The following is a 134,516-nucleotide window of genomic DNA, read 5'->3' as shown; positions in this document are numbered from 1 at the left end:
TTGACAAAAATACTTGGACCTAAACGATTATTTAAAAATAGAGAAAAATGTGGCACAAAATAAATGGAAAAAAACCTCTCACTTCTAGATAAATGAGGGACAAATGAATGACAAGAATTTTATAAGCATTCAAGCAGACTAAAATAGATTACTTATAAATGACCAAAAATCTGGTAGTCCTCATTTAGAACTTCCACTATAACAAAGTTTGTAACAAAGTTGGAGGGATAAAATTTGAAATCCAAGGAGTGCTTTGGTGGCTCAGTTGGTTAAGCATCTGACTTTGGCTCAGTTCCTGGGATGGAGTCCCATGTCAGTCTCCATGCTCAATGGGGAATCTACCTGAGGATTCTCTCTCTCCCTTTCCCTCTGCCTTCCCCCTGCTCATGCTCTCTCTCTCTCTCTCTGTCTGTCTCTCTTTCAAATAAATAAATCTTAAAAAATAAAAAAAGAAATCCAAGCTACTGTTTATGTGTGAACTGAGTGTGAACCAATGTGCTTAGGTGTGATGGCAAGAGAAAAACATGAGAGGCTTCAGAATAAAATAACATTCATATTCTCTTCCCTAAAGAAATCTAGAGCATATATTCAGCTAACTAATAATGAAATCAAAATAAGAGTTCCAGATTAAGAAGTTGTCTTATAAAATATGGGCAGTATACCTTAAAGCCCATTAAACATTACTTATTCATTCTTTCAATAAACAGATTTATTGACTTGCTATTTATTTGCTAAGCATTGAAAATGCAGCAACAAACAAGAAGACTATTGTCTTGGAGCCATGGAAAAGAAAGAATCTCAACAAGTAATTATAATCAAGTGTGTGCTATAAAGCATTTAAGTAAGGGGAACTGACCTTAATTTTAGGAGTTGAAGAGGGCAGACCAAGGGAAGTGAGATTTTAGCTGAGACCTAAGAGGTTGCGGGGAATTAGCCGGCAAACAAAAGGAGATGAAGGAATGTTTTAGACAAAGAGAAGAGCTCTTATAAGAGGGTGTTTGAAGAATAGAAACATGTTCACTGTGACTAGAGCTTAGAGATCAGACTACAGAAGAACTTAGAGTAGAAGGGCTGGATCATGACTGTATGCCATGCTAAGGGGTTTGTTTCTTGTCCTAAAGGTAAGTCAAGGGATATTATAGAATAGCTTAACAGGAAAAGATGATCAGATTTGAGTGCCAGAAAAAAAATACTTTTTTCTATATAGATAAAGGATTGGATTGTAGTGTAGATAAATGGGTGGAGTTGAAAGATATTTTTTTAAAAAGATATTTAGGAGAAAGAATCAACAGAAAGATTGGACACTGCAGGCAAGGGAGAGGAGAGTTAAGAGTGATTACTAGTTTCTAGCAGGGATTCCTGGGTAATACTATTGCTGAGAGTGGAAATACTAAAGGTTCAGGTTTGCAGTTTGGGACATTTTGAGTTTCAGGAACCTAGGAATCATTCAAGTGGTGACTCAAGTAGGCAACAGGGCGTATGAATCTGCAGCTAAGAGAAAAGATCTGTCACAACCTGAGATATTAGAACTGAAAAACACTGGTGCTGTGTTGATAGGATTATCTTGTATTTGTCTTGACTGTGGTGTTTGTTACATGTGAGTGTATATTTGTCTTAACTGATTTAACTATACACATAAGATCTGTAAATTTTACTGTATGTAAATTATGCCTCAACAAAATTAATGAAAAATAAGTTTTGCAACATTTTTATAAAATTTTCAAAAATAATTCTTTTTAGGGACACCCGGGTGGCTCAGAGGTTGAGCATCTGCCTTTGGCTCAGGGCGTGATCCTGTGGTCCTGGAATCAAGTCCCACATCGGACTCCCTAAATGGAGTTTGTGTCTCCCTCTGCCTCTGTCTCTGCCTCTGTGTGTGTGTGTGTCTCTCATGAGTAAATAAATAAAATCTTTAAAAATAATAATAATAATAATAATTCTTTTCAAATTGTCATTTACTACTTTGCTGATAAATTTACTAATTTACTAATAAAAAACATTTTTTATTATTAGAAGATAATTTCTACAAGTTCCTATCATATCTACCCATCTTACATCTGTGTCAGATACTGTCTTTTTTCCTGTTCCTAAAAATGAATTATCAGGGCTCTTAAAGCCAACCTCTCCTTTTGAGCACTGGATTCCATTCTATCTCATCTTACTTCATCAAGGACATTAGGAAAATTCTCCCCTCACCTTCTTGCACATCAACTCTTCTGTCTCTACTAGAGCATTCACTGGAGCATAAAAACATGTTGTAAAACATCCTATCCTGAGAGAAAGGAAAAGCTCCTCCCCTGACCTGGTATCCTCTATCAGTTCCCACTTTATTTCTCTACTCTTATTATAACAAAACACTTCAGAAGCTTTGCCTACATTCTATTTACAAGGTCTTTCCATTCATTCTCTTAAACTTACTCCAATCACAATATTGCCCCCATCATTCAATTCAAACTCGAGATCAGCAATAAACTTTATGTGGCGAAATCCAATGATTAATTCTCAGTTCATTGATCTCTCTTTTCTCCTTAAAACATATTCCTCATTTACATCTGGGAATCACAATTTTCCTCTTGCCTCATTGGCCGTTTCTCCTTTGCTAGTTCATCTTCCCCAACCTGATCTCTAAATGCTGGGTTTTGCATTTGCATCTCTTTTCTCCCCTACCTATACTCATCTTCTTAGTGAATAAGTGGCTACATCCAATCTTATGGCTTAAATATAATTTACATGTGGATGATACCTAAAATTTTAAAACATCTACCTCCTCAAGATCCACATCAAGGGGCACCTGGGCAGCTCAGTCAGTTAAGTGTCTGTCTTCCACTCAGGTCATGATCTTGGAGTCCTGGGATTGAGTCCCACATTTGGCTTCCTGCTCATCAGGGAGTCTGCTTCCTTCTCTGCACCTCACCCCACTCATGCTCACTCTCTTTCTCTCTAATGAATAAAGAAAATCTTTTTAAAAAATTCACATCAAGAATCCCGTCAAACTTTCAAGCCTAATAACTAGTTCCCAATATAGTTCATAAGAAAAATTGCAAGATCTACTGAAGGAGAGGAAATAACCATATACAAAGTAAACCTAGCAGTTAAAGGACAACTTCTATTGTTAAAAATCTGGGAAGCACATTTAGAGTATATTCTAGAGGTCTTCATCCAAAGGAAAAACAATAAGGTTGGGTCTGGCCAAATTCATTAATGCAAGTGATGTTACCTAGTATTGGAGACATTAAAATATGTTTGTTCAGTCCCTGGGTGTGACTCTAACAATTTGCATGGTTGGTTCTGAGCCTGGCTTCAATGGTGGCCTATAGTAAATGAAACTGAAATGCAAAAACCTCACTGGAATATTGTAAAAATTAAACCTAAGTCTTTGGGAAATGGATAAATTAAGGCAGAGATTCTCAGCCACACACTAACCTCCTGGGTGCCAGATAGCATTTCCTTCACCAAAGCATTAATAAATTAACAAATAGGAAAGATTTAATTAGTCAAGAAGTGTCTTGGTGCTGGGAACTTCAGTACCCTTGAAAAGCCCTGAATTGGCTGTCCTTCGCAGATGATGATGGTAGGAAATTTGTCATGAATTTGGGAATCTGATTTCCATAGAATAGTGGGATAGCAGCAAAGTTGAGTGGAGGAGATCAGGTGACAGCATTTAACAATTATAATTAAAGACAAGATAAATACAATCACCATATTAAGCTGCAGAGAGGCAGTGTTAATTTTTTTAATACAAGAGATTTGTGGCAACAATTAATGATTATGAGATCCCTGGGAATGAAATACATGGGCAGTTTCTCAAAGCTTTGCTCTGGAAAAATTCTAGGTGTTCAAAATGGCATTTTTCTAAAATTTGATATATAATTATAGGCAGTATAAGAATTTTTAAAGATATTATATTTTTGGGACGCCTGGGTGGCTCAGCAGTTGAGCGTCTGCCTTGGGCTCAGGGCGTGAGCCTGGAGTCCCGGATCAAATCCCATATTGGGCTCCCTGCATAAAGCCTGCTTCTCCCTCTGCCTATGTCTCTGCCCCTCTCTCCCTATGTCTCTCATGTAAAAATAAATAAAATCTTAAAAAAAGAAAAAAGACTTTACATTTTTAATTTTGAATTTGTTCCTCCAAAAACATTTAAAAATATTCAAAGATGATCAGTATATACAATTATTTTTAAAAAGCAGGACACAAAATAGTATGTGCAATATTATTAAGATCCTATTAAATACGCGCGAGTGTATGCATTTATATGTATGTTATTAAAGAAAAAAGAGACTGGAAAATACTTCTGGTTTCAACCAAGATGGAGCAAAAGAGACCTGATTCCCCCTCCCCCCCACCACCACCTAAAATAACTGAAACAAAATACATAAAACAACAGCTTTTAGATATCGGCCATCAAGTAATCCAGAAGAGTGATTCCTAAGAAAAGGAAACAATGTGTAACTTTTTTAAAATTAAAAATTGTTTTAATCTTAAAGAAAAGAAAAGACCAATAGAAATAGTCAAAAGGAACTTGGAGAAAAGAGAGACAAATAAGTAACAGAAAAAAAATTCCTATTAAGAAAATGTAATTTGACATTTCCTAAGTATACAGGAAATTACTAAAGAAATATGACAACATTGAAAGGGAATAAAGGGGAAAGGAGAAAAAATGAGTGGGAAATTTTCAGAAAGGGAGACAGAACATGAAAGACTCTTAACTCTGGGAAATGAACTAGGGTGGTGGAAGGGGAAGTGGAAAGGGGGTGGGGGTGACTGGGTGCTGGGCACTGAGGTGGGCACTTGATGGGATGAGCACTGGGTGTTATTCTATATGTTGGCAAATTGAACACAAATAAAAAATAAATTTTTATATATATATATATAATATATATAAAATATATATATATATACATATATAAAGAAATACTACAACAAAATTTCCTATAGCTGAAGGTCAAGTTTTAGGACTGAATGAAACTCATTTTTTTTTTTTAAGATTTTATTTTATTTATTCATGAGAGACACACAAAGAGAGAGAGAGAGAGAGGCAGAGACCCAGGCAGAGGGAGAAGCAGGCTCTTTGCAGGGAGCCCAACGTGGGACTTGATTCCTGGTCTCCAGGATCACATCCCAGGCTGAAGGCGGTGCTAAACTGTGGCTGTAGATAGAGGGGAGGAGTCAGGGGACTAAAACCCCATCTTCACTTTCCTCTATCCCTCAGATTTAACAATGTGCCTCCCACTGACCAAACTCAACCAAAGGCCAAAGAGAATCATGCCAGTATCCTAGGGAAAGGGCATCATAGAGTGGAGAAAAGAGGGGAGGAGTTGAGGGGGGGAAGAGGGGGGCAACTGGACTGCATCCAGTACAGAGAGAGCTATAGGACCCAGGAAACGGGATCCCATAAAGCACCAAGGCAAAAGCTTTCCCAACTAGATGAAGCAAAGCCCTGGATGAGTACTGTGAGGAAGAATCCAGATTGGTATGAGACACTGGAGAATTACAGGATGATTATTTTAAGCTTTAAAGAAAGAAAGAGAAAAAAGAAACTGGTGGATTTCCTGATACATTTAATATTCTGAAAGGATGTTTAAATATTTCCTAAGAGTTGGGAGAGAAATTTGTCAAGATCATGGAGCAAACTAAGTGAAGGAACCAGGCATCTATTTACTGAGGGAAAATAAAAACTAGTGAGGGCTATGCAAAAAGGAAAAGTGAGAGTTTTCATACTTAGTTGAACGGTGAGCATTGTGTATAAAAGTCATGATAACAAATACTGGGTATTTTTCCAACAATATTATTAGATGAGGGGATGGAGAGGGGAAGTATAAGTATACATGTGCCTATGAATGTGGGGATTGTAATTAGTAGCAGATGAGCAACTCTCAAAACTGAAATCTTAAGAAATTGCATTATAAACATGTTATTTAGCTTACTACCAGAGCAGCCAACTGAAAGACTTGAAAGCAGTGACTGCTAACAAGGGGAGGGAGGCAGCAGCTTTGCAGGAGAGATGGGACCATGGATTGCATTGATCACTACAAGCCTTATAATACACTTTGGCCTTTTAAACTATGTATACACATGAATATGATAAAATTTTAAATTAAATAAAACCCTCCCAACAAACTAAAGATTTTTCTTTTATTAAAGTAAAACAAAATTAAAATGTGGCCAACTACTTTACACTATGGTAGATGAAACAAAACCGTGTTTATTTCTATTTTTGTCGAGTTCCATGATTTCTAAGTGTCTTTTTCTCTGTGCTCCAGGTCCCTCACATTTTATTACATGAGGATTATTCACAAATGAGGGAGAGCTAATAAAAATGACTGATAAGTATAAACAAGCCTAAAAGGATGGGAATCTAGGGCAAGTCTTTCTGGCTGAAAATTATTAGAATGTGAGATATAAAAAGAATGATAGAATGTGGGAATCTCCTTCCAAAATTTTCTTTCTGCAGACAGATTTTTATTAAACAAATATATTCTGCAAATGCTGTTTCAAGTATAGCAACAATCAGAGTATCCTTCCTGTGCATTCACTCTGCTTGTGAATTCAATATTCAAGACCAAACCTGCTTAAGCTAAAAACAAAAATTATTAAATAATTAAAGCTAAAAATAACTGAGCAAGTTACTAAGTAACAAGCATTGTGCCAAGCCCTTTATTTGCATTTTATCATTTGAATCCTCATAATCATCCGAGAAGTTGGGTTTGACAATTTCCCCATTCTGCATATGAGAAGACCTCTTAAAGGATGAGTAACTTGTTTGAGGAAGTGACAGTCTCGATTTAAACTCAGATCTGTCTTACCCAAAAACCCAAACTCTTGTAAACTTCTATTGTATTTTAAGCAAAACCAAAAATGGCAATCTCCAGGGTGGGAGTGGAAAAAGATTAGCTGTCACTCTGGCTGCCAAGTCTCAAGGCAAGGCTAGAGGAATAAAAGAGAAAATTACAAGGGGCAATTGAAACTGCAAAAGACTGGTATTACTTTACAGAAAAATGCCCCAGTAGATGGTCACATGAGAACCAACGTACATACAAATTAATTCACCAAACACTTAGTAACCTCTGAGTTTCACTGAGCTAGGTACTGGCAGTATAATTTCTTTGTATATAACGTAACATAATGTACCGAGAAATGATTAATTGGTTGAAGAGGCACTACAAAATTAGAGGCTTTGCTATCCTTAGAACATTCGATATCTTCTTAGAAGAAATTACTTGTTATACTATGGCTATTTCAGTAGAGGGCACTAGGTGATCAAGATAGTTTTGAACTTCAATTGTAAAATAGTTAATTGAATCTTTCAGAACAGTGTAGTCATGATTTTTAAAAGCCTATCAAGTGTTCCAAAAATGGAATAAGCCATAAACCAAAAAAAAAAAGTTTGATACATGAATATTGGCAAGATCACTAAGATCAATATTCTAGATGCTTGCACAATTATAGATTTTTTTTTGAGTGGTTCCATTTATAAAATCACTTCCATTACTTATTTGCAAATCTTTATTAGGGCCACCAGGAAATGTCAGTTTAGCATGCCTAGCACTTATGAAAGATGACAAGGCTGTAAGAAGCCAAAAGGCTAGAGTTTGAGAGCACCTCCCCACCTTCTCACTCTGCCTCTTCCTCCCCCTCAATGCCTTCTACTAATTATGCAGCCTGTGGGCAAATTACTTAATCTGAGTTTCCATACCTCCAAAGTAGTGATAATTTCTCCCGTGCTTCTGAATGTGAAAATGTGTTGAAAAGTATTGTAAATATGTAGGATATTAATAAAGTATAAAAGTATTTTTAAAAGCACAAAGTATTAAAAGTCAAGCTATTAGAAAAAGAAATTCTGGAGACTAAATGCAATCCTACATATATACTGTTTGGATTCCAGGCCTATGAAGATTGGCTTTAGAAAATTCTGAAAGTAGTGTGTATCTCGCTTCTCTAAACAGAGGTAAAAAGCAGAAATCTACAATCACAATTTCAAAACACTTCCTCCATCCCCTTCTTAAGATTTCACAAGTCCCTTGTCCTCCACCACCCCAAGAAGAAATACAAATTAAGTCATGGAGATTTGCTAAAAGATCTTTTATAATGTAATCATCTTTATGGCCAACCTTTGATTAGTTTGCATAGACAAATTTCCCAGTTCTCAGGAAGAAAACACATCCAGCTGATAACATTTTTTATTTTCTTAAAAACACACATACACACACAATTTGCATGCCTAATTAGCAGCATGGTTATTTGCCATCACTTTCAAATTGCCTTGATATTTCCATAGCGTGTAGGGTATGATTATAATTTATTTATATATGGGAAAACTAAGGAACAGAAAGATCAAATTATTTGCTTAAAATGACATAGTATCAACCATGGAAGTCTCTATCTAATCCATCATAGAACCCCAAGAAACTACTAGAACTACATGGAACTACTGGAAAATTAGCTTCATAAGTTCTATTTTATCTCTCTTATTACTCATTTGTTGATAAAATCAATCAATCAATAAATAAATTTGAACAGCTACTATATGCCAGACCCTGTGGAAGGTACTGGAGATACAATAGAGAGGGGGTAGAAGCCCAACGCAGTCCCTTGCACACACATGGAGTTTATAATAGAGCAAGGAAGACAGATCCAAATACTGTGAGGATAAAAATAAAATAGTTGTGAGTTGTAAACATTCTATGAAGGAAATAAACATGAGGCTAATAACGAAAAGAACAGAGGACAATGATCTTAAGAGAGGGTGTTCAGGAAGAGCCAGAACAAAAAAAAATGATGGTGACATTCAAGCTGAGACCTTTAAGAAGTGGCAATGCTGTGGGGGTGCAGCTCTCTGGAGAGAGGTAATGAATTGCATGTGTAAAGACCCCGAGGAAAGATTGTGCTCTATCTGAGGAACTGAGAGAGAACCAGACAGAGCACAGCCAGCAAGGGGAGAATGACTTGAAAAATGAGGTCAGAGAGATTAGTTGAGGTCAGCTCACACTCAGTTTTGCAGACCATGGTTAAGAGTTTGGATTTTATTCTAAGTAAAATATGAAGTCATTGAAGAGTTTCAAGCAGAGGAATGACATGATTAGATTTGTATTTTAAGAAGATTATTTTTCTGGGACCCCTGGGTGGCTCAGCAGTTAGGTGTCTCCCTTGGCTCAGGGCGTGATCCTTGGAGTCCTGGGATGGAGTCCTGCATCAGGCTTCCTGCGTGGAGCCTGCTTCTCCCTCTGCCTATGTCTCTGCCTCTCTATCTCTCTATGTTTCTCATGAATTAATAAACAAAATTTGAAAAAAAAAAAAAAGATTCTTTTTACTACTAAGAGAAGAATAGGTTGGAAAAGAGCAAGACAGGTAACAGGGACATAGGATAGAAGTGTAATGCAGTAAGTCTCTTAGACTGATGACGATGAACTCAAAAAAGGTGTTGATAGAGATGAAAAGTTGCTCATGAACTTGGGGTGCGTTTTAGAGACCCTTGTTCTACTGGCTATTAATTTTTTATGCATAGTACACATTAGGCAAAATATGCAATATTTAATCTTTTCACTTGACAGGATTAATTCTTTTCTTTTGGAGAATTAAAAGCCCTTTTTTAAAAATATTTATTTATTTATTTGAAAGACAGAGGGAGACAAGGTCGGGGGAGGGGCAGAGGGAGAGAAAAGTTTTAAGTAGACTCCACACTGAGCATGGAAAGCAACCTGGTACACTCCACACAGGGCTTGATGTCATGACCCTGAGATCATGACCTACACTGAAACCAAGAGTCGGGTGTTCAACGGACTGTACTACCCAGGTGGCCCTGAGAATTCAAAACTCTTATCAAGCACTTTAGTTAATTCACCAAATACTAATAGAATACCTTCTAGGTATATAGAAATGAAATTTGAGAGTTGTTACTCCTCTTCAGATTGCTTACCCAGTTTGGAAATCAAAAGCTCCCTGAATAAAACAATTAGAAAATAACCTATTGTTTAATACAATACTAAACACTAAGGATAAAAAATAAGTTATCGGGAAGGACAAAGATAAAATAATTTGGACTATTGAGTTATCTTTATGTTCTAAAATTGGAGATTATTTCTGGGATAATAAAGATGCACAAATTTAGGTAAACCAACAAATTCAGACAAGGGAAGGGTTTGAGTAAGATCATTTGTGGCAAATACTTTTGAAAATTTCAGCTCAGCTCAAAATAATTCTCCCCCTTTTTCTCAGAACTCATCCTCCCTCCACAGGAATGGGCACCTGGAAGCCATGTTTTGCTACTCTTGATTCCTACTCTTGTAGCAAGATTGATTAGACTGCATTGGATGCTTGACCCAAACCAAGTCAGGACCAATCAAATTCTCTATTTCAGAAATTCTGAATTGTAATCCAAAATAGGTAGGTTAGTTTCTATGCATGGCTGAAACTGTTAACATGCAAAATCCTAGAGGCAGAAGTGGGAAAAGCTGATCTGCAGAGAGAATAAGGAAAAGAAAAATCTTTATTTCTTGGTTCTAGAGCCTACTACACCCTTCCAGAGTCTCTCATTTCATTCTTGTCCTTGAATGTTGTGAGAAATCTCCATATTCTCAAAATAATTATCCTATTTGCTTAAATCAAATTAAGTTAGTTGCTATTACTTAGAACCAATACATTTCCAAGCCCAGTACAGTCATGAAAATAGGAATGGTCATAATAAAAGACAGGACTAATTATAGCAAAAGATGCTATGTTGAGAAGGAAAGAAAAAATACAAGGCTAGTTACCTTCTTTAACAAGCTTATGTTTAATGATATATGATAAGCCACATGCCAAAAGAGTAATGACCCCTCATGGATGCTGATGTCAAAGATTCTTTAGACAAAGAATATAAATGACATTGTCAAACAGGAAAGGGAATCATGAGTCTGGCACTCACACATTCCAGAGGAAGTGTTGATTTTTGGAAATTAAATTGACAAGATTCTTACACTCTTTTCAACCAACAGAATTTATCAAGTCCTTACTATGTGTCAGGGACTCTTCTAGATACTGGAAATATGAAGTACTAAACAAGAAAGACAAATCTTTTGTCCTCATGGGATTTAGGGGGAAAAAAATAGAGGGAGAAATAAAAAATAGTAAATTAATTATCCTGTGGCCCATAATTTCTAGGAATTTAACAAAGTAAATAATCAAATAAATGTACATTGATGCATACACATTGATATTGACACATTAAATATTATTTACAATACTAAAGGATTGGAAACAACCTATATGTTCAATAATAAGGGATTAGTTATATAAATTATAACATAACCAAATAGTAGAGTACTATGTTACAGTTTAAAAGCATTTATTTACTAGGTGCAGGATATTGTTCTAGTGTTTTACATGCAGTAATTTATTTAATAAACAGAAATATCCTGAAGTGGGTATTTAATTACCATTTCCATTTTATGGATAAGGAGGCTATGGCATAGAGAGACTATAGCATGAAAAGTCATATAGCTAATAAGTGGGAAAGGTAAGATTTGAACTCAGAGAAAAGTTGTGTTTTTTTTTAAAGATTTATTTATTTATTCATGAGAGACACACACACAGAGAGGCAGAGACATAGGCAGACAAAGAAGCAGGCTCCATGCAGGAAGTCTGATGCAGAACTCAATATCAGATCCTGGGATCACACCCTGAGCCAAAGGCAGACACTCAACCGCTGAGCCACCCAGGTGTCCCTGAGCCCTGAGAAAAGTTTGACACTAGGGGCTATCCTCTTAACTATAGGATGTCCTGAAAAACATTACAATATGGGAAAAGATGTATACTATAATTTTTAAGTTAAAAATTAAAGATATTGATCTAATTCCATATATAATTTTTAAATTAAATTATGTATATATTTGTGCCCTAAAAAAGAATTAGGAAATATTACAAAATACTAATAAACTTTTCTCCGAGTGATAGGATCACAAATTTTTACTTTCTTCTTTATCTTTTTTTACATTTCCAAAACTGCTTTGCACTTAACCTAGTTATTTAGTAAAGAGGGTAAAATTTGTGCTGAGGCTTGAAGAATAAAGAGAAACTAAGTAAGAACTGGAGAAAAGTAAATGGGAAGAGGTTTTAGGTTTGCTACTGTGATTCCTTCAGTGAATCAGAAAGCAGGGGAAAATCTAGTTTCCAGAAGTTGGTTCTTCCAAGGTTTTTTGTTTTTTTTTTAAGATTTTATTTATTTATTCACGAGAGACACACACATAGAGAGACAGAGAGAGAGAGAGAGAGGCAGAGACACAGGCAGAGGGAGAAGCAAGCTCCATGCAGGGAGCCAGATGTGGGACTCCATCCTGGTACTCCAGGATCATGCCCTGGGCCAAAGGCAGGCGCTAAACCGCTGAGCCACCCAGGGATTCCCCCAAGGTGTTTTTAAAAAAGAGTTGATGATTAACACTTAGGGCATTTTCTTTATCATATTTAAAAAGTAAAACTGAAACCAAGAGAAGGAAGTTTATATCTCCACAAAAATTAATGATGGAACTGAAAAGAGTAAATTTCTTTGGACACACTAGGCACTTGTTTTCACAGCTAATATTGAGAAAGGGGTTTTCCAGGATGAAAAAGGAGGTTTTAGGGGAGAGTCTCTGTTGGAGAAAAGCATTAGGATGCTCAGACTGAATTGCTTTGAGCAAATGCAGAATGAATAAGAATGATTAGACATGTTACATGCATTGTCAACCATCCATAAAATAGCTAATGCTAGTAGTTGGTTTCAAATTATTTTAGAATTGGTAGTGCCTGCTGCTATGGAAGTTTCTGACAATAATTTGGCAATTGTTCAGAAAAGGAAATGGAAAAAAAAAGCTTTATCTTAATATCTATATATATTTGACACTTTTACTGTTCTGTGTGGGAGTTACCTGACACAAGAAGATAGTGGGCTGTTACACTTCTCTATTCCTGTTACATTTCCAATCACACAATTCACTTTTCTGAATGTTTCTAAAACCATATGAATAAGATCAAAAATGTTTCTTCAGAAAGCCCTAAAGAAAAGAATCAGTAGAGATACATCTTGGAAAATACTGTTGTAATTTTGTTATCAATCTCTGGTCTGGCACTTGTTCAGTAGGTATTTGTTAAAAACCTATAAAAGCAGGACACCTTGATGGGAAACTCCAATAGACATAGTCATGGCCCTCAGAGACTTTGTCCCTAGTATAGTGATAAGTAAACAATTTTATACAGTTCAAGGCAGGTATGCTTAAAGTACCATGAACAATATAAAATATATATTTTTTAAAGATTTTATTTATTTATTCATGAGAGACACAGAGGGAGAGAGGCAGAGACACAAGCAGAGGGAGAAGCAGGCTCCTGGCAGGGAGCTCGAGGCAGGACTTGATCCCAGGACCCCACGGGATCACAACCCAAGCCAAAGGCAGACACTCAACCATTGAGCCACCCAGGCATCCACATATGAACCATTTTTTAAACCATTATAAAAGTGGAAGAATTAGTTCTAGACAGAGAAATTGAGCTTAGATCTGAAGAATGGTAGAAATTCAATAAACAAAGATGGGGGTAAAGAGTACATTCTAAGCACCCTACTGGGTGTGAATACAGAAAACCAAGGCATATACTAATATTGGTGCCAAAACATAGAAGATTTTTAATTCCTGACACATTACTAAGAATATATACTCTCAGTTCTTTTCCCCTATTCAGCTCCAAGAAATTGAAAACTAGACCAACAACCTCTAGACAGGAGATATGAAAGACTTTGAGATGTCTTACCAGGGCTATCTGAGCTGTTCAAAAGGAAAGACTCTATAAATACCAGCATCGGGAGTTCCTTAACATGATAGCCAAAACCAGCTCAGTGTACAGTAAATTTCCCAGTTGACAAGACTTTATCTTGTGCTCAGAGTTAACAATCAGTTTTTTGTAGTTTAAAACAGATGAGCAAAAATCAGTTATCAGGCTTTGTGAGGAAAGCTTCAAACATATATATAAAAATAACCTGGGATCCCTGGGTGGCACAGCGGTTTAGTGCCTGCCTTTGGCCCAGGGCATGATCCTGGAGACCCAGGATCGAATCCCACGTCGGGCTCCCGGTGCATGGAGCCTGCTTCTCTCTCTGCCTGTGTCTCTGCCTCTCTCTCTCTCTGTGTGACTATCATAAATAAATAAAAATTAAAAAAAATTTAATTCTCTCTCTCTCTCTCTCTTTAAGAAAATAAAAAAAATAAAAAAAAATAAAAAAATAAAAATAACCTAAAGGGAAAAGATACTATGGGAACAGGATACTCAAAAAAGAAAATCCTTGTTAATATCCTCAAAGAAATAAGAGAAAATAATTGCATCCATAAAACAAGAAAATGATGCCATATAGGAAGAATATTCACAATATGAACAAGACAAAACAAAACAAAAAAAATCAGCTCTTGTAAATTAACCTTTGAAAATCTAAATGAAAATTTTAATATCCGAAAGATGATGCTATGAAAACATATGTAGAGCAAAAAGCAGAGAAAGATAAAGGGAGAGGGGAGAAGAATTAAAAGCCTAATCCAGGTGGACCAGCATTTAAGTAATTAGAGTTCAGAAAATAAGAACAGAGAAAATGAAAGGGAGGAAATAATCAGTGAACACATTCAAATTGAATTGAATGATGTAAGTTTCAGGGCACCTGGGTGGCAAAGTTAGCTGGGCGTCCAGCTCTTGGTTTCAGTTGAGGTCATGATCTTGGGGTCATGGGAACAAGCCCTGTGTCAGGTTCTGCACTCAGTGAAGAGTCTGCTTGGGATTCTTTTGCCCTCTCCCTCTGCCCCTCCTGCTCAAACTCTCTCTCTCTTTCTCTTTCTCTCTCTCTCTTAAATGGATAAATCTTTAAAAAAAAAAGAAAAAGAAAAAGAAAGAAAGAAAGAAAGAAAGAAAGAAAGAAAGAAAGAAAGAAAGAAAGAAAGATGTGAGTTTCTAGACTGAAAAAACTTTTATAGTGTACAGCACAACCATTAAAAAAACCATAGGAAAGCATATCATGAAATTTCAGAAACTTGAAGACAATGAAAAATTCTACAAGCTTCCAGAGGTAAAAACAGGACATAAACTACAGATCATAAATTAGAATGATTTTGGACTTCTGTGGTAGAATTCTAACCGCAAGATTTCCCATCCTTTGTGTACATGTGTACCATGTGTACCATGAATATGATGCATTTCACTACCATAATTATGTCATGTTATATGGCACAGTTGACTTTAAGAAAAGCTTGCCCTCATCAGCATTAAAAGAGCCTTTAAATGTGATGGGATGGGGATGACTAGGTGGCTCAGTGGTTGAGCATCTGCCTTTGGCTCAGGGTGTGATCCTGGGGTCCTGGGATGGAGTTTTCTGCATTAGGCTCCCCGCGGAGAGCCTGCTTCTCCCTCTGCCTATGTCTCTGCCTCTCTCTGTATCTCTCATGAATAAATAAATAAAATCTTAAAAAAAAAAAAAAGGTGATGGGATCTTCTTGGAAAAGGAGAGTCTCCATGACCAGCTTTGAAGACAACGAGGCTGCATGGCAAGAAATGCAGGCACCTACAGGAGCTGAGAGAGGTCTCTACCTGGCAACCAGCAAGGAAATGGGGATCTTAGTCTTGTGACTAAAAGAATCGAATTGTGCCAACCCCCTGAATAAGCTTGGAAGTGAATTTTTCCCCATACTCTTCTGTCCAGCTAATACCTTAATTTCAGCCTTGGTTATCTTAAGCAGAGAAACCAGTCATGCTATGCTCAGATTTCTTTTTTTTTTTAATATTTTATTTATTTATTCATGAGAAACAGAAAGAGAGAGAGGGGCAGAGACATAGGCAGAGGGAGAAGCAGTCTCCATGCAGGGAGCCTTTTGTGGGACTCAATCCTGAGTCTCCAGGATCACACTCTGGGCTGAAGGCGGCGCTAAACCGCTGAGCCACCCGGGCTGCCCTATGCTCAGATTTCTGACCTACAGAACTGTGATCCAATAAATAGATACTCTTTTTTAAATTTTTGTTTTATTTTTAACTAATCCTCCACTCTTGTTGGGGCTCGAACTTACAACCCCGATGTCAGGAATCACATGCTCTACTAGCTGAGACAGCCAGCCACCCTAATAAATGAATATTCTTTTAAGCTGATAAGTTTATGATTTATTAAAAATACAAAACTAATACAGCTTCTCAGCAACAATGGAGACCCCCTCAACATTCTGAAGAAAAGCTATTTCAAACCTAGAATTATATACCTAACCAAATTACCAATTAGCTGTGAGGGTAAATTAAGGATCTTCTCAGATATAAGGCCTCAAAAATTTACCCTTTATGTACTCTTTCTTAGGAAGCTACTGATGTGTGTGCTTCACCAAAACTAGGGGAAAAAATAAAATAAGAAAGAGGAATATGTAGTATACAAGAAGAGATATGAAGAGAACTCCCAGGATATTCGTGAAAGGAGACATCAGAATGACATGAAGCAGACAACTGGTCCACACTGAAGCATGTTAAAATGCTCCAGGGACATTTTGCCATGAAGATTAAATTGAAAGAATATTTAATATTAGGGACACCTGGCTGGCTTGGTGGAACACGTGACTCTTGATTTTGGGATTGTGAGTTTGAGCCCCCTGTTAGGTGTGGAGATTCCTAAAAAAAAACAAAAACAAAAACAAAAAAACAAATCTAATATTATATTTGAAGGAGTGGAGAAGAGATTTGAACAACTGGCAATCCAACTAAGGGTTGAATTCCTGATTAGTACAAAACTAACTGTATTAACAACAGCTTCAAAAAAGACAGTTACTAATATTAAGGGGGGAAAAGTTGTACGTTGTTGTCATGGCTGTCATAGTTTACTACTTGACTTAACTGTTAATAGTTTTTATGCAATCATATTAGAACATTTTATCACAGGGGTGCCTGGCTGGCTCAGTCAGTGGCATGTGACTCTTGGTCTCAGGGTTGTGAGTTCGAGCCCCACAGAGAATGTAGAGATTGCTTAAAAATAAATAAAAGCTTCAAAAAAGGAGAGAGAGAACATTTTATCATAGCGAGATGCCAATAAGACATAAAGCTCCAAATTCAGAAGTAGAAAGACAGCACGTATATAATCTAGAATACCAAATGAATTAATTAAAGAACTGAGAAGTGCTGCTTCTGCAGAGAAATGAGTGAGATGAGACAGGGACTGCTTGTTTTAGTTTTAAACCTTATGAAACTATTTTTCTCCTTAGAGGCATCTAAAGATGCCTTTTATCTTCAATAAAAACAAACACACACACACAAAAAAAAGGAGGATGGAGTGAAAGGTATGTCATTTAATCAGATGTAAATGGCTTTCTTGAGAACAGAAGTGACAACCGTCTCATCATAATAACCTGTTTTCATGTTAGTGTCCATTTTAAAAAGCCAAAAGGCTTTAATTTTATTTGTCAAACAATAAAATATTGTGGTAAATTTCTGAGCAGAAGGGAACCTGTTTGTTCTGGCAAGCGAGAATGAAAAGAAACAGACTGAAAATGTCTTAGAGAAAAGAGACACAACAGAACATGGTGATTGATTGCTGGATGGATTGGGGCAGTGATAGTACAGAAGGTGTGAGAAACGAAGAGTCAGGGATGGTTACCAGGCTTCTGCCTGTGAGTACCTGGATGGTTGGTGGTACCATTTTCTGAAATAACAGACATAGAGAAGGAATAGAATTGGAAGACAGGAAAGAATGTAAGTTTGATTTTTGAGACATGATCAAACAAAGTACCTATGGGACATCCAAGCAGAGAAGACAAATGACAGCTAGATCTAGACAACAAGAGTTCATAAAAAAGATTTGGGTTCAGAAAAGATCATTGGGAGTATAACATATAAATGAGATCATAGGAGGGAGGGGAGCAGAAGAATCCCTTCCAGGGTGCCTGGGTGGCTCAGTTGGTGAAGTGTCTGCCTTCTACTCTGGTCATCATCCTGGGGGCCTGGGGTTCTTCTCTCCCCTCCTCTGCTGCTTCCCCTGCTTGTGCTCTCTCTTTCTCTTAAATAAATAAATAAATAGAGTTTTAAGAAAGAAAGAAAGAAAGAAAGAAAGAAAGAAAGAAAGAAAGAAAGAAAGAAAGAAAAAGAAAAGAATCCCTTCCTAGGGACAGACCCGCTTTTGCTAAATCCATTCAGAAGCCACACTTCAAAAGTCTGGGAAGGTTGACAATTGCAACTCAGAGAAGCTGAAAAGTGCTAAATTATATCTAAGAGGAGGGTATATGAAGGATGAGGCAAGAGTGAGAGACACTGTGGCTGGTAGCATTTGAGGAAGGGGAAAAATGTTCAGTGGGGAATTTGTTTATGGAGGGTTTTTTTCCTTCTCTCTCTCTCTTTTTTTTTAAGATTTTATTTATTTATTTATTAGAGAGAGAGTGAGAGAGAGCAAGAGAGCAGGGGAGTAGCAGAGGGAAAGGGATAAGCAGACTCTGTGCTGAACGTGGAGCCTGATATGGGCTCCATCCCAGGACCCTGAGATCATTATCTGAGCTGAAATGAAGAGTTGGGTGTTTAACTGACTGAGCCACCCATCTCAACGGGAAATTTAAAGTTATTTGTTGTATAGTATGCCTTCACTTTCTTCGTTTCACAAAATCTTTAGTAAAAACTGGCTTTCCTTCTCAGTATTTTGTGGAGATCTGTTTTTTGTGGATGTGCCAAAAATAATTTGTGTCTCAAGATTTGTAGAGGAAGAAGCCAGACATGGTCTGTGGAAGAATGGCTACATGTCTATAGGTATCATCAGCAAAGTATTAGGGGAAGTGTTTGCAAACGTTTGTGGTGATGACTAATAGCAAGCAGAATCCAAAGAAATCACTGTGGTTATGCAGGAAGTGCTCTGATGATCTTGATTTTTTTAAAAATGTTTTTGGTGGTGGTGGTGGTGTTCCTCTGTTCCTGCATTACTGCTGTGCTTTTGTTTTTTTTTTTTTTTGTTTGTTTGTTTTTTTTTGTTTTTTTTTTTTGTTTTTTTTTTGTTTGTTTTTTATCAAGAAATAATGGACATAGGGATCCCTGGGTGGCTCAGCGGTTTAACGCCTGCCTTTGGCCCAGGGCATGATCCTGGAGTCCTGGGATCGATTCCCACGTCAGGCTCCCGGCATGGAAACTGCTTCTCCCTCTGCCTGTGTCTCTGCCTCTCTCTCTCTATCATAAATAAATAAATAAATCTTAAAAAAATAAATAATGGACATATACATTATATTAGTTTCAGGTGTACAACATATTATAATCTCAATTCTTAACAAAAAATACAAGAGATAGAAAGTAGGGTCCACAGTCAAAAGCAACTGTAAGAGATTGGCTCCAACATAAAATTATCAGGAAGGGTAGAACCAACTAGACTAAGCCTTGTGAGGAAATGCTAAGAAGGGGGATCCCTGGGTGGCGCAGCGGTTTGGCGCCTGCCTTTGGCCCAGGGCGCAATCCTGGAGGCCCGGGATCGAATCCCACGTCGGGCTCCCGGTGCATGGAGCCTGCTTCTCCCTCTGCCTGTGTCTCTGCCTCTCTCTCTCTCTGTGACAATCATAAATAAATAAAAAAATTAAAAAAAAAAAAGAAAGAAACGCTAAGAAGGGTGTAAAAAGAAAAGAACCAACCTACTCCTTGAGTCTAGTGGCAATGTTAATTCACTGTTCTTGCCTTTGTGTCAACAAGTGTCCATCAAATGCAATTTGTCAATATTGTACCTGCATTCTAACATCACCACCGTCACACCTTAGATTCTTGCTCTGCTTTCCTTTTTTTTTTTTTTTTAATTTTTATTTATTTATGATAGTCACACAGAGAGAGAGAGAGGCAGAGACACAGGCAGAGGGAGAAGCAGGCTCCATGTGCTGGGAGCCCGATGTGGGATTCGATCCCGGGTCTCCAGGATCGCGCCCTGGGCCAAAGGCAGGCGCCAAACCGCTGCGCCACCCAGGGATCCCTCTGCTTTCCTTTCTATCCCAGCACCTATCAGTAGCTGAAACTGCATCCTATTCTAATTAATTTGTTTGTTGTCCATATCCCTCACTCTAAGGCAAACTCCCTGAGAACAGGAACTTTATCTTCAATATTCTGTCTTGATTTGTACCTTCATTAAAAAATAATATTTGTCATTGAATGAATCAATGTCTTGTTTCTGCCTTTTGTCAGAAATGACCTCTGGATTAAAGCAAGTAGGAAAAAGTCGGTTAAGAGGGCAAAGCCCTCTTTAAATGTGTAAATGTGTAAGCCCTCTTTAAATGTGCAAATTTGTATCAAGGTCTTGGAAGTAATGATAATTGAGATTACTTCTGAGCACCAACTAAGTAAGTGTGCCTTGGAGCACACATGGAGCACTGTGCTAAGCACTTAACCCACCTTATCTAATGTACTCTTCAAAGCAACTATTATTATTCCCATTTTGTACATAAATTAAAAGCTAAGCTCCCAAAGGGTAGGGGACTTGCCCAGTCTGGCTAACGTATAAGCCAAAGCTCAAACCCAGGTCTTTCTGACTTCAAAGCCTGCGTCCTTAACCACTCTGTGATTCTGCTTTATGAAATTAAAATAACATTTCCATACTTCATTTAAATTCCTTGGTACCCAAACAAATTATCTATCAGGATCCTAAAATTATTGAACTGCTCTTTGTAATTATTAAGGAATTAGGAAAATGGGCTAGGTATTAGGAGGCTGGTGATGGGTAAGTGTATTTATGATTTTTAAGAAGAGTGAAGGAGTGTAAGAAGGGACCACAAAACCATACAGTTCAGTTGTACTATGTATATAACATTCTTGGTATTTGAAATACCTTTAAACTAGACATTTTGGTTTGTACACTACATTTAACTTCCTGCTGGTTTCTCCTAGCCATATCACATATTTTGACTTTCTGCCTGGCCCCCAAAGAAATTTCAACATCTAACCCCTGAAAACCATAGAAATCTTTCCCAGGAGAAGTCAAGGGCACACCTATTGTTTAGAATCATATTAAAAAGTAGTAGTAATTGATCATTGAGGTTTACTATAAACTCATAAGACTAAATTCATTTTCAAGGTTATTATAGTGATTTTAAATGATAAGGAGTGGTGGCAGCAAAAATAGAAAGCAAAGTGTAGATTTTTAAAACCTCACTTGTGGGCTCCTCGGTAGCTCAGTTGATTAAGCATCTGCCTTTGGCTCAGGTCATAATCCCAGGGTCGAGATCAAGTCCCACATCAGGCTCCCTGCTCAGTAGTCTGCTTCTCCTTCTCCCTCTGCCACTCCCCCTGTTCATGCTCTCTCTTCTCTCTCAAATAAGTGAAATCTTTAAAACAAATAAATAAACATCACTCTTGAATATCTTAAAGGCATATGCATCAGAAACTGGAGACAATGTTTGGCTCTGGGAAGGGAATGAGAACTCCGAAGAACAGAGCAGGGATGAGGACCTCCTTTTTGTACTCCATCTTGGAGTGCATTTTGAATATTATGAGTCTAAGATTTTGTGGGTGATGGAGCCTTTGCTGACACAAAGGCAGGAACCATTGAGCACAAGAAACAGAATCCAACCAAGTGAGCCTTAACTGCAGAGGTTTTTGAAGATTCTCTGAGATGATCCTGAAACCATCTCCTCAACCTTTATTGTAACAGAGAGAAACCAACTGCCTTTGTTCCCAATTACCACATGACACTGAATTCATGGAATTCAGTTGAAAGCCAAGCTCAGCCGTGCTCTACATGTGACTCAGCCACTGCTTGTCCTCGCAGTGCATCTTGTCATGTCATGTTGAACCCATTAATTCATCACTTAGCAAAAATTTGCTCCCTCCCTCTTTTTAAAGTTTTGGGTTAGTTGACTGATTTTCTTCAGTTTCCCAACAACGAGAAATAAATTTTTAGGCTGGGAAGGTCCCCTTTCTTCCTCTACCTTCTGTTTTCCACAGACTTGAACCTTGAGAGAACAGAATTAAAGTTTCAAACCATTGTTTTATTTAGCTATTTGTCTCGAATGGTTTTGCTATATGCTTGTTTAGGAAATACTGAATTTCTGATTTTTTAACAACAACGAAATGCATCAAAAGATGGTATTAAATTTCTCCACCTTTACTAAGAAGTAAAATGTAATTATTAGAGATAAAATAACATACATACATACATACATATAGCTGAGAAGAGGGCAAGAGTGAGAGAGATGAGGGAGAGTAAGAGGAAGGCTGGAGATGGGAGTTCTTTAGCTGATAGCCTATTTTCCACAGTTTTTTTTTTTTTAAGCATTAAAAATATTTCTACTGACAATAAAATAAATTTTTCTTAAATATTTTAATTATTGGGCAGCCCCGGTGGTGCAGCGGTTTAGCGCCGCCTGCAGCCCAGGGCGTGATCCTGGAGACCGTGGATCGAGTCCCACGTCCGACTCCCTGCATGGAGCCTGCTTCTCCCTCTGCCTGTGTCTCTGCCTCTCTCTCTCTCTCTCTCTCTCTCTCCCTCTCTCTCTGTGTCTCTATGAATAAATTAAAAAAAGATTTTAATTATTTATTCATGAGACACACGAGAGAGAGGGAGAGAGAGAGACACAGGCAGAGGGAGAAGCAGGCTCCATGCAGGGAGCCTGACGTTGGGACTCGATTCCGGGTCTCCAGGATCACGCCCTGGGCTGCAGGCGGCGCTAAACCGCTGAGCCACCCGGGCTGCCCACAAAATACAATTTTAAAGCATAAAATCTAAGCAGTACTATATTACTGCTGTATATATTAAAATAATGTCCTAATAAACAATTTTTCTCCGGATGCCTGGGTGGCTCAGCAGTTGAGCCTCTGCCTTTGGCTCAGGGCATGATCCTGGAGTTCCAGGATTGAGTCCCACATCAGGTTCCCTGCATGGAGCCTGCTTCTCCCTCTGCCTGTGTCTCTGCCTCTCTCTCTCTCTGTGTCTCTCCTGAATAAATAAAATCTTTTTTTAAAAAAAGTTTTTCTCTATATATGCTTAAAGACTAATCTATTTTATTTTACTTTTTAAAAGATATTATTTATTTATTTAAAAGAGAGACAGAGAGATAGAGCATGAGTGGAGGTGGAGGTGAAGGGCAGAGGGAGACCGTCAGGTAGACTCCCTGCAGAGTGGGGAGCTCAATGCAGGACTTGATTCCACGACTCTGAGATCATGACCTGAGCCAAAGTCAGATGCTTAACAGACTGAACCACTCAGGTGCCCTAAAGCTTATCTATTTTAGTATAATAATGACCTAGTTTCCTCTTCCTCCATAAATAGTGAAACAGTGAGAATTTTTGACTATCACTTTTTTAAAAAAGATTTATTTATTTATTTATTTATTTATTTATTTATTTATTTGAGAGACAGAGAGAAAAAGAAAAGGAGTGAGTTCATGGTGTACAGTGGGGGGCAAAGGAAGAGAGAGAGAAGCAGATTCCCGGCTAAGCACAGAGCCTGATGCAGGGCTTGATCCCACAACCCCAAGATCACCACCTGAGCTAAAACCAAGAGTTGGGCACTTAACTGACTGGGCGAAGGTGCCCCATCACTTTTTTGTGTGCTATTAACTGAAGTTAAAATACATTTTGAGTGTTTTCTTTTTCCTTGAAGTGTCATTGTCGTTGAATTTTCCCCAAATTTAACACCATAAAACTGAACATAGCAACTCCAGCTTCATGCTTAAAACCTGAGAATGGGGGGCCTGGGTGGCTCAGTCAGTTAAGCAATCAATTCTTTTTTTTTTTTTTTTTTTAAGCAACCAATTCTTAATTTCAGTTCAGGGTTTAGTAGTCTCTGGGTTGTGAATTCAAGGCCTGTGTTGGGCTCCACCTTGGGCATCAAGCTTACTTTGAAAAAACAAACAAGCAAATAAATCAATAAAACCTAAGAATATTGTTAGCCAAAGTAAATGTACTCAAAATGCACAAAATGCAAAAGTAACATGAAATAAAATACTCAAACCCCTGGAGAGTTGATTCCATTAATTTCATTTCTTGGAAGTAAATTATCTGGGTTAGAGACTCAACAGATACTTTTTTCCTTTTCACTTCAAATACAGTTGCACTTCTGCCACTGCCTTGCTCATTTTCTTCTTCCCATAAGTATCTAGGAGAAATGGGAAAAAAAAGAACCAATATTTTAACTCTTGAACTTTCAAGAGTACAGTATATGGTATCAAGAATGCTGAGGTCTGCCAGGAATACTGACTGGTGACTCACAACTTCGAAACCAAAACTCTCTGGAAATTGCTGTCAGCTGATTAAGAGCCACTGTTCCAGAAGTTCATGCTCCCTTCCTGGGATAGTTCTCATCCAATAGCAGGTCAATGCGAGGTTATAAAATCTGGCCTCTTATCTCAAAGTGGGACAACTCTGAAGGGACTTCCAGATCTAGAACTTCTTGTGGGATCAGCTGAGGACTCTGTTGTGGCTTCATGGAGGATCAACTTCCCCCACTGCCCTCAGTCCCTTGTAGCGTCGTCCCTGAGAGAAATCCTCAATAAATCTTTGTCCACAAATCGCCATCTAAACTCTGCTTCTGGGGAAACACTGGAAAACATATGGAATGATTTTTCCCTTAGCAGAAGTAAACTGATTTATACTGATAGGTCTGTACTCTTTTTCTCAGCATTTCCCTTTGTCAGTGTTTTTTTGTTGTTGCAGTTCCTTTTAAGTTCCTGCAGCAGCATGTTGCAGAACTAACCTAGGACACAGAATCTTAACAGGAACAGTAAAATGAAAGCTGGATTATTCCTTGCCTATCTCATAACTACCCAAAACATCATTCTTGACTTGGTGAGTTAGGAGAGAAGATGGAGTCTGTGAAATTAAGTAAGGCTGATTGACTTTCCTGAAGATTAAACTCATGACCTTGGCATTATTTTGCTAAAGGGCTCACCCAGAAAACTTGGAAATGGGATTTAAAGACTGATTCTGGAAATCTTGCTATCCCTGTTCGTGACAATCATCAAGAGTAATCCCCAAACTGTATTTTTCAGAGCTTTAACATTTCTCCAATAGATTCTGGTTCAAGAAGACAGATTGCGTATATGAATTTATCACCTCTCCTGCCTAAGACTACCCCTAAAATTAAGGTAATTGGAGAAGAAACAACAGTAGATTAAAAAAAAAAAAAAAAAAAACTTTAACAAGCTTTTGAAAAACTGAAATCAGATAAAGTAGTAGTAATTCATTCTGCAGAACAGAAACTGAATAGCCCCAGGGGAAAAAAAATTCTGTGGCCCTCCTATGAAAATACTGGCTCCTGCCTAATCATCCTAAACTATGTAAATAGAACAAATGGGCCCAGAGAAGACAGAGACAATGTAGGAAGAAGAAAACTCTTTTTAAAACTCCAAAACTTTCAGAGAAGAAATTATATGATGCCCATTAAAAAAGAAACAACAAAAACCAAATTTTATTTTTAAAAAAAGAACACAAAAGATATCCTAGAAATTAAGAATATAATAGCCAAAATAGTAATGTAATTATTTTTTTTAAAGATTTGATTTATTTATTCATGAGACACACAGAGAGAGAGAGAGGCAGAGACAACAGGCAGAGGGAGAAGTAGGCTCCATACAGGGAGCCCAATGTGGGAGTCATCCCGGGTCTCCAGGATCACACCCTGGGCTGCAGGCGGCGCTAAACCGCTGAGCCACCCAGGCTGCCCTAGTAATGTAATTAGAAGGGTTGGGAAAGAAAGTTAATGAAATCTCCCAGCAAGCAGAGATAGAAATGAGAAAATTAAAGAGAAACCAAAATCCAAGATGTAGAATTCTTGCAAAAGGAAGGTGTAGGGACACCTTAGTGCCTCAGTTAATCGAAATCAGGTCTGACACTTGATTTCAGATCAGCTCATGACCTCAGGGTTGTGAGATGAAGCTCCAGGTTGGGCTCCACACTCAGTGTGGAGTCTTCTTGTCCCTCTTCCTCCCCCTCTGCCTCTTCTCTTTCTGCACCTCCCTCTGCTCATGCCCTCTCTCATGCACTCTCCCTCTCTCTCCCAAATAAGTAAATAAAATCTTAAAAATAAATAAAGAAAAGAAAAAAGTATTTTATTTTCTAAGGCAATCACTGGGAGGTATAAAGAGGTGGGATAAGAAACTACTGTTTGTCTTTATAACTTATTTGGTGCTACTTGATATTTAAAAAATTGTAAGTATATAACAAATACTTTAATTTTTTAAGTGGAGTAAAATAGATACAAGTTTAAAATAAAACAATTCTCTCTAATATTTTTTTAAAAAGAAAATACTGAGCAGTAGAAGCTGAACACAAAATGGTCCTAGGTCCTTTATCAAAAAAAAAAGCCAAACAAAATCCCACTTGTTTTGTCACCTTGACAAAAGGTTCATTAGAAAAGGTAAGGATGACTGAGCCAATAAAATTCAAGTTTTAATGCACTTCACTTGAATGGCATGTGTTTATAATGAATTTAGAGAATATATTAGTGGTGATTTATTTAGCATGACTTCTGGTTTAACTTGCCATTACAACAGTGGGCACAGTTAAACTATGCCTTACTATGTAATTATGGCTATTTGAAGTTATTGTATTGCTGACTAAATGACATATTTATTCATTTGGTCATGTTAAGAATTCTAGGCTACTTTTAAATGGAGCAAATGCAAGGTAGAATTAATCAATTCTTTTGCCTTAGCTTTGGTGCTAAAACTTCAACAATTTTTTTATTTTTTATTTTTTATTTTAGGTATGCTCAACATGGTGCTTGAACTCAAGACCCTGAGATGAAGACCTGAGCTGAGACCAAGAGTCAGACGCTCAACCAATTTGACCCAGGTTCTCCAAAACTTCAACAGTTCTTATGGATGTTTTACACCTCCCACCAAATTGGATGGTTACCATTTTTCTCCCTCTCTAACATCAGTAATATATGTCTTTTGAGTTGACATCCAGTAGGTCCTTTGACTACAGTTAATAAAACAAAGCAGAAGCTTTTTTTTTTTTACAGGGAATAATACATTTTTTTCTTTTTTTTAATAAATTTATTTTTTATTGGTGTTCAATTTGTCAACATACAGAATAACACCCAGTGCTCATCCTGTCAAGTGCCCACCTCAGTGCCCGCCACCCCTAGTTCATTTCCCAGAGTTAGGAGTCTTTCATGTTCTCTCTCCCTTTCTGATATTTCCCACTCATTTTTTCTCTTTTCCCCTTTATTCCCTTTCACTATTTTTTATATTCCCCAAATGAATGAGACCATATGATGTTTGTCCTTCTCTGATTGACTTATTTCACTCAGCATAATACCCTCCAGTTCCACCCACGTTGAAGCAAATGGTGGGTATTTGTTTCTAATGGCTGAGTAATATTCCATTGTATACATAAGCCACATCTTCTTTATCCATTCATCTTTCGATGGACACCGAGGCTCCTTCCACAGTTTGGCTATTGTGGACATTGCTCAAAACAGAAGCTTTTAAATCAGGTAATGACAATTATTAATTCTGTTGCTTACTAGCTATGACAGTAAGTCTGTTACTTAGCTTCTCCAGGCCTCAGTTTCTACATTTTTAAAAAAGTTTATTTATTTATCTTTGTACATATGTATGTATATATTTAAGAAAGAGAGAATGGAAAGCACGAGAACAAGAAGGGACAGAAAGAGAAAGAAAATCTCAAGCATACTCCCTGCTCAGTGTGGACCCCGACACAGGGCTTGATCCCATGGCCCTGAGATCATGACCTGAGCCAAAACCAAGAGTCAGACATCTAACCAACTGAGCCACCCATGTGCTCTCAGTTTCCACAGCTTTAGAACAGGGATACTAATCTTACCATATGGTATTGTTGATAAAGTTAAATAAGAAGTCAGTGTGTAGAATAAAAGCCTAGTAAAGTTTGTAACACTTGACTTAATAAATGGCAGGTGGTATTATTGTTACTTAGAATTTAGAGATTCTGTTGTTTGATTTTGTGACTTAGTTTTCTCATTTTCCCATAACTTTGCCTTATGACATGAGTATGTACTTTTATTTTATAAACTTAACTAAAATGAATTAAAATTTGGCTTTCAGGATTCTGTGAAGCTCTTTCTGTCTCTCTCTCTTTTATTTTTCCATGAGGAGCTTTGAGATAACTGTGTTGTTTCTGTTGTGCTGGGATTTCCTGCAAAGTGTTCATTTCATGGCCATATTTAAGAGGAGCCAAGGTGATCATTGTTAGAGTTAAGAGATGGGTACATGGGGTGTTTGTTATATCATTCTATCTACTTTTGAATATATTTGAAAATTTCTATACTAAAAATCTAGAATACAGGTGAGCTTTCAATAAAGGAAAAATATAAAATCAGTTCCCCTGAGCAAAACATTTATTGGTATATATCCTCAATTGTTTGGTGAGTCGATTAAGAAAACAAAGAGTCCATTTCTTGTGAATATTCTCCATTATAGATTCTATTTCTGTTTTTGTTCTTATTTTAAAGAGTAGCTTACATAGCAATAATGAACATTTAATCTCTCTTTAGCTATATAGACCTTGGCAAGCTACATACCTGAAGGAGAGACACTCCAGGGAAATCTATGTGGGAAGCAAAGTGTTGATGAGTCAGCCTGTGGCACACTTTCTCTGCATTGATACTAAATCAAAGTTTCAGTTAATGACAAGAACTGCTTTGTTGCTGAAGCACTTGTCTTGGGAGTGACAATAAGATCAAGGGTATAGCTATTAATAGACCAATGCTTCCTTCTTTTTTGTGGTAATATTTGTTGCAAAAGTCCAAGTATTGTTTGTGGAAACCTAGATAAGTCATTATTTGGATAATTATTCTCTTAGTGAAACTCCCTTGGTGTTTTTTAGTTAAATAAAAATAGTGCTGCCTCTCCTGTTCTAAACTATTTGACTGGGCTGTTTATACTTTAAGTTGTGCCAAGCCTACAAAGGCTTGCCTACAAAGGCTGTGTTTTGCTGGTCCTTCAGGTGATTCATCTACCATATACACATAAAAATTATAGTTCAGAAGGTTGTTGTAAGAATTAATTAATGTTTGTCGTGCCCCTTATGATCCTCAGATGAAAGGCACTAAGGAAATGTAGCATGCCTACATAATATAATAACATCACTACACACTGTAAAGAATGTTGGGATCTTTCTAAATGAAAGGTGGAGTATGAACTTCAAGTTATTTTTATTAGTGTTTGCAGAAGAATCAAACAGTATTTGGAAGAGATTTTCAGGTGAACACATAACTGACAAAAGAAGGCAGTAGCCAGTAATTCTTGTTGTAGACTAAGGAAATGGAGTGTTTCACTTTTGGATTCCTACATATGAAAAAAGGGAAAAAAAGAAAGAAACAAAGAAAAAGAAGAGAAAAGATAAAAAGCACATGCTCAAGTCTCAAAGAAGGCAACCTGCACACAATGATGAAGATCCTTGATTCTTGAAATTCTTTTCCCATTGAGATAAACATTTATAAACTGGCCAAAAAGAGTTTATCAGAAATATTTGATCTTTATGTGACTCTTCAAAGTTTTACATGTGGTTGGGGGAAGAGAGTTCAAAGAAAGTGAAGGGAATGTGGGAAGAAAAACTGGTTAAACATAAATGTCAGTGGACAAGGGAGAAACCTGAAAGTCATTTTGAACCCATCCTTCTAGTTCATTCCTTCTGACGTTGAAGGCCGAATAATATTTTCTTCGAAGCATCAGTTCCTTCTGTCCATTTCCACCTGCCTCACACTGGATCCCTTAGCGTCTCAGATGTGGATGACCACAGTAGCCACCTGACTAGCCTCCCTGAACACTCACCCTGTGTAGCAAACTCATCACACCCACACCCTGTCCTGCGATCATCAGGTGCCCCCACTAACCTAGCCTGCAGTAATTCTCTATTCAGTGACATTGTACCCCTTGGAAGTTACCCTGCCTTCATAGTCTTTGAACCACAGAGATGTCATATCCCTCCTCTTTACCAGTCTACATTGAACCCATTCCTAAATTTTGTGATCAATTTTAAAGTCTCTCCTGACTATGCCAGCTCTGAGTCATCCTTTTCTTTTTTGACTTTTTCAGAATCTGGGCACCTAGAGTTTGTATCATGGACTTTTACATTTGTTGCTCTTACCTACACAAGTGAGGGCAAGGACTGTTCTTTTTTATTTACTTATTTAAATTCAATGAATTAGCATATAGTGTATTATTGGCTTCAGAGGTAGAGTTCAGGGATTCATCAGTTTTATATAACACCCAGTGCTCCTTACATCACGTGCCCTCCTTAATGCCCATCCCCCAGTTACCCCATCCCCCCATCTCCCAAGGACTGTCCTCTGTACACACTAAGCGTGATAGAGTGAAGCACTTACAAGGAGCACAATAAATGTTTGTCTGATGGCTGATCTTGACCATGGTCTACTGCCATCTTCCTTTTTAAAAATTAAATTTATTTATTTGAGAGAGAAAGAGTGAGTGAGCATGGTTAGGAGGAGGAGCAGAGGGAAAGGGACAAGCAGACTCCTCACTGAGCAGGGAGCCCAAGGCAAGGCTGGATCCTGACCTCTGGCACTATGAGATCATGACACAAGTCAAAGGCAGACACGCAACCAACCGAGCCAACCAGATGCCCCTGTCATTTCCCTTTTAAATCAGAGGATGGGGTCCTCTGAAGAGCTCTGGCTTTGGAGTCAGACTGAATGAGAATTCCTCCCTGCCATTTATATCCCACCTCCATTGTTGAATGTGTTATAAGATTTTTGTTTTCTAACATCCCCAAATCTACTAAGACAAATAATAGATATGTTCATCCTACCCCTGACCAGTGAAGAAGGCATCAGATCTGGGAATAAGAGCCATCAGTTTGCATCCTCTGGCATGGGAGAGAAAAATCTTTCATCAGCTACATCCTAAGCCTAAAGAAGCATTATCCCCCTAATTTGTGACTTCTCTTGCTACAGTTCTACTCTTACTAATAAACTTTCCAGTTTTTCAGTTTCACTGATACCAGAAAAACTGAGTTTGAGACAGAGAGTAAGAGTTTCCAGCCACTGGAAAGGAATATATCACTTGACATTATGGCTGTTACATTACTGTTGTATGAATTTGGTCAATGTGAATTGTCTGTAAGACACTCATCCACTCTGGGTAATTGAGAAAACCTGGTTTATAAGAAAAGCTGAAGGGTGCCTGGGTGGCTCAGTTGGTTAAGCGTCTGCCTTCTGCTCAGGTTAGGATCTTGGGGTCCTGGGATAGAGAGCCCCATATCACCTCCTGGCTCAGTGGGGAGCCTGCTTCTCCTGCCCCTCTTCCTGTTCATGCTCAAGTGCACACACACACTCTCTCTCTAATAAATAAATAAAATCAAGAAAGAGAGAGAAAGGAGGAAAGAAGAAAGAAAGAAAGAAAGAAAGAAAGAAAGAAAGAAAGAAAGAAAGAAAGAAAGAAAGAAAGAAAGAAAAGGCTGAGGAGCAGTCACTGGGCAATGCTGATCCTGCCAAGTATTCTGACAAAGAGGGTCTACTAGAACAGCTGGCTCCTAAGCCATATTTCCACTTAGTCGCTGGGACTGTTACACACTTCTGCTTGTCAAACCATCTGTCCTGATTTTTGCTACACCAGAGGATCAAGAAAGTAGATGTTAGACCCAGGCAGCCTTAGTTTGAATCAAAACTCATATAATAAGTCACCTTGAGCAAGTAGTCACCTTGAGCAACCATTCTGTTTCTAAATTCTCTTACATAAATTCAAATACTGACTGCACCCACCTCACAAGGATGTCATGAAGAACTAACATATGCAGGATGCCTGTGTGGCTCAGTGGTTGAGTGTCTGCCTTCGGCTCAGGATGTGATCCTGGGGTCCTGAGATCAAGCTCCCAGGCTGCTTCTCTGCCTTTCTCTGTATGTCTTTCATGAATAAACAAATAAAATCTTAAAAAAAAAAAAAACCTCACATATGCAAAATACTTGGAAGAGTGCCCAACATGTAAGTGCTCAATAAATAATAATTATGCAAAAAGCAAGTTCCAGGAAGGACTATGATAAAATTAATTTAGCCCCAGTCTACGGACTCATTTTGTTAAAATGTGAGGACTAATTAATGAACTTGTTGACATTTTGTGAATATTTGTTACTTCTCCGTTGTTTCGTCAGTTTCTTTTAGCCACACATTTGTTTCCCCATAGCAATTAAAACAAGAAGGATCTCTGGGCTTTCTTTCCTAAGATCAAGGATGGTTAGAGAAAGCTAAAAAAGCTAAAGAGGTAGTTTTGTGGGGTTTTTTTTTTTTTAAGATTTTTATTTATTTATTTGAGAGAGAGAGAGAAAGAGAGAGAGAGAGAATGAGCAGGGTGGGGGGTAGAGGAAGAAGCAGACTCCCCGTCAAGCAGGGAGCCTGATGTGAAGTCAGGGCTTCAATCCAGGGCTCCATCCCAGGACCCCAGGATCATGGCCTGAGCTGAAGGTAGATGCTTAATCAACTGAGCCACCCAGGTGCCTCTAAAGAGGTAGTTTCTAAGATAGCCTTGTGAGGAAGAACGTATATGGGTGGTAGCAACTGTGAAGAAGAAACGAATACAGAAAGAATCCCATAAACCTGAAGGAAGCAAGGTGCCCGGAGGTGTCACTGGATCTCCAGAAATGTTCATAATCTCCTTACAAACCAGAGCTTCTGACTTAACTAACCATCTACTCAATGCTTTCTTCCTTTTTTTTTTTTTTTTTCAGTGCTTTCTCTTAGCTCTACAGAGAGATAATCTTCAGTCCTTGGATAGGTAGAGTTACTTGGACTACAAATGAGCTAGATACCCAAGAATGTGCAAAACATGCTTTTTTGTGGACACTCTCCTAGGAGACTGAGATACATGGTATCCAATATGATTTAAAACACTGATGGAATTTTTAAAAAATCTACTCCAACTTTCAACATTTCTGAGTCTTTAACGTCTTATAAAAGCTCAAAACCAAATTGATTTTTTGGTTTGATTCCAAAATCTCCACTAAGTATATTTGAAAATATGTTTTCTCATATCCAACTATACTGGGCTGTTTTTTTCCCTCCTCTTCTTTGGCAGCACAGCCTGAGAATCCAGATTCAGGAGCCAACTATCAGGACTCAGTTCCCAGCCCTGCCACTTCTTGATGAGTGATTGCAGGGCAAGCAACTTAGTGAAGATAATAACAATAATAGTAATAATAATAATACCTGTTTATACATGTGTTATAAGAATTAAAATTCAGTACTTTTAGGACAATGCCCAACACATAGTAAGCACTCAATAAGTATCAAGTCATACTTTTATTGTTGTCATTTATGGAAATATCTAAAAATGAGTTTTAATACAGCTTATCTAAAAGGAAAAGTGTGTGATTCCAGGGTCCTAGGATCCGGCCGAGTCAGGCTACCTGCTAAGCAGGGTAGCCTCTCTCCCTCCCCTCTGCTTGTGTGCTCTCTCTCTCTCACACACACACACACACACACACGTGCACGTGTGTGCACGCTTTCAAATAAATAAAATCTTTTTAAAAATAAATTAAAGGCAAAGTGTAGTGAGCATATGATTTTAAAAGATACTGCAGCATTGATTTAGCTGCCTAGCCTGTTTCTTCTGGTTCCGTCCGGTCTTGGTGGAGTTAGTAATCAAGGTCCTCATTTTCCATACCACGAGAGTGGGCACATACTATGGGTTAGGCCAATCCCTTCCTCTCCTGGACTGCCCTGAATGCTGTGCCAAGGATGGGGTTGAGACTGGGAGTCTCTCTTCCTTTTGCATTATGTATTATAAGAATATAACCTTGAGATTACCAGCCACATTCTCCCTCCCCTTTCTGCTGCAGAAAAGAATGATTCCATCAGACAATGAGTGGCAGATAGTCCCAAGAGATGCAGAAAGAACACATTTCTCCCTGCCTAAACAATCTAACACAGTTACATGAGTCAATATATTCATCCTTTTAGTAAAATTGTTTTGAATGGGGCTTCTATCATTCACACGTGCACATGCACACACAAGTCCTATATTTTCCAGCATAATTCCAATTTCAAACATTCTGTTTTATATTTCCATAATTAATACTGCTAATAATAACAGCTACCATGTATGTCACCTTGCATGTGCCATGTACTGTTCTAGGCACTTTATGTATTCTAATTCAGTTAAAGCTCCCAACTATGCTACAAAATGTGTATTATCATTATCCTTATTTTATGGATGAGGAGAGAAACATAGGAATTATTATTTTGTTTTTACAGAATTTATTTATTTATTTTAGAGAGAGAGCACATGCATGCAAGCACAAGCAGGGAGAGTGGTGAAAGGGCAGATAAAAGGAAACTACTACCCTGGGCAGGGAGCCTAAAGTGGGGCTCAAACTCAAGACCCTGGGATAGTGACTTGAGCTGAAGGCAGATGTTTATCCAACTGAGCCACCCAGGTACCCTCAAAGAGTTTAATTAATTTGCATAAGACCATGTAGATATAAGATGGAGATAGGATTCAGATCAAGATGGTCTGAATCCCTAGTCCATTTTTTTTTTCTGTCTAACCATGTGCCACACGGTCCCTGGTCATATACATGCTGGTAGAAATTAAACTCTCCATAGTGTGCACTAAGAAGGACATGGAAAATGATCCAAGTAATACAGGTGTACTAATTTGAAAATGGGGAAGAGGGAAGAACACACAGGCCAGTTATATTCCTGTATCTACTAAAGCATACCAGAAAAATCACAGTAATCCAAGAGTCTCCAATTTAGGTTAGTTCCTTAGATATTCTTCTCCCAAATTCCATTCATTCCCCATGCCATTGCATGTTCTCTAGCCTTCTTCCAACTTTAGAGAAGTCTTACACAATTTTTTGTTCATCTCTGGGATTCCTGAAACATTTGATACCTCTACTGTTGTACCTCCCTTTTAACCTGGATCCCATTGAATTCTGGCTTAATTGCTACCCGCTCCTCACTTGGATGGAGTTGCCAAGAACTTCCTACTTGCCAGGTCCATTGAGCATGTATTAGTAATATGTTACTTATCAGATACTGCTGCTTTTTGTTTTTGTTTTTGTTTTTACAGTGTTCATCTATCCTTCTTTGAAGCCATACCCCTGGGTGTTTGGGTCACTACTTCTCTTCATTCTCTTTTTCCATTCTGATTATCCTTTTTAATCTCTTTGTAGCACCTTTTCTTTTTACCATTAAATATTGATATTCCAGGGGGCATCAGCCTGGCTCAGTTGGTAAAGCATGCAACTCTTGATCACAAGTTTGAACCTCACACTGGGTGTGGAACCTACTTAAAGATAATTTTTAAATGTTTTAAATTGATATTCCAGTTCAACTTTCTAAATTCTAGTCAATCTTTATTTTTTTCTAGAAAGTCTTCCCTGTCACCTACCCCCAGAGAGTTCATCAAACCTTCATCTGGTCTGGATCTATGCTTTGCCTGTGCTTGTTGCCCTTCTGCTGTATCGTTATTTATCGCTACTTATATCTCTTTCCCTTTAGGCTAAAAATTCCCACAAGGGAATTTTTTTTCATCTCTGTATCCCCAGCACTTAGCAAGTTTTCACCACAGAGCAGGTTCCCCGTAAACGTTTCTAAAAAATAAATAAATAAATAAACCAGTTATCTGGTTTTCAATATTTGTCTATTATGACTCAACTTGACCTTTCTTCTATAAAGTAAGATGCCTAGAGACAATAATTATCCAAGTAAGTTGAAGGACTCTTGGATACCCAGTAGTGAATGTCTGATATCCAGTATGTCTGAACATCTATTTTCCTACTCATTGATGGTATGTGTGTATACTTGCCTGTTCATAGGGAATTAAGGAAGAGAAGGTCATTGGTACCTGGCACAAAACTCAAAATGCCTGGTTCGTACTCCTGGTTCTATCACTTATCACTCACTTAGCTCAGTTATTGTGGGCAGGTTATTTGGCTAATTTGAATCATTAATTTTTTTTTAAGAGAGGGAGGGAGGAGGAGCAGAGCAGAGAGAGAGAGAAAGAGAATCTTAAGTAGGCTCCATGCCCAGCACAGAGCTTGACACAGGGCTTGATCCACAACCTTGAGATCATGACCTGAGCCAAAATCAAGAGTTGGATATTTAACTGACTGAACCACCCAGGCTGCCCAGCTTAATTTTTTTTTTTTAATGATAATAAAAATCTCTACTCTAAGTCCTCTATCCGGCTCCCTGTTCCACGGGGAGCCTCCTTCTCCCTCTCTTTCTGCCTGCCACTCCTCCTGCTTGTGCTCTCTCTTTCTGTCAAATAAACAATTAAGTCTTAAAAAGAAAAATCTCTACCCTGCCTAAGCTCGTAGAGTTGCAATGTAGATAAGATGGAAGAGATATATACATGCTTTAAAAACTGTTTTAGGTGGTTCAGTTGCTTCTAAAAAACATGAACACACACACAAAAAAAAAAACAAAACATGAACACACTCAGATTATGTCAGGGAGTGAATGGCTTATTGGAAAGATACCTAGGGAAATTTTAGAAAAGAGAATAGAAGCAGAAATCTCAGCCACAAGTTTCAACCAACCAGAAAAGCAGGAAGTGACACAGTCCCTGGGTCACACAGGAGTAATGGGAACCTGAGTATAGCTGAACTGGACAAAAATTGTAATGTGATTTCTAAACTGGAAGTTTCTTCAGAGTCCAGCACAGATAAACTATCAGCCCCCCCAATCCTAACCACAAGAGCTTGCTAACTTTTGCTGAGTGCCCTGCAGTTGACAAGTCTTTTCTCTCTGCCTTTGTTTCCCTCAGAGTGACTTTCTGCCTTTTCTCCTCCAACCAACTAACGTCCTAAATCTATAGATCGAATACCAGACAGATTGTTGCTAAGGACCTGATGGCAAAGCTCTGGCTCCAACTTCCCTCATAGGAAGCCCGCCAGCCAATTGTGGGCTGTTACTGAGTTAGAGCTGCTCCCCTGGTCCAGTTGGTGGTGGCCATGGTGATAGAGCCAAGAGGAACAAATACACCTACTTATTTCTATACTCAAGATTCTTGCTTTAGATTAACCACAGGAGGATGCCACTGGGCTAAAGGGACAAAGGGAGGAAAGATTGGTTTTTATTCTTTTTTTTTTTTTTTTTAAGATTTTACTTATTTAATCATGAGAGACACTGAGAGAGAGGCAGAGACATAGCAGAGGGAGAAGCAGGTTCCCTGTGGGGAGCCCGATGCAGGACTCCATCTCAGGACCCTGGGATCACGACCTGAGCTCAACGACTGAGCCACCCAGGAGTCCTGGGAGGAAGAATTGTTAAGAAAGCCCAGGGACCAGGGTTACTGGGTAAAAGCCTGCACAGCTGCAGTTGGAATAAGGAAGGATACAGTTGATCCCCAGGATGTCAACCAAAGCAGGTGGAAAGGGGTTTGATGAGAAACAAGCTGGCTTCCTTTTCCTGCTGCTCTCCAAACTCCTCTAATTAGCCACACACACCAGGAAGTCAGAAGAAGGTCAGTCCTCCCTGTGATACAGAGTTTAGGAAAGGCAAGAAATGTATCTGCAGGCAAACAGGCTCAGGACCAGCTCTGTATCTAGTTAACTGAGTCAATTCTTTGGTTTACTTGGGAATGACTAAGAGGGTCAGAGATGAGGCAATATAGACAGTACATTGGGATGAGCAGAACTGGTTTTGAATCTTAGCTCTACTATTTGTTCTGTTTTATTTGCAATGAGTTACTTAAACTTTACAAACCTCAGGGCCTTATTTTGTAAGATGGTGATAATAATACCCATCTCCTATAATTGTAAAGATTCAACATAATAAACATAAAACTTACAACACAGGGCAACCCTGTTGGGACCCCTCTCACTCCTGAGAGCTTTCTCTGTATCTTCACTTAATAAATTTCTTTCCCTTTACTCAAAAAACCAAAACCAAAACCAAAAACAAAAAAACAACACACCAAACTTACAACACAATGTCTAGACATGGGGAATGCTTTATTGAGATGGAGGTGGTAGTGGTGGAGATGGTGGTGACAGTGGTTGTCTACCCCGTGCTCCTGACAGTCTATGTTTCATCTCCAATAGCCTGTCTTAGCAGGTTTTTCAAAGCTACTTAAAAATATAGGCATCACTGGGCCTCTGAATAACTCTACCAATATTAAGGTTACCTGAAGTTAAAAAGTCTGAATTGATAAAATGACATAAAAGTTTCTTCAACTCACCAAGAATATTGTAAGGTGATTTGTGCATACAGATATGCTTCATTTTATCATGTTTTGTGTGTGTGTTTTACTTTGTTTGTTTTGGGTTTTTTTTTTTTTTTTTTTTTGAGAGAGAGCACATGAGCCTGGGGGAGGGGCAGAGGGAGAGAGAGAGAGAGAGAGAGAATCTCAAGTAGATTCCCTGCTGAGTGTGGAGCCCGATTCAGGGCTTGATCTCACAACGCTGAGATCATGACCTGAACTGAAATCAAGAATTGGATACTTAACTGAGTCACCCAGGTGCCCCTATTGTGCTTTGTTTTATTGCACTTACAGATACTGTGTATTTTACAAAATTGAAGGTTTGTGGTCACCCTACATTGAGCAAATCTTTTGGTGGCATTTTTCCAATAGTGTTTGTTCACTTCATGTCTGTTTTGGCAATTCTTGAAATATTTCAAACTTTTTCATCATTATTATATTTGTTAAGGTGACCTGTGATCAGTGATCTTTGATGGTACTATTATAGTTGTTTGGGGTGCCATGAACTGCACCCATAGAAGGCAGCCAGTTTAATCAATTAATATTGTGTGTGTTCTGAGTACTCCACCAGCCAGCCATTCCCCCATCTCTCTACACATCTTCAGGCCTCCCTGTTCCCTGAGACATAACAATTTGAAATTAGTCCAATTAATCCTACAATGGCAAGTGTTCAAGTGAAAAAGAGTCACATGTCTTCCACTTTAAGTCAAAACATGATTAAGTTTAGTGAGGAAGGCATGTTGAAAGCACAGACAGGCTAAAAGCCAGGCCTCATGAGCAAAACAGGTAGCCAAATTGTGAATGCAAATGAAAAGTTCTTGAAGGAAATTAAAGGTGTTACTCTAATGAACACAAAAATGATAAGAAAGCAAAACAGACTATTGCTGATATGGAGAGTTTCATAGGCCTGGATACAAGATCAAGTTAGCCACAACATTCCCTCAAACCAAAGCCTAATACAGAGAAAAGCCCTAACTCTCTTCAGTTCTATGAAGGCTGAGGGAGGTGAAAAACCTGAAAAACAAAAGTTTGTTTCTTTTTTTTTAAAGAGTTTATTTATTAATTTGAAAGATAAAGAGGGAGAGAATGGGCAGAGAGAGTGGCAGAGGGAGAAAGAGAAGCAGATACCCTGCTGAACAGGGAGCTGGATGCCGAGCTCCATCCCAGGACTCTGGGATCGTGACTTGAGCTGAAGGCAGATGCTTAATTAACTGAGCCACCCAGAAGCCACTGAAAAAGAAAAATCTGAAGCCAGCAGATGACTATTAAGAAGCCATCTCTGTAACTGTAGCAAGTGAAGCAGCAAGTACTCATGTAGAAGATGAACAAGTTCTCCAGAAGGTCTAGCTAAGATCATTCCTGAAGGTGGATACACTAAACAAGAGGATGATTCTAAGAAAATATATTTATGTTCTTACATTCTAAGAAATTTTCATATTATATTCTAAGAAAATGCCATGTAGGAGAAGTCAATGCCTTGCTTCCAACCTCAGAGAACAGGCTAACTCTGGTTCGGGACTAATGCAGCTGGTGACTTTAACTTGAAGCCAATGCTCTTTTATCATTCTGAAAATCCTAAATCCCTCAAGAATTATGTGGAATCTGCTCTGCTTGTGCTCTAGAAATGGAACAATAAATACTGGATGCCAGCACATCTGTTTACAACATAGTTTACTGAATATTTTAAGTCCACTATTGAGACCTACTGCTCAGTAAAACCTATTTTTTTCAAAATATTATTGCTCATTTGAAGAACTTGTTGAGCTTTGATGGAGATTAATGTTTTTATGCCTGCTAACATAACATCCCATCCTGTAGCCCATGGATCAGGGAGTAATTTCAACTTTCAAATCTTCTTACTTAGGAAATATATTTCATAAGGCTATCACTGCCATGGATAGTGATTCCTCTGATGGATCTGGGCAGTCAGTTGGAAACCTTCTGGAAAGGATTCACCATTTGAGATGCCATAAGGACATTTGTGATTCATGGAAAGAGTTTAAAATATTAACATTAATAGGAGTTTGGAAGAAGTTGATTCCAAACCTATTGATGACTTTGAGGGGTTCAAGACTTCAGTGGAGGAACTAATTGCAGATGTGGTGGAAATAGCAAGAGAACTAGAATGACAAATGGAGCCTGAAGATGGGATTGAATTGCTGGAATCTCATGATAAAACTTGAATGGATGAGGAGTTGCATCTTAGAGATGAGCAACGAAAGTGGGTTTTTGGGATGGAATCTGTTCCTGCCTAAGGTGCTATGAAGTTGTTGAAATGGCAACACAGGATTTAGAATATTACATAAACTTAGTTGATAAAGCAGTGGCAGGGTTTGAAAGGATTGACCCCAATTTTAAAAGTTTTTCTACCATGGATAGAACGCTATCAAACTGGATCACATGCTACAGAGAAGTTTTTCATCAAAGGGAGGGCCAATCAATGCAGCAAACTTCACTGTTGTCTTATTTTAAGAGATTGCCACACCACCCCAACCTTCAGCAAACACCACCCTGATCAGCAACCATCACCATTGAGGTGAGACCTTCCCACAGCAAAAAGATTTTGACTCTCTGAAAGCTCAGAGGATGCTTAGCATTTTTAAGCAATAAAGTATTTTTTGAGACTAAGATTTATTTATTTACTTAATATTAACATTTTAAAAGATTTCATTTCCCTCAGCAACATGGAAGACAATTGAGGGCACTGTTAAAACACTTAAAATCAAGGGATGGTTGGGCCAAGAAATATCCCAACCCCATTTTTGAGGTGAGGTGAAGGATTGGTGCTAGGCCTCCAAACATGGCTATGCTCTGACACATAGCTGAGACAACCTAGAGATAGGACAGCCTTGGCCTCATCCCCACCAAGAGGCAGACTTACCCGCTCACAAATAAGAAAGAGCTAGATTATGTTGGGGATTGTTTCCCAAATTTTTTAGTTAAGGTATTTACATTGTCTTTTTAAAAGATATAATGCTATTTCACACTTAATAGGCTACAGTATAGTGTAAGCATACTTTTATATGCATGCACTGAGGAACCAAAAAAATTCATTTGGTTCTCTTTATTATGATATTCACCCTTATTGCAGTGAACCTACAAAATCTCTAAGGCTCCGTCTCTGTGTCTCTAGTGAATAAATAAATATATAATCTTTTTAAAAAATCATTTTGACCTTTTATTTTGTTTTTTTGATAAGAGAAATTCTTAACTATCATTTTAATTTCTTTAAATGTATAAGTTTATTCAAGTTCTCCATTTCTTCTCATGGTAACTTTAAAATTTCATATATTTTTAGAAATTTTTGCATTTAGTCTAGGTTTTCAAATTTATTACATATAGCTTCTGTTTTAATTCTTCCCTGCCTTATAAGTTCTTTCATGTGTTCAAGATTTTAAAAATATTTTGACCATGGATATGAGGGCGATCTGGCTGCAACATCTGTCACCCCATTGATCAGCAAGTTTGATTTGGCTGATCTAGCTGGTTAGGCAGCCAGAGTGCATTCCCTACTCCGAGTGCATCCCTCCCAAAGCTTTGTGCTCAGTGGAAGAAGACCACCTACCCAACAAAGGAGGACTGTCCTTGAGTCAAGGGTATATGAGTAGCTACACTCCCCTGCTACAACCTCCAAACAAGCTCCCTAGGTCCTTTCATAGGAGAACTTAGGATAGTCAAATTTCCAAGATTCCAATTAAAAAAATTATTTTTTGACCAGCTTTTCTGGTTGTTCTCAGAAAAGGATTGATTTCAGTTCCCTATCCACTGGTATCAGAAATAGATGTTTCATTCTTTTTAACTGCCCACTTTTGACTCACACTTTAAAGATTTATTTATTCTTTGAAACATTAAACTTATTGATTTTCTGTGTTGAAAATAATTTCAACATCTGAAAATTCTATGGGTCTGATTCTGCCATAAGGGCTCATGATGCCCATTATTTTGGATGATTTTTGCTGATTTGATGCTGTGGTTGTTGTTGTTGATGATGATGATGGCATTGTTTTACTATGAATTATGATATTCCTTTGAACTTTTAGTGGAAATTCTTTTTTCTTAAGATTTTATTAATTAATTAATTAATTAATTAATTTAAGAGAGTACGAGTATGCATGAGCAGAGGGAGAAGCAAAGAATCCCAAGCAAGGCTCAATCTCAGGACCTGAGATCATGACCTGAGCCAAAATCAAGTCTGACACTTTACCATCTGAGCCACCCAGGTGCACCTTCAGTAGAAATTCTTAAAACCGGGGATTCAAGAGGGCTCCTTCAGAAAGGATTTGCTTTACTTCTTTTTAAAGATTTTCTTTATTTATTTTGAGAGACAGAGAGAGACAGAAAGAGAGAGCACTAGCAAGGGGAAGGGTAGAAGGAGAGAGAGAAGACGACTCCCTGCCAAGCAGGGAGCTGGACACAGGCCTCGATCCCATGACCCTGGAATCATGACCTGAGTTGAAGGCAGATGTTTAATAGACTGAACCCCCAGGCACCCCAGATTTGCCTTTACATCTATCAGGTGATTGGGGCATTTTAGCCAGGAGAGATTGAGAGATTTTTGACTCAATTGACTCTCATTGACTTGAGAGATTTTTGGCCCGTCCAAGAAGTGTGAATTCAAAATATAAACCTATAGAAGGGTTTGTTGCAGTAATGAGTTTTCAGGGAAAAAAAGTTTCTTCTCTTCATTCAGCACCAAAGTGTAAAATAGGTAGCATTTTGCAGCTCCAAGGAGGGGAGAGGTATTTATTTATCATTCATCCTATACTGAGAGTGCAACCTTTTGGGTCTTGCTTTATGAAGGGAAACTCTCGTGGTAGACTTTTTTTTTTTTCGTGGTAGACTTTAAATCTTGAATCTTGCTTTGTCTTTTGTGCCTCTAGTCCTTCTTGGCTGTGAAAACTGACTATACCAGAAAAGGCAAGTTCAGCTTACTTTGGTTTCCATTGCCTACCTGCTTACCTCTGTAGCATCTTCTTTGCTAGGTTCCTCTTCACTTTCTCCCGCCAAACTGGATTTCTGTTAGTTCCTGAAACAAACCACCATTCTTCTTGCCTTGCTGCATTTGCATATGCTGTTTTCTCTGCCTGAAAGATTTTGCTCTCTCTTTGCCTCACTCATTTCTGCTCATCCTGTAGCTTTTAGTTTAAATGTCATTTTCTTGAGGAAGCTTCTGTTCGACTCAGATCCAGTCAATTCTCACTGTTAAATATGCTATGTACTTTGGCCTTCACACTTGTGGTTGTTTAATTATTTATAAGTATTCTATCTTCCCTGCTAAACTATAAGCTCTGGAGGAATAGACTCTATCATATTCACTGCTGTACTACCATAGCACAGTGACTGGCACATAACCAGTTATCAGATATGTATTGTGATTGTTTGTGATAAAGTGGGTGCAAATTAAATTTCATTCTGACTTTCATATAATTAGTTGAGAACATCTGGGGCTCAATTAGATGTTGTAGAAACAAGGTTATAAGTCTCTGCAGAAAAGAACCACAAATGAATACTTCAATGGTGGTAGTTGAAATATTTTCGCAAAAAAATATAAAAAAGAATCCTTTTTCCATGTAATCTTAGCAAAGAGGGCTTTGACTGTCCCAAACAAAATGCTTGATTAGGAAGATTCTTGTTAGCAGAAGGAATTCAAGAGAAAAGTAAAAAACACTTTGCGTTTGTAAAAAATTTTAGTCAAGAGAGATTTATATGAAGTCTTTCTCTTGAAAAATGCATGCAATATTAGTTTTTAATGTAAGTGCTAAACATTATTGGCAGAGCTAGTAAAAAAAATCAAATCAAAATCTTGAGAGGAGTGCTTATTATTTGGGTATAATCAATGAACTGAGTAACAGAAGGGAACATGTAATTTAGGACACTTCACTTAAGTTTAATTGAAAATACAGATGAACTCCTAAGTTTTGAAACTCCAGTGACTAGAGTCATAAATACAGGACAAAAACAAACAAACAAACAACAACAAAAACAAAACAAAACAAAAAAACGCCAAACATGGATAACTTCCATTAAAATGAGTAAAGGGAAACTATATGAGAAATGGGAAAAGTGGATTATTTCTGCAATCTCTTGATTTCTGTATCCTTCCTTTATATGTTAAATCATCTCAGTGGCTAATTGAAGCAGAAAAGGAATTTTCTGGAGGAACAGTTTTGATGGTAAGGAAGGGAGTAGAGGGAAACTGGATAGCCAGAACCACAGCTTAACGTTGGTCCTGAAATGGCCTGGTGAGGGGATCACTGCCATTGCCAATAAATGCTGGATACCACCAGACTCTGGGCTCTGGGTATCACAGGTTCCAGGGGATGAATTCTGCTTATTCTGTGTAACTGAGTCCTGATTTGAAGTCCTAAGCAAGAACAACCAGTCTACCAACCTTGGTTCACTTTCCCTCACTCTAGGGTGACTGGGCGGGGTAGGGGTGGTGGTGGTGCAGAGGGCACTTGGAAGAGCAGAAGGCAAGTATCTGGACTTTCTGGCCCCTGTAGTGGAAGAAGAGATCCTGTCACCCACAAAAATTGCCAAGTGGAAAATTTCCAAACACTGTAAAAGGGGGAGGGTAAGATGCTGGGCAGCCATAAAATTACAAGTAACTCATTATGTAGGTCCATCTTTCAGAAATACAAGGAGATGTAGGAGAATCTTGCCCTATCCAACAACTATTATTCCATCATTTCTACAAATGGAAGCAGTAGATCACTAAATTACCAGTCACTTGATTTAAATATACTCACACATACACATAGATGCACATACAAACACACATATTGATCCACTGATTTTTCTTCTAATTTATCATTCCTATTGAGAAAGGGAAACATTTTCCTTTGTCCCAGATTAAATAAGGGAAATAGTCACATGTTTCATTAAACTACAACCATAATGCAGCCTTTTACCTCAGAGGATAAATCTGATGATAGTGTGTTTGATGAAGAAGTTACAATTGAGAGAAGGCAAATTTGGCCATGTGGAGAGCCATGAAGTCTTGTTTAAAAGATAAGACCCTTCTTTTTTCTTTTTCTCCCTAGTTATCTCTCTGCTCAAACTTGTGACCCTGAAAACAAGAGTCACATGCTCTACTGACTGAGCCAGCCAGGTACCCTAAAGGACACCTCTTAAAAGATGTTCTCTTATTGCCTCCTGCTCAAAGAGGGAAGCTAGTCTGGTGTAACACTCTCCCCTATACATTGGTTATTGAATGCTCCATCTATTTTATCTGATATTTGTAAATCAAGAGCATTAGGAAAATCCGCCCACTTATGAACCCAGTTTCACATTAAGTCTTATATAGTCATCTGTTTATATGACAATTAGTCATATGGGATTACTTATAAACATTATGTCTACGCTGTTGTTGTTTTAGAAACTAATTCCTTGGAAGGCAGGACTTCTGTTTAGTTAATTGTGTGTAACACCAAACATTGGTCATTACATGTAAAGCTTTTAATGCTGCTGTTGAACATAATAAAATACTTCCCCTGCCATTGGCAAATAAAAGCTCTCTTCACATAAGACAAGGTTGGGAAACAACAGTCTGGGGGGCACATCCAGCCCACCATCTCTTTTTGTCTGTTTTTGTACATAAAGTTTTATTGGAAGACAGTCATGCTCATTTATTTATATTTTGTCTGTGGCTGCTTTCCTGCTACAATGGCAGAGCTGAGTAATTGTGACAGTGACTGTATGGTCTGCAAAGCCTAAAATATTTGTTATCTGGCTATTTACTAAAAAAGCTTGCTGACTGGCCCTTGACATACATCAGTAGTTCTTACCTCAGAAAGTAGGATGGGATCATCCATAAAAATACAAAAAAAATTAAAGATCCCTGGCCCCACATTAATACCTCAAATGTGAATTTCTAGGGTCAGAGCTGGAAATATAGTTCTTAAAAGTTCACCACAAAAGAGAATCATCAGCCTAATACAACACATACTACCTAGTATAATTTTAATAACTCTCCCTCATTGAGTGTCTGATAGATGTCAGGCATTGTATTAGATGTGCTACATGTATTTTCTCATTTTAATATCCATAAAAACCATCTTAGATATATTTTACAATCCTTAATTTATAGTGAAGGAAATTGAAGCTTTCTAATTGTAACTTATACAAGCTCACACAACTAATAAGTGTACAGCAAGGTTTTTTTTTTTTTTTTTTTTTACACTAGGTCTTCCTACCTGTTCAAGATTATAAACAGGAGACAAATATCCAGGCGAAGAAAAACTAACACTTATCCCCAAGATTTGCTTTTCCTCTGGGGGAACTGTATTTCCCATTACCAATGCTACACTGGCCTGCATGAGAATGCCTGTCCTTAGTATGGCAGCAGAACTCTCCTGTCGATAGACAGTAGCATAGCTGAGAAAACAATAGAACATTCAAACAAGATTTCATAGAAACCCAGAGGATAATAAAAGGGAAATAAACTCAAGGAGTAGCATGTAGCTGAATATTCATCTTCAATGAAGAAGCTACCATAGAGATATCTTCCTACCTGGTTTATGATCTGCCCCAAGTGGCAGAGCTCATATTTATGTGCGTATGTATGTATGTCAGTATGTATTTTTTTTAAAAGATTTTTTTATTTTTATTTTTTTAAGATTTACTTATTTGTGAGACAGAGAGAGAGAGAGCGTAAGAGCAAGTACAAGCACGGTGAGGGAGGGACAGAGGGAGAGAATCCCAAACAGAATCCCCCTCCCTGCTGAGGAGGGAGCCCAATGTAAGGCTTGATCTTACCACCCATGAAATCATGACCTGAGCCAAAACCGAGAGTCAAATGCCCAACTGAGTGAGCCACCAGGTGCCCTTTAAAGATTTTATTTTTAACTAATCTCTACTCTCAATATGGGGCTTGAATTCACAGCACTGAGATCAAGAGTTGCATGCTCCAGTGACCAAGCCAGTCAGGCATCCCAAGCTCATCTTTAATCCCTAACCTCTTGGAAAATCATAAAGAACTCTAAAGACTCCCCCCAAGTCCAGATCCTAGAAAGGCATGAAGCAAAAGAAAATTCCTCTCCATCTTATTTAAAGCATATCTTTCAAGTTCTGGTCTCCAGAATAATTTATACATGAATGTCCAACTTGTTCTTAACCGGCTTGTCATGACATGATAGACCTCACATCACCTAAGAGATACTGAACGTACATTTGTGCTAGAGGATACCATTTGGTTATAAAATGTATTTGATCTTAATATATCTATAATTTCTTATTTAGAGCTTTAAATGAGGGTCAAATCATCAGCTATACAAATCCTTTCATATTAATCTTAAGTCTATTCAAGTTCTATCTGAATAGACTAGACCTCAAATTCTATCTGTTTTCCGATAACTCTTACTGTGGTATGACTCAGATAATTTTGGTAATCAGTTTTTTAATTTCAGTATCCTATTTGTTGTTGCTAATTCATACCCCAAAAGCATTGATATTTTATGATATAAAGACTAATTAGAAAACCTTCAGTTTTAATAGAATAAATTGAAAATTGCACCTTCATAAGGATGCCTTTTATAATTATGATATTCTTTTTATTTATTTATTTATTTTATTCATTTATGACAGTCACAGAGAGAGACAGGCAGAGACATAGGCAGAGGGAGAAACAGGCTCCATGCACCAGGAGCCCGACGTGGGATTCAATCCCAGGTCCCCTGGGCCAAAGGCAGGCGCCAAACCGCTGCGCCACCCAGGGATCCCTAATTATGATATTCTTAAAGTGAGCATTTATTATTGTTATGGGCTGAATTGTGTTCCTTACCTCCAAATTCCTATGTTACAGTCCTAACCCCTAGTACCTTAGAATGTGACTGTATTTGGAGATAGGGCCCATAGAGAGGTAATTAAAATAAAATGAGATCATATGGGTAGGCCCAAGCCAATATGCCTTGTGTCCTTATAAGAAGAGACTGGGATTTAAATAGACACAGAATAAATACAATGTGAAGACAAGGGGAGAAGATGGCCAGCTGCAAGCCCAGGAGAGAGTCCTTGGAAGGGACCAAACCTGGCAACACCTTGATCTTGGACTTCTAGCCTCCAGAATTTTGAGAACATTTCTGTTGTTTAAGCCACCAGTCTGTGGTATTTGTTACAGCAGTCCTAGAAAACTAGTACAATCGTGAAATCCAACAAAGTTTCGGTAAATTTTGCCAAGGGAAAAGTGGAGCTGCTTTCTCTTGATCCTGTTTATATTAGTGTGTAGAATGGGCTTCTTGCCTGAAAGTTGTTTGATGTCTCTTTCATAGAGGTGTTCTGTTTACTATCACCTTGGAATAAGTCTCAAAAGGTCAGCTGAAGTTCAGAGATGCTCAGTCTTGCGCTAGAAGTCCTTCATGAAAAGTAGATTAGTTTGTTATCTAAAGATCTATCATAGCCGCTGACTCAGGAAACAAACTGGTGAGCCCCAGCACACTTTGGGGCCCAACTGCTCCATTCTGGAAAAATCCCAAGGGGGGATAAATTGAAAGCAGAGTTCCTGGCTGGGTTCGCCAAAAACGTTGCAGAGGGAGCAAACTCAGATAAACTTGTCACAAGAGAAGCCAGTAACTCAAGAGATGAGAGTTTGGAAAAGAGGAAGAGGGAAATCTATTTGGGCGTGGGCAGCTTGGGGATGTGGCAGGCTTAAGTCTTGACAACTGACCTCTCCACTAGCAAGATGGACATCTAGAGTTTGATAGAGAGAGGTTCGGCGGGGGTGGGGGTGGGGGGTAGGGGGGTGAGTGCAAGAAAGCAGGCAGAGAGCTTGTGGTCATAGGTGGAGGTCGGTATGCATTCAGCTCATGATCATGGGCAGGGAAGGGGATATGAGCGGATACGTAGGGAGTGGTCCTCTAGGCATTTCATTGCTATCACGGCTTTTCTGGTCTGGTGTCATTAAAAAATGCTTTCATCAATGCCTCAGGAAAGCGCGATAAGAAATAAATACAACAGATTTTAGAGCATGAGTTAAGCTGTCTGGTCTGTTTCTGGTTTTAACTGTTTGGGTCCTATCTACAGTTGAACTAACAAGTTCAGAAATAGTTTCAGGAGGGACTCAGAAACATGTTTATTGAACTCTTTTGGGATCAAGCCTACAGAGACCTACCTCCAGAAACCCCAGAACTAGCTTGCGCTACATCTGTCATGATTATGTTGGATTGTTACCCTAAATCTAAGGCAACCTCTTACGCCTAGTTTGTAAATACTGACTTGGGCCTAGTTTCAGACTGAACTCTAAAGGTGAAGGGTAGGTCAGAAACTACTGGTTTCCTTCTATTTTCTTAGTGTAACTACTTAGAATATCTTCCTCTTTTCCATTTATTTTCTCTCCATTTATTTATTTAATGAACAGTGGTAAGAGGTGTGTCGACTACGGGAGGGAGTATGTTATGGAGAATCTATGTATGAGGGAGGGTTGGGTGGGGAGGATAAAAAGGATTTATTTGGACTCCTACCCTCACTTTACCTAACGCAGTCTAGAAAATCCAGGTGACTCAGTTCTAGTGCTGTTTTGTGCTCGCATTTGTGTTTGAGGATGTCATTCCCTCTCCCTCCATAAATGATTTACATTGGAGAGGTCTCAGGTTCTAGCTGTACTTTAACCAGGTTTTTCTGTTAATCTAAACTCTATTCACACACCCTTCTGTCGCCTGTTCCTTAATCCTTCCTCATCCCCATCCTGCCCTGAGCTGATTATACTTCCATGGCTCTGGGTACATATCTCATATCATACATAGTTATTTTAACTTGTCAAAATGTAGTCTCTGTATATTAATTCCTCCCTTTAACTTTCATAGAACTTTAAACTTTCTATGCAATAATGATCCAGTTTATTTTATACTCTAGTTGTTTAAACGCCTATCTTATTGTATTGTTCTTACTAGCTTGTTGAATTTCTTTAAAGCAGAGACACATGACTTATTTATATTTTCTCCTCCTATTCCAGCTCTCTAACACTTTCTTCAATACTACGATATTTATCTATAAAGGAGTTGGGTAGATTTGTGATCTATCCAACCTTTCTCAGTCTCTGTCTCATAAAAGTTGGTTGTATCTAAAAATCATTTCTATTTTTAAAATAAACAATGTCTTAGATTGACAATTACACATTCCAGAGTATTATTTAAGGATGTGCTAGCTTAATCACTCTGTATAACTTGAAAAACAAAGTTTTGTCTCATACACACACACACACACACACACAAGACAAAATCAAAGGAAGAACAATCGAGTACAGGCATATCAGGAAATACATTGAAAAAATTCATACGGCATTATTTTAACTGATTTTGTGTAATCTAAAATCTAGCATTAGAGTTCATGCTAAGAGCAAAAATGTATTTGATGAGTTTCATCCTCATCTGATGAAAAAACTGAATACTATAATGACATATACTTAAAACGGATATTTAAAAATTATTTGAGTACTTATGTGCCATGAACTGTTTTAAGTCCTTTACATGAAATGACTCATTTGACTTTCATAGTATACCCATGATGGAGGCCAGGGCAGAGTCTAAATTTCTAGGCATTCTATATGAGAATTAAATAATAAAATGCAAAATAAAACTAAATTGTTTAAGTTATGTTAAAACTGCATAGTAGTGATTTCTAAGCACAAACAACTGCAAAACACATAAGCTGTTTGTCTTTAGTAATACATCCTTAGAGTGTTATCTTAGCTCTAGGAAGTTCTCAAACACTATTTCACTGGATTAATACAAATCGCTGGATTAAAATATACAATTTTAAGTGGTTGAAACGTTAAATATATGTATCAATTTCAACATGTCTTATTAAATCTTATTTACAGTACCTCTCAAAACCCTGAAAAATGTTAGTACACAGCAATAGCAAAAATTTTAAACAGCACGATCAGGGGGAAAAAACAAGCTTAGTTCAGTAGCTAAAATTCTTACTGCGTTATTAATTTGGGAATACAATCCAGAATCTCTATTTTTTTTTCTTGCTAAATAACCATATTATCTTTCTTCTAAATAGACGCAGTCTCAAGGAACAAATTATTCTCGTAATTTACACATCTGCCCTAAGTGGGGAGTTCAAAGCATGTAAATGTTTCTCATACATCAGCTTTTATTGTAAACACTCAAGTAATTTTCAAAGCTGCTTTTCTCCTTTTTCTGCCAAATGTTTCCGTTTAATTATATTATTACAATGAATTCCGGGAAGCCCCTTGGCTGTAAACCTATGTTTAACCGAAAAATTGGTGAAATAAAAATAAACTTAACTTCAGCATCGTATTTTATTTGAAAGGGATTTACCGACGGAGGCACAAACTATTCGTGGTTTAAAGAAACTGTGTTATCTAGGTTGCTTGTAATGAAAGTTGGGTTATTTGCTTCACCTAAACAGGGAAGTTGGCATGTTTGCCTAGCAACAGCCGCTAAGACCTTCTGTTGTGGAAGGTTCCCTAGGAGGGAGAAGCGAGGAGGAGGAAAAACAGGAGGGACAGATTAATCTGTTTTTCCCAGCAGGGGAATGAGGTCTGGCTCCTTGAAGAGGGAAAGGCCATCCGGGAGGCAGACAGCCTTTAGACTCGCATACACTAACCCAATCCCTGTGCGATAGCTGGAAGTTAGTGCTTTGCAGGGTCGGGGTTACCACCGAGCAGGCTGAAGGGGAGGTTACGGGTTCAGCCCACTCCAGAGGGAAGCGATTCCAGTCGGTACAAAGACGTCAGTTAGGTCTTCCGAAAAGAAGCCGGAGTCGGAGTAGCAGGAGGGCTCAGCCACCGAAGAGCGCCGCGCAGAGTCTGGGAGAGGTGTGCGGCGTGTCTTACACGTACTACAAAGCCCCGTCCCAGGGACTCCGTTTATCGGGGTAAAGGCGGTAGCTTCTCTGAATGTAGCCCCGTTCTCGGCGGTGACGTCCGCACGGAGGAAGGGCAGGGTGAGCCCGAGATCCCCGCCCCCCGGCCAAGACCCGAAGCCACCGAAGGAATCACGGCAGAGCGGTATTAGCCGGGTGCTCGCCCCTACGAGGCCGTCTCCATTCTGGACGGCTGATCTGGAAATTACGACTGAACGACGGGGGGGCCGGGGGGGTCATTCCAGTTCTCTCTGTCACGAGCACGGGGTTGGCGAAGCGCGCTGGTCTGGACGGGGTCTTCCCGCCACCCCCAAATCAAAATGGCTTCTTTTCCACGAGGGACAAGAAACTTTCAATCATCGCAAGGTTCGCTTTTAGAGCTAGGAACTCGTCCACCGGCCGGGCCTCCCCGCCCCTCCCCCCCGCCCCTCCCCCCGCCAGGTATCCCCGTCCCCTCGGGCCTCCAGGCGGTGTCGCCGCGACGGGAAGCCCGACCTCTCTGGGGGCTCGGTGAGAGCAGGGGCTAAGGGCAAAGCTGCTGTGACACACTCGAGAAGAACCAGCCCTCCGGGGCGGGGGGCGCGGGGCGCGGGGCGCGGGGCGCGGCACCGGGGCCGAGGGGCGGCAGGGGAGGAAGCCCAGGGGCAGAGGGAGCGCGGCGCCCCGAGGAGACGTCAGACATTTCCCAATCCCCGCTCGCCGCCGGGCGCCGCGGCGCTGCGGGGGGAGGGCTGGCGGGCTGCGGGACCAGTTCGGCGGCTCCGGGCGTGGGTGCGCCCCGGGGGCTGGCGGACGGCGTCGCGGGCCTCCCTCCCGGGCGTTGGCGGCCGGTGACTCAGAGCTTTCCCCGCGCGCCCCGCCCGACCCCGCCCGGCCCCGCCCCCCCGCGCGCCCCGCCCGGCCCCGCCCCCCCGCGCGGCCCCGCCCCCGGGGAGGAGCCTCGCCCTCGTCCCCGCCCCAGTCTCCGGGGCGGGCCGGAGCCCGAGGAAGAGGAAGGGGACGAGGACAACGAGCGACGGGGCGGAGGAGGAGGAGGAGGAGGTGGAGGAAGAGGAGGCCGACCAACAAGATGGCCCCTGCTGCAGGAGCAGCCTCAGCAGCAGCAGGTGGGAGGCCGGAGGCGACGCTGGCGGTGGCGGCGGCGGCCGTGGCCCGGCGGCCTGGGACAGAGTCAGAGTCGACGGTGGCGGCGGCGGCGGCGGCGGCTGCCGCGGCGGTGGCGACGGCCGCGGGGACTCGGAGCTGAGAGGAGCTGCTGCTCGGACCAGCGCGGTGAGCGAGCAGCAGGCGGCGGCGGCGGCGGCGGCGGCGGCGGCGGCCACGGCCCGGGGAGTGCGGCAGTCGCTGCCCGGCCTCCGTCGGGAACAATAGGCGGCCGCGGCGGGGAAGGGGCCGTCCCCGCCCGCCCTCCGCCCCTCGGCGGCAGCGGCCGGCCCCCCGCGCTTCCCCCGCCCCCCCGGGCCTCAGCCCAGCCGGCGGCGGAGGGGCTTGTCAGCGGCCGGCGTCCCGAGGCCTGAGGCCTTGGAGCGCGGCCGGGAGGGCCTGCAGGAGTGGGTAGGCCGTGGGGAGGTGCGGACGCCGCCCTGGGCGAGGGGAGGGGGCCCGAGGCTGCCCGGCCCGGCGCGTTCTCTAGGGCCTCGGGCGCGGTGCAGAGTGTGCGCAGGAAATGCTTTTTGGACCCCCGGCCCGTGGGGGTGGGGAGGTGCAGGCGGCGGTAGACGGGCACCGCCTCCGCGTCCCCGCACCTCGGGGCTGCCCCCTTCCCTGACCCCTGAAGCGCTCTCCTTCCTCGGCCAAGCGGGTTTCACGGGGTCTCGAGCTCCCTGAAGCTTCTGGAGATGGAGCCAGGTGGTCTTCTCTCTCGCTGATGGCGATGGGGAAATTGTGCATGCGGGTGTCTTAAGAAAAATTTTGAGTGCAACAGCAAAAAAAAAAAAAAAAAAAAAAAAAAAAAACCCATACAAGGTAAAACGTGATTATCGGTAAGGGAGGGGAGGGGAGGGGTGGAGGGCTGAGGGATGTTCTTAAAACGTCCCTTCGCTCCGGTTCTCTCTAAACCTGAGTTATGCCCACGTCCCGGGTGAGAGGGAAACAAGGGCTCTTTGGGACCAGTAATAATATAACTCTTGACATCCCAGAATAGTCCACGAAACTGGAAACAAAGCCACTAACTGGCGAGGCGAAGACAAATTGTAGTGTCTGAATAGGACTTTTCTTCAAACGAACCGTTTCTGCACTGTTTAATGTGCCTCATAAGAAATAACTAACAACATGAGCCCAGGATGGCCCTAACGAAGCATTTCTTCAGGAGAGAAGTGGTTCCTCATCCCCAGGCTAGAACTTCTTGCGCCCTGTCTCCTGTTTTAATTTTGCCTTTCAGTCTTTTATTCTAAGACTAACCGTTGCTTTGGGTTTGATATTTGGTTTCTAAAGCAGATGTTAATAGGATTTCAAAACTTCTTTGTAACTTTCAAAAACTGGAAACAACTATTCTCTTTTGAATGTTTAGGCTTTTGGAGAGGCATATAACAATTACACCCGGCAGTGGTGCCTGTAACTTCAACAGTTAATTGCGACAACACCTAAATTTAGTTTTTTTATGTGTGTGTGTGTGTGTGTGGCATCTACCTCGTCCCATTTCCATTGTTGGGGCGGGGGCGGGGGGAATGATTCCAGTTACTTCCATTCCAGTTTGTATGTAGGTTTGCAGATATTTATATTAAAATTGTTTGGATGCAGCCGGGAAGATTGCTTTCTACTGTTTAACATTCAGTTACTTGGTCCCTCAATTCGTGTTCTTGAAAGGAAAATTGACCTGTGCAGAAAAGATGCCAGTTAATGTCTTCCATCCAGTTTTAGGGTAAATTTCTACTTAGAATTGTCTGTGTTATAATTCGAAGCATTTTTAGTGTATGTGAAATTTAATGAGTGGCACTAGTCCTTAATTCTTTCAAGAGAATTGACTGTAAATATACTAACAGCCAAATAAACATGGAGGTTGCACTATCTTATTGTTGTTTAGAATTATAGTGGGAAAATATGCATAACTCTCATTTTATGCCTAGTGTAAATAATGTGGATGTTTTGACTTTAAAGTGATGGGGAAAGAACAACTTTCACATGGTTCCAGCTAATAAGTCTCAGAAAGAACACTTTTTTTTTTTTTTTTTTTTAAGTACTGGAATCCATAATTCCTTTTTATGCTGGATTTTGTTGGGTCAGCACAAAATGCAAGTAGAGTCTATCTTGTAATGACCTTATATTTATCTATGACCCTAAACCGTACAAATTCTTAAGTTGTAAGTGGGTAGTGTGCTTGGTTATTTAAAAAAAAAAAATCTTGTGTGAAGGACCAATTTGCCTCTTAATATCATTTTCCTGAAAACAAAAGATTTTTAAATGTGGAGGTTTTGTGTTTGGATGTTGGCTCAACAATTTATGGGTAGGGTCTGGGTCCCTATTTATGTTTAATTTTGAAAAATTTTTTAGAGAGTTCTAGTTTTAATAGTTGTCAAAACTATTTTAAGATATGATCCCCACATTGTCATATTTTTTCAATGTTTAATCCTATAATTTCAGTTTTTCAAGTAATATTTAAGAATTTCTCTAAGGTTTGGAACCATAGCTTAAGAATTAGATTTGAGAAAAAATTAGATTTTGAATTTTCTTGGTAATATTAAAAGTTACTATATATTTGATTAATTTGAAGAAATTTGAAAGGATTTTTTGTACATAAAAAATGAGTTTTTTAAAGCATCTCTGTTGAATGAGTAAAAATATTCCCATTTAAATTCTCCTATTTTGGCTGTAATATTGGTGTTAATTATTCTCATTTTATATATGAAGAATATGAGGCTAAGAGAAACTATGTAACTAGCAAAAAGGCCACATAATTAATAGGTTACAGAGCTTCCTCAAACCCAGGTCTTGTGGCATAAATTAGATGCTTTACTACTGCCACCATGTGTCTCAGTGTTTAGTTTTGAAGCCTCTCCTATGTTGACAGATTTCCTTTTTTTGACCAGGAACTATGCTTTGTAATACTGTACTTGCTTTTAGCCCTAATACCTTTCTATTAACATTATTTATACCCTGCCAAATATTCACTTATAAGTTCATGTGAATTACAAATGAAACGCTTATTTTTGTTTTTAGCAAATTTAAATGCTGTTGATCTAGTAACTCATCTATTTACATAGGAGAGATTTATGGCATTGCTATAATGGTTTCATGGCTTTAATTTGCTATGTAAACAATTACTAAATTGTGCCTTTGAACCATTTCATGGTAATTTAAAAATGATTTTAGTAACAATCAGGGATATTCAAGCTGGGTCAGCTAACATTTGAAATTCTTCATTTATAATTTTTTAAAGCCACAGATCATTTAGAATTCTGCAGCATTTTTTATGTCTAGATCTTAGGGATTCAAAATGGAATTTTTAGGGGGGCGTCTAATCAGTCTACTTTTGGATATATCTTGAGAGTGGTTGGTACTCAACAAAGTGAAGAATACACTGATAAATGATCCTTGTTTGGTGGATACCTTGGAGCAAGATGTTCTTTGGCAGGGTATACTGACCTGGTTTAGCTTTGGCCCTGTCAGCACTCAGGAGTTCAGGTATTCTTTGGCATTAGATTCAAATGGATTTAAATTCCCACATCAGTCTGTGTCATAACAGTCACAGTAGATTTCACAATTAGCTGATTCTGTAGGATGCTCTTGAAGATCTCTTGTTTAGTCCTGGAGTCTAGGACTAGGATTTGGATCAGGACTAGCCTTGGAGATTGTTATGGCATAAGATTAATTTTGTCTGGCATTATACAGAGGAATTTTTTTTTTATTTCAGAGTTTAAGTAGATTCTATATATTTTCAAGTGACCGGTTTACTAATCCTAAATAATGTCACCCTATATCCCCAAGACCGTTAACTTCAGCACAATTATTTATATCCATTATTGGTCAGATTTGTGCCTGTTCATTTCTTACATAATATTCTTGTTTACTCTTTATGTAATATTAGACACTTCTTATTAGTTCACAGTATTTTCTTAATTGGTTGAGGTTTGGGAAAAGAATTCTAGTAAAAAAATTTGTGTTGACCTTTTAAGCACAGGTTAGCTGACTGAAATTGTGACCTGCCAAGAAGGAATAAATATTTTAAGGTTCATTTATATTTTTATTTTTTTTAAAGATTTTATTTATTTATGGGAGACACAGAGAGAGAGTGAGAGAGAGGAAGAGAGGAAGAGGCAGAGAGAGAGACAGGCAGAGGCAGAAGCAGGCTCCATGATGGGAGCCCGACATGGAACTCAATCCTGGGTCTCCAGGATCATGCCCTGGGCTGAAGGTGGTGCTAAACCTCTGAGCCACTGGGGCTGCCCTCATTTATATTTTTCTTTGAGATTATTAGCTAATGTATGTCATATGTCATATGTTAGCAATATTTTGATGTTAAAGCATTTTAGCATTGATGTCAGTACTTAACTCTCTGATTATTACTATGGATATATGGTAATAATTTAACTTGTAATGCATCTAAAAATCCCCAAGATCTAAATAGCATTTGAACATGGTAGCAATGTTTTTGAAGAAGAGTTCTAAGGGGATCATTATATACATATATGTCCATATATATTATATATATATCTTAACATAAACAATTTTTAAATTAAGGTTCAGTTCATTGAACATAAAACTAGTTATTTTAAAGTAAGCAGTTTAGTAGCAGTATATTCACAATATTGTGCAACTACCACTGTTTAATTCCAAAACCCTTTTATCACCCCCAAAGGAAACTCTGTAACCATTAGGCAGTTACTCCCCATTTCTCCCTCCCCTTGGTCCTTAGCAACCAGCATTCTACTTTGTCTCTGTGGATTTAACATAAAATTATATTGAATCAAGATTAAGGAGCAGTACTATGTATAATTGAAATTGCAGAAAAAACTTTGGGATATGATTGTTAGGAATCAAAAACCACCTCATTCTTTGCATGCTTCTCTTGAGTACAGTAGGCAGGCTGCCAGGGACTCTTTATGGAAGAAAAGTTGAAAGTCACAGCAATTTGCAGTTTTAATTTTGATCATTCCAAAGGAGTTCTACTCAAACTCTCAGACTCATTTGTATTTCCTTATTGGGTTATGAGAATTAACTAAATTATAATGTTCTATACAAATATGAGCACTGGTATTTGTTAGTTTGTTCTCTATAATTTATTTGCCTTTTGATTTTTCTCTTTTTTATCTTACCCCTCCTTTTTTTTTTCCTTAATGTGTAGAAGAAACTTGAAATGTTAACAGACAAGGACTTTACCTGAGATTATATTGGAAGAAGATTTTTAGGTTGAAACTCTTTGATCTTTATGTATCTAACTTTATAATTATTTTATTCTGATAATCTTTTAGGATATGTAGAATTATAATTTGCCTGACTCTGCTTTTAATCCATGTTGAATAAGTCTTAAAAACCTAGGTTTTAGGGACGCCTGGGTGGCTCAGCAGTTGAGTGTCTACTTTTGGCTCAGGACGTGATCCCAGAATTTGGGATCGAGTCCCACATCAGGCTCCCTTCGAGGAGCCTGCTTCTTCCTCTGCGTATGTCTCTGCCTCTCTCTCTCTGTGTCGCTCATGAATAAATAAATAAGTCTTTAAAACAAAACAAAAAACCCCTAGGTTTTGGCTCTCTAGGTGACTCCCACCAAAAACATGGACGCTATTACTGAAGCAGTTGATTTCTGGCTTTTTTGATTGGTTTAGTTCATGAATCGAGAGAGAAGACTATTAGGCTTTTTTTCTTTCTGGAATAATGTACAGACTATTAGGCTTTTTTTCTTTCTGGAATAATATACTTGGACTTAAGCAAGTAAGTAAGTAATCTGTACTCCCAACATGGGGCTTGGACTCAAAACCCCAAGATCAAGAGTTGCACACTCTACCCATCCATGTAAGCCCGGCACACCCCTTTAAAAAGATTTTTTTTCTTTTTAGTAATCTCTACACCCAGAATCAAGAGTCGCATGCTCTTCTGACTGACCCAGCAGGTGCCCCAGACTTTGTAAATTTAGAATTGCTAAATTTGAAGTTTAGATTTTGGGCTTCGGAAATACTCATGTATCTTTATCTTAAATTCAAAATGGTAACCAGCCGCCCCCCCCCCCCCCCCCCCCCCCGCCCCGGGAATTAAATTGAGATCTTAAAATTTATGGTGAGAAGTGCAAAATAGGTTTTGTGTTATTAGTAAAGATTTGTAATAGTTACAGAAGATCAAGGTGGAGAAGAATATTTTAAATTTTGATATTAATCTCCTTCCCCCTCCTTTAAACATGATTTTAAGTATTCATATTTTCTTAGTTGTTTTCAAATGTCAGAGTTCTTATCAGACCTGATCCATATTATTGTTGGTGACCTTGATACCCCTCTGGCCCTAATCTTGGAACCAGAAGGGCATATGAAAAGTCACCTTATTGATCTCCCCTTTTTAAGGGTAAATTTACTTAGTTAAAAGAACAACTTAAAAAGTGATGAGAAGAAAGAATTACTTAAGAATATTTAAAAATCAGGACTCCTGGGTGGCTCAGTGGTTTAGCGCCCACCTTCAGCCCAGGGTCTTATCCTGGAGACCCGGGATCGAGTCCCGTGTCGGGCTCTGTGCGTGGGGCCTGCTTCTTTCTCTGCCTGTGTCTCTGCCTCTCTCTCTCTCTCTCTCTGTGCCTTTCATGAATAAATGAATAAAATCTTAAGAAAAAAAAAGCAAAAACGAATATTTAAAAATCAGTGGTTTCCTTTATAGTGATTTTTTTCAGAACAGTATTAATTCTTTGTAAATATTTCTTTGTTTTTATATATGCCTCATTAATTTTTATAGCAACATTGGAAAGCCAAGTATACTAAATTAATAAATTTAATCATTGGGGTGCTTTAGTTGGTTAATCATTGGACTCTTGTTTTGTTTTGTTTTTTTTAAAGATTTTATTTATTTATTCATGAGAGAGAGAGAGAGAGAGAGGCAGAGACACAGGCAGAGGGAGAAGCAGGCTCCATGTAGGGAGCCCGATGTGGGACTCCATCCCGGGTCTCCAGGATCAGGCCCTGGGCTAAAGGCGGTGCTAAACCACTGAGCCACCCGGGATGCCCCTGTTTTGTTTTGTTTTTAAATATTTTATTTATTTATTAGGGGGGTGGGCAGGCTCCATGCAGGGAGCCCTACATGGGACTTGCTTCCTGGTCTCCGGTATCACGCCCTGGGCTGAAGGCAGCACCAAACCGCTAAGCCACTGGGGCTGCCCGGACTCTTGGTTTTGGCTCAAGTCACTATCTTGCAGTCCTGAGATTGAGACAGAGTGAGGCTCCATGCCCAGTGTGATGTCTGTTTCAGATTCTTTCTCCCTCCCCCTGTCCCTGCGGCCCTATGCCCACCCTGTGCTCTCACACCCATTCATGCATTCTCTCTCAGATAAAATCTTAAAAAAAATACATTTAATCATTAAAATAACATCTTTAAATGAGGTGATGTTTAGAGATCTATGCTAAAAAATACGGTTTAGTGGAAGATTTCTGAATGAAATAGGATGATTGTATTCTTAGCTTTATTATAGAATAGTAGTTCATCTTTCCAGGTCCCAGTTTAGAATAGGAAGTATACAAAAAGACTTAATTGTTACAAGATTAATAACCTCATCATCTGCACTAAGGCACTGATTTAGGAGCTCTCTTGGTTTGTACATAATTCTAATAAATTTGATTATCTGTTCTTTAATCCCATAGCAGATTAAAAGGTGCAAATTAGCTGTGGGAGTAGAGGCACTGTAGGTAAAAGGGACAGCAAGGGGGGGGGGGGTGACAGGGAAAAAAAAAACTCATTAGCTTGGGGCCATTTAACATAGAAACAGCACCTCATTAGACTCTGTGTCATTAATTGATTATTGTATTGTGCTGTATAACCTATTCCTGATGATAAATTCATTGTGGGAAAATTTAATTATGTTCAGAATTTTGGGAGTCCTAAAAATATTATGACATAAGCTTTGGAGTCAGAAATATCTAGGTTCCCATTTTTTATCACTTAAGCTTTATGATTCTTCATTTCTAAAAACAAATGGTAATACCTTCCTTTAAAGATTTGTTTTGGGGGCACTTGGGTGGCTCAGTCAATTCAGATAAGCAACTTATTCGATTATCTGCTCAGGTCATGATATCAGGGTTGTGAGACTGAGCCCTCCTTACCTCAGGCTCTGTGCTGGGTGTGGGCCCTCCTTGAGATTTTCTCTTTCTCTCCTCCTCCCCCCTGCTTGCGTGTGTGCTTCTACTCTCTAAAATAAATCAAATCTTAAAAAAAAAAAAAAAGCTTTGTTTTGAAGTTTGAGATAATATACATCTTTTTATTTATTTATGATAGTCACAGAGAGAGAGACAGAGAGACAGAGACAGAGACACAGGCAGAGGGAGAAGCAGGCCCCATGCACCGGGAGCCCAACGTGGGATCCCTGGTCTCCAGGATCACGCCAAAGTGATCTGGGCCAAAGGCAGGCACTAAACCGCTGCGCCACCCAGGAATCCCAAGATAACGTACATCTTTAGTATAGTACCGGATACCTAGTACTCATTCAATAAATGTTATTTTCCTCCTTAAATTGTTTAACAAAAATTGTTTTAGAAAGATACTCATCTAGAATATTTGAAATAGTTTTGCTACTCAAGCTACATATAAATTGCGTAGTTTAGGATGAAATGTATGTGTACTTTTTTTTTTTTTTTAGGTTTTATTTTTAAGTAGTCTCTGCATTTATTTATTTTTTTTATTTTTTAAATTTTTTTTAATTTATTTATGATAGGCACACAGTGAGAGAGAGAGGCAGAGACATAGGCAGAGGGAGAAGCAGGCTCCATGCACCGGGAGCCCGACGTGGGATTCGATCCCGGGTCTCCAGGATCGCGCCCTGGGCCAAAGGCAGGCGCTAAACCGCTGCGCCACCCAGGGATCCCTAGTCTCTGCATTTAGCATGGGGCTTGAACTCACAACTCTGAGATCAAGAATCACATGCTCTACTGACTGAGCCAGCCAGGTGCCCTATATATGTACTTTTGAAGTAGTGGTTAGGAATGAGATACCATTCTCATTTTCTGTCCACATCAGTCTTTCATTAATACGGATCTGTGCTCTTCAGTACTAGCTGCTAGATACAAATGGCTGCTTAAATGTAAAATTTTTAATAGACTTGATTTCTTTAGAGCAGTTTTAGGTTTATAGAAAATTGTCTTGAAGGTGCAGTTTCCATATACACCTTCCTTTCAGTTACCTCTATGAGCATCTTGTATTAGTGTGGTGCACTTATTATAATTGATGAGTCAATGTTGATAAATTGTTATTAAATTCCATAGTTTATATGAAGATTCACACTTTGTGCTATATAATTTTATGAATGAGATTGTTTTCTTTCACTTAGCAATGTAACATTTAAGTTTTTTCTGTGTCTTTTTGTGGCTTGGTAGCTCATTTCTTTTTACTACTAAATATTCTATTTTATGGATAAATTTAAGTTTTTTTTTTAAATTTTATTATTATTATTTATTTATGATAGTCACAGAGAGAGAGAGAGAGAGAGACAGAGACACAGGCAGAGGGAGAAGCAGGCTCCATGCACCGGGAGCCCGATGTGGGATTCGATCCCGGGTCTCCAGGATCGCGCCCTGGGCCAAAGGCAGGCGCTGAACCGCTGCGCCACCCAGGGATCCCGATAAATTTAAGTTTTAATTAAAATCAAATAAAACCTAAAATTTAGTTCCTCAGTTGCACCAGCTATGTTTCAGTGGCTCAATAACCACATGTGGCTCGTGGTTACCATATTGGAAACTGAAGACAAAGAACATTTTCAACATCTCTGGAAGTTTTATTGAAGAGTGCTGATGTAAACTATCCTCCCAAGGTCCAGTTCTCTGGTTCTGTTCACTCTCACAGAAAACTTACCTCTTTACATGATCTCAGCTTGTCCTCAAGTCTACATTTTCAATGCTTTGTGGCTGGCAGCCCTGAACTTTACATAATAAAATTTACTCCCTGCAAGAAACAGCCTTTCCAAATAAATCTTGTCCATTAACGGTTTCCTCAGTTTCCTATCAAAGTATCATCTTTTACTCATCTTTTACTCCACTTTTCTGTGTTCTAGAATCTGGAGTCACTTTTTCTTGTTTTTCTCTAACTTTTTCGAATATTTATCAAGGATATACAGATCTCAGAATAAATGGCAGTAGTGAGATTAGAATCTAATTGCCCAATATTAATACTTATAGATCAAAACTATAGATTTAATAGTGATACTATTCTTTATTAGAATTTTAATGGAATAAAATTATCCCATTTAGCTGGTTTCTTTCTATATAATTCAGTTATGATGGGAAAATATTAAAAAATATTTTTGAGTATGAGTCATTTTAGATAATGAAAATTAATTTCCAGGACTATTATGAATTAGCTGGTAAGGGTGAATAGAGTTGAACTGAACATTATTGGTATCCAGAATTCTCTTTTGGCAGTTGGATTTACACTTGGATTCTATTCAAACTACATTTTAATCTGTAAAATCCAAATTGGTTATCACATGAACCTTTATCTTCCTTGTTAAAGTTTCCAGAGCTTGAAAAGTGGAGAGCCTTATGTCAGACTCTTTTGCTTTATTGTGTTTGGTTCTGATTTTACCTTCCCTGTATACTGGTCATTCCTGGCTCAAAATTCTGTTTTTGTGGTGACATGCTGTTAAAGAGTTGTAGGCTTCCATATTTAAGTGCTGTATTTAAAAAAAAAAAAAAAAAAAAAAACACCAAAAAACATGCACCTTGGATTTTTTTTTTTATTAATTTATTTATTTATGATAGTCACAGAGAGAGAGAGAGAGAGAGAGAGAGAGAGGCAGAGACACAGGCAGAGGGTGCAGGCTCCATGGCCCGGGAGCCCGATGTGGGGTCTATCCTGGGTCTCCAGGATCATGCCCTGGGCCAAAGGCAGGCGCCAAACCACTGCGCCACCCAGGGATCCCTGCACCTTGGATTTTAAGCTTTGTTTTGAAATGCTTTCCCAATAATTAGTCTTTTAAAACCCATGTTTTATATGTCAAATTTTACATTAATTACTCCATTGAAATAAGTTTTTGAACTGTTTTGATTGAACGTTCTTTGCTTAAATTTACTTTTCTTTAAATTTATCAGAGACTGAAATGTAAGGCTCTCCATATATTTAGAAAAATTGAGTTATAGGTTCTATGGATTGACTCATTAACTGAATCAATTTTTTCAGAAATGTAATTTTAATATGATAGGTCTGTAGGTCTGCAGTTGATGAAAACCTGTTAATAAGGGCAGAGAAGGCCAATTTATTTTCTTTCTGTTGCTTTTTTTTTTTTTAAGGATGGTTTTGTGAAATAATAAAATCCTTAGAATAGATAATCTCTAAATGCGTTTAGGAGCAATTTAGAATATCACAAAGGCCAGAGTAGATAATGTTCTTATGAGAGCATCATTGAATATTGAAGTAGTAGCACCTGGTTTCCTAATGATTAACATACGTTAGTTAATTCATTGTACTCAGTGTCAAGATAAAACTCAACAGTCTCTTAGGTGCATAATGACAAAATGGTAAGGGGGGTGGAGGGGAAAGAAGTAGGGAGTAAAATCCTGTCAATAGATTCTCCACATTTGGGAAAGATTTCAGGTTCAATTGTTAATTTTTTTAACTCTTTTTTTTGTTTTTAAGACTTTTTGTAGAGCAGTTTTAGATTCACAGCATAATTGAGAAGAAGGTACTTAAGTTTCCCATATACTTCCTGCTGTCAAACATGCACATTATCAGCATCCACCACCAGAGTGGTATATTTATCGCAAAAAAAAAAAAAAAAAAAAAAAAAAGATTGATGAATCTACATTGAGATATAAAGTACATAGTTCACATAGGGTTCATTCTTAGTTGGCACATTCTGTGGGTTTGGCAAATGTATGATGACAAGTATTCATGGTTATAGTATCATACAGAGTATTTTCTTTTTTAAACAATTTTTATTTATTTATTCATGATAGAGACAGAGAGAGAGAGAGAGAGAGAGAGAGAGAGGCAGAGGCAGAGACACAGGAGGAGGGAGAAGCAGGCTCCATGCTGGGAGCCTGATGTGGGGCACTATCCTGGGACTCCAGGATTGCGCCCTGGGCCAAAGGCAGGCACTAAACCGCTGAGCCACCCAGGGATCCCCCAGAGTATTTTCATTACCCAAAAAAATCCTGTGTTCTGCTTACTGATCCCTCCTCACCCCAACTCTTAGCAACCAATGATCTTTTTATTGTCTCCTTAGTTTTGCCTTTTCCAGAATGTCCTGTAGTTGGAATCACACAGTAAGTAGCCTTTTCAGATGGCTTCTTTCTTTTAGCAATGCATTTAAGTTTTGTCCATGTTTTTTGTAGCTTGATAGCTCATTTCTTTTTAATGCCAAATAATATTCCATTGTCTAGATGTACCAGTTTATTTTTACATTCACCTACTGAAAGACATCTGGTTGATAGCTTCCAAGTTTTGGTAGTTATGAATAAAGCTGCTGTAAACATCCATTTACAGGTTTCTGTGTAGTCAAAATATTAAACTCCTCTGGGTAAATAGCAAGGTGAATGACTGTATGGTAAGAGTACATTTAGTTTGTAAGAAACCAACAAATTGTTTAAAGTGGCTGTCCCATTGCCCTGTTCTATATATATATATATATTTTTTAAGATCTTATTTATTTATTCATGAGAGACAGAGAGAGACACAGAGACATAGGGAGAAGCAGGCTGCATGCTGGGAGCCTGATGTGGGGCTCGATCCCAGGACTCCAGGACCACACCCTGAGTGGAAAGCAGACACTTAACCGCTGAGCCACCCAGGCATCCCTGTCCTGTTCTATATCTTTGCTACCATTTGGTGTTGTTGGAGTTACAGATTTTGGCCATTCTGTTGGGTGTGTAGTGGTATCACGTTTTAATTTGCATTTTCCTCATGGCTTTTGATGTAGAATATCTTTTCATGTTTTTATTTGGAATACAATTAAATTTCATTTCAGTAGGCTCCATACCCAGCATGGAGCCCAACATAGGGCTTGGACTCATGACACTGAGATCAAGAGTCAGACACTTAACCAACCGAGCCATCCACGTGCTCTAGAATATAATATTGTATAATTGGAATCAGACAATATATACTCTTTTCCGATTAGCTTATTTATTCTTATCTTTTTAATTTACCACTTCACTTTTAGTTTTCCTAGCTTATATATATTTTTAAGGATATATTTAATTTTGGAGACACTTTATTCTACATTAATTGAAAAATTTATTGTGTGGTGATACATCCTGCTGTCTTAATCCCATTGCCATTCAGCTTTATCTTTTATGTGAATTGTCCCAAGTTGACTATCTTTAGAAAAATGAGACTTGTTACTGTCAGGCAGAGTAGTAATTTTTTTCAGTCATTGAACAATTATTGAGCAAATATATGCAATGCAACATACAACAATACGGACTTTCTCATTTCATATTTCTCAGAACCATGAGAGGAATACCTAATATATGCTGTGCTACAAAGGATTTCTTGAAAGAACTTCCTGAACTAAGTGGGACTTTAGGATGAGTAGAGGTTTAACATTCTAGATTTAGGGGACTACTTGAACCAAACAAGACCTAGAGTGAAAAAGAATATATTGTGTGCAGGGAAATTTGATATGTCTGTTGGTAAAGAATAAAATATGAGGCAGATAGTGATGAAAAGTCAGATTGGAGGGGTAAGTGGGGGCCACATCCTAAAGATCTTTATGGCATGTCAACTACTTGATCTTCTTCAGGCACCATCAAAGAAATTGTTGTTGATGTTACTTGTTTTTTAAATTGAAGTATAATATATATGGAATTAAGCATGTCTTTAGGGGTCTATCTTGATGACTTTTTAAATATATACACTTGTAATATACCAGATCATTACCTAGACCAAGATATACAGGGTCTCTAAGAGCACTTAAGAATTCTTTCTTCTTTTTCCCAGACAATACCCTCCCTACTGTCACCCACCTTTCCTAACAGTTATTCTGACTTCTAGCACCATGGATACTTTGCCTCTTTTTAAATGAAGTCATGCATCATGTATTCTTTTTCCTTCCTCTATAAATTAAATCTTTCAGTAGGTGCTATTTTGTATCTGGCTCTGTTTATTATAATATCTGTGAAATACATTCACCTTATATGTAACATATCAATCTTTTATTATTGCTATATAGTATTCCATTGTGTGAATTTATTATAATTTATCCATTCTATTGCTGGTTATTTGGGTTGTTTCCAGTTTGTTTTGAGCTTTTTATGAATAAGGCCACTATGAACGTTCTTGTATATATGCCTTTTGATGGACGTAATTAGTCCTCTCTCTTGTAAAAATACCCAGGATTGGAATTTTTTGGATCATTGGTAGACTTTTTTTTTTTTAAAGATTTTATTTATTCGTGAGAGAGAGAGAGAGAGAGAGAGACAGAGGGAGAAGCAGGCTCCCCATGGGGAGCCTGATATGGACTCGGACTCGGACTCGATCCCAAGAGCACAGGATCACGCCCTGAGCCAAAGACAGATGCTCAACTGCTGAGTCACCCCGGTGTCCCTCATTGGTAGACTTTTGTTTGGCCTAAGTAGATGCTGCCAGTTTTCCAAAATGGTGGCCAACTTACACTGCTGTCAGCATTGTATGAGCTTCTAACTTCTTTAGTATTGTTTTAAAAATTTTAGCCCAGGACACCTGGGTAGTGCAGTTGGTTAGGGATCTGACTCTTGGTTTCAGCTCAGGTCATGATCTCAGGATTGTGAGATCAGGTTCTGTGTCAGGCTCTGTGCTCAGTGCGGAGTCGGCTTGAGATTCTCCTTCTGCCCCTCCCATTCATCCTCACTCTCTTTCTCTAAAAATTAAATACATGTCTAAAAAAAAAATTAGCTCTTCTGGTGTATATGGAGGTTGTATCTGTCATTTTTTAACTTAAATTCCCCGCATGTATAATGGTAATCCTTTTAAATTTTTTTCATTTATTTATTTGGGAGAAAGAGAGAGCAGGAGCAGGGAAAGAGGGAGAGGGAGAAGCAGATTCCCCGCTGAGCAGAGAGTCCAATGCAAGGCTCAATCCCACAGCCCCAGGATCATGACCTAGCCAAAGGCAGATGCTTAACCAACTGAACCACCCAGGTACCCCTTGTAACGATACTCTGTAACTTCAGTTGGCATATGGTATGCCTGTTGGCCATTTGGATATCCCCTTTTGTGAAATGTTTGAGTCTATTGTCCATGTTTTTAGTTGAGTTGTTTGTTGTGGAAGTAAAACATAGGTGAATGACCAGTAGCTGTGAGGAGGATAGAGGAAGACAAGAATAATGTAGAGGCAGATTGGTTCAAAGGTTACTACTATGATCCAGATGAGAGAGACTGTGGTCTGTGAGAGCAGCGTCGTTGTTTCTTTAAGGGCTGCAAATTCACATCCTAGGGCACTGTCTGGCGTACAGTAGGTTCTTAGTATTTTTTGAGTGAATAAATATGGGTCCTCAGAGAAGTAGAGATGGAAAGAATATATGATCCATTTAAAATAAAGTGATCAAGTAAGACTCTTCATATGGGAATTAATATATTAAGGCTTAAAGGGAAATGAGAAAAAAAGGTTCAGGATTGGAATAGTGGGCAAACTGATCTTAATTCCTTAAGATGAAAAAGCAGAGCTCCCTGTTTTTACCAAAAAATGTAATAATATTTGTACATAATCCATTTATTGTGCAATCTAGAGCAGTTAGACTTACCTCAGCCTTTATTCCTTGCTGTCTGAAACACCCATAAATATACTGCACTAACCTGAGCATGAATTTAATCTCCAAAAGGTCATCATTATGTATTTTGAAGGAAGTGTTTTGTGTTTAATTCTGACATAGTAGCAACAAATTAGTGAATTCTCTAACAGTAGCTAACTACTTGGGAATCAGCAAAATATCTTCTTTTACAATTTTTACCTGTTCCAAACCACTTTATATAAATAAAATACATTGTAGCTATATATAAGCTTCTTGTTTGGAGGCCATGTAGCAGTTTGTCCATTTTTTAAAACTCAAAATGAAATTTTTGTCAGGGATAGCAGTCTAGAAATAATTCTAAGTTGGAAAATGAATCCATACCTCTTATTCTGTTGCATTACTTTTCAAGCATGTGTGCTTGAAAATCACTGAATTGTTTTCTGGAAATAGTGTAAATTCTTTCAGATGTATTCTGTAAAAATAAACAAAGTAATGTCAGTGCCTGTAAGTCTTGGTTAGTAGATTATGGGGACAATACATTTTATTAATACTAATATTTTATTATTGTTGCACATGTTAGAACATGTCTCTAATGCAAAAATTCCTTAGGCCAGAGCATACACTGAAGTATCACCCAGCTCTTGCATCCCAAGCATGTTGTGGCTTACCTATTCTGAATATATCTTCCTGTTTTCTCATTGTTGCCCAGTTCTAGAATCAGTCAGCCCTATGGTAGCCACCAAGGAAGTCCAAGGCACAGGCTCCCTGGAAAAAAGATAGGAGCAAGCAAAAGGAAAGAAGTGGGGATTATCAGTGTGACATGCTGCTTTGTTTTTTGGAGTAAAGAGGTGACTCTTGGTTCTCAAGTTTTGTTATTGACATCTGGTTTTTGTTTCTAGTTCAATACCAGAAATCTGCTGATAGTCAAAATCCAAATGTCATCACTGCTTCAAAAATGACTTTATAAAGGGTGGTTTTCTAACTAATTAGTTTAACTGGAGTGTTTTGTAGCACTTTAAAAATATAAATGTAGAAAAAAATCTAACAAATACAATGCTAAATGAAAGAAGCCAAAATACAGAAGAGTATATACTGATGATTCCACTGAATAGAGGTTGTTTTTGTTATTTTTGTTATTTTTATTTTATTTTTATTTATTTTTTGTTGTTTTTTTTTCTTAAAGATTTTATTTATTGATTCATGAGAGACACACAGAAAAGCATGTTCCATGCAGGGAGCCCGATGTGGGACTTGATCCCGGGACCCCAGGATCACGCCCTGGGCCAAAGGCAGGCACTAAACCAGAGTCAACCAGGGATCCCCCACTGAATAGAGTTTTTAAGCAGGCAAAAACTAATCTATGGTATTAGAAGTTAGGATAGTAGTGACCTTTGAGGAAGAATAAAGGAATAATGATTGGAAGGGCTGGTGAGGGGACTTTCTGGGGGTAATGTATATCTTGGGTATACAGTTGACCCTCAAACAATTATGGATACCAACCCCCCCATGTGGTCAAAAATCTGCTTATAGCTTTTGACTCCTCACAATTTAACTACTAATAGCCTACTGTTGTCCAGAAGTCTTACCCATAATGTAAAGTTGATTAACATATATTTTGTATGTTATATGCATTATATACTGTATTCTTAAACCTAGAGAAAAGAACATCAGAAGGAAGGTAAAATAAATTCATAGTATTGTATGTATGTTATTGAAAAAAGCCATCTGTAGGCAGGCCAGTACCAGGGGCAGCCCTGGTCCTGGGATGGTAGTGTTCTACAGCTTGGTGGCCTTGGTTCAGGAGGGCAGCTCCTGGGTGGCTTGCTGGCTGTGGCAGAGGCCTGGAGGCACAGTACAGCTATCCTGTCTTGCCATATAGCATTGACCTGCGCTATAAGGAGCTGTGGCCATGTGTAAGTGTAGCTGGCCTCCTAGAGACTCTGGGCCCTGAGTGCTGTTGGGTAGAGGCTGGGGAGTGTGCCTGGTGAGGAACCAGTGCTTGGAGGATTGGAAGGTTGAGGGCCCTGGATGTGATCCTCCTTCAGCTTAGCCTTCTGCCTGCCAGCCCCCTGGTGCTTGACCCAACCCCTCATGTACACATTCCCTTCACCCCGTCACCCTCATGTACACATTCCCTTCACCCCGTCCCAGGGCACCCAGGGGCTGCTGACTACCTCCATGGGTTTCCCTGGGTTGCCAGGGCAACGGGCACAACCTCTGTGTCAGTTGCCTTTGTTTTGTTCTATGGAGACGGGTTGGCAGTTTTAAGTAAATGCCTTGTGGTTTTTGCTGTTAACTCTTTTTAAAAAATCAGTATAAGTGGACTCATGGAGTTCAAACTGGTGGTGTTCACAGGTCAACTATACAGGTCAACTGTAGAGATACGCTTACTTTGTGATAATTCATTGACCTGAACATTCTTGATCTATATGCCTTTCTGTATGTATGCCATACTTCAATACATATTAAGTATCTTAAAACACATATAAAGTTAAGATTCATTTTCTATTTTAGTCCTCTGATTATTTCTCAGTGAAATGTCCTAATGTTCTTTGGGATTCTCTCCAGAAAACATAGAAGTTGCTGTAACCTAATTTTTTTCTTAAATAAACTAGTAGGCTTAAACAGTTCCAGGATACCTGTACTAAATCTACTTTATTTATTTATTTATTTATTTATTTATTTATTTATTTATTTATTTATTTATGATATAAGATTTATTTATTCAGAGAGAGAGAGAGAGAGAGGCAGAGACACAGGCAGAGGGAGAACAGGCTCCATGCCAGGATCCTGATGTGGAACTCGATCTCAGGACTTCAGGATCACACCCTGGGCTGCAGGCGGCGCTAAACCGCTGCATCTACTTAATTTAAAAGTAATCATGCTCAAATTAAACTGCAAACAAGGACCATTTAATTTAGATTTTTAGTTTTAGCTAATAAAATAATTATTAATATGTGTAATTAAAAATTACAGGTGTTGAAAATTAGAAAACATTTATTACAGTGGAAAATCTACAGGCTTTAGAGTTGGACAAACATAGGTATGAATTATGACTGGACCACTAAATTAGCTGAGTTTTCTTTCCTTCATTAGTAAAGATGATAGCTATCTCTCAGGTTATTGGAGAATTAAATGCAATCATCTATAAGTACTTGGCACTCAAATCCCACAGTTTGGGGATGGAAAGGGAATAGATTTGGAGAGTATATAAAGATAGTTGTGAGTAGGTAAAAAACAAGTATAACCTGCTGAAGATCACTAATGTGAGGAATGGTAAGGAAAGTTAAGTCTTTAGGTTATAACCAGTAAAGACTAACAACATCCAACTTGGGAACCTAGGAATCTATCAATATTAAGAATTAATAATTTAAAAAAGAGTTAATAATGCTTCTCTGGAACAGCAGCATGGAGGATTGTTAGTATAGATAACAAATGTATTAAGTTGTAATATAGTAAAAAGTTTTAGATGGATTTAAATTGAGCCTAAGTGGAACATGTTTTGTCTAGAGGATTTGTTGTCCATGCTGTGCTTTGAAAGTATTACCAGTGACATACTTAAATGCTTTTCCCCTTAGTTACTGTTAATTTATGCTGTAGGATTAAGAAACTAAATTTAGGAATGTTGTGTTTATGAAGGTACTTCAAAATATTAGTAATTTTTAGGGTCATAGAAAAAGGATAGGTAGATACTCACTTTTTTTAAAAGATATAATTCAATTGAGAGAAACTGTCAAATTCCAGGGTCAATATTACATTCAATATTACTGTATTCTCAAAAGACTATGATGAAATTTAGAAGTGTTCTGTTGTTATATCTTAATTATACAGTTATTATATATCTATCATGGAGTGACAAACCACCCCAAAGTTCATGGCTTAAAACAGTAACTGTTTTATTTGGTCACACTTCTGAGTCAGATTTGGAGCAGGATTTAACTGTGTGTTCTGTTGCTAGTCTCCACTGAGGCCACTTATGGAGCTTCAGTCATCTGGCAGCTTAGATTCGGACTGATTGCTCTTGGGGTTTGAGCTTGGACCGTTTTTCTCTGTTCTGTTGGTTTTACCTTTGGGGACTAGTTCAAGCTTCCTCACATAGTGGCACCATGTTCCAAGAGAGTGGGGGTAGAAGCTGCAAGGTCACTTAAGGCCTAACCTCTGAAACTCCTCCAATATCACTTCTGTTCCATCCTACTATTCAGAATAAGTCAAGGCCATCCAGATTCAAGAGGTGGGGAAATAGACCCACTCTCTTAATAGAAAGAGCGGCAAAGTCAAATTGCAAAGGAGGAATTTAGCAAACTGACACACAAAATGATTTAAAAACCTAAGGAGACAGTCTTACAATGGTAAAGATAGACACACCAGGGTTGGAATCTAAACTCTACCAGCCCTTACTGGCCGTGAACTTTGAGAATATGGTTTAACTTTTCTGAGCCCTGTTTTTCTCAAGGGTCTAATAATAGTTTGCAAGGTTATTAAGATAATAAAAAAATAGAATAGTGTCCTTTTTAAAGAATATTTTAACCATAGTAAATGCCATTATTTTAAAACTTAGCATTCCTTATAAGTCTCCATTTGCTTATATTGAACCTATGAAAATCTCCTTCAAAGATAGGAAAGCCAGCATAGCTTGCTTGTAAGTGGTATTCCAAATGCCCTCTGAAAGATAAAGTTGGGTGTTTTTTCTGTTTGCCAGCTTTGATATATTAAGACTCATTTCTCATGTTATAAATTGTTTGCCTAAAATAATGAAACAAAAACCTGGATTTTATATTTGAGTTTATAAACCTTGAGGTGTCTTATTTTCTTCCAAAATGGAAATGTGTGTGTGTGTGTGTTCATTGGGAAAAGGAACCACCAAGATCTTTTAAGATTGCATTTATACCTCTTAAACTAATTAATGTTACAGTTCAGGGTATAAAACACTTTAATTTTTTATCTTTTTAAAAATGTATTTTTATTATTTTTAAGCTCTTAATGTGTGATTTATAAGTTTCCATTCTATAATGTGTAGGGGAGTAATTGTCTAAAATTGGCATGATTTGCTACCAATGTAAATTCAGAGTTTATATTTTGGCCACAGTTTGTCATTATGCTGCTGATGTTAAATATCTCGTTTTCTCCCCAGTGTCTTAAAGTGGAAAGTAAAATTATTGATTTGAGATTTTTCTTTTTAATTTTTTTTACTGGTTTGTTTTTTAAAAATTTAGCTCTGTATAATTAACATACAATGTTATATTAGTTTCAGGTGTACAATATAGTGATTGAACAATTTTGTACACTAGTAAGTGCTTGTCATGATAAGTAGTAGTGTTAATCCCTTTCACCTTATTTTACCCATCCCCACACCCACTTCCCTCTTCTCTTTATTTATTTTTAAAGGTTTTATTTTTTTTTTTAGAAAGAGAGAGCACGAGCAGAGGGAGGGAGAGGGAGAGAGGGACAACCAGACTCCTCTAAGTGGGGACCCCTACACTGGCTTGATCCCAGGACGCTGAGATCATGACCTGAGCCAAAGGCAGACACAACAGACTGAGCCACCCAGGCACCCCCCCTCTTCTTTTTTAACGTAGGCATTTAAAGTTGTAAAATTCTCTCTAACCCTTGCTGTAGTTGCATCTTAAAAGTTTTTGTATGGTATGTTTTCCATTCATCTCAAAATATTTTCTAATTTCCCTTTTGATTTCTTATTTGACTTCTTGGTTATTTAGGAGTATGTTAAATTTTCTATTTGTGAGTTCCCCAAATTTCTTTCTGTTACGGTTTGTAATTTCATTCCATTGTGTTCAGAGAATATAACTTTTGTGATTTCAGTCCTCTTAAATGTATTGACACTTGTTCTATGATCTACCGTGTGGTCTGTCAAAGAATGTTCCATATGTACTTGAAAAGAATTCTGCAGGGTAACTGGGTGGCTCAGTGGTTGAGTGTCTCTGCCTTTGGCTCAAAGCATGATATCGCATTCCTGGGATCAAGTCCCACATCAGGCTTCCCGCAGAGTCTGCTTCTCCCTCTGCCTATGTTTCTGCCTCTCTCTCTTTCTCTCATGAATAAATAAATAAAATCTTAAAAGAGAAAGAAAGAAAGAAAGAAAGAAAGAAAGAAAGAAAGAAAGAAAGAAAGAAAGAAAAGGATTCTGCTTTTATTAGGTATTCTCTGGATGTCTAAGGTCTAGTTGGTTCATAGTTGTGTTATTCAAGTCCTACAAATCCTTGTTGACCTGTGCATACTTCTGAATGTTAAGGCCCTAAGTTTCTTCCCTAGCAGCTAGCTTTCCATCAGCTCAGTTGGCTTTATATTGGGGAAAACAAATACTCCAGCTTGATAGGTTTACTGATGTATATTGGCTTACATTTTCTGTATTAAAACCATAGAGAAAATAGCAAGAGAGAAGACAAAACAAAATTTCTCTGATTTTAAGGAACTTAGTCTAGTTATAGCCTAACTTTGCTTTACTGAGAATACTATTAACAGGGGTACCATAGTTAAGAAATCTAGTAATATTGATAAGAGATGTTGCTAACCTAAACTTAGGTATTGGGAATGAGTAGGAAGGTTTCAAGAAACATTAAAAAATAAAATGGTAGGACATGGTGACTGATTAGTTGAGGGAGAAGGGTTTGAGGAAAAGGGAAGTCAGTGATGATTCCCCATGTTTCTGTCAATGGATAAGTGACTCAGTCATTGACATGAGGAACAAAAGGTTTTTGGTAAGGTTGAAATTATTTGAGATACTAGTTAGACATGGATGGCTAATAGCCTACTGATTGTATGGCCCTGCCTGGCATTCAGAAGAGAAGTCTGACCTGAGATATAGGTTTGGAAAATCATCAGCATTATAGTTGGTATTTAAAAGCTGAAAAATACACAAAATCTCTCAGGGACATTTTTTGAAGGAAAGAATTGAGAAAGGAATTCTGAAAACCACATACATTCCAGAGATGGGCAGAGAAGGAATAGCCCTCAACAGACACACAGGAGTGGCCTGCCATTAGTGGAATATCTGGACAGTATGCCATTATAGAAACCTGAAGGGCAGCATTTGCAGGAATAACTGGTCAACATTATTAAATGCTATATCAAGAAAAGATAATTACTGAGATTTAACTGTTGAATTTCAAAAGAAGGTTGTTGATGTGCTTGCTAAAGAGTTGTTTCAACATAGTGGTTGGAGTAGAGTGGTAGTTTTAAAACTGAAAGGTAAGGTTACAAGTAAAGAATAGAGCCTAGGAAGAAAAAAAGGACAGGGATTTAATGACTTTAAAAAAAAAAATAAATGTTATGCCCAACGTGGGGCTTGAACTCATGACTGATGAGATCAAGAGTCTCAGTTCCACCAACTGAATTAGCCAGCTGCCCCAGGTTTTTTTTTTTTTTTCTTTCTTTTTTCTTTTTTTTTTATTTATTTATTTATTTATTTTTTTTTCTTTTTTCTTTTTTTTTTAACTAAAGGTCTGAGACAGGTTGGAGTTAGAAATGTGGGTTTTTTTTAAGCTCCTCTGAATAAGGATTTAAGCATGCTGGTAGGAAAGAACTAGTAAGGGATAAGTTGAACAAAAGAATTATTAGTGCTGCCCCTCAAAATGTCTCAATTTCATTGTAATTAACAGTCTGAAATAATGAATTTATGGGGGACAAGTTAGATTTTCTTTTCCTTGTGAGCTTTTACCCCTACATTCAAGATTACTTAGTACTTGCCAATCAGATTTGTCATTGTGTCTCAAAATAACTTGTGCAGACTGGAGGAACAAACTTCCTGTTCTCAAAAGGAGCCATTATTGTAGCAGCAGGAGAGATTTCAAAACGTGATCTGAAAAACTAAAGTCTGGTTAAAATATTTGGCCTAGGCACTAAAAATCATTCATGGATATTTTTGTGTTGGGACTGAGTTACCTTTATGTTTTAGAAAGGAGGCCAAATTAAGGAGACATCAATTTTTACAAAGAAAGCAACCAATATCAGAAATTTGCATTTAGTTTGAAAGCAGTGAACAAGATAACAGATCAGCTAAAATGTGTAGCGTAATCCAAAATATACCTGATTTTGGTTATTAGTTCTTGTTGTGTTGTTCATGTTTGGAATACATTGAATATATTGAATTCGATCTGTGTAATATACAGCAGAATACTGTATGTAATAATCTCAATCCTAATGAAAAGCTGAAAAAATACAATAACCTTTGGCTATTTGCTACTATGGATGGGTAAGTTTTCCTTGCTTGTTACCTCACAGATATTTTCAAGATGACGCTTTTCTACCACCTCTTAATAACTGGTGATGTCCTTTTCAGTGTAGCACATTTACACACAATGCATAACTTTATGTAGGATAGAAACCTGGAACTTGAAACTGTACACAAAGTTGGAAGTTGTCGTTCACTTTATAGAAAGTATTATTTCAAACTTCAGGTCACACAGCTTCCCCATGAATGGTTTTATCTTTCCTTACTGTTTCTTCTAAATTTGGCATTAACTTTCAGATAGAAATGTTTCTTTTTGTCTTTCTGAACACTGGGAAAGTAAGCCAGCTAAATGAATCCTTTGCTGCTTTCTCAGCCCTTCTGTGTTAAGTTGTATCTTTCAGGCTTCCCCCCCTCTAAATCAGAAGCTATTCTTTTTATACCTGTCCCAAGTATTTGTCCATTTGTACTAACATTACTATATAAATTATATTAGTTATATCTAGACTGTTGCGTACAATATAGGGTTACAAATTCACATATTTTGGGAAGAGAGATTTTTACAATCAAAATTAGATCTTTCTTTACAGGGTATTTTTGCCGAAAAAACCTTGAGGTTCCTCAGAAATCTCAGCCTAGTGTTTCATCTGTAAGTTAATTGATACTTTGCTGAGAATTATAACACTGAAAAGTGTTATAATAAGTTATTATTGATCTTCCTTTTTGTTTTGATTTCCTGTTTTTAGCTTCATTTTTCAAGTTGGTTAAAAATGTTCTGATATTGCCCCATTGGTTGCTATGGAAATGTTCCAGAGGATGGAAAATTAAATTAAGACCAAGAATAAAGGATTAAACTCCTCTCATAGGGCAGGCTGAGAGGAGATCCAAGATTTTGTTCTTATAGACAATAAGGTTTTATTTAATATATCTTTCTCAGGACAATTTATACTTCAGATTCACTTAAGAGCTGAACTGTGGTCTCAGTCCACAATTTATTAGCTTTAGGCAAGTTATTTAATGCTGTTGAAGCTCAAGCATTACCTATAAAATGGGCATGAAAAATGCCTCAGAGCAGTGACTGGCCCAGACTAGATAACTTGATGAATTTTATTTCTGTGTTTCTCCCTCTAAATCAGAGGCAGTTTAAATGAACCCATATAAAGGAGATGATACTACAATTTTAACACTTTTTTGAATGTCAGTTTTAATATATTTAAATGACATCTTCAAAGCAGTGTAATTTAGCTTTTAATAGGGCAATTGCTGCATTCATAGAACAAATCGGAAGGTGTCTTTATATTTTTAAATTATTTAAAAATTTGAAAATTAAGACCATTTATAAGCCTTTAATGGTGATTTTAATGATTTTATTGAAGTATACTTTACATAGTGTAAAATTCGCTTATTTTAAGTGTGTAATTCAATGAATTTTAGAGAATTTGCTGAATTGTGCAGTTATCAAGATAATCCAATTTTAGAACATTTCCATCACCCTTAAAAGTTCCCCTACCTTAATGACTATATTAAGTCTCTATAAGATGGCACAAATTATAGTATTTAAAAGTACTAGCTTGGTAGTTAGGCTGGCCAAGTTTTAATCATAGTCCTGCCACTTGCTAGCTTTGTGTCTTTGGGTACTTCTCTGTACTTTGGTTTCTTTATCATTAAAATGAAGATAATTGTATTATAGCATTGCTGTGAACATTTAATTAATTTGATAATGTATATAGAGCACAGAAAGTGCTGGCATTTAACAGTTGTTGGTGACTGGTGGTAGTTTATTTTGTTTAGATTTATGGTATACATTTAAATAAGAAAGAATGTGAAAACACCTTGCATAAAGCCTGACCTTTTAGAAAACCAAGCTCTTTTATGTATCCTATCATGATTTTGTTTGTAGTAGCCAAGAGCACTAATTCTGCTGTAAAAATGTGCATGTTTTGGGGGAAGTTATATGATATTTTAAAATTTGGGCCTTCTTCAAGGTGGACTGATTGCTATATAATTGTTGTATGTTCTGTGTTATCAACCTAGTATCAGTAAAATCACTAATTGCCATTTACATAGGGGAGTATGCCTTGTTTTAACCAATAGGAAGTTAACCATTGGTCTCATCATTGAGCAGCAGCCTCTCCTTTGGATTTTGTTAGAAGTAAAGAGGGGGACACCTGGGTGGCTCAGTGGTTGAGCGTGATCTGTGAGTCCCAGGATCTAGCCCTGCATAGGGCTCTCTGTGGGGAGCCTGTTTTCTTCCTCTGCCTGTCTCTGCCTCTCTTTTTTTTTTTTTTTTTTTGAGTGGAGTACCTGGTTTATTTCTGATGCAGGGGAATCTCGGGACAGTGGCAAATTCTGGGCTGAGGGGGTGGGTGTCGGGAACGGAGCTAGAACTCCACCTTGCAGGCGGGGAAGGCCTCGTCCTGCATGGACACGGTGCTATTGCTGCCCAGCACGGTGATGCCCAGCGCCTGGTGCCGAGCATGCGTCTCCTCGTACCACTCGTGCATTGCCACTGAATCGAAGGTGGGGATCAGGGTCACCTGGAGGTCACGGTCCCACTGCTGCTTGCCCTGTGTCTCTCATGAATAAATAAATAAAATCTTAAAAAAAGAATCTGGATGTTGGTATTTGGTGTTTTGGTAATTTTATTTCATATATTTACTCTTGACTGAAAGGATGTTTATTACATTCGCTAAGCCATATGTTCTATGTGGTTTGGATGTATTTTGTGGTTGAAGATGATATAAACATCTGTCTTTGAGAAAGCTTGGAGAATGTTTAGAAAGATGCCTTTGGAGAAAGATGTTTAAAGAATGAGGAAGTAGAAATTGTTCTTAGATCTAACAACTACAATGACATTTGCTTTATGATTTTATATTCCTGAAATAGAATCATCAAAGACTGAGTTATTATTTGTAATCATCAAATTTCCCAAGGAGAGTCAAGCTTTTAAAATACTGTTTTCCCTTTGGTCTCTTCATATGTATCTTTCTGATCAAAAGAATGCTTTTATTTTCAGTGAAGAACCTGATGCTGGTTCTGTATGTTTATTCTATCAAGTTTGTTATAGCTGTCTCTAAGAACTACTTTACTAGAAAATGTAAGAGATTAGGGCAGCCCCGGTGGCTCAGCGGTTTAGTGCCGCCTTTAGCCCAGGGTGTGATTCTGGGGTCCCGGGATTGGGTCCTACATCAGGCTCCCTGCATGGAGCCTGCTTCTCTCTCTCTGCCTGTGTCTGCCTCTCTCTGTGTCTCTCATGAATAAATACGTAAATCTTTTTTAAAAAAATGTAAGATTAGCAACTGTACCTCATTTTACTAGCTTAAGTGAGATGAAATGAAAAATAAAATCAAACTTGTGCTAGTTCTTTGAACGAGGTAATTTATAGAGAATTTATAAAAGGGCTTTTAATAAATTTTGAAAAGAACTCCTAAGTTTTGATTATTTGGATATCCGTAAGTGTAAAATGGTCAATGTAATAAGGAAAAATGTTTTAATTTTACTGTAATTTATCTTAGAAATAGGCTGAGTTGTATTCCAGATATAGTTAGCTTCTCTTTTTGTTCTTTCAAATTTATTTGCACTTATATAATTGATTATATACATTTTATTAGTTATCCAATTGTGTAACTGCTAAGTTTGTTAGATGTCTTTCCAGACTTTTTTCTTCCATCCATTTACATCCATCAATACCAAGACTAATATATAGGATTTTTTTCTCCAACACAAATGATACTATATACAGGTCTGCAAGTTTTGCTTTGCTTGATATATCTTGGATCCCTTTCCATTTCCAGTGCATAAATTTCTTTTTTAATAACTGCATCTGTTTCCATAGTACAGGGATACCCTCTGTTTATCTAGCCTGTCTGTTTTGAACACAAAATTTTAAATTTGTCTCAATTACAAAGATTTCCAGCCTTTCTTTTAATAGAATTCTGTTATGGATGCCTGGGTGGCTCAGTGGTTGAGCGTCCGCCTTTAGCTCAAGGCGTGATCCCGGTCCCACATAGGGCTCCCCGCATGGAACTTGCTTCTCCCTCTGCCTGTGTCTCTGCCTCTCTCTGTGTCTCTCATGAATAAATAAATAAAACCTTAAAAAAAATAAAAGAATTCTGTTATGAATACATTGGTAGATTATGTTTCTGTAATATGAAAGTCAGTGTAATCTGTTTCTTTGCTGTATTAGAATTTTTACGTATCAAGTTTTCCAAAAGGCATGATGGTGGTATAACATTATTTACTTTATTAAATGAGAGAGAAATCCCATAGTATTGTTAGATTCTCCTTCCAATTTGGGCCTTGAAGGAGATCTCAGTGGATGAGGGTTGGTAAGAATAATATGCAGATTGGGAAGTATTAAAAACAATGAAGTGGGATCTTTCCTGCCTCCTTTTAGTGCCCTTTTGTGTAGTCTTCACATTATGACCATGCACAATAATAGTAGATAAGAGATCATGTATTATTTGGTCCTTACTGATTCTTTAATCTCATCTCATGCATATTTCTCTTGCTCTCTTTGCCTTTTGTTTTGGTTTTTCATTTCCCTGTTGTTTTTTTTCTAGCTCCCTAATGGTAGTATATTCTATAGTCTCAGAGCCTGTCGTTAGACTTTTCCTGGTAAGGAAAATTCTAGGTATAGAATGGGTGCACACATTTTATGCATTATTTTTCCCATAACATTTATTCTTCATCTTTAAAATATTACCATAAATATCATTTCCTCAGGAAAGCAATGCCCCATACAACCCCATCCCAATTTGTTTAGATTATCTCTGTTATATGTACTTAAATCTCCCTGTCCTTTACCTTTACTTTAATATCATTTACCATGCCTTGGAGTCATGTATTTACTTTGTATCATTATTGTTTAAATAGATTAGATAACGAAGGAAACAATGTAAGGTCTATGCAGACTTGGAATGACTTGCTTGTGGACTAATTTTTAGCCCCACTCCTGGGCACATAGTAAAGACCAATAAAACACTTTTTTGCAAGTAATGGAATATTTAATTTTTACTGGGAATGGAGAAATATTTCTAGGTATAATTTCTAAGAAAAACTGGTTTAATAAAAGTTGTAAATAACAGCATTTAAAATGCTTTCTTTCCAATTAATAACATATTTGACAAATGAATAAAGAAACTGAAGAGAGAATAATAGCTATGGTTTGCCTGTGGAGTTGGGATGAAAATGAAGACTAGAGGGATGGGAGATAGGAATGAGAGGGAGATACTCCAGTGTAACCGTATAAAAAAAAATGCCTGCAAATATCACTTTTTAAAAATTTCCAAGAGTTGTAGTCTGTTGAGACTGTGGTGCAAATACAGAGGAAATATATATTCATATAAATTTTTATTCCTGTTTTTTTTTTTTCTTATGTTTTTACCAGTTACTTTATTTCACTGAGTCCGTGATTCTTCTCTTTCCCTTCCTCTCCAAATGAAACCTTTGAGAACTGATAAAAGTCACGGATCTTATTCCCAGAAGAATGAGCATGTATATATAAATATTTTTACATATTAAAGATTAATGGATGCCTTGATCCAAGCCAAATATTGTTAACCATGGTTTTAGTAAGCAAGAGTATTTTAAAAATCAGGTGTTCGGTAGTAGGTTTCTATGCAAGGCAATCCGGTGGAGGGTGCAGGGGATCCTAAAACTAGGAGTTAGGAAACTTGGTTTCTAATCCTAGCTCTGCCATTATCAAGCTGCATGACTTTGTAACTATTTTACTTGTTTTGCCTTTTGGTCTTCTCCATGTCAAATTGGTGCAGTGGAAAGTGCACATAGGCTTTAGTGTGTCAAGTCCTGACCTGAGGTTGTTGTGTCCTGACTTTGCCCATTACTACCCGTGTGACCTTAGACAGAGTTCTCTGAATGTTATTTTTCTGAAAAAAGAAGGAAAATTATTCCAAATTCTTTGGGTTTTAAGATGAAAAGAGTTGTTTGAAAAAGTTTAATAATACTTGCTACTAATGGGGACATAAGTAAATATTAGCTCATCTTGGAAAATTAGGCTAGAACCAGATGATCTCTAAGGGTCTTTTACCAGTAAAATTTTATGATTCTATTTTAAACAATTCTTGTTACAACAGGATAATTTGGAAAATTTGTAATGGCAGCACAGATCTGAAATCAGGTAGGAGTGTCATGAGTTTTGTAATAAATCTCAAATATTAAGGAATAATATAGATGAGAATTTCTTAATGTAGAGTTTTAGGTACCTTAGAGATTTCTGAATAGATCTCCACAGATCTATGAACTCTCTGAAATTATGCAAAATTTTTAGTATGCCTAAATTGTGAGGAGCTATAGCTTTCATAGTGAACAAGACAGATGAGGTCTCAGTTCTTGTGGAGTCTGTATTCATATAGAATATAGATATTGAGTAAGCAGATAAAAATATAAGAAAGAAAATGCTACTTATAGATAATGGAAATGCTTTATAGAGAATTTAAATATAGTGATGGACTAGAGTGATTTAGAGTTTTGAGTGGTCAGGGAGGGCTTGACATTTTTGGTGGCATCTAAGTGATAAAGAGTGGTTTCCAGTTCAAAGATTAGACAGAATAGCTTGTAGTAACATACTAAAGTGGGAACAAGCTTCATTTGAGGAGCTGGACAGTACTGGGGTGGTAAGGATAAGTATTAGAAAATAAAGTTAGAGTAGAATTACAGGTCTTATTATTTAGGATTTTGTAAACCAGAATATGAAATCCAGACTTTGTTCTAAATCAGAAGGCTGTTTTGGGATTTTAGCTGAAGGATGATGAGAAAGAGAAACTCAAAATGGAGATCTGATGATTCTAGTATTTAGAAGAATTTAGGAGGTCAAAAACATAACAAATTGGAAAGGATGAGGGGAATGTGGTTCATGCACACTTTCAAGAAGCAGAGAGTTAGTAATTGTCTGTTTCATATCTTACTGAGAAGACAAATGAGATTAGAACAGTGACCTGACCATTAGATTTGGCAGTTAAGTTTAGCAGAATTGCTATGAAGTCAGTAGCTGTTAGGGCAGCTTTGTGACATTGGTTTTTGAATGAAGTCACAAATAGTTCCTTTATATTTAACCTTTAATCTTAATATGGTTGTTAAGAGTTTGGATTTTGTGCCAATATATCTGAGTTAATATCTTAGTTCTATTTCTTCTTACCTTACTCAGCCTCTGTAAACCTCCGTTTCTCAAATCTGTAAAGTGGGATAACGGTAATTACCTACTTTTTATAAGTCCTCTATATAAGGCGTATGTGGCACATAGCTTTGTAAATAATAAAAATTATAATTATATACAATAAAACACGTTTTGTGCCCTTTGGCACTTGTATAAAGTGTTGGAGAGACTAAAGTGCTGAGTTTTATCTCTACTTTTATACTTAACAAGTTTTAAGTTGTCTACAATGTCATACTAATAAAAGGGAACCATTAAACTCTACAGAGATTAATACAAGATCAGATTATCCGCAGGCATTGATATAAATTGCCTTGCTAATCTATAGAAAAGTTCATATGGGTGATATTTTATTGATTTAATCAAGCTCAAAAAGCAGTTTATGACTGATACCAGTTCCTTTTCTGAATATTCTATCCTCTAAAAATTTTTTTTCTTTTGGAGCATTCTTTAACCCCATACACAAATGTAGCATTTGAGTCTGCAGTTGAATAGAGTAATTAGATACCGTATTGTCTTTTTTACCATTCTAGATGAGAGTTTCAATATGTTAAATAGTAATAACTTAATTTAAATATACTGGGCAGCCCAAGTGGCTCAGTGGTTTAGTGCCGCCTTCAGCCCAGGGCGTGATCCTGGAGACCCGGGATTGAGTCCCCCATCAGGCTCCCTGCATGGAGCCTGCTTCTCCCCTCTCTCTATGTCTCTGCCTCACTCTCTCTGTGTCCCTCATGAATAAATAAATAAAATCTTAAAAAATAATATAAATATACTTGTAGTTATTCATAATCTACTTGATTAAATCCATTTTAGTAGAAGTATTTATCTTTAAAACATTATGGAATCAAAAGATTTTGATTTCTAGCAATTTCTTTATTGACTCATTCTTGTTATTGCCGGGGCCATTTTAACACACATGCAGATAACTTTAATTTTAGATCCTGAACATGAAATTAACTTGGTTAAATCCGTTTATCTTACAGCACACTTTGCAAAAACCCAAACAAAGCTAATATTACTCAGAAGGCAGATATTATGACTGCTGTTTCGCTAACAATTCAGTCTGGCACATAAGTAGTGCTTAGTAAATATTTGTTGAGTGAACAGATACATTGTTAGCATACTTAATGGAAACTGCTCTCTCATCAATAATAGGCTTGCATTTAAGATTGAGTTATTTCAATAAAACAAGAATTAAATGTAATGCTCAAAAAGTAAGGTATATAGATGATTTATTTTCCTAGTTAATTACAGCTAAAAATAATTTTTCCATCTTTGTAAGTGGTCTCTCTTGAGCATAATCAAATCTTGAAGAACCTTGTAATACTGTTACTTTATTGTTCTGTGCGTCAATTCTCATTTTTAGAAACTACAGTTAGAGATAATATAAATTGTATTGTTTAAGATATATTTTGGAAGTTTTAGGTTGACTTTTGTATATAAGAAGAATTTCTTTTAGATATAGGTGATGAGTTTTACAATTTGACTTTTATCCTCGGCCAAAAACAGGATAGGCAATGAAATTTCATTTAATTTGAATTATAATTATTTTGTCATTGATAAATTTGGGGGTTTAAAAAATCTTTGAAGTAAATAATTTTAACTGTGCATTTGTTCTAACATAACACACAGTAGCAACAAGTACAGGCCATATCAGAGGTTTAAAGATAACTATCTGCAAAAAAAATTCGTAACAATATCTAAGACCCTTAAAAACAGACTTTAAAAAAGCCCACAGACTCTTTATCTCATTACCCATACCTACTTTGATGAAAAAATATTTTAATGTTTTTACTTCAGGCCAATTTTTAAAAACTTTATTGAGGTGGAACATACACAGAAGCATACATATCAGTGTAGAGCTTGTTAAATTTTCACAGCTGAACAGATTGATGTAACTGATGTTTAAATAAGAAATAATATTCTTAACCTTAAAAAGGCTAATTCTTCAATATAATTCTAGACTTCAATAAACTTCAGAGACTTAGATATTGGATTTAACTTTATTACTAACTTCATTTGTTACCTGGGGCAAGTAATTTTCTTCCTGGGGTCCACTCCCCATCTCTTCAGTAAGACAGGATGTTTTGTTAAGGCTCTAATTTTATAAAAGTGTAAAACGGTGTACTATAGTGTTATAAATGGGGTATAAAAGGTTATAAGTAGTAGAGTGTGAATGCATAGTTTAATTGAAAAGGAAGACACACTAATTTTTTTTTCTTTTTTTGTTTTCCAGGTTATATTTCACACTATGTGCTGACTGTATCTACAGAAGATATTTAAAAAAAAAAAAAACTTTTTTCAAAGATTTTGATTCCAGTGGAATCTTTGCTTTAGATTATTTTGTGTGTGTGTTAGTGAATTATAACTCTAGTAACAATGCCTGTACAAGCTCCACAATGGACGGATTTCCTCTCCTGCCCAATTTGCACTCAGACTTTCGATGAAACAATTCGAAAGCCCATCAGTTTGGGTTGTGGTCATACTGTCTGCAAGATGTGCCTGAATAAACTCCACCGCAAGGCTTGCCCATTTGACCAGACCACTATCAATACAGATATTGAGCTCCTCCCCGTGAACTCAGCATTGCTGCAGCTAGTAGGTGCTCAGGTAAGATGAATGATTTATTATTCTTTTAAATTTCTGAGTGTGTCTTCCTTCTAAGAGAAACCTGTTGAATAAAAATTGAGCAATGTTGCCTTCTATTTAATTAGATAAAATTCTATTCAGTACTGTGTAAATCCTTCATGTCAGTGTGTTGAGAGATATACTGTGGCAGTGCAGGATTTTCAGTCATAACACAGTAACAGCCATTTAATCTTGGTGGTCAGCCTTTCTCAACAGTCTTAGTGGTTCAGATCACTAGAGAAACCTAAGAGGGTAAGTCACAAGGACCTCTTAATTAATATTGAGGAAAATATTACTCATAAAATGATTGCATTTTACTTAATAGGAAAAGTGAAGCTACTTCAGACAATTTTACTTAGTAGACACTAACTGAAATGAAAGATAAGGACAGTGACAAGAACTGTAGAGTGTAACCTTTGGGAACCATTTTTCTAGAATAGGAGCAAATATCCCCTGGTACCTAAATGTAAAAGTCTAGCAATTCTGTTGGTAATACTCTGAAATTTTATGTCTGTATTCTTGAATCTAGTTGTTAGTAATATATTCAGAAGATATCACAAAGCCAAGAAATGCAGGTTTTTGAAAACTAGATATGATTTACTTAAGTAACCCTTTACTAAATTTGCATAGTGAGTCTGAAATGCCATGTATTTACCATAAATCATTTTCTGAATAAATATACTAGAACTTTGGATCTGGCCTCATTAATGTTCTCTAGATCAGTCTTGATATAAGCTGCTAAAATGTAGGAAGGTTGATATATTATGTGTGTTGGAGATGAAGAGAACAGTTCTAGAATAGCATATTCAAAAGGAAAACTTATTTATAAACCTCTCTTGGGGATCCCTGGGTGGCTCAGTGGTTTGGCGCCTGCCTTTGGCCCCCAGGGCGCTATCCTGGAGTCCCGGGATCAAATCTTGCGTCAGGCACCTGCCATGGAGCCTGCTTCTCCCTCTGCCTGTGTCTCTGCCTCTTTCTCTCTATCACGAATAAATAAATAAATAAATCTTTAAAAAAAAAAAAAAAAACCTTGTGATGACACCAATACTACAAAATATTTGTCAAAAGGGTAAGTGCAATTGATCCTTTTTTGCTTCTTGTACTGAATTTTTCATTTCATAATCAAGTCTCTTAATTTTGAAAATCCCACTGTGACATTTTGGGAAACATTTAAATAGACTCATTAAGGATAATTTTAGAAATATACTGTTTTAATAGCAAATAACCAAAGGTTGCTTTTTTTCATTAAATTGTCTAAAGAGGAACTAACTTTCCATAAAATGAGTAAGACCTTGTTATATCTTAACTGAAACAACTAATGTTAATGATATTTGAGTATGGGGCATTTTATTTCATTATTTTTTTAAGTTTAAATTTTAGGTAGTTAACATACAGTACAATATTGGTTTCTGGAGTATAATTCACTGATTCATTACTTATTTACAACACCTGTTGCTCATCATAACAAATGCCCTTCTTAATACCCATCACCCATCTAGCCCATCCCTACCCTATGTCCCTCCATCAACCCTTAGTTTGTTTTCTATCTTTAAGAGTCTCTTATGGCATGTTTCCCTCTTTCCTTTTTTCTTTTCCCACTTCCCATGTGTTCATCTGTTTTGTTTCTTAAATTCCACGTATAAGTGAGATCATATGGTATTTGTCTGTCTCTGACTTATTTTACTTAGCACAGCATATTCTAGTTCCATCCATGTCATTGCAAATGGCAAGATTTAATTTGTTTTGATGGCTGAGTAATATTGTTATACAAACACACACACACACACACACACACACACACACACATACCACATCTTTATCCATTCATCAGTCAGTGGACATTTGGGCTCTCTCCACAGTTTGGCTATTATTGATATTGCTGCTATAAACATTGGGGTGCATGGATCCCTTCGAATTTGTGTTTTTGTATCCTTTGGGTAAATACCTAGTAGTACAATTGTCAGATCACAGGGTAGTTATACTTTTAACATTTTGAGGAACAAGGATAGGGCATTTTAATCTATAGTAGCCAGTATTTTACCTTTAAAGATTTCCTTTAAAAAGCTGTTAGAGTTTATAAATGAATTAAGCAAAGTTGCAGGATACAAAGTCAACACATTAGTTGCATTTTTATTTTATTTTTTTATTTTTTTATTTTATTTTTTTAAATTTTTTTTTTAAATTTTTATTTATTTATGATAGTCACAGAGAGAGAGAGAGAGAGGCAGAGACACAGGCAGAGGGAGAAGCAGGCTCCATGCACTGGAAGCCCGACGTGGGATTCGATCCCGGATCTCCAGGATCGCGCCCTGGGCCAAAGGCAGGCGCCAAACCGCTGCGCCACCCAGGGATCCCTAGTTGCATTTTTATACACTAGCAATGAACAATCCAAAAGGAAATTAAAAAAACAAATCTACTTACAGTAAGCATCAAAATAATAAAATACTTAGGAATAAATTTAGCAAAGGAAGTGAACGAATCATGCACTGAAAACTACAAAACATTGCTGAAAGAAATTAAGACAAGTAGCCATTGCATGTTCATGAACTGGCAGACTTAATATTGTTAAGATCATAGTACTACCCAAAGCAATCTACGAATTCAATGCAAGCTCTTTCAAAGTCCCAATAGTGGTTTTTCTTTTTGCAGAAACAACAACAAAAAAACCCATCCTAAAATTCATATCAGAAGGGACCACAAATAGCCAAAACAATCTTGAAAAAGGACAAAGTAAAAAAAAAAAAAAAAAAAAAAAGAAAAAGGACAAAGTAGGAGGAATCATACTCCAGATTTTGAAATTGCAAAGCTACAGTGATCAAGACAGTGTGATACTCGTATAAAGACAGACATTTAGATCAATGGAATAGAACAGAGCTCAGAAATAAACCCACACATATGAAATGATTTTTGACAATGTTGCCAAGACCATTCAGTGAGAAAACGACAGTTTTCCCAGCAAATGGTGCTGGGAATATTGGCTATCCAAATACAAAAGAATGAATTTGGACCTTTACCTCACATCATACACAAAAATGAACTCAAAATGAACCAAAGGCTATGTGTAAAAGCTAAAACTACAGAACTCTTCAAATAAAATACAGGCATAAATGTTCATGACCTTAGTGTAGGAGGTGGTTTGTTTGTTGTTTGGTTGGATTTTTTTTTTTTTTTAGATAAGACATGAAAAGCATAACAAATAAAAGATTAGTTGAACTAAAGACTTAAAACTTTGTGCTTCAAAGGGCACCATCAGGGAGTGAAAGAACAACTCACAGAATGAAAGAAAATAATTGTAACTCATATATCTGAAAGAAAGTTGTGTCTAGGATATATAAAAGACTCATAACTCAATAAAGATCTGAATAGACACCTTACCAAAGAAGATAAACATACAGATGGCAAATGCACTAATGAAAAGTTGCTCAACATTATTTGTCATTAAAGAATTGCAAATTTAGGCAATGAGATTCTGCTACATATCAATTAGAATAACTAAAATCCAAACACAGAGAAATGCTGGTTAGGATGTGGATGAACAGAAACTCACTTATTGCTGGTGAGATTGAAAGATGGTATAGCCACTTTGGAAGTGATTGTATGATTCTATGATTCTGCTTATGGAAAATGTCCAAAATAGGCAACTCCATAGAGACAGAAAATAGATCAGTGTTTTCCTGTGGTTGGTGGGGAGTTAGGAGGAAATATGGGAGAGGGGACTTAAAAGATTATGGCATTCTTTGGAAGGATGATGAAACTGTTCTGAAATTGTGGTATGGTTGCACAGTTATGAATATACTAAAAACCATTGAATTGTATGTCTTAAATGGGTCACTTATATGGTATACAAGTTTTATTTCAGTAAAGCTATTACAAAACCAAAGTAATCCATTAAATTTTATGTGTTAGTATAGAAAAAGTCTTTTGGAAGAATTCAATAAATTTAGTGGGAGCTTTGATGTTACCACAGTTAGAGTAGCAGTGTATAAAATACACTCAATAAAACGTTAATTTCATGAGTACTCATACAGACCTTTTCTTTTGACCTCAAGGTCCCTGAGCAGCAGCCCATTACTTTGTGTAGTGGGGTTGAAGATACAAAGCATTATGAGGAAGCTAAGAAATGTGTAGAAGAATTAGCATTGTACCTGAAACCACTCAGCAGTGCTAGAGGTAAATCAGAAGCTAAACAAATGTTTATTAAAGATGTTTTTATTACCATAAAAAATGTGGCCTGTAGGGGCACCTGGATGGCACAGTCAGTTAAGTGTCTGACTCTTGGTTTTGGCTCAGATCATGATCTCTCACAGTCAGTCATGAGATTGAGCCCCATTTTGGGCTCTGCACTCAGCTCAGAGTTTACTTGAGTTTCTCCCTCTCCCTGTGCCCTTCCCTCTCCTCTCTAAAATAAATACCTCTTTTTTAAAAATTGTGGGCTGTAAATGAATGCTAATGAAATGCATTTATTTATTGTAAATCAAACCTACGAGCACTAAATAATATCATTACAAACCACATCAAATAGGTAAATTTAGAGTTTATGTGATGTTGGAAACATTTGAATGAGTTACAAAAGTGTGAATATACTAGTGGTTTCAGAAGGGCTTTCCATCATTTGACAACTCTGGGTTGCCTGCCTTCTATTCTGTTTTACATTTTTACTGCCTTGCCATTATGGCTTGTTATTTCATTAGAAAGATAAAATTAACCATTATGAAATAATATGCCAGAACTATAATGTTCTCAAGATTCTAGTCTTAAACTAAATATTAATGCTGTCTAACCTTTTTTTCCTTTTTTCCTCCAGGGCTACGATGAATAATGATATATTTAATGTTGTAATGAGTGGTATATTTACATGACATACAGCTTTTGTATATTTTTAACATGCAAATTAGGCTTTATATAATTTTATCTATTATTTAAGCATTCTAGTAGAACTGGAACTATTCATGTATGCATAAGTCAGTCATCCCATCAGAGGAAATTTTTGTGGACTCTAAAACTGCGTTGTAAATCTACATATAACTTTTTACTCTCTTTTAAAGGAGTGGGTCTGAATAGCACTACGCAGAGTGTTCTGAGTCGCCCAATGCAGAGAAAGCTGGTGACTCTGGTCCACTGCCAACTAGTGGAAGAAGAAGGCAGGATTCGTGCTATGAGAGCAGCTCGATCTTTAGGTGAACGGACAGTTACAGAGCTCATTCTTCAGCACCAGAATCCCCAGCAGCTCTCCTCCAATCTCTGGGCAGCAGTCAGGGCTAGGGGCTGCCAGTTCCTTGGACCAGGTATGTGATGAAAGTTTGATATTTGTTATAGTAATAATTCTAGGAGTATGGTGTAAGAACTATAAGTGTGATGTACAAAGGCTGGTTTTTAGCAATATTCTGTTGTTATCAAGAAATACCCCACTTGTGGTGCCTGGTGGCTCAGTAGGTTAAGCCTCTGCCTTCGGCTAAGGTCATGATCCCAGGGTGCTGGAATCATGCCCCGTGTCGGGCTCTGTGCTCAGTGAGGGGCCTGCTTCTCCCTCTCCCTTTGCCTGCTTCCCCTGCTTATGCTTACTCTCTCTCTGTCAAATAAATAAATAAAACCTTAAAAAAAAAAAAAGAAATATGCCACTTGACAATCATGGCTTGGGTAATTCCATGTCAGTATTTTAGAGCCTCTAAAACTTTTCTCAATGTCAAAAGTTTTCATTTGAAAGAAGTTTTTCTTGAATGTATTATTTTTATATCTGTCTTAAATATACAGAATAATACAAATTTTGCCCAAAATGGTTAGAAAGTATAACTGTGAATATGTGTTATTATGTTGTGTTGCTCATTGAGTGGTGGTACCTGCAGCAATTACTGAATATTGCCCTTCTAATAAATAGTTTAATCTTATCCTTGCACTTTGATAAATTTTGGTTTTGCCCAACTTTTCCTAGCAATGCAAGAGGAAGCTCTAAAGCTGGTTCTCCTGGCCTTGGAAGATGGTTCTGCTTTGTCAAGAAAAGTATTGGTTCTCTTTGTGGTGCAAAGGTTGGAGCCACGGTTTCCTCAAGCCTCTAAAACTAGCATTGGGCATGTTGTCCAGCTCCTTTATAGAGCCTCCTGCTTCAAGGTATGAACTAATGTTAAATTTCAGCTTAAAAGGAAACATTGTCTTTCCCCCAAACTTATATAGTAATACTTTGAGTTAAATAAAGTTGCCCCCTCAGAAAATTTCAACAATCTTTTTTTTTTTTCAAAAATATAAAAAAAGATAAAGAAGAATGTAGATGGTATTTTATTAAAGTTAAATCTTGTTATTAAATTTTGTATTTTGGATATTGCACAACATAGATCAAACTGAGGGTTACAGATTTTTATATTTGAAGAGGCTAAAATGCTGTGTTATTTTTCCACCAATACTGTAGGCAGAATTGGTCTGAGCAGAGAGTCATTGAAGCAAGAAGTTTCATTTTGCTATTTGCTCCTGCTGTAATTCCACATACACAGTACTGGAGTTCCATTTGCCATTTCATTTTCAGTGTATATAGTAATGCTGGACACACTCTTTTGTATCTCAGATCGAATCAGCACTACTTCAAATATCCGTGCTCACTATGTATCATTTATCATTCATCCTATTTTCCTGACTTCTTAATGTCAAGGCTTCTTGCTTCTGACACACACATAACTAGTACTTCATGGACCAGGGAGGCATGCCTCTAAAAATTTTTTTAATTCATACAAACTTTAAGAATAGCCATTCCTGGGTCACTACATCCCCTCATCTGACACTAAAAACTAAAAAATCCTGCAATCTATAGTTTATTCTCTCATTTCTGAGAAAGAACGATTCACAAAATCAACAGGGAAACATACCAATTTAATTTTTAAAAGCTTTAAAGCTCTGACTAAATGCCCACATTATTATGTTTCTTTCTAGAGTCAGATTATATATATACTGAATACTGAAAATGAGGTGTGCACTCCAAATCTGCACCCAACTTTGTCCTTGCCTTAGGTGCCTTTGGAACTGTCAGAAACTCTAGCCAAAATAACTCCCAACCAGTTCAGATTGTCACCAAATAACTCATATTTGTTGTAATGATTATGATTGTACAATATAATCTGGAATACACTTCAGAATGTCTGCTTCCAAAGTTCTTGTTCTCAAATAACAGTACCAGACAGACTCAATATTGCAAGCTTAAAAAATAAAAGGGAAGTCCACCCCTTCTCTGTTAAGAATAATAAGGGGTCCAAAAACCCCAGAATATCCAGTGAACCTCTCTCAATCCTAATTAAAAGAATTAATAGTAATTGAAAAGAGACTGGAAATTTGTAAAAATCTAATGATTTTTCACTTGGGTCATGATTATTTCCCTTTTTTCATTATACACCTGTTTTCTTCTCTTGCTGGTAATATGTACTATTATCTCCATCATGAAAAGATTTATTTCCTCTCATCACAATAGGTCCATACCCTAAATTTTATTCACTGTGGCAGAGTTTCTGTTAAGTATCTACCAATACATGCCTGTTTCATTTTCTTTGTGGAACTCACATTGGTAGGCATTTTGCATTCTTCGTTGTGGCCATATGTATCGATATAGATATGTTCTAGCTGCATCATTTTAGCATCTCTTTTATTTGCATTTGAAAAACTTTTTCAAACAGGGATAATTCTGTTCCTTCTTAGTACAGTATAGTTCCAGGACTTACTTTAGACATTGCATCTCTTGGAAATCTTTGTTTTTAGTTAAAAGAGAGTTTAGAGAACCAAGTCCAGGGAACCCTAGTATACCATATAGAAAACATTCTGCATTTTGGTAAGGTTTATTAGCCTATATTGAGAGGATATTTTTATACATACACATAGGTATTTCGTCTTTTGATTTGCCTTTGAATTGTGGCAAAATATATTTTGTTTTTGTGACTTTAGTTCTTGATTTTTTTTCATCTATTTGGTCTTTCATGGACTTACCTAACACAATTAATTTTAGACTTTCTTGTAATAAAAATGGAAAACATTTAAAAATATAATATCAGGATGACCTAGAAGTCTTAACTAATAACATGGCTGTAGTTTTCTTTGGTAGAAGAAAAAAAAGGGAATTTTCTACTAGAGAAATTTAAGTCTTTATGGGAATAAAAGGTTAACAGGGTATAATATATACTGAAATATGTTAGGATACAAGTGATCCTGGACTAGAATTAATTATTTTACTTTTATTTCTTGAGCCTTTGGCCTAAATCCAGCTTGACTCAAAATGTAACAATATAGCAAAAATGGTACCTACCTGAAGAAGCTTAGAGAATTAAATGAGTTAATATGTCAGTATGATGGTTAATAAGTTAACACACTGACTAGCACATACTATGGGCTCAATAAAGGTTAGTCATTTTAATTACTAATAGACATTATCATCATCATTATTTTACACTTTCTGTTGGTGGCCCAGACTGCAAAACTCTGGAAAATTAGGCAGAGATTAATCATCTTTAGAATCACACCAGCATCTGAATGAAGCTCTTTCAGTTAGGGGTACCAGCTAGCTTAATGCCAGGCAAGCCCAAGTTTAATAATCTATAGTTATGAGAAAGAAACATACATTTTGTTTTGTTTTATTTTGAGAATAATTGCATGAGTATGTTCCTTTTTTTTTTAAGTCTTTGCTTTATTTGTGTGTATGTATGTGAGTATAGTTGTATATATAGGGAAGTAGGCTCCATGTCCAGTGGGGCTTATGCTCATGCCTTGAGACCAAGAGTCACATGCTATACGGGCTGAGCCAGACAGCCTTCTCAAGTATTTTCTTCTTTTCAAAAATGCATATACACACATATACAATTTAAATTCTATATGTGTGTTAAGGGCTATCCAGCCTTGGGATTTTGCTCTATCCCATATTCATTCTTTCAGTAAGACCTATTCACAAATTTTACATCTATGAAGGGGGGAAATGTTTCACAGGCAAAACTGTGTTCCACTTTAATCTTGCTATCATTGCTAAAAGAAATTTGTTATTTTAAAAATTGTATGTTCTGTATATGTGTTCATATAAAGTATAAACTCATTTTGTTTTTTACCTGACTCATGAGATTATGTGTGTCTTACTAGGTCACCAAACGTGATGAAGACTCTTCTTTGATGCAACTGAAAGAGGAGTTTAGAACCTATGAAGCTCTGCGGCGAGAACATGACTCCCAGATAGTGCAAATTGCTATGGAAGCAGGCTTACGAATTGCACCAGACCAATGGTCCTCTTTGCTTTATGGAGACCAGTCTCATAAGTCTCATATGCAGTCAATTATTGACAAGGTAGACCCTTTTTTGTTTTTTACTTCTTGGACGAATCTTGGAGTTTTGGTAATTCATGATTTAGTAACCTATTTACTAAATATATGTTAAAGGGAATACCATGTGTCAGGCTCTTTTAAATTACATTATCTGTAGCTGAGTATTCCAACTAGGCACTAGTCATAGAGTAATGCCAGTTTGTTTACATAAGGGTTTTTTTATTTGATATATTTGACATCATTAATATAAGATTTGATTTATCCAGCACTCTCTTGTATTCTTCTGAGAGTCTTCATCTCTATTATTGTTGCCTCCCTCCCTTCTTGTTTGGTCCCCTGAGTTTTAGTCATTGTGTGTGTTAAACCCATTTTCTGAATGCCTTCATTGTCTTCCTGTAACAGCCATTTAAGAGTCTGGAAGATGTATACATTGAGGTTTCTTATGATTCTCAGCCACAATAATTTCACATAATAAGTTACCAATCATTTTAGATTTGATCAGATTTTCAATAAACATAATTCTACTTTATCTGTTCTTTGTTATGATTAAAAGATAACGAGAGTATACACGGTCAGGCTCCATTGTTTGTTTGTTGCTTAGTCTAAGTGCTGTATTTAATTCTGTTAAAACTGGGGCAATCCTATAATTGTTTTTGTTGTAATTCAACATGAAGTATATGAAAGTATGAAAAAGTCTCAAAGCACCATTTAAAAAATATATATATATAATAGTATTAACTTTTACTGCTTTACCTTAAATACTTATAACCAGAGAGATGATTATACTTTAGAGTCCACCACATTTAATTTAAAGAAATAAGATCAAGATATAAGGGTATTTCAAATATATTACCGTGTAACACTTACTGAGAACTTGCTGGTGCCTGGTGGTTTAAAATAATCCATTTAATCTTTTCAATAGCTCTGTATTGTCCCAAAGAGATAGATTAAGTACATTTCTCCAGAATCACATAGGTAATCGGTGGTAGGGCTGGATTTGAAGTTGGGTATACTGAATTCAGAATCCATGTTCTTAACCACTAAACCTTTCCAGACTATTCTGTCACTTTTGTTGTTGTTGTTGTTACTTCTAAAGATAGGTTTATTTGAATGAGTGGTGTATTGATGTCAAAGGACAATTGGGAAAATGTGATTTTTCAGTATAATGTGTATTACTTGTTTTGTCCTATAAATCTTTTTAGATACCTTTGCCCAAACTTTACCTATAACTCCTAAGTCTGCAGTTATGTAATTGATTGATTATAATGTATTGAAACCTTAGTAATGATCTCTTAGAGGAGTAATTTTCTACCTCTGAAGAGAAACTTGGCTCGCTTTTATAAAGATTCTGCAAGGAGGTTGACCTTTTTGTGCGAACTAGACTATATAATTTATCCTGTAACAGTATCTTCCCATCATGAGCAATAGTTTGAATGTAATATCCAGCAACCTTCTTACAAGAAACTGGTAAACAAACTTTGCAATGTGTGTGGCACTTTATCATCTAGAGCAGTAAAACTTTCTGTGGTGATGAAAATGTTCTATATATGCAGTCTAATATGGTGATCACTAGCCAGCCATAGCTGTTTAGCACCCAAACGTGACTGTGCAACTGAAGAGCTAAAAGCTACAATTTTATTTTATTTAGTTAATTTTAACTTAAATAGCCACATGTTGCTGCTGGCTACTGTGTTGGACTGTAAAGAGAATTTATTAAAAGTGATATGAAAAGCAAATAATCATAGTAAATTATTGGATAAACATGAATTATAAGTTCACAAGAGAAAATATATGTAATTGGTAAGATAGAATATAGCTCCAATAATAATTGGAGGTAAATACACCCAGGGGAAATTAATGGACTGTCCTGTGTGTGCCTCAGTGCTTGCTGCTCAGTGATTTTTTTTTTTTAAACTGGCATAACAGATATTAAATTAGCAAAAGAGACGTCTATTACCATACGTTGCTGATGGTTTATAAAATGCATTATATATCTTTTGGGAAATAACTTACCAGTAAATAAATACTCAAAATATTCATATCCTTTGATCAAATTTGCTATTCCCAGGACCTTATTATAAGGAAATAATACAAACTTCCAAAAAGGTTATGAGTTTATAAGTGTTAATCACCACATTATTTATAAAGTAGAAAATAAGCAGATGGTTAAAGAATTTATCTCTGCTCAGAACATGGTTATATGGCCATTAAAATTAGTTATTTCAAGACAGATACTCTCTTCAGCTGATAAATAACATTTAGCTTCTTTAAAAAAAAAAGTAGTGAAACATTTTTATTAAGTCTCAGTGATGAACACATGGGTATTGTCATTATTTTTAAAACATTTTGAAATATTTCATGATAAAAATGATTAGCATTATAAAAATGTTTTTGTTCTAATATTAACAGTAGCCAAACCCATAAGTTTGTAAATGGCTGATTAGAAGTGTATAAAAAGCATGCAAAGATGAAAAAATTGAATAAAGGCATGTCAGCATTCAGATGAGTTATTTTTCATGTTTCTTAATATGTATGCTTTTTTAAAAAGAATTACCTCTTAAAAAGTGACCTTTTAGAGGAGAAAAATTCTTCCAAGAATCCCAAACCATTATAAAATTCTGATTTGGCGTGCCTTTTGAAATTATTTAGTTCATATAGCAGATGGACTTCAGATTGAGTTCATAAAGGTTATATCCGGTGTCGTGATATAAGCTCAGTTTGAGTTCAATTTCATTGTTCTTGGTATTGTATAACATTTCTAGATTCTAAATTTCAACTATTTGGAAGCACTCCCAAGAACCAAGCTAATATAGTGCCCTAAGAACATAAGATGGAAAGGGTAAACTTCCAAATTGAGGAATTGAGAAAGGTCTCACATTTGAGGAAAGTGCCATCAGGGAGAAGAAAGTTTACCATCTGCCAAGCAGTAAATGCAGGGAAGTGCGAGGATTGTTCAAGCACCAGTAATCCAGTCAGGCCAAAGCCTAGGATGTGTTGCAGGATAAAATTAAATGTAATAAGTTGCAAAAGTGACTGCAATATTTTAAATAGTCTTTTCTTTAAAAGGATTATCTGGTTTTTGGAAAGTTAATATTTATCTTTTTTAAGTTGCAGACCCCAGCCTCTTTTGCACAAAGTGTTCAGGAATTAACAATTGCTCTCCAGCGAACTGGAGATCCAGCAAACTTGAACCGACTAAGACCCCATTTGGAGCTATTGGCAAACATTGACCCTAGTCCAGGTAAATAAACCCAAGGGAAATTAATAGACTGTCCTGTGTGTGCCTCAGTGCTGCTCAGTGATTTTTTTAAATTATCTTCTGTTACATTCCCTAAGAAATTCCCAGAGTAGTTATTTCAGACCTTTGACATTGTATTTAAGTTTCTGGCCCTAATCTTGTCCATCTATCTCTTTATTACTTCAACTAATATTTATTTAAAGCCTTTTTACTGTACTACTCACTTCACCAGGGAGATAGGCTCACTCTGGAATCCTTTGTTTTCTCTTTTTCATGTCACAGAATTGTGCTGTATTTATTATTCTCATCTGTTTGACAAAACAAAAGTTCTCTAATTTTTTCTATATCCTATGTCCTTAGTTGATTTATCCTGGTCCCATTTTTTTTGTCTCTCTGTGATAGTAATGTCTCATTCATCAAGTATCTTCATATTTCTTAACTTTTGTCAGCCCTTTTCTTGCTCCTTGCCCCTTGACCTGAAAATCACCCAACCTTCTTTTTTCACATCTACAGTATTTTAGCTTGTGTCCTGTTGCTGTCCCTGTGTTTTATTCCTGCTCCTGAGCTAAAACTCTCTTAACATTCACAAGTAATCTCCCAGCTTCAAATTCCAAAGGCTTCTTCTCATTCTTCAAATGACTTGATTTCTCTTTAGCATTTGATAATATTGTTGACTAATTCCTCATTATAGAAACTCTCCTGATATCTTTCTGTACTCTCATAGTTTCCTTCTGACTCGACTAAATCCTGCTGCTGTCTTATTTTGACCACTTTCCTTTCCTGCCCACTAAGGAGTAGGCCACTTGTGTTCTTGGAATTTTGTTTTCCTTGCATTCTGTTGATGATGGTCAGTCATTCCCAGCATTGGTACTACTCTCTGCAGAGAATGGACTCATGACTATCTCTATCACTGTTCTCTCTTTATTACTCCTCCTTACTTTCCCAGATGCTTTCTGAGACTCATCATCTTCTCTGTGTTCTTCAAAGCAAATTCTTCTTCACTTGATACTACCTCTTCCTCTTCTGTGTCTCTCTGTTAAATGACCTCATTGTCTGAAATATTTACACTTAAAACCCAAATCTTTTATCTTAGCTCATATCTTTTCCTTTTACTTGCTCTGTATACCATTTCAGACAACGGGATCTATCTGTTCTTTCCAACATATCCCTCTTCCATGCCAGTTAATACTGCATTGGTGAGCGCCTTATTTTTCCTGAAACTGAATGCCTTCTGTTTTCCTCTACTCTTAATTCTTTCAGTCGAGTCCACTTAACTGCTGCAAAATAAATCACATCTCTGATCTTATTTCTGTGTTCTTAAACTTTCAGTGACACCCCATTGCTTATCAAAGAAGGTTTGGAACTCTTTTGACAGTAGTATTCAGGGCCCTCTTAATTTTTTTTTTTAATCAATCTACCTTTATAGAATTTACTTTGAAAATTGCTTAATCAAACCAGGTCAGATATATTCCTAGAACACATTCATTTTTCTTTTTTCACTATTGTGCTTTGCTTATTCTGAGCAATCAGAAGAGCACTTCCACAAGTTCACCACCACATTAATGACCAATCTATTTATTTGTATCCATGCCAATATATTCTGCTCTCCTTGTGTAACAGTGCATAAACTGTACCTCTAAGCTAAGACCCCTCTTTCTTCTCATGTTCTAATATCTTGTCAAGTACAGTATTCCAATATCTTCTGTTTCTTAGATCACCAAGTTTCCTTCTCTACTAGAGTATTTCTGTCAACATACAAACACTGTTATTTCTGTCATCATAACCCACTTTTGACAACAATTGCCATCCATTACTACGCTATCCCCTCCCCCCCTTTTTAATATGCTCTTGAACTCACTCCAGTCAGGCATTTATCTCTGTTGTTTGAAACTGCTTTGTCAGGGTCACAGGTGACTTCCATGTAGTTAATTCCAGACATGAATTTTTGGTTCTCATTTTATTTGGCCTATTAAATGCAGCATTTAATATTGTCATTTACTTTTTGATCCTCTTAATACTTTCTATTTAAGATTTTATTTATTTGAGAGAGAGAAAGCCACAGACAGACCATGAGCTGAGGGGAAGAGGTAAAGGGAGAAGCACACTCCCTGCAAGCAGGAAGCCTGATATAGGGCTCTATCCCAGGACCCTAGGATCATGATCTGAGCGAAAGTCAGATGCTAACCTATTGAGTCACCCAGGCGCCCCCAGTCTTAACACTTTTTTCCCTTGGCTTCCAGGCCACCACACTTTCTTCCTTTCCTTCTCATTTTATTAGACCCTCCTTTGAGCCTCTTTTGCTAATTTCTCATCTCCATAGCCTGTCACTTTTGGATTGCTCCCAGAGTTTAATCCATGTATCTCTTTTCTAATTATACCCATTCCCTAAAGAATATCATCTAGTCTCATAACTTTAAATTTTATGACTTTATGACTCACAAATTTACTGTTTTTCATCAGTTCTGAAGCCCACATTTCTTTTGATCTTGGTATTTTTGAAATTGAGATGGTTCTGTATAGGTAATGATGTGGTAATTTAATTAACAATCTTTTTCTATTTTGGTAGCACATAAAATAATGGTGTATGTTGCAATTGATTTAGAATCTGTGAAACATGTAGTATATCTGGATCAAACCTTCTTCCTGAATTCTTTTGTATATCTACCTGCCTGCTGAACATCCAGCAGGCCTACTTGAATATCTAATAAGAATTTCAAACTTAATTGGTCCAAAAGTGAGTTCCAGGCACCACCCTCATCCCACCTCCCCTTCCTTTTAGTGGCAGGTCCAACCTTCCATTTCATTTCCTCACGCCAAACACCTGGGAGATCTCAACTCTTATTTCTCACATGTGGTACATCTGATCTAACAACATACCCTGTAGGCCTTTCCCTTTAAAATCCATCTGGACTCCTTCTGCTTGTCACCTTCACTGCTACCATCCTCATCTCTCATCAGGGATTACAGAATAGCCTCCTATTGTCGGTCTGGTTTTAGCATAGGAACTAGAGTGCTCCTGTTACCCTTCTCAAAAATTCTCCCGAGCTGAGTGAGCCCTGTGTTCAGCTCCATGCTAAGGGTGGAGTCAGCTTCAGATCCTCGCCCTCTCCCTGCTCACATGCACACGTACACTCTAACTCTCTCTCTCTCTCTCTAAAAATAAATAAAATCTTTAAAAAAAAAAATCTCCAGTGCTTTCCATTGTTCAGTTTTGTCAATGTATCCACAAGGCACACTCATTCTCTTTTTTTCAGGTCTTTTATCAGATATAACCTTCTCAAGGAGACATTCTCAGGCCACACAGTCCAATATTTTACACAGATCTGTCCCATGCCCCTTCTTCGCTCTATTTATTCAAGTCATCATTATCAAAATTGTTTTTATTTCAGTTATTTATTGTCTGTCTCCTCTCTTGGGTATGATGTTTTTTTGTTTTGATCCTGTTGCTTCCTAACAAATAGAACAATACCTGGGACTTAGTAGGTGTTCCAAACAATACTTTTTTGTATGACTGTTCTCTTCACCTTCTCTATATCTTCTTCTTTTTTTTTTTTTTTCCAAGTGAAACTCCATGTGTCCTTCAAAGCCTCATTTACGTGCCATCACCTAGAGAGGTCTTTCACAGTGTCTCCAATAGGAAGTCATCTCTATATTTGCATTCTTACTTCTTTTTATATTTTTTCTTAAAGAACATTTCATATTTGTGGTTTTTTCCTTTATAAAATCACAGCACTGGCACTGGACAAATGCTAGATGAAGAGAATGTATAGCAGAGTTGCTTTATATAGTGACTCTTCTATTAAACTTTTTAACCATTTTGTATACCAATACTTGATTTATGCTGAATTTGAGAATGGACATTACAAAATGGCTAGTCTACAGTTAAGTTTTTTTTGGTCCACACAATGTTGGTCTGCATAATATTCTAAAATTTTTAGGTCCTGACACTTTAAACTGGGTGATTTTACATGAAAATCTTAAAGTTTAGTCTTCCCTGGGAAACAGTGGTGTGTCTGGCAGTGCCCGCCTTGCCTCATCACATAACAGCAATCTGCTAAAGTTGAATAGTAACCATAACCTTAGATGTAGGCCATACTCTCCAGTTCAGCACACTCCCTGTCTCTGTGTTGTCATTTCCAATACTAAGAGTCTAATGATGGTTGCCATTTATTGTCTGGCCTGCTTATTTTCTTTATGTTACCTTCCCTATCCCTGTAGTTATTTTAGTTTACAATCCATTCCTTTAAATGATGTTTGGGTGAATAAGTTATTACCTGATAAGTTGTATGAAACCTAACTTGATTTCACTGAAGGGCTGACAGTAACTGTTTTTTAGTTTAATATGACAAATATCGAATAACATCATTTAAAAATTTTTTTAATTTGTTGTGTAGATGCCCCTCCTCCTACTTGGGAACAGCTAGAAAATGGACTGGTTGCTGTGCGTACTGTGGTACATGGGCTAGTAGACTATATCCAGAACCATAGCAAAAAGGGAGCAGATCAACAGCAGGTAAGGGGGAAGTTTGAAACTTAGAAGTAAGCCACTGTGGTTGTTATAACAGATACAAACAAAGCCAACAAGATGACATGAATATTTTGAGACTCTGACTATAGAAACTCTAAATTAGTTTAGCATGGTTAACAGCCAGCTTAATGGATTAGTGTAGTAATTTTAACTGACAACAATTGAATTAAATAACCCTGTTGGTCTTCTGCTGTACTGGAGTCATTTTTCACATATAGCAGCATTTGATTGTGCTAAAGATTATATGTTAAAATAAAATTATTCTCTTTGGTTACTATTACATTTTAGTTCAACAGTCAGTTTTTTTGTTTTGTTTTGTTTTATATATATATCAGTTTTTAATGCTGTATTTGTTTAGTACTGTTCACATATTTGTAAATGCTTTTTCTCTAGTAGTAGTTCAACATTTTTTTATTCATATAATGTCTATTATACAAGTGGGCCAAATTTTCCTCAAATACTTTTAAGTGAAGTATATGGCAGTAAAATGTAATAGCTTATGTTATGGCTACAGTGTTTCATTTTTCATTTTACCTCAGTAATTTTATTTTGCCTTCAGGATTTATGTTAGGTTGACTAGGTCTTTTATTTTGCAATAGTGAGCTTGTGAAATTAAAACCTTGTTATTAATTTATCTGGGTCAGGTAAATACTAAAAATAGATTATTCAATATTTCTTTTTTCTTTGAGGGGCAAGGAACACGATAAGTATCCTGCTAAATAGGGGGTGGTACTTGGCTGACTTGGTCAGTAGAGCATGTGACTCTTGATATCTGGGTTGTGAGTTTGAGCCCCCATTTTGGGTATAGAGATTACTTAAAAATAAAATCTTTTTTAAAAAAGTGTCTTGCTGAGTAGAATAATATGGATACAATTTTCCTAAATAAGCACAGACCAGACTTTATGATAAGAAATAAAAGATTAAAAACTTATTTTGAACTCTGTATTCCATTAGACATCACGAAGAATGTAAGAAAAATAGTAAGATTAATCTTTAAATTCTGTCAATAGGTGATAAAATGCAAATTTCAAATTTCATTTAGCTTAGTATTATGTTTGGTAGCTCATTGACTTCCTAATCCATCATGTCTTATACTGGAAAATAATAATAATATAATAATTTTCATTTGCACTTTTAGAGTTATTGTAGGTCCTTGATATGTTCTTCTGCATATCAAGAATTGGTTATAGAGGGGTGCCTGGATTCCAGAGTCCTAGGATCAGCCCCGAGTTGGGCTCCCTGCTCAGTAGGCTGCCGGTTTCTCCCTCTGCTCCTCACCCTGCAGGTGCTTTCTCTCTCTTTCTCAAATAAATAAATAAATAAATAAATAAATAAAATCTTTAAAAAGAATTGGTTGCAAAGTATTTTTCAGTTATAGAGCCTATAGTAGATTTGTGTTCTAGGAAAACCTAATTGTAAATATGGCTATACGAAACATTGTCCAAAACAAACATTAGAACACATATTAAACATTTGAAAGCCCTAAACTCTAGTGGTTTGTTTGTCCATTATAAAATCTGAAAAGAAAATCATAAAGCTGTCATGAAATTTAATCCAGGATTTTTTAAAAGATTTTATTTATTTGAGAAAGAGAGAGAGCGAGCAGAGAGCACAAGTGGGGAAGTTAGGAAAGGGAGTAGACTCCCCCACTATCAGGGAGCACCATGTGGGGCTCGATTCCAGGACCCCAAGATCATGACCTGAGCCAAAGGTAGACACTTAATCGACTGAACCACCCAGGCGCCCCTAATCCAGGATTTGTATGATACTACATATTTGAGAATTAATGCCAACATACCAAAAAAATCAGGACCCTGTTCTTTATAATTAATTTCTTTTTGAACTCTGAAACTTCTGACAGAATGACTTTATAACAATTTTTGCTCTGGGCCATCTAGGTAATTGTGTGAGTTAGTTTAAATCAGTGTCTAATGTTTTTAACTTTGGTCTCAGCCCCCACAGCATAGCAAATATAAAACATACATGTGTCGAGATATGAAGCAGAGAGGAGGATGTCCTCGTGGGGCCAGCTGTACATTTGCACACTCACAGGAGGAACTGGAGAAGTAAGTATGAAAGTTATTAAACTCAACCTTCTAATAACTTGTTATGAAATAAGGTAGAATTGCTGAGTAGAAGAATTTGCCACTGTTAAGAAACAGAAAAGGAGTAGTTGCATTCTCTTTAATGAATGGGAAATGTTTAGAAAATAATACAGAATTTTAAAAAACTGAAGCAGTTTCTTCAGCTTTGATTATATTGTACACAAATAGGAAACTAAATATAGAAGTGAATCATTTGCACTACCAAAAAAAATTAAAACTCTAAGAATTTTCATCAATTTTAACTAATTGAATAATGTATTTCTGGTTTAAAAATTGCCCTTTTCTCTATTTGCGAATTTATTTTATTACCAGGTGTAATTTCACAGATTTTTATAAATTTCAAGGATCAGATAACTCCGATGACGTTAAATTTTCCAACACATACTAGAAAGAAAACCTCTTAATTTGTTTTTATAAAGCCAGTGTAAAAAAAAAAAAAAAAAAAAGCCAGTGTAACATTGCCACTAATCTTGATGAAGATAGCACAATTAATGAAAAATACAAATCTATCTCACATATTAATACTTTAAAAATCCCAAATATTAGAACTCAATAATACATTAAAGTAGGCACCATGAAGTACAAAAGTAATACAATGTAATTAGTATAGGTTAAAGAAGAAATAACATGTGATCATATGCAAAGATGCCAAAAGGCATTTGAATAAAATCAAATGTTCGTAACAGATGAAAATTCTTTAATAGAAGAAAGCTGTCAAAGACATTTTCTCAACATAATTGTATCTCAAAAGCTAGTATGATTGCGTGATGCTCAATTAGTAAAATATTAGATTCAGTCTCATTGAAGTTGACAGTAAGGCAAAATTTAGTAGTAGTGAGACTATTACTGAACGTTCTGGGAGTGGTAGCCACTATACATAACCAAAAAATTAAATTGCCATAAAATCATTACATGGAAAAACTCAAGAAGTACTTAGAAACAAAAGAAATGAAAATTTTAGCAAAACAAAAAATTACAAAAATGAATTGCTCCTATATACTAAAAAGGGAAACACAACCAGTTAAAAAGTAAAGGAAATTAAAGCTCCCTTTGGCATTACCAACAACAACAAAAAAGATAAATACCTAATAATAAACTAACCAATATTGAGGGCCTAGATGGATTGAATTAGTAAGCTACCTTATACATAAGAGAATTGAATAAATGAAACATACTATGTTCTTGGTTAAGACTTAACCATTATATAGGTTTTATCTTCTCTTACACAATAAATTCAGTGAAATCTCAGAATCTTAACATTATTTTTTTAGGACTTAACAAAATCCTTTGTGAAAGTAAATTTATACAAATGGTCAGAAAAATTCTGAAAAAATAAGTTTTCAATGGGCTACACTAACAACTATTAAGGTGTATTATGAGCTGAAGTGCATATAAAGACTGTGGTATTGGAGTGCCTGGGTGGCTTAGTCAGTTAAATGTCTGCCTTTGGCTCAGGTCATGATCCCGGGGTCCTGGGATTAAACCCCATGTCAGGCTCTCTGCTCCAGGGGGAGCCTGCTTCTCCCTCTGCCTACGGGTCCCCCTGCGTGTGCTCTGTGTGTGTGTCAAATAAATAAGTAAAATTAATTTAAAAAAAAAAGACTAGTATTGGCATAGGAATAGATAGATCAATGAAGTACAATGGAAAATCTGAAAGAATGCAAGATACAGTAGGAACTGAGCATTTGTGCTAAAGGTGGCATTTTGCATCAGTAACAAAGATGACATTGAAACAGCTGCTATCCATTTGAAAAATAATTAGAACTCAATTCTTACCTTAATATTAAAATGAATTAATGTTTTTGTTTTTTAAATATTTTATTTATTCATGAGAAACACACATACACAGAGAGAGGGAGAAGCAGGCTCCATGCAGGAAGCCCAACATGGGACTCGATTCCAGGTCTCCAGAATCATGCCGTGGGCTAAAGGCGGCACTAAACCACTGAGCCACCTGGACTGCCCAATTAAAATGAATTATAAATGTATCAATCTTTAAGAAGGAAACCGTACTTAAGAGATCTTTGCTGTTGTTACTTAACCTTTTAATAGGAAAGAAATTTTGAAAACCCAACATCTATATAAAAGAGAAAACTGATAAATTTGAGTACATAAAAACTATTAAGATGTGGCCCAAACACCACAATTAAAAAAAAACGATTGGTAGGAAAGTGACATACAGAGGCCTGACAACTCTAACATAAAATGAGTTACTACAAATCTGTAAGGAGAACCAGTAAATACATGGATCATGAACATACAGGCAGTTCACAGAAGAATCAAAAAAAAAAAAGTGTAAAACTTTGTCAACTTCATTGATTATTAAATACAAATTAAAACAAAATGATATTTTTAGGGGCACCAGGTAGCTCAGTCAATTAAGCATAGGACTCTTGGTGTCCACTCAGGTATGATTTCAGGACCCTGAGATCCACACAGGGGGCCAGGTTGTGCATTGAGTGCAAGTCTGCTTATCCCTCTCCCTCCCGCCACCTATGCATGCATACACATGTATGTGCACTCTCTAAGTAAACTCTTTTAGAAATGATAGTTTGAACTATCGAATTAATAGAGACTGTGATACTACCCACTGTTTGAGATCATGAAAAAGGACATATCTTTTGTTATCAGTCGGAGTTATAATAGTTTTGGAACATTATAACAATTTCTAATGTGCATACATTAGAGTTCTGTTTCTGGTTAGTCACATGAGGATGCAAGGAAATGCATCTGTTACTGCATTGTTTTATTTTTTTTTAAGATTTTATTTATTTATTCACGAGAGACACAAAGAGAGAGGGGCAGAGACACAGACAGAGGGAGAAGCAGGCTCCATGCAGGGAGCCCGACGTGGGACTTGATCCTAGGTCACCAGGATCAGGCCTTGGGCTGAAGGCAGTACTAAACCACTGAGCCACGTGGGCTGCCCTACTGCATTGTTTTAACAGCAAAAAATTAAGAACCTAAAATGTACTGACATAAAGGAATATCCAAGTTATGAAGTAGAAGGAAAATAAACTAAGCAGTTGTATATGACCTTATTTCTGTTAATAAAACTCTTAGTATACATATTAATATTAAGGTACCATATGGAGGGAAAAATCTATATAATTATGTACTAAACTATTAATGGTGGTTACACTTGAAGAATAGTGTCTCCTTTCCACCTCTGAAATTTTCGGATAAGGGAAACATTCAGAAAAATAGCATTATTCTTATGGGGTGTTGTCTTTGAGATTATTTTTTAAAGCTTACTAGCAGATGTGAATATGCTTTTACTGTTGAGGAACAAAGGTACTAGAGTCTGATGGCTTCATATTTTTCCTGTAGTTAGATTTAGAATCTGCGGGATCCCTGGGTGGCGCAGTGGTTTGGCGCTTGCCTTTGGCCCAGGGCGCGATCCTGGAGACCCGGGATCGAATCCCACATCAGGCTCCCGGTGCATGGAGCCTGCTTCTCCCTCTGCCTATGTCTCTGCCTCTCTCTCTCTCTCTCTCTGTGACTATCATAAATAAATAAAAATTAAAAAAAAAAAAAAAAAGATTTAGAATCTGCTTGTCTTATATACCGCCATGTCTGTTTAAATTTAGGCATTATTTTATTTTGTTTATATTAGTCCACTTTTAAAATGATTTCAATTTTGTATAGGCACACAATAGCATCAGCATCTCTGAATCATATCTGATACAAAATACTGTTCTTAATTATTTAAACATTTTAATGGAATAAATGGCAAATTTTTCTGTACACAAGAGCTTTTTGTTTTATTGTTAATTTATAATATAGGCTGACTGTATCCCAAGGCATTTGAGGGAAAGCTAGTCATTTCAGAAACTGCCTTCTAAAGATTTTTCTACCCCTTTCAATACATTTCAGAAATAAAAATTACAATAAAAGTAACTTATAATACAAATATTAATTAGCATAATTTGTAATGTTACAAATACTCATTATAAGGAATTTTATACTTGGTGTTTTGCCTGAAATTCTACAGTGTCTACACAAACAAGTTTTCAAGTTGATAGCTACAACCACTGTTTTAAGAGAATTTCTAGAAAGTAATGTTCTTGGTATCTTTTCCTTTGTATCTGTTTCTCAAATACATTTTAGTTCTTGGTTTTGCTTTTATAATTTTGGGTTTTGGTGTATGCCTTTGCTTTCTATATAGGTTTCGTAAAATGAACAAACGTCTGGTTCCCAGAAGACCCCTGAGTGCCTCTTTGGGTCAGCTTAATGAGGTGGGCCTGCCTTCAGCAGCTGTCCTTCCAGATGAAGGTGCAGTGGATCTGCCTAGCAGAAAAACCCCTGCTCTGCCCAATGGAATTGTATCAGCAGGGACTACAGTAACACAACTGATTCCACGAGGGACAGACCCCACCTATGATTCCAGTCTGAAGCCAGGAAAGATAGATCATCTGAGCAGTAGTGCCCCTGGATCCCCTCCTGACCTGTACGTCATTTCTCCTAAGTTTTATTTAAAGTTTCTTCTTTATAAATTAGAGGGAAGAAAGAATAATCGGTGTTTTATTTAAAAAATAATAAAAAGGGCTTTATTTCCTATGCTAGTGATTTTTAAGAAATGATTAGCATGTGTGAAATAAGATCAAACTTTACAAAATTTGTAGAAGAAATGACTCTTGGAAAAACCAATTTCTCAAGTTAAGGCTTTTTAAAAAAAAACATTTAACAATTTGTGTATATTAGAAGTATTTTTGAAACCTTAAACTTGATTGACTTGTAGAATCTTATTCCTTTAGGTTAGAATCTGTCCCTAAGAGTATTTCTGCCTTACCTGTGAATCCACATCCTGTACCTCCAAGGGGGCCAACAGACCTGCCTCCTATGCCTGTCACCAAACCACTTCAGATGGTACCACGAGGTTCTCAGTTATATCCAGCGCAACAGGCAGATGTTTATTATCAGGATCCTCGAGGAGCTGCTCCACCATTTGAACCAGCACCTTATCAACAGGGTAATAATCTTTTATTTACATTGCTGTCCTTTCTTAGGAGTTATGAGAACATTTCCAAAAAAGAGTGATCATATTTGCAGCAGCCTCAACATAGATAAATGCTTTTATTTAATACTTTGGAAAAAGCAGAGGTTTTGTCATCAACTAAATAGTATAAAATAAATGAATTAGCCGATGTATCTAAAACAAATTGCCCATCAGTGGAAGCTAGTTATATTTAAATATATGCATATATTTATGAAAATAACAAGTCACCCAAGTAGACAGTAAAAATTTGCTTAACTCAGGCAGTATCTATTTCCCTGACTAAAATTTTCTTTGAACATGAAAAAGAATTTAATATTATAGTGGGTATAAATTAAACACACAGTGTGTTTTTCTTGCTTTCAGTTATCACCTAATATTTTTTCTGAGCCCTGTAATATATATAAAAAAATACAGTATACATATTGTAGAGAGTTAATAGTGTAGAGTCAATATTAGTAAAAGAGCATGAGTATACATATGATGTATGTGTGTGTGTGTATATATGTGTGTGTGTGTTAAAAATTAAGCATTCACTTGTGGTTATTATTAATGTAGTAGAGATTAACTGTAAGACTCAAGGGAGATCATTGAGAACTTGAGGAATCAAAAAGACTTCATGAAAGAATGCCCTAAATAGAAGTATAGGAATAAAAAGATAAATTAACAAATGGATTGCAAAGACAACAGTTTAGAGTTGAGGGTGGAGTAAGGGGACTGTTGTTAAACCAGGTTTGAGTATTAAGTCCTGTATTAGTGTGGTGAGAAAAAAGGGATTTCATAAAGTAGTCAAATTTGAAAAGCCGGCTTTAGTGACAATACTAGATATGGATAAGTGATGGAGTGGAGATGACTGAGGCTTCACATGTACAATTCCTGTGAAAAATAGGAACACTAATTTTTAAAGTAAAATGTTGGATCTCTGTCAGATACCATGTGGTGCTATTACTTTTTTTTTTTTTTTTTTTTTTGCTATTACTTTTTAAACTGAAGTATTTAGCTTCCCAGTCAGGGAACCAAAAAAAAAAAAAAAAAAACCCAAAACAAAACCCTGAAGTAGATTAAATATATTCTCCATTTCCTTTTCCCAAGGCTATCTTAATTTTGAATCAGAAATGTCTTCTTTATTCTCAAAAGAATAGCTTTAAATTGGTATGGCACTATTAATACATGTAAAAATAAGATGAAAGTTTTTTGTATCTTCCTTTGGGCCGTCCATCACAGGAAAGACTCAACTACTTTTGTTAAGGTGACCTTAAATACACTGTATCAGTCAGGGTCCAGTGGCAGATAACAGAAATTATGCTTGCTGTATTAAGCAGAAAGAGGTTTAAAGCAGGGAGTTTAGGTGCCTACAGAATCAGTGGAAGTACTGGAAAGGGCGGCTTAAGCTAGGCTTCCAGGAATGAATCCCAGAAGTAGCTACTGAAAAAGTCTGTTAATAGGGAGAAAGCAGTAGAAATAGGAAGTGTGGGTTCTATCTGTACACCAGAATCATATCACTGGAGGCCAAAGTCTGAAAATTGGGAAGCTACTATCATAGCTGTTGTCTCTAGAACTCCAGAGCTATGTAGCAGCTACTAGATCTGCACCAGCAGAATGGATCTGTTGTATGCCACACTACTGTCCAATTAACTCACTTTCACATTCAGAATTCATGCGAGTGATTTGTGGAACCTGAGTTTCAGGGAAATGTGGTCTTTTGCTTTCCAGTATTTGCATTGCAGTAAGGTACAGCAGAAAAATAGTCAAATTGAGAGCCAATCTACTATTGTAGATTACATATAGGTTAGTTTTTTCAATGACTTTTAAGGGTTAAGGTTAGTTTTTGCTTATTTTTCATAAAGCCAACCTGACTACATAAGCAGAGGGGAAAAATGTAAAGAAATGAGTGGATTACTCTTTACTGTTGAAGTATTTTAAAAGGAAAATTTTTAAATAGATGGCTTATTGTTGCTTTGGGTTCCTTTTTTTTTTTTTTTTTTTTTATTGTGCAGGTATGTACTATACTACACCACCACAGTGTGTATCTCGCTTTGTCAGACCTCCACCATCTGCTCCTGAACCTGGTCCTCCCTACTTGGATCATTATCCACCCTATCTCCAAGATCGTGTAGTAAACTCTCAGTATGGCACACAGCCACAACAATACCCACCTATGTACCCACCACACTATGATGGCCGCCGAGTATACCCTGCTCAGTCTTATACAAGAGAGGAGATTTTCCGAGAAAGTCCTATACCCATTGAGATTCCACCTGCAGCAGTGCCATCCTATGTACCAGAATCCAGAGAAAGATACCAACAGATGGAGGGTTACTATCCAGTGGCTCCTCATCCAACTCAGATCAGACCTTCGTACATGAGAGTATGCTGGTTTTCTTTTCATTATTATATAGATTTAATTTGGTTATTGGTTGCAGTGATTTACCTTTTCGCCATGGTAGTAACCCTTTGATCAATTACCTTTAATAAGAAAGCTTCCTCCTTCCCCCCCCCTTTTTTTTCCATCTTTTCACAATTTGGGTAGGGTTGTTTTTTGGTTTGTTTAACTATTAAAGGAGGGGAAAGAAATTCCACCGCACTCCCACTAATCCTTCTTACTTAGTTTCTGAACCTTAGATTGTTTTATTTTTTTATTTTTTTTTATTTTTTTTTATTTTTATTTATGATAGTCACAGAGAGAGAGAGAGAGAGAGGCAGAGACACAGGCAGAGGGAGAAACAGGCTCCATGCACCGGGAGCCCGATGTGGGATTCGATCCCAGGTCTCCAGGATCGCGCCCTGGGCCAAAGGCAGGCGCCAAACCGCTGCGCCACCCAGGGATCCCTCTTAGATTGTTTTATTAACATTTCTAGATCTGGGGTGCCTGGGTGGCTCAGTAGGTTGTTTCTGCCTTTGGCTCAGGTCATGATCCTAGAGTCCTGGGATCGAGCCCTATATCAGGCTCCCTGCTCAGTGGGGCGTCTGCTTCTTCGCTCCTCCCCTGGCTCATGCGCGCACGCTCTCTCTCACTCTCTCTCATTCTGTCTCTCTCAAATAAATAAAATCTTCAAAAAAAAAATCTCTAGATCCACATTTGACTCTTGAGCAACATGGGCATTAAGGGGCACAGTGCCCCCATGCAATAGAAAACCCATGTATAACTTTTGGCTCCCCAGAAACTTAACAGAAGCCTAACATCAACAGCCAGTTAGCACATATTTTGTATATGTGTTATATAATGTAATCTAACAATAAGGTAAGCTAGAAAAAAAATGTTATTAAAATTGTTAAAGAAAGTATATTTACAGAACTATTTTTGTTGAAATAAATCTGTGTGTAAGTGGACCTGTATATAGTTCAAGCTTGTATTGTTCAGGGGTCAACTGTATTTGGAAATTATGGTCTCAGGCCAAGGAAAAAAATTTTTAATTTGCTCTTTGGGAAAACCTCAGAGTTTTGGGGGTCTTTATTTTGTTTTACTTTGTTTTATTAAGTCTTAGTATGTTCAAATATTGAGATTAATATGCAAGTTGCTACCTATTTAAAATATGTGCTAAATGAATTAATGTGTTCTGAAATTATTTTTCAGTTTTTACTAATCTTTGCATTTCCAGGACCCTCCTTATAGCCGGCTTCCTCCTCCTCCTCAGCCCCATCCTAGCCTAGATGAGCTACATCGCAGACGAAAGGAAATAATGGCCCAGCTAGAGGAAAGGAAAGTTATCTCTCCACCTCCTTTTGCACCTTCACCAACATTGCCTCCTACCTTTCATCAAGAGGAAGTAAGCACATCATTTTTAGTGTCATTTATCAATTTTTCCTTCATCAGTTGTTTGTTGACTGTCTTGTTTAAGTAATCTTGGCTGTTTCTAAGATTATGAGGATATTTTCCTATGTTTTCTTCTAAAAGGTTATTTTATTTTACGTTTAAATCTACATTTCATCTAGAATGGATTCTTGTTACTGTTAGGAGTAAAGGTCCATTTTTTCCCCCTAAGGGTATCTCATTGGCCTACCACCATTTAATGAAAAGAACATCTTTTCCCTAGTGCCCTGAAGTCACCATTATCATAATCAGGTCACCTTTATCATAGTCGGGTGATTATACATGTTTCTGGACTCTATTCTGTTTCATTGGTCTATTTCTTTGTCTTTGAACTAACACCACCTGTTTTAGTGTAGTTTTATAGTATGTCTTAGTATGTGGTGATGTATGTTTTCTAGTTTTGTCTTTCAATATTACTTTTGCAATTTCCAAATATTTAAAAATTCTCTTGTTGATGTTCACCAAAATATATGCTGCAATCTTTTTTAGGATTACATTGAATCTTTGGATCTGTGCTGTCCAATATAGTAAACACTAGCCACATTCTGCTAAGGAGTACTTAGTGTGGCTAGTCCAAATTCATTTGTACTGTAAGCATAAAATATGCACTGGATCTGATGTTTTAATATACTGCAGGATTAAAAAATTAATATATTCCCCTTTTTCCTCATTAATGTATTAATCACTTATTAAAATGATAATACTTCAGGGGTGCTTGGATTGCTCATTTGGTAAAGCATCTGATTCTTGATCTCAGCTCAGGTTAGGTTCTTGTTCAGGATCTCAGCTCAAGTTAGGTTCTTAGGTTCTTGTTCAGAGATCAAGCATCTGATTTTTGATCTCAGCTCAGGTTAGGTTCTTGTTCTTGTTTATTATTAAAATTAATTTTATCTATTTCTTTTTTTCATGTGGCTGTTAAAAATTTTAAAAATTATATATGTAGGTTTCAATATATTTTCATTGGGCATTGTTTTAGATCCATTTAGGGAAGAGTGACATCTTTACAATATTGAGTCTCCTAAAACATTGTACACCGCCCATTTACTTGGATCTTATTTAATTTCTTTCAATAATGTCCTAAATCATAGTTTTCAGTGTCTTGCATATCTTTAATTAAACTTATTCCTAGATAACTGATGTTTTTTGAAACAAATGGAGTCCTTTTTGAAATTTCATTTTGTTATTAATACAGAGAAATTAAGTAGATTTTTGTGTATTGACCCTTGTATTCAGCAGTGTTGCTGAATTTCCTTATTGGCTCTAGTATTTGTCAGTGGATTCTTTTGAATTTTTTATTCACACAATCAGATCCTCAAGAATGACCATTTGACTTTCTCCTTTTCAATTCTTATGTCTCTTCTTTTTCATACCTAGTGCTAGCTAAGATCCTCCAGTATAATGTCAAATAAAGGGGATGACAGCAGGTATTCTTGACTTATTTCTACTCTTGGAGCAAATAGAGCTTTTAATAATTTATCATTATGATGTTCACTGTAGGTTTTTTGGTAGATGATCTTTGTCAAATTAATGAAATTCCCCTCTGTTACTACTTTTAGACTTTTTATAAGTTAGGGACATCAAGGATTTATTTAACTCAGTAATGAGGAAAATAGGATGGTGAAATTGATTCAAAGAAGAAAGACGGGCTAATATAGTAGTGTGCAAGGCAGAGGAAAAACCACTGAAATAAAGTTGATAGAATAAACTGGTTAATGTACTATAGAGTATAAACCATAATCTTGGGGATTATCTTAGTGTTTCAACTGGACAGTGCTGATTGTTACCATGAATGAATGTTGTCTTATCTTTTTAATATCTACATGGTCTATAGTGGTGTTCACTTTTCCAGTTATAATATTGGTAATAAATTTTTTCCTGACTTTTCTGTCTAAACACTTTACATGAATTTTCCACAATAATGTAGGTTAATTAATAAGGTCATAACATCTTCTATTAATGTAATTTTACTTACTTTATTTAAGTATAAACATTACAGTTTTTCAAACATTATATATTAGAGTTCTCCTAGAACCTTGTTACACTATACTATTTTTTTTTAGCAATATGACACTGCAAAAAGTAAGCTAATTTTGGAATCAAACATAATTACTTTTGAAGTTCAGCTGTGTCACTCTGTGTGCTCCCTTGTAAGTTACTTAGCCTTCCCTAAACTCTAAAGCTCAAGTTTTTCCATTTGTAAATCCAGCATAATAAAGCCTACTTCATAGTGGTGTGGTAAAAATTTAATGAGACACAAGGCATCTGGCATGTGTAACACATTCAGTAAATAATAGCTATTTGTATTTGCTATTTTTTTACTTCTAATAAATATAATAATGCCTTGCTATTAAGGAACTTTATCTAGAATTATTTTAGTTATTGACATACAAAGCTATATTTAAAGTTCAGTTCTAAACAATCTACATATAAGTTGTATTAAATTCATACATTACGGGACACCTAGATGGCTCAGTTGGTTAGGCATCTGCCTTTGGCTCAGGTCATAATCCTTGGGTCCTGGGATTAAGCCCTGCATCAAGCTCCCTGCTCAGCAGGGAGCCTGCCTCTTCACCCTGCTCCTCTCCACCCATCTTGTAATCTCCACCTCCCCCACCTAAATAAGAATAAATAATAAATAATATACACACATATACCATAGAGAAATTTCACCAAAATCCCATTTTGTGTGCACGAACTAACCTATTACTTTTTGATAGGATCATTTAGTAATATATCCTGAGGTTTTTATATTTACATTTTTTTGTTCATTGTTTTTACTTACCCAATTATCCCAGATGTCTTTCTTTGTTAGTGTATACGTTTATATCATACTTTTTAACAATCACATAATATATCAGGATGGGGCAGGGATAAGCACTGTTGTTAGTAGGCCATTTCTTTAAAAAACTGGCTTTTCTATGTGAAGTTTACATGTGGAAGCAAAATAAAGGAGATAAAATTTTTAAATTGAGTTAGGACAAAAAAGAGTTTATAAACAATAGAAACGGGAGTTATGGTTGAAAATGAGTGATATTTATGAACAGCAAGACCCTTTGTCAGTATAGAAAACCAGTAATGACTCAGAAAAGAGGTGTTTTGGTTTTTTTTTTTTTTTAGTTTTTAGATAGGGGGAAGCATAGAGCCACTTAGATATACCAGTAGATCCTACATTATCAGTATATCAGTGTATATATATTTTTTATAAAGTGAAAGCAGTATTAAAGTTTTACTTCTAGTACCGCCCTATAATAGTATAGCCTTAGATCAACTGTGTTCTCCCATGGACCTGAGGAACATATGAGTTAGTTTACATAAAAGCACTTTCAAAACTGTAAAACCGTACACAAACGTGAATATTGTGATTTTAATAACAATACATTAGACCTAGAATAGCTATTCTCATAATTTCAGAACTCATCTTGAGAAAATTGGGTATCTTACCCTTTTCACTTCACAGAATCAACCTAAGGACCAGAATTTATTTAAAACATGAATTAATACTATTAAAGAGATTTCAGTAAAAAAGTTACTGCATCATGATGTACTACATAGAATGTTCTAAGTTACATTTTAGATAGTTTTAATTTTCTTGTTTACCTGGAATGTTATTAAAAGAAAGAATGAGAAGTGTCCAGAAAAACTAGGGCCTGGTCCATATTAGCTTAAGTGTTGACTTCCATCCAATTAAGAAGAGGATTAGCAAACCTCAAAAATCCTGTCTTGATTCATTGAGATACTTGTTTTTGACCCTCCGCTAACAACGGGTAAAAGTTAAACATCTCTCTTCACTTGTTTTATATTTTTCACAGTCTACAAAAGTCTTCTGTTGTAGCATAAATCAAATAACTATCATTATGTTGCTTTAGGATGGTGTTCTAAGAAATTCCTGCTTTATCACATTGTTACTTAGAAGACCCGTTTCCTATATGTATATATATACATACTCACATTTTTTCCCCCATCTGTAGTTTATGGATGAAGACCTGAAGGTAGCTGGGAAATACAAAGGAAATGACTACAGCCAGTATTCTCCCTGGTCATGTGACACCATCGGCTCCTACATTGGAACCAAAGATGCCAAACCCAAAGATGTGGTGGCAGTGGGGAGTGTGGAAATGATGGTATGTGTGATAACTAAGCCATAATTAATGCAAATCAAGATAAACCAAACAAGTCAGACCCCATTAATAGTGTAGACACAAATAATTGAGCTTTCCTTAAGAATTTCAGGCCCCCTTCCCTGCATGCTCTCCCTGTCTCTCTCAAATAAATAAATAAAAACCTTTTTTTAAAGGAGGGTTTATTATATTAAAGTAACAAAAATTAATAAAAATAAAACTCATTTCCTTAAATCACTAAAGAATAAAAATATTTGTCAACCTAACCTAGAGGTAATTGAAAATTTCCCAAATGAGTGAAAGACTATCAGTGTTTTACAGACATTAGTGTGCATATAAATTCTGTTGGAGTCTAATTAGAACATGTTAAAGTGCAGGTCCTAATTCAGTAAGAGTGGGGTGAGACCTGAGATTCTACATTTCTAATGAGTTCCCACAATGCTACTGCTGATGTTATTGGTCCCCAAACTATGAGTAGCAAGGATCTACCAATTAGATTTCTGTTTCCATTCATGGTGGTGCTTATTTCTTTCTGACTGGAATCCCTTTGAAACATCTGTGTTGGCAGTTAATATTTTTAGGCAGTGGTCTTCTAACTATTGAGTTTTGAAATAGAGTGGGTTGTGATGAGTTTTTTTTTTTTTAATAACTAAAAATACAAGAGCACATACAGTAAGAAGTAACTATTTGTCATGAGATTATATCTGTATATTGAATGTGTATATATGTACTGAGTCATGATGTAAAATAACATTTCTAATTGGGAGTGATCAGAGGTTTAAAAAACAATGTTTACGATGACAAGCAAGTTATTTTAGTCATACCAATAAGAACATTATACTCTTTTTTTTTAACCTTATCACAGACCTGAAGGAAATAATGTTAGAGATCTAAGTCTAGGGTGGATTTCTCATTTTACTTTTTATCAGAATGTGGAGAGTAAAGGAATGAGAGACCAGAGACTGGATCTTCAGAGAAGAGCAGCAGAAACCAGTGATGATGACCTTATCCCATTTGGAGACCGACCAACCGTATCTCGGTTTGGTGCCATCTCTCGAACTTCTAAAACAATATATCAGGGTGCTGGTCCATTGCAGGCTATGGCACCTCAGGGAGCTCCCACAAAACCTATTAATATTTCAGGTAAGAAAAAAAAATATATTTCAGGTAAGAATTGAAGGTAAGCTGATCTAGTGGGTTCCTATTCATGATTTTCAGCCCCCATCCCTACTCCCCATTTACTACCACTGCTTTCCATAATCTCCCAAAACAGTAATCTTCTAAACTCTTCCGTGGAATTATCCATGTAGAAAGCTAATTATAACCCAGGGAATTCTAAGGATACAAACTAAAATTTCTCTATGTGAAGATCATCTGTGTTGGTTTTTGTTTTAATAGCTTTGTTGCTTTTATTAAAATAATGCATTCTCATTTTTAAAATTTTAAATGGGTGCCTGGGTGGGCTTAATCAGTTAAGCATTCAACTCTTGATCTCAGTTCAGGTTTGATCTCAAGGTTGTGAGTTCAAGCCCCACAAAAAAAAAAGAAACATTTACAAAGACATTTACATTTTCCTTTCGGTGAGGAAAAAAAAAAACATTAGTACCCTTGTATCATATTGATAGACATTTTTCCAGATAGCTCTGTATACAATATGTTTGTGCCTTTTAGATTATGTCCACCTTAAGAGAAGAATGAAATCTCTGAATTGCATCATTGAACAGTAAATTATTCTCTTATAGACTATACTCCATATGGAACCCATGGCGGCTGGGGAGGTTCTCCATATTCACCTCATCAGAACATACCTTCTCAGGGACACTTCAGTGAGAGGTATGTGTCATTCTTTTTATTTTTATAAACCTTTAAAATTAATTTAGCTTTTCTTATCAATAATCTCTTTTTTTCATAGTGAAGTAACAGATTTTTATGTCAGAAAAGATCAAACCTAAGGGTTTTTTTTTTCTTTTTTTCAGTTGAAGTATAGTTGACACAATATGTTATATTAGGTCAATACTATTTTTAAAAAATAAAACTTAAAATTTATTCCATCCTTTCTTTCCCACCAAAGGGAGAGAATATCCATGTCAGAAGTGGCCAGTCATGGAAAGCCCCTTCCATCTGCTGAGAGGGAACAGCTACGACTAGAATTACAACAGCTAAACCACCAAATTAGCCAACAGACTCAGCTACGTGGACTAGAGGTACCAACTTACAGATATTTTTTCATTCCAATTTTTGAAGAGTTCTCAAAGGGGTTTTAAAAGGAAGAATTTTTGAGGTAGGATGAGCATAAAAACTTAATGTCTGTTTCTTAAAGAGTTAGTATAGGTGTCCAGTTTTCAAAGAGTTTAAGTGCTTAACAGTCCAGTGTGGGACAATAGGAAATTTAGAACTTTCTATTCCATGAGAAGAGAAAACAGACTATCTAAAATATGCCAGCAGGAATTTATATTCCCTGATGGCACATTTAAGGTATACAGTTTTTATAAACAAATGCTTTTAGCTTAACATTTTTTCATTTTCATACTGCCTTTCTTAATCTAAAAAAATTCTCATTTCTTTTAGTCTTCAGGATATATTTTTAAATCTTTAAAAGATAGAAGCTTAGAACTTAGACTTTAAAAAGACTGGCCTCTGTATAGTGATTATGCCTTTCATTAATATAGTTCTTTCAGTTGATGAGATACCATCACAGGTCCTATTTGACCCTTACAGTGACCTTGACCGGTGGTAGGTCAAGCAAGTGGTATAGTCCTCCTCTTCCAGTTGAAAGATAGTAGTTTCACAGAGGTTGAAATGTGAGCACAAGTCTTCCTGCTCCACGTTCAATGTTCTTTCCACCATGCTGCCTGACACTTAAAGAGAAAAAAATATCTGAAAACAAAGAATTTTTTAAATCTTTTAAAGTGCCACTTAAGACTAGGTTTTGTTTACATTACATTCTTTCAATTTAGAAAACTGAAGACATTCTGCTGATAAATACTTTACTGCCTCCTGGAGAAAATGAAAACTATTAGAACATTAGTCATTATCTTTCTACCAAGATCTTTAATAAGGAAGACATCCCTTTGGAAATAAATTTTTAACTAATTCTTCGATTCCCTTATTACAAAGACCAACAGGAGATTGCTTTTTTGGGAATACATGTCTGACTTGTGTTCTTTATGTAAGCAGTAAGGCTTAGAATTTTTTTTTACTATATAACATTCCTATTTTATCTTGTGCCATTTCATTTACATTGGTCTAGAACTTCTTGCTGATTCCTATTGTAAAAAAAAAAATATGCTGTGTTTGACTATGTCCTTTGGTTGACTTTTTCCATCAACTCTTATTCCTTATCATACTAATTCATGGATTTTTGTCTAAGTTGAAATTTGTAGACCCATTTTCTGTTCCAAAAGGATAATCAGCATCAGTTGGAAGTTTGCCACATATTTAACTCAGTATGGTTAAAAGTCCTTGCCATTACTGAGGTTTCATTGAAATAAACCGCAGGATTTACTTCAGAAAATTGAATTTAAGAAAGATGGGGAAAGATGTACATTTATACTTCTCTTTCAAATAAAGTAAGAGCAACTTCTACCTAATGTTAAATTACTGTTTACTAAGTTTAAATCACCTAGTTTTTCTTTTTTAATTCAGATGGCACTCAAAAGAGACAATGCCTCATAGTTGCATCATTTCTATTGCACATATCTTCCTGATAAGCTACTTTAGGCAGTGGTCTGAGAATGGGCCTGGTCATCCCGTGCATGGTGTGAAATGTGTTGAGTTGTGTATGTGCTTGGCTTTATGCACTAGGCTGTTAGTAACAGGCTGCTGTTGCAGAGGGAGGTCAACACCCTGGCAGGCCAGTCACAGCCCCCACCACCACCTCCAAAATGGCCTGGGATGATTTCAAGTGAGCAATTGAGTTTGGAACTGCACCAGGTGGAAAGGGAAATCGGGAAGAGAACCCGGGAACTGAGTCTGGTGAGTGTTCTGGTGGAAAAGGGGTGGGAACTGGAAGAGGTGAAAGGAAAGCTTTTGTGTAGTGATGTCTTAGAACTTGGAGCTCTAGAGCTCTAGAATCATCACCCCTAAGGCACTCTAGTGAGTGGTTAATATCTAGAATAATCATGAAGATGGGCTGCATTCATTCCTCCTTTTTTATTCATTCCTCTTTTTTATTCATTCCTCCTCTCATTCCCTTTTGATGTGAGTGTTCTTTGTCTTAGGATTCTGCATTATGAAAAACTTGCAGGGAAAACAGGGCAGTTAATTAGGTATTATTAAATTATTGTTAAACATACTGATTAGGGAAGCTGAGAGGGGATGATGTTATGATTTTGCAATACCATGATCTTAAAAAACTATGTGTTCACAAATAGCAGCCCTTTAGTTATTGAAGACCTGTTTTTTTATTATGAGGGAAATGCAATCTACACATTCCTTCCTGAGGAATTGTATCCGTGGATATGCCTCCTAATGCACAAATACTGGTTTTGGGAAAATTTGGGGGGAGTGAACCATTCCCCTAGGTTGCATGGTAATTGACTCTTTTGTTAAATGGTTATAAGTTCTTTCCAAGCAAATAAATGAGGTATTTCATTTTTTTGCTTTCAATAAGTATGTTATAGGTAGTGATTATATTTTTGCTTACCTTTTCTAAGTCATCAGTTTTTCTAACTTGGGGTATTCTCTCCCTTGTTTTCTAGCTTGGATAGTGAGCAGATGTACTCTCTTATTATCATGTATGTCTCCCTTTTAGGCTGCCCATTTCTTTGGTCACTTTATAAAAATGATTTATAAATATCATATAAAATATGATTTTGGATTATCAATTTGTATTATCTATATTTGGTCTATTTCATTAGCACTGTTAAATAGAAGATAATTGAATTTACTTCTTCTCTTCCAAAGGAGAACCAGTGTACTCTGGACATGAAAAGCAAATTGAATACAAGTAAACAAGCAGAAAATGGACAACCAGAACCACAAAATAAGGTTTCAGCTGAGGACCTTACATTGACATTCAGGTAAAGAAAGGGACATTTCATAGTCTTATATTATCCAATCCTGACAGAAGTTCCCTCATAAATATGATTTGTTTTAAAAAAAAATACCATTATTCAGGTGTACCTGGGTGGCTCAGTCAGTTAAGTGTTTGCCTTCAGCTCATGTCATGATCCTGGGGTCCTGGGATCAAGCCCTGCATTGGACTCCCTGCTCAGCTGAGAGTCTGCTTCTCCCTCCCTCTCTCTCTGCCTCTACATTCTGCTTGTGCCCTCTCTTCTCTCTCTCAAATAAATAAAATCTCTTTTTTAAAAAATCATTCTGTATACATTGAGAAAAGAATATTTTCACATAAATTTAGTTCTAAAACTTGTTTTTTTGAGTCATGAAACTTATTTACAGATCCAAGATTGGATTGTTAATATATAACAAATGAGTTTTTCTGGTTCCATTTCTTCATTCTCCTATTTTTTAATTTATTTAAAACCAATTCAGCATTTTGGTGTAGACCTTTCCAGTCCTTTTATTTTATTTTTTATTTATTTTTTTTTTTTTTTAATTTTTTATTTATTTATGATAGTCACAGAGAGAGAGAGAGGCAGAGACACAGGCAGAGAGAGAAGCAGGCTCCATGCACCGGGAGCCTGATGTGGGATTCGATCCCAGGTCTCCAGGATCGCGCCCTGGGCCAAAGGCAGGCGCTAAACCACTGCGCCACCCAGGGATCCCTCCAGTCCTTTTAAAGTGTGTGGATATGTAGCCTCTTTCAAATCCACCTTCCACCCTATCCCCCTAGTTTTTAATTTCGCCTATCCCACATCATCTAGAGGTGTGGAAGGATATATGTCAGCTACGATTAAACAACCCCGCAATAAACCGTATCACAGTCTATTCTTTGTTTGCATAGCTTTAATTATTTCCCTAGGTTATTGTGAAGTCATTTACTACAGAGTCTTGAGTTACCTTCCTGATGATTGTACAACAATAATTTCTAATGCTCTGTTGGTTTCAGGCTTAAGTTTTAGCTGTTTAAATCCATGCATTTGTCCTAAGTTCAGAATAATTTCTCATACGGGTAAGCCTGCTAAAGCTTAAAGGGGTCAGAACTTTTTCTTATTAAAGTCCTGTTAGTAAGTATTTAAAACTATGGGTCTTACAGTCTCTGGAAATGCTCAATTCTGCCATTGTAGTGTGAAAGCAGTCATAGACAATACATAAACAAATGGGCAGGCTGTGTTTCAGTAAAACTGTACTTAGAAAAATAGGCACTGATTAGCCTTCATTTGCCCACTTCTATAATAAAGCATGGGTATAGAACTGTAAACTAATATTTAAAAGCTACTTGTGTATTTTTCCATACTCCTAAAAGAAAGGCCCTATTGATTTTATTCTACTAATCATTTTTATCTCTCCTTATTTAATATTGTTGTTTTTTTAATTAATAGTGATGTACCAAATGGCTCAGCTTTGACACAAGAGAATATCAGCCTCCTGTCAAACAAGACCAGCTCTCTGAACCTGTCAGAGGATCCCGAGGGAGGAGGTGACAACAATGACTCCCAGAGAGCTGGAGTCACATCCACTTCTGCTCCCTAAATTATGAAGAGTTCGACTTTTATCTTTTGCTCCTGATCAATTTGTGGGGCATAGGGGTAGGAGAACAGATAACTTCTAAACTTTTTCTCTGAGAGTGGTCAGAGAAATCCAAGAAAAGTACCGGAGGCAATGTGCACAAATACCACTACTAAAAACAAACCCTGCACATAGTTCACATTAATGCATTTTTTAATTTAAAAAAAAAGAAAAAGAAAAAGAAAATTAGCAGTATCTGCAAGCAATTCAGATTAAATTTGTTTTTGTTCTGTGAATGAACTTTATTTTAATAACTTTGGACGCCTTGGATCCAGGGCTTTAAAAAAAAAGAAGATATTATATATACACTCTGTTTGATTAATTGTATGATCTTAATGAAGTAGGTTTTTCTTGTATTTTGGTATTATTACATACCCAGTGTATAATTCCTTATCCCCGATCCTTCCCAACTTTCACAACCCCATAAGTTAAAACAGACAGAAAGCACCGGACTGTCTGAGAATTCTGTGGTGCTTGAGAAACAAAGAGACAGTAGTAGACTAGTTATTAGAAAATGTGCAGCAAACCAACTTTTCCAAGAGCTATTATTTGAAAGTCATAATTTTCTTTCCCTTTCTGGTTTCTGGCTTCATGTAAGTGTTTTTCATATGGCACTAAAACTTTTTGTTGTTCAGGTGGGTTTTGTTTCTTGTTTTTGTTTTTACTTCCACTTTTTCAGAGAGATAATTCCTAATTAATTTTTTGAAGTCCTCATTTCCATATTATGGATCCATTTCATTCTCTTGATGTAATCAGAAAGCCAGGCCAATATTGTAGGCTGTTCGATTAGATTTAAATGGAGATTATTTTAAGAATGAACTGTAATTTATTAGTACTGAAAAATACATGGTTGGTATATTACCTGTACTGAGCTGATCGTTGGAAATTTGGAGTTGTACTTTTCAAATTAAACTTTTGTTAAAATCATAAAATGTTTTTTAAAAACCCAAAAAACAAAAACCACTGGGAAAATCAACCATGTTTTAAAACTGCAACACTTGAACTGAAAATGAACAGTCACATTATTTCTGTTGATGTTTTTGTTCTGTTTTACTGTCAGAACCCAAAAGTATAAAATAAAATAAAAGCCCCTGGTTTTCAAATAGATGAGTCAAATACAAACTGCCCAGTTCTTAAGGATAGTTTATAAATTAACAGTTGTTGTTCAGAATCATTGGCGCCAGTAGGCAGTTAAGTACCTAAAAGTTAGTTTTCATAGTGAAGAGATTCTTGATGAAAATGTTGAAAAGAATAAGAAGAAATTTTAAAGTTTAGTTCTGCTGCACATATTCTGATGCCATGTGTCTATACTGAGCTAAGACCCTATAAAACATGTTTAGGGGGGATTATTTGATATAGTCACCCTCCTCATTCCTATGTTTGCCTGATTTTTAAAAAATTTCCCTTTCTGGATTATACTACTACAACAGAAAGCACTGGTTATGTAATAAGTTACTGCATTGCTTTGGTTGGGTAAAAGCAAGAGTTTGTATTTTTCTTGTTTCTTATTTTCTTAACCCTTAACTCCTGCTGAGGTCATAACAACCTCAGTGTAAGCTCTATATCCATCATACTGTTAACTGAAACAAATGGGGGGAGGGGGGAGGGAAATACAGTCCTGCCATTGCCTACCAGTAGGAGAGTCCAAACAGAACACTCTTTTGAGTAGCGATTATTTAATTTGCCCAGTCAAGGCACCGTGTTTATATACTATTTCACATTGAATTTGATTATGCCCTACAGACCTGGCTGGTCAAGGATTTGATATACACATATTGGCTTGGGATTCGAGCTTTCTTTTTTATTTAAATAAAAATTTATATATATTATATATATATACATATATACATAGCTATATCTGTATATATATTGGGTATGTTTTAAGGATTTTTTCGCATGAGCGCAGCTGTTGCGATAAAATGACTGATTGGGAGGTAGAAGCACTGAATGAAGATGAGGCATTTTTTTCAGTTGATATCCATATTTTCCTTTTTAAAAATACACACTTGCTTTTTTTGCTTTTTGTTTGTTTTCTTTTTTGCTTAAAACCCTATTATATGTAAGTGCTTATTGTTTTTTGGGAGAAGGAAAGAAACTGTGTGTGTCTGACAGAGTCCCAAGATTTTTCATTTCTTTGTGTAACTATAAAAGGCAACATTCTTGGCCTCCAACATTCTGTAGGCAGATTTGGGCAGTCTTATTTCTCCTTTGGACATGTTAGATAATTCATAAATTTTAGAAGCAGTTGGTTCAGCTTGGAACTCAGAATGATTCTGATATTGGAAAGGAATTTATGAGTATTGATTTTGTTGACATTCAGAATAAAATTAAAATTCTATTTTGGAATTCCATTGAGACATCTAATAAGTCAATTTATTTTTATATCTTTCAAATACACTCCTTGCTTTCACCATTTTGATTTTGTAAGTTAGACAGGAATAGGTGTTAACTTATTCTAACTTTATTACTATTCTGAATAAAACTAGAAAAGCCACAGTTGAATTGACTTAAAATAACTCTTTCACTTTTTAAGATAATTTCATTGGGGATGGGGATGGGAGGCAGATCTCTTAAATTGTAGCCTTAATTCTAGCTGTAACCTCAATAAGGACCCACACACTCTAGAGGAAATCTAGTTGAGCAGAAAGGCAAAAGAATGATATCCTGTTCTCATTGTGCATATGACTTACCTATTTAAATTGGTCACTGCTTTTTATCTCATGGAAATTCTTAAAACTTTCCTAGTGTTCATAAGCAGTTTTAGGAATTAAATAAAACCTCCAAAGTTTGGATTTTTTTTTTCTTTTCTTTTCCTTTTCTCTGTGATACACTTTGTAAAATGATGAACCTGTAAGGGTAAGTGGCATATTTGGGCAAAACTACTTGATTCTTTTAAAATGTATGCCTTTAGAGACAGTTAAGAAATTAAATCAGTCAGGAAATAGAGTTTTTATGCTTTCTACTTAGTAAAATATGAATTTCTTCTGGAGATGACTTTATTTGCTTTTCACTGAATTTAGAAGCAAGACTGACAAAAACAAAAAAGCAAGACTGACATCACAGATGAACACAAGCAATTCTTAGAGGGTTATGGTAGGAGTATATTAAGCACTGTGTTCATTCTTGTTTAGATAACAAAACCGGAATCTTATTATAGCTAGGGATATAAAAGTACTTTGACTTTCTTTTTTCCCCCAAGGTATCTCTGGAAAAGAATAAAACTGAGAATAAGATATCTACACGCAATTTCCTAACTTATATATAGTTCTTTTGCCTTACTTCTAGATACTGTCACAAGATAAATCCAATAGCTGCCCTGTCTTGGGTAATTTACAGAAGCTAAAGTGACCAAAGATCCATTCCTTGTTACTTTTGTAATCAAAAGAACAGTTAGTTGTAGTATAGGTTTCTAGTAATAGTATTCACATGATAAGACACTATTTCTAATGCCAGCTACAAATATTCAACTACTCACAATGTATAAAAAATTATTTGGTATGGCATTTATGTGGCTGATTCCCTTCTCTCATCTTATTTCCCTTTCCCTTCTCCTCCACTTTCCTGTGTATTTATTCTTTTGCCTAAAATAAAATTGGTATGATTCTCATTTGCTACCATGAATATGTAACTCCATCAGACTTTCCATAGGTCTTCAGGATTGGAGCTCAAAGTTTTGTGGTTTTTTTTTTTTCTGGCCCTTTTCTATCTTGCAAATTCCCCTTGACTTACCCACAGCCCTCCCTAATCTGCAACAGTGACAGTTTGCTGCCTCAAAACAGAGCATTCAAATGAATTCGCTTAGCCAATAACTTCTGTGAAGTTGCCTTTTCTAATGGTGTTATTACTCAGTGATGCACAAATGTGGTATTTGCCCTACTGGTAGGCAAACAAAGGTCTGGTTAAGAATGGTAACCTGCTGTTTTCTTTAAAGGAGAGCCAAAGACTTGTGCTTTACTCTGTTTTGGTTTGGGGGGGAAATAGCCATTTTGATTGTGAAACCTTTTAGTATTTGTGATTGTATTGTCTAAGCAGATTTGTCTAAAGTTAACTGTTAAAGGTAGCTGGCCTTATAAAATGTAAAAGTAATGAAAATTCATCAGTTTCTCTAAACCAGTGAATGTCATCTTTTACAGTATTTTGTGTAAGCAGTCCCCCCATTTTTTGAGATTATCTTGTCATAATAGCATCTTGTGTGTTTTGGTTTTTTACTTGTATCTGAAGGACAATCTATCACTTTGGTCAAGCTATGAGACTGGGTAAAAGAATTCATGAGCATGTGACTAGTGAGAAATAAACTGTAGTCACTGCATATGAGATTATATTCAGATTTGGAGGAAAAAACAGATTCTTTTCACTAAAAGGTATTTGCTTTTAAATACAAATGGTGATGGATGGAGGTCTTACCATCTTCCACTTTGTTTTTGCTCATTTTAAAGAATTGAGTAAAGGTTTCATAATATAAAATCTACCTGTAAAAAGCACCTGTAATGATACATATTTTATTAAAAGGAAAGACCTAGTGACTTTTTAGGAGAAATTAATAATCTGCCTGAAAAGTAACTGTACTCTAAAAAAGCCTGATCATGTGTATTTTTAGTTGGTGATACATGGTGATGGTGATGCAAGATGATCTCTTCCTGGAAAATCAGCCTGTTCTTGTCGATGAAAATTAGAGCAACTAAACTAGAGCAGATTTCACTTTAAACATTAGGAATTGAACAAGCAAGCAGTCTACTGCTATTGTCATTTTACCCATTTTGCTGGTCCTCATTCATACCTTTCTACCTTGAACATCTATGGGTTTTATATTTATTTGTTACTTCAGCTCAGCTTTATGAAATTTTCCTGCTGAAATGACTTATTGGGAATTGTAGGTGGATTGCAGTTAATATATTTTTTAAATTATTCAACTTTTTGAGCCATTTGAAAAAGAAAGCTATTTTTGTCAAAAAGTACTATTAATTATAGCAAATGCCCTTATAATTTGGTTTTTAAGATTTTATTGCTTTGACTCCTAGAGATGTTTCCATATATAACATTCTCATTGGTAATACTAGCTACGATGTTAATAAAGAATAGGACACTGCCACCACCAGAAAGAAATAACACCTTTTAATAATAGTGTTCCCAATAGGTGGGTTTTCAATACTGCACTGAACAAAGTGGGTAAAGCCCTTTGAAATCCTGTTGTGATAAAGGGACTTAACCTCACCACTGGAATCCTTGTTTTCAGAGCCTCTGAATTTTCAGCCAAACACTGAATTTACTCTAAATTTGATTCCTGAACAAAACATCCCTAGAGTAATAACCTTTATTTTCACAAGAAAATAAGGCACAATAACCCAAGAGAGAGAAATTAAACCTCAAGATTATATAGTGTCCAAAAATGTGTATTTAGGAAAGTTACATCCTGTGGAGTTAGTATATTATCTACTAGATAAGGTGACTTATTTTCTTGTATTGAGGTCTCTGTTTCTGATTGTTTTTGTTTTGTTTTGTTGTTTTTAACTCTTAAGTAGACAGAGCTCACAAGTCTTTGGCATCCATATTAGGTTGTACACTCAGAGTCATCTTATAACTGGAAACTGTCAAGCAGCCCCTGCCACCCACCCCAGCTAGTGCATAAAAGGGTCAAGAAAAGGATGGAAAGAAACTGTTGGATAATTGGTTGCCTAGTTGTTCGTTGGGTGGGGGCTGATTTAAAAAAAAAAAATCATTTATAGTGTAATCACTGATTGGCTGCCATTCTTACAACGATATCTAAACAACCCTGTAAAATATTCCTCTGATTTAAAGGTAATTTAAACATTTGTTTATCATTTTTACATCCTCTGTTCAACTAAGGCACTGTCCTGAGTGCTACTTTTTCCAAGTGTATTATTGCCCACATTTTCATTACCCCAGCCCCACCCCATTCATCCTTTCTCTTCTCACCTTCTGGAAATGAAAGGAACCTAGAGGGACTTTTTTCTTTCCTTTTCTTTTTTATTTACTGATCCAGAGGTCTCATTGTCTTACTTTATGATGATACTATGACTTCTTGGAACGAGAGCAATGGAAAAAGTGAATTAAAATGATGAACAAAATCTTTTACCCACTTAAGCATTTTCCAGTTGTGAGATTCCTCTTTGTGTGTGGTCTGTTCCCTTGTTACCCCTGCTACCCATCCCACCCCCCACACTATGGTCAATTTGGTCTTTAGGCCCATACCAGTCTCCCCGAGACATTCTGCAGTCATTATCACCTTTTTGGGTGGATTTTTTTTTTGTTTTTTGTTTTTTTTTTTTAAACTTTTTAACATTGATGCATATTTGCTTGGGATAGAGCTTGTGTAATTTACCAATCGTATTGATTGTATGTGATTGTGCCCTGCAGAGGTATATTTAACAAGACAAAAATAATTTAGATTAATAAAGGAGCCCATGATATTTGAGTCAGGTTATAAATGACTTCATGAAATCACTTAGTTTTGGATAGTGAGAATTTATATCTCCTGTTCTTAGAAATCAGTGCTAGACAAAAATACCATTTTTTAAAAGTTCTCTTGCATTCCTATTTTTTCCTTGCCTCAGCCCCGTTTTTTTTTTTTGCCTTTCTCCACCCACCTGTTCAGAAATAAAAATATTGAGTCTTAAAGTGACAGCTGATTTTAAATTGCTAACGTTTGTGAAATTTTACTTTTTCCCAGTGTTTTCAACTTAAAAAGAAGACAAATAGGTTAGAATTTCAATCTGTGTGAATAATTCTTTAGCATCTTACAAACTGTGAAATCTTATTTGAAATTCTCTTGAAAGTTCTTTTGGAATAGGAAAAAGAACCCTGTTTGAAATGGACCATTTTCTTCTCTTTAATGTGTTTATATTTCCAATTTTTAAACAGCCTTCAAAATAAGTGAGGTGGAAATAGAGTAATAGGAAGATGTTTAGGGCAGCAGAATTCTGGGTCTGAATAAGTACATGTTACACTTGTCAGGTTTTTAAGAGGATTAAGGCCATCTTTTTCAATTTTGTATTATTTGTGTGCATGTTGTTTATATCAAAGATGCCACATTTGTTAAAATGCTATTTCCTTTATTACCTTGGAAACTGACTCAGCCTCATGTTGCTCCTAAGTAGTGTTTAAAGCTCCCATGAGTTGCAGATAAAAGGGTTATTTTAACAAGTAGAAGGAGGTGATTCACCTTTTGGTTTGTAAATATATGAAAGTGTCTACAAGGTCTTTATCTGCTTTCTGTCAGCATTTATATTAAATGATAAATTAATGAGGAGAAACGTGTAGTCTTTTTTTATAAATGAGTCTGTGCCATTTTATTCTAACCTTGGGATTGTTACACCTTTCTTACACTTTTTATGTAAAAAAAATAGCAAATTAGATACTATGCACAAGTAAACACATACTTGTAGTAGCCAATTTTGTAGAGATATCATAGGAATTACTCCAGCCTTAAATACATTGCAGTCCAATTCTTTCATATGTTCTACAGCAATTGCACATTAGCAGTAAAAGCAATGGTTTTGAGATCCTACGGTCAGTATTCAATGAGACTCCATGGCTAACATCCAAAGTTCTGGTTCTTAGGGCTACTCTTAATCAGGACCTTCTTTATTTTTAAGCAACATGGAATTCCTCTGAGTACCTTCCTGATGCAAATATTTTTTTTTCTTTCCATTCTTCTAATTGTCCTGAAATCCCCACCAATTAGTCATTCCTCGCAGTTAGAAGATAAGTGTAGGTTGGTTTCTCTTAGAAACTGGTGTAAAATATGCCTAAGTCAGCAATTCAGTGGTGTGAAGAAGAAAAAAGGGGAGGGGAAAGGACTGCTCTAGATTCAAAGGAAAGAGGAAAAAAAGAACAAATACAACATGTAGAGTTTATTTGGATCCTGATTCCAACAAATCAAATGTGCAAAGGCACTTTTTGAAGTAATAATTGGGTACTAGGTAAAACCAAGGAATGACCTTTTTGTTCAGTGTAATAATATATTTATAGAAGTAATCTTACAGGGGATCCCTGGGTGGCGCAGTGGTTTGGCGCCTGCCTTTGGCCCAGGGCGCGATCCTGGAGACCCGGGATCGAATCCCACGTCGGGCTCCTGGTGCATGGAGCCTGCTTCTCCCTCTGCCTGTGTCTCTGCCTCTCTCTCTCTCTCTCTCTGACTATCATAAATAAATAAAAATTAAAAAAAAAAAAAGAAGTAATCTTACAGAAATTGGCTGGCATTTCCTTTATTTTTGAAGAAAAGTAATACACATAAACAGGATTATTTACACCTCCTACCAACAATTAGCAATTAGATATCCTTTGTTTGGTACCATACCTGACCCTAAGGGAAGGAACCATAGTTAAAAAGGTCAGAGGACATTAAGGATGGTAACTACGGCAACCATCCTTGAATGTTAAGAAATCTAGAGTGGGAATAATTCCAAAGCCAATCGTACCATCTTTACCACTTTGCTACTCCTACCCTGCCCACAAGTGGTAGGGTATTTTCTGATCCCTTACAGACTCAAATAGAGTAATGGGAGTTTGTTTTTTCTGTATATTAGCATTTCATTCCCATTAACCAGCTAATCTGCGATGATCAATTAATAAATCCCCTCCACTTTTTTGTTTATTATTTTTTAAAGCTTTTATTTATTCATGAGAGACTCAGGCAGAGACCGAGGCAGAGGGAGAAGCAGGTTCCATGCAGGGAGCCCGCCGTGGGACTTGATCCCGGGACCACAGGATCACACCCTGAGCTGAAGGCAGACACTCAACCACTGAGCCACCCAGGTGTCCCTTTTATTTTGTTTTGTTTTAAAGACCTCCACTTTTCAACATGGTAGCCATTAATGGCTGCCACCTTTTTTGAAACACGTTGCAAATCAAAAATGAACTTTGAGCTACTCACTGAACACCCACTTAGGTATTTATTGAAGTGATTTATTGAGTTGAGTTCTTAATCACGTGTACAACACTAAAAGAGAACACTATCCTCAAGGAGCTTGGACTCTAGTTATGGAAATTGACACGAAAACAGTTTAAAAATAGGTACAATCAGGATCCCTGGGTGGCGCAGTGGTTTAGCACCTGCCTTTGGCCCAG

The 134,516-nt window shown here is 36.9% G+C and overlaps 1 protein-coding gene across 3 annotated transcripts; it reads left to right on the top strand.

Moving 5' to 3' along the window:
• Nucleotides 1-52,942: 52,942 nt before the first annotated feature.
• Nucleotides 52,943-132,700, top strand: RC3H1 (ring finger and CCCH-type domains 1). Of its 3 annotated transcripts, none has more exons than XM_041753455.1 (20): nucleotides 52,943-53,039; nucleotides 86,340-86,713; nucleotides 90,781-90,901; nucleotides 91,777-92,016; nucleotides 92,661-92,836; nucleotides 95,825-96,025; nucleotides 99,112-99,244; nucleotides 103,636-103,754; nucleotides 105,723-105,835; nucleotides 110,043-110,324; nucleotides 110,632-110,846; nucleotides 112,868-113,238; nucleotides 114,470-114,637; nucleotides 118,650-118,802; nucleotides 119,729-119,942; nucleotides 120,542-120,632; nucleotides 120,871-121,003; nucleotides 122,604-122,774; nucleotides 123,705-123,820; nucleotides 125,243-132,700. In XM_041753455.1, exons 2-20 carry the CDS (start codon nucleotides 86,483-86,485, stop codon nucleotides 125,391-125,393), a joined length of 3,399 nt encoding a protein of 1,132 aa, XP_041609389.1. In that variant the 5' UTR covers nucleotides 52,943-53,039; nucleotides 86,340-86,482; the 3' UTR covers nucleotides 125,394-132,700. The 3 variants fall into 3 exon arrangements, with proteins under 3 accessions (XP_041609389.1, XP_041609397.1, XP_041609383.1); XM_041753463.1 differs by lacking the exon at nucleotides 52,943-53,039 and adding an exon at nucleotides 53,075-53,205 and having other exon boundaries at nucleotides 122,631-122,774; XM_041753449.1 differs by lacking the exon at nucleotides 52,943-53,039 and adding an exon at nucleotides 53,075-53,205.
• The last annotated feature ends 1,816 nt before the right edge of the window (nucleotides 132,701-134,516 follow it).

Source organism: Vulpes lagopus, chromosome 1 (genome assembly GCF_018345385.1).
Source record: "Vulpes lagopus strain Blue_001 chromosome 1, ASM1834538v1, whole genome shotgun sequence".
Classification (NCBI taxonomy): Eukaryota; Metazoa; Chordata; class Mammalia; order Carnivora; family Canidae; genus Vulpes; species Vulpes lagopus.
Note: the sequence above shows the minus strand (reverse complement) of the source record. Positions and strands in the feature narration are given on the sequence as shown.

Coding starts and splice junctions, on each gene's coding strand:
- RC3H1 (XM_041753455.1), top strand. CDS start 86,483: ATGCCTGTACAAGCTCCACAATGGACGGATTTCCTCTCCTGCCCAATT. Junction 90,902..91,776: donor ACCACTCAGCAGTGCTAGAG/GTAAATCAGAAG, acceptor TCTCTTTTAAAG/GAGTGGGTCTGAATAGCACT. Junction 118,803..119,728: donor TGGGGAGTGTGGAAATGATG/GTATGTGTGATA, acceptor ACTTTTTATCAG/AATGTGGAGAGTAAAGGAAT.